The 144179-nt window shown below is 34.9% G+C and overlaps 4 protein-coding genes and 1 long non-coding RNA gene across 9 annotated transcripts; 2 read left to right on the top strand and 3 right to left on the bottom strand.

Moving 5' to 3' along the window:
* Nucleotides 1–3848: 3848 nt before the first annotated feature.
* Nucleotides 3849–21064, bottom strand: LOC140749937 (signal-induced proliferation-associated 1-like protein 2). The gene is made up of 15 exons (XM_073083194.1): nucleotides 20060–21064; nucleotides 17801–18034; nucleotides 17257–17542; nucleotides 16373–16973; nucleotides 16147–16282; nucleotides 15826–15941; nucleotides 14836–14968; nucleotides 13809–13979; nucleotides 13072–13241; nucleotides 12427–12547; nucleotides 11699–11805; nucleotides 10722–10913; nucleotides 9127–9225; nucleotides 8307–8513; nucleotides 3849–5638 (listed from the first exon to the last, which is right to left on the bottom strand). The coding sequence occupies exons 1-15, from the start codon at nucleotides 20694–20696 to the stop codon at nucleotides 5528–5530; spliced, it is 3321 nt and encodes a 1106-aa protein (XP_072939295.1). The 5' UTR covers nucleotides 20697–21064; the 3' UTR covers nucleotides 3849–5527.
* Nucleotides 21065–21804: 740 nt separating this feature from the next.
* On the bottom strand, nucleotides 21805–43337 carry LOC140749854 (cilia- and flagella-associated protein 44). The gene is made up of 43 exons (XM_073083077.1): nucleotides 43188–43337; nucleotides 42580–42757; nucleotides 42032–42194; nucleotides 41533–41687; nucleotides 41267–41430; nucleotides 40852–40982; nucleotides 40660–40764; nucleotides 40241–40390; nucleotides 40096–40155; nucleotides 39630–39872; nucleotides 39068–39244; nucleotides 38643–38834; nucleotides 38333–38475; nucleotides 37870–38003; nucleotides 37129–37309; nucleotides 36704–36869; nucleotides 36403–36506; nucleotides 36206–36311; nucleotides 35935–36107; nucleotides 35431–35640; nucleotides 35196–35306; nucleotides 34396–34564; nucleotides 33944–34117; nucleotides 33454–33651; nucleotides 33021–33153; nucleotides 32705–32804; nucleotides 32503–32605; nucleotides 32203–32322; nucleotides 31776–31974; nucleotides 31150–31309; nucleotides 30804–30942; nucleotides 30301–30399; nucleotides 29403–29506; nucleotides 28245–28473; nucleotides 27460–27564; nucleotides 27238–27345; nucleotides 26785–26939; nucleotides 25983–26132; nucleotides 24774–24915; nucleotides 23863–24019; nucleotides 23381–23494; nucleotides 22691–22830; nucleotides 21805–21977 (listed from the first exon to the last, which is right to left on the bottom strand). Exons 1-43 carry the CDS (start codon nucleotides 43213–43215, stop codon nucleotides 21915–21917), a joined length of 6135 nt encoding a protein of 2044 aa, XP_072939178.1. The 5' UTR covers nucleotides 43216–43337; the 3' UTR covers nucleotides 21805–21914.
* Nucleotides 39171–40258, top strand: LOC140749855 (uncharacterized). The gene is made up of 3 exons (XR_012103130.1): nucleotides 39171–39254; nucleotides 39602–39798; nucleotides 40132–40258. It is a non-coding gene; the product is annotated as an uncharacterized LOC140749855 (long non-coding RNA).
* A 531-nt stretch (nucleotides 43338–43868) lies between the features above and the next one.
* On the top strand, nucleotides 43869–45065 carry osi (electron transfer flavoprotein regulatory factor orsai). Its single transcript, XM_073082914.1, has 2 exons — nucleotides 43869–44028; nucleotides 44127–45065. The coding sequence occupies exons 1-2, from the start codon at nucleotides 43984–43986 to the stop codon at nucleotides 44334–44336; spliced, it is 255 nt and encodes an 84-aa protein (XP_072939015.1). The 5' UTR covers nucleotides 43869–43983; the 3' UTR covers nucleotides 44337–45065.
* Nucleotides 45066–47366: 2301 nt separating this feature from the next.
* Nucleotides 47367–82077, bottom strand: Syti (synaptotagmin I). 5 transcript variants are annotated; one of them, XM_073082584.1, is made up of 11 exons: nucleotides 81939–82077; nucleotides 61927–62037; nucleotides 60660–60806; nucleotides 60055–60197; nucleotides 59459–59551; nucleotides 58732–58926; nucleotides 58477–58653; nucleotides 53464–53572; nucleotides 51516–51649; nucleotides 49719–49926; nucleotides 47367–48948 (listed from the first exon to the last, which is right to left on the bottom strand). In XM_073082584.1, the coding sequence occupies exons 2-10, from the start codon at nucleotides 62033–62035 to the stop codon at nucleotides 49732–49734; spliced, it is 1302 nt and encodes a 433-aa protein (XP_072938685.1). In that variant the 5' UTR covers nucleotides 62036–62037; nucleotides 81939–82077; the 3' UTR covers nucleotides 47367–48948; nucleotides 49719–49731. The 5 variants fall into 5 exon arrangements, with proteins under 5 accessions (XP_072938685.1, XP_072938683.1, XP_072938684.1 ...); XM_073082582.1 differs by having other exon boundaries at nucleotides 53464–53581; XM_073082583.1 differs by having other exon boundaries at nucleotides 59459–59557.
* Nucleotides 82078–144179: the final 62102 nt, after the last annotated feature.

A 144179-nucleotide genomic window follows, 5' to 3' on the forward strand; every position in this document is an offset into this window, starting at 1 on the left:
ATCACATGCATATTCCCTATTGACATTCACCTATCTGGCGCGCCCTGGCGCGTCTGGTGGCGCCCTTAACAAAGGACGAAATCTTAAGTGGCAGTGACTTATTAGCTTGAGCAGACCTCATAATCAGACTATATAATAATGTTTCAAGACACAATCATCTATGATGACCTATTTTACACAATGAAGTAGGATTATTTCAGAAAAAACACAACTCTTTGGTAGATACTTTAATTGGAATGTCCCTTAAATAAATTTACAAAATATATATATATACGGATAATCACACAGTACCTACTGCAGATTGAGAAAAATATATTCCAATTTCAAAAACTATGGCGGTAAACAGTAACACTTTGGTTATCAATACACAATAATATGTAAAGCTTAAAACGATATTAAATACATTAGGTGAAAATACACTTATAAGTGGTGGGAAGTACTTTAGACAAATTAATATAAAACAATTACTACACTAAAGTTAATTACGTTTTAAGAAAAGTATATAAATATGCAAAGCTTAAAGTTATTTAATAAACACGCACGATACAATAATGTTGATCTCATCTCCAATAGACTCACACCATGAGAAAATTAATTAAGCTACACATCACTTCGAGGAATAAAACATCGATGTTGACCGATCGAAACATTAATTATATAAGTGTGGTGAACTCAAATATTTCCAATTATTTGAATAAACTGTTATAAGTTGGAAAAATCCATGGAATTTGCCAGTTAATTATCACTCATTGTACACACAAGGTCATTTTCGAACAGATTTTAAAATTATAGAACTTTTTGTAGTTCGCTATTTACCCAATTACCAATAGCTTTACGTTGGTATGTTATGTAGACTCAGACCGTGTGTATGATAAAGTTTTATCGGTATATCGCGTAATCGGTAAATTTCCATAGCAAACTTCGAAGAATTTGTCTGTGGTTTTGTCCGTGGATACTGGCATCCGTTATTAATATACCAACGTATCCAATGTTGTTACTAAAGACCGATTTTGAGACATTGTCTACTAAAATTTCATATTTTTGCTAGGTAACATATTTCTAGATTGATTTTATCAATAACGTGAGTAAATCAACAGTCTAGTTGAACTGAATCAGGTGTAATTGGGAGTTTGTTTCGATGGATTTGATTTTTAATAAATATCATGTGGAACGAGTGGGACGGACTAGATACAAGTCTAAATTATTTGCACCGTATGTATAGTTACTCAAATATATTGTGATAAATGTAGAAAAAGCATTTATTTGGCAAATCGTGCACCTATTGGCATTGTCTGACAATAGCTACTTAAAGTAAATTTTATTTTATTTTAGACATAAATGTAAATATACTGATTACATTTAAAAGAGAAAACACTCCGAATTCGTAGCACTGGTTTTAAATTAAATAAAGCTTAACATTAATATGTCAAAGACGGTTAAAACATATCTTTAGGACCAATAATAATAATAATACACACCATTTATGGTCATAACAAAACTACACTTATTTTTACGAATTAGATTATGTCAAACAATATACATGCTTAGAGTAATGGTTTAATTTCCAATTTTCAAAAGGTTACAGTAACATTATTAAACATATTGGAAATATGTAAATATATAACAAGAACAATAATGACAATAAGATAATTTAAAATTACAAAAACCAACCCTCGCAGTCATTTGAAAGGAAAGGTTCATTTTTGCGCTTGATCTGCACTTAAACTAATAAAGCTTTCATTTTACGACGAGTAAATACCTTACAATGAGATTCAATATACACAAAAACATATTTATAGAGCTGAAAAAATCTCACATCGATGCATTAAGTTGCAAATTCAATCGCGTGATAACTTTGGAGATCATGCGTTTTTGTCATTTTGTAGAAAATAATGTAAAAGACGCCACAAATATATATTATCGCAGTTAGTAATATGAATTGACAGAATTGAGCTACATCGTACACAATGATCCATTAAATGTGGTTAAAACAGGTAATTATAATTTGTGCTAATGTGTTTTTTTTATCTTATTGTATTAATATTTGGCAGGTTTCAAGTCTGTTTAAATTTACACGATTAAAACTATATATATATATATTTACGAATAAACTAAAACTATAGCAGATAACCAAAGATATAGTGGGTGTATACTTTATATCAATAACGTAACTAACTCACTTACATGTCCAACGCTTTTTTTTTTTAAATTAACTCATGTTTGATAAAAAAAAATAGCAGTAATCGTCAAAAAATAAATAAAGATTTTCGGGACTTCATTTAATACCAAGTATCCACCCACCGAACCTTGCTGCACATTCCTTACAATAATTGGTGTTCACCTTACAGTTTTATTAAACTAAGCTTACTTTTATTAAAACTAAGCACTGAACGTCTAGAGCGCTACACGTAGATATTGAGTGAAAGCATTTTTATGCTATTATACGAATCTTTTATTTCTTACGTATGGAACTTGTGAATAAATTAAGTTAAATATTGTTGCCAAAAATAAAATTGCCAGCCAAATATAACCTCGCTTCGACTGTACCTATAAAAATATGCGTTATATTTCAAATACCTAGCTCCACGCTCCACGCTTACTTAATAACATTACCCTATGTTTATTTTTGGATACCTAGTGCATAATAATAAGAAAAATAAATTAACAGACTGCACGTAATCAATTTATACAAAACATGTTTGATTACAACTAACCTACAACAAGTAATTCTGGTACTTAACGTAACGCGATCAACATAAAAATGCGCACAAACGTGATAATTGAACGTAACATCAACTTTATTAAACTATTCACACACACGAGCCACGTGCACCTCGTATTCCGAACATTGTTACATGTAAAACACTAGAATTCAAACATAAGATGACATCAGGCTAAAGTTCAGAATGGATTATTACATTTGTATTGTGAATGTGTAATTTTCATTTTAGTATGTATTATGTAACGGCTGCTCACAATACGCAATTTACTTTTTTTATTGCAGATATTTCGATCCAATTGAAAGGAGCGTGGTCACGGCGTACCTGCAATGGCGGGGAAAAACCGTTGACAAGTACTAGTAGATTAATCTATCCATCCTATTTCTACTTAGTTTTTCTTTTCTCCATTCCATATCACACAACACTACCTTTATCTCTATGCACTGATATCGACAATAAAGAAATAGAAACCGCGTAAAGTGTGTACCCGTTAGATATTAAAATGTCTGTTCCATAATAAAATGTCAATTCTGCGAAACGTACAATCGTTTCGGAATACGAAATGTGGCAGCAACAAACAATACTCGTCATTATTGACACACACGTAAATATGTACGTCCGATAACGTTCATGTACGTAGTCGGTACGCTGAACAAGCGCTTCTCTAGAAGCACGGAAAAGGCACAAAATTCATAAGATACAGCGCTGAACCACAACTTCCGTAATATAATTTCATAAGAACTTTATTTACTACTCCATGGAGTACTACACTACAAACGTCTAATAAACAATCAAAGATAGACTCAGTATATAAGTCCCTACGTACACGTCTGACCTTACCGTACTAATTACTAAATATTTTTTATAAGAAAACCGTTCATATAACAGCGTAGATAACCGAGTTGTTGATGCTCTTTGGTACTATGTGTATTGCTGTTAGCACTCATTGTTATTTTACAAGTCAATACTGAATAATAATGAATAACATATAGACAAGCAATGTAATTAAACTATCATTTCATTACACATAACGATATTGTCTTAAAAATACATATTTATATGCAATTTTTTATGGAAATTGATTGACGTAACATTGGAGTATTGTGAGAGTTCAATGCATAAACTAGTTAATTTACAAAAACACTATATAATATAATAGTAAAGAAATAAAGCTCTCATTTTTATAATAAGTGATTCTTAATATTTAATTATGAAGATTATATGTACGTAGGTTATGTTTAGAATATTTCCGCGGCATTACAATGATTAAGGCTCATGTTATGATGTTAGTAATAACATAGATCACGGGCACTCAACCTTTTTTAACAATAGTTTGTTATTTCTTGAGTTGAGTTGAGCTTTGTCTCAACGAGATGAACAATCTGTTTATTTACCAAAATTAATAATTCAATAAAGGCCACTAACAGAATATAACATGCATGATGGTGATGATGATGATGATGATGAATAAAAACCTAATTTTATTTTTAGGAGAGGTCACTAGGTAGGTCACTTCATGATTTAAATGAAAATAAATTGTTATTTGTATCTATTGGTCAATTATTAAATTGCTTATTTATTCCGTTAGTTACCAATATTCTGTCTTAAATAAGAAGGTTGGATGTTTCGGCACAAGGAAACTATTGACAGATTTTTTTCCTCTTATAAACAAAGTGTATGACGGCCCTCGCATTTTCAAGTTGATTGTTGACTGATTTTATGTATCAGTTAATCATAGTACTTATGTTACTATGGTTAAGTGTTGGTTTAACAACAATTAATCATAATTGTTTTTGCTCTAATTATTAATCTTGAATGACAATGATACAAAGACACATAATTATTTATGTTGCATTAGTACTAATCGTATCGTCTTAAAATTAACTTTATTTGAAGACGAATATTTGCACACGCAATAAATTGTTATCAATTACTGTAAAGCGTTCAACATATTATTATAATATAGTAACTTTATAGGCCGGTATATACTTTATAGTAACTTTATCGTATGATATTCGTCACACTATAGAACAACATACAGAATTTCTATAAGTATTATATTCGTTACGGTTGTTAAATCTGTACTAATATACTGTAAGGTTAAATTGTCTATTTTCCACATTGATAAAACATTGAGCGTGAAAATCATCTTTTCACTGAGATAATTGACAAATGTAGCATTTACCAACATGGTATTTACTGTCTTATCTTCCAAGTTACGCTGAAGCTCCTATATAAATTGGTAATTGGTAGCAGATGCAAATTTTACACCACCACCTCTTGTCAGTTTTAGACGAGAGCATCCTCTTGCGGATCAATTTCGATCACGAACGTGTGATTACGACAAAGAACACATTGTTAGCAGAGGAATTTACACTGGAATTATAACGTTGAGTGGCGTATAGAAGCAGCCATAGTAGTCGGTTCTTGACGACTATAATAGTGTAAAGGAAACTTAGAGGCGAGATTTTGTATGTGCCCCACGGTTTATATGTGACGGGGATTTTAAGACACATTCGCACCTTCATTGCAACAAAGTCACAACAGCAAATTTTGTGATTTTACAGGAAAACACTTTTTTTTCGCACTTTTTTTTATTACTAGATTCCTATATTATTCCTGGATTAGTGGATTAGCGTAATTTGGATAAACTTTGACGGCTATCTTTGTTATACCATACCAAACGAAGGTATTATTTATAAACAATTGGGCCTACTAGGTCAGTTGCTATTTTGGATAATTATGACTTTGTTGCACCGTTTGTGCGATGTGTTTATGTATGTGTGCGTGAGGGTGGTGCGGTGTGGCTACTGGCGGTCGACGGTGCGCTTGAGCCACTGCGTGAAGTGGCGCAGCTGCCAGGCGGCGCGGTCCGACTCGTCGCGCAGCTGCGCGTTGTGCCGCCGGAGACGACGGACCTGCACGAAACAATAACACAAGTTTGAAGGTAGAACCCTTTGGGGTTCGACCCCGGCGGCTCCACCGCCACACCTATTTCTGCCACATAAAAAAATGCAGTGTTAAAGCGCTGCTGTATTCTGGTTTAAAGGGTGTGAGGGAGACATACTTTTCCGTGGCATTTCAGCTTAGACCTCGAGGGCAGCGGAGCATCTGTGGCCGACCTTAGGTAGGAATATCTAATCCTATCTGGGGTTGATTGCAGTTGTTCATGGGCGGCAGTAGCCACTTATCATCAGTCGGCCTGCATGCTCGTCTGATACTCCTACATTATGAAAAGAAAGAAAAGTGGCCGACCCAAATTGGTTTTGCAGTCGAAACCGAAACTCAAAATTCCAAAAAAATACTTCTCAGATGCAGCTCTTCAGCATACTGAAGGCCAAGTGGACAAGAAACACGTTTTTGTCAAACGCTCGAGTACAGCTGAATGCCCGAAAGTACACGAAAATCGACTGAACGACCGGCCGGACTTTGATCGGACATTAAGTAAGTAAGTAAGTAAGTGGTAAGTGGTCATTAAGTAAGTAAGTGGTCACTTGAAAATTTCTAATTTACTTAAAGATAGCAAGATAACAATATGTCAATTTACCTAGGAAACTCATCAACGTCAACGTACCTGACGTTTACGTAGGATATACATTCCGATAAAGTTATGATTAATTTTACAAAGAACCAAGATAGACATTATTAGACTAATTGAACCTGTCATTTCGAAAAGGGCACTTCTTTTAAAAATCACTTTTTGGCGCCATTTTATTTATTGAAGCGTTTCACATATTCCCTGTGAAAAGTGCGCATCTTCATACATAACAAGTCAACTTAAAAGGCACACGAACATTGAAGTCTGTTTGAAAATGGCACGAGTCTGTTTGAAAAATCAATGAAATGAATGTGTCTGATTTTAAAAAACTAGAAAGATATGCGCCAGCAGAGTACCATACTTTCTATACGGATTTTTTTGCATGGCCAACAACTTCAGCAAACAATGAATATCAAGAAACTCAAGATAATTAATTAGTAACAGTTCTTCTTTAAATATTGATTTTGTATCAACATCAGGAAGGTCATTTTGAAAAAGGCAAGTCCTGAAATTTCAATCAAAAATAACTGTATGATAACTGCTTTTTTTTAATAAATAAAAGTCACAAAAAGTATATCTTTCTTTTATTTAACTACTCCTATGTTCAGTTTCTTTACCATTCATAACTTTTTTTTATAATAAACATATTTTTATTGTTCCTGAAAAGTTTTAATTAATGGACTTGAGTTCTTTTCGAAATGACAAGTTCAATTTGTTTCGCATACGAATGAAATATTTTTCAGTTTAAATGTAAAAAAAAATACAATTAGGTATACGTGGTTCTCGATGCGTTAAAACATATTAGACAAGTTTTTTTTATAATATAGGAGTAGCAGACGAGCATGCAGTCCACCTAATGGTATGTGGCAACTGCCACCCATGGACATCTGTAATCAACCCTAGATAGGATTAGATATTCTTACCTGAGGTCGGCCACAGATGCGCCGCTACCCCTGAGGACTAAGTTGGAACGTCTCGGAAAAGTCTGTCTCCCTTACCACACCCTTCAAACCGGAACACAGCAGCGTCTACACTGCTGTTATTAGGTAGAAATAGGTGTGGCGGTGGTGCCACCGGAGTCGAACCACAAAGGGTTCTACCATTTTCAAAACACACATTCAGATGCAGATTCCCTGAGGTCTGATAAACCCATGTCCGATTACTGGTCGCGTCATTAGATACGTCAACAATATTAACAAATTTACCTAATTTATATCTCATACTAGTGACAATTTGCCTATTTCTAAACTGTGTATGTATTTTTCAAGGAAATAGACATGAATATTATCAAAATATAAATCAATCAGCGTCTTTTTCAGTAGGCCTAACCTTATTGTTATAGGTAGGTATAGCCTTGTTGTTTGAAACTCTGTTTTGAAATCGGAGGTCTGAGGGTCGAACTCCAAGAAACTACTATTTTTTTTATTATGTGGAAAATAAATTAAATATCATATGCTTTAACGGTGACGAGAAAGCCACTTTTGTTGTATATACACAAAAATCATTTAGGCGTGTGGATTCTATCAATCTTAATGAATTATGAACGTATTTAAGTAATTCCTCAACTAAATAAGATACGACTGGACAATACATATTTTGACAGGCTGTATTAAAACATCAAGTGTGAGTGGCCTTTCAGTATTGCAAAGAGGTGCAATTAACTTATTTAAACAAATCTGTACTTAACCAGCGCATTGGGTCATGGTCTCAAATCCTCTAATCGAGAGAGGAGCCGCGTGTCAAGCAGAGTGGTAGTAATAGTGGTAGGTGTTGAGGACGATGTCCCTGTAGTTCCGGGACTAGAATAGGGCTACGGTATCCCCTGCCTGACGTAAGAGGCGACTAAAAGGGAGCTTCTGGGGTTGCGGGCGGCAATAGTAGGAGCTAGAACCGTCCATTAAGCGACCCCGGGAAGGACGGCGCTATGTGTGGTCGCATACCGTCATGAACATCAGATGGTGTGGGAGGAGCGAAAACTGCTCCCACGTCGTCGGGTGCCTTTTGAAGGTTTCCCCCTCGTAACGAAACAAAAGGAGTTGAGCGCAAACCTCCTCCTCGAGCTGGTGTTGGTGTCGCTGCGAGCACGCGGCGTCCGCCTCGAGCGCCGCCACGCGCGCCGCCAGCCCGCAGCCACAGGCCACGCCCTCGCCCGCCCCGCCCCCCGCACTAGCCCCGCCTCCCACACCCGCCCCGCCCCCGACACTCGTCGCACTACTGGTGTTGCGAGCCGGTGCGGAAATCGCCGTGTCGTTCGTCTGTAACAAACGCGTCATGATTTTTGTAATTCTATATTTTACAATAATTTTACAATTAATGGCAGTGATAGCCTCGTGGTTAAGAAACTCGGCCTCTCGATCGAGGGGTCCGAGGTTCAAATCCCAGGCACGCACCTCTGATTCTCAAATTTATGTGCGTATTAGAAGTTAATTATCACTTGCTTAAACGGTAAAGAAAAACATCGTGAGGAAACGTACATACCTGAGAGATTTATAAAAAAAATCTCAAAGGTATGTGAAGTCTACTAATATGCACTTGGCCAGCGCGGTGGACTGTGGAGACTCGTACCCAGCAGTGGGACAGTAATGGGTTGATGATGATGATATTTTACAACTATAATTTTAACTGCAATCCTGTAACTATTTGTCTACTAACACAATACGCATAAGTATACGTGCCATGTTACACCAGTCAAACAAATACATACAAGTGCCACACACTGCTAGTATAAAACAGAATATGTATATGTGTGGCGGTAATACCGTCGCATGCAAACACAGTAATATCTCTTTTAAAATATAGTCATTATAAACATTACATATTTTTGCAAAATTTATTTTATTAATCCATATAATTAAGAGTTCTACTTACTAGGACATCGGACCAAGAATCGTGCACCGGTTCAATTGGCAATGGTTCCAGTGGCGGTTCAACGTTGTCTATGGACGGATATTGACGCTCTTCACAAATCTATAAAAAAATGTATATTTGTGTGATATTTGTAGTCTCATCAATCCTATAGCAGCTGGTCTTTTAATATCATACATTATCTCATTGTATTATATATACACACGATAAAATATAGCAATGGACTTAATATTGTATTTAAAAACTCAAAAAAATACCTAAGGAATCTCCGTCAGTGGGTATGGTTAAAAGGCAAATATGAACATATAAAAAAATATCATAAAAACAAAAATCTGACTCCTTAAAAGATAGCCTATGTTCGATCCCGCAATTTGACGAATTCAACGATAAATTCATACACAAAAATCTTTAAAAATAAAACTAACTTAAAAAATAAATTGGGGTCGCCATACAAGAAGAAAACGCTATATTTCGACGTTATTCCTTTTATCTATTGACCTGTAGTAGGATTTCATAATATTTACTTAATTAATTTCAATGGCTGTTATAATAACAAATAACTATTTTAGTAATTTGTAAAAAAAAAATGAAAGTTTTGGTGGCACGGAACCCTCCGTGTGCGAATTCGAGTTGCGCTTGGCTATTTTTTTATTTTTACAATATGGGAGTAGCTAATGGAGAGTATGGGAGTCCAACTGATGGTAAGTGGCTACTGCTGCCCATGGACATCTGTAATCAACCCTAGATAGAATTAGATATTCCTACCTGAGGTCGTCACCGAGGCATTCCAGCTTAAGTTAGTACTTAACAGCTGGAACATCTCGGTAAAGTATGTCGCCCTTACCACACCCTTCAAACCAGGACACAGTAGCGCTTACCATAGCTGTTATGAGGCAGAAATAGGTGTGGCAGTCGTGCCATCAGAGTCGAACCACAAAGGGTCCTATCATCTTCAAAACTATTATATGTTATCTCCATCACCCAGGGTTGACTGGCAGAGAATACCATTAGGTATTAAGGTTACCCTTTGTAACCCTTAGTTTAAGGTGTTCAAAAATAAGGAAATAAATAAAATAAAAATAAATGAATACTTATTTAATTATGTATATCTAATTATGTAGTATATTTTTAAACATACAAAATATTATTATTTATGTAGTATATTTTTAAACATACAAAATAGACACTTTTTAAAAAATAAAGTAACTTATTTTTGTAAGAACCACTAATATGAACCAGTAAATCGTGAAAAGCAGTACTGGTAGCAAAGTTAAATAACATGTTAGATGTAATCATATTTCTGTAATTTTGTATTTTGCTACTGTTTGTTTTCTCTAATAAATGATAAATACAGTTTAAAAACTAAAAACCATGCAAAAATCGCACAGGGAAAATCATTAATCGTGATTCGTGACGATCCTAATGAGGTGAATGGGATAAAATTATTAAAATCGTGTATTGTCATCGCTTTTTGATAATTGTTTAAAATTTTAAATTAATCGGACCGTTCAAAGTGGGTAAAAATCGAGTTCAAAGATTCCGTTACATACATACATACAGGTCAAGCTAATAAAAGCGCGGTAAAAATAAATAAATACTTGTAACATGGCCCGTGTGGCGGTGTGCACGAGCGTGGCCCAGTCGAGCGCGGCCGCGTCAGGTAGGGGCAGCGGCGGAGCTCGCGCGGCCACGGCACCCGGCGCCACCGCCCCCGCCCCCGCCGCCGCGCCCCCCGCACTCGACCGCCCGCCCTCGCCCAGCTCCGCGTCCATCAGCCGCATCAGCTCTTCCTGGATATACGAAAGAGGTGTTGGGAGATATTTAACCGACTTCAAAAAGGAGGTGGTTGTCAATTCGGCCGCTATCTTTTTTTTTTATGTATGTACACGAATTACTCCGCCGTTAGTGGACCGATTTCAATAATTCTTTTTTTATTGTATAGAGACGAGCTGGAAGTTGGTCCCATTTAAATATGGTTAGGATCCATCGATGGGTTCTGGAGAAAATGAGGGGAACTCCTCCCTTCCCTTCCTTTAGTACATATTTCTAAAGTCGGCGCTCATATTAGACACACTGTTTACATCGGTATCCAACGAAATATATTGAGCGCCGACTTCAGAAATATGTACTAAACCAACATTTATTTCATTTATTTTTTACTTTGTAGTGACATAGAAGTCGGTTGTATTTTTTTGTTAAAATTTTTTTTCGGATTCAAATCAAAATTAAAAGTACTATAGGCTGAGTGATCATTTGACCGATAAAACGGTGTGGTCTGAAGTAGCTCCAGCTCCACATGTACCACTAAGTTAAGAGTATGAAACATTTAATTTTTAATAAAGATGTGTGTTATGGAGTTTCTCTCGCCGCTTCTTTCTCCATAACGAAACACCTTGTGAAGTGGCGGTAGTTGTATTGACATTCAAAAAGTGCTTTGTAAAGAACCTATTTAGAATAAAAAAAGTGATTTGATTTGTGTAATTCATTTTTGGCCATATTAAAAGCAACAATTGTATTCTATTACTATCAATAAGTGTAACGCTGTTGTATTGGTGAATAAATAAGTAAATCTTACGGTGAGTGAGGAGGTGTTAGCCGAAGAGCGATGTCGCGAGCGGCGGCGCAGCGCCTCGCCGCCCGGCGACGTCTGTGGTGACCGCCGGGCGCTTCGCCCCGATCCACCTGTCAAATGGTAAATAGTTCCACATTATCTACCTATTCCTACTCGACTTTATGGTAATAGTTTGCCTTTTTTATACAATAAAACTTATAAACGAGTATGTAGTGCACCTAAAGGTAATAAGCGGCCACTGCCGCCCTTGGACATCTGTAATCAACCCCAGATAAAGTTAACATTCCTACCCGAAGTTGACAACAGATGCTATGTTATGCTATGCTACCTCTAAGGCTTTATAAGTATGTATCCCTTTTTAACCGGAACCTAGCTGCGTTGAATGCTGGTATTATTAGGGTGAAATAGGTACGGCGATGGTGTCTGTTCTGTCCTCACTGTACTCAGTTCGACTTGGACGCCACCAGCGCCACACTTATTTTTGCTTTATAACAGCGTCATGCGCGGCTGTGTTCGGCTTTGAAGTGTGTGGTAAGGGAGGCATATTTATCCGAGGCGTTCTAGCTTAGTCCTCGGGGGTAGCGGTGCGTCTGTGGCCGAATTCGGGTGGGAATATGAAGTCCTATCTGGGGTTGAACACAGATGTCCATGGGCGGCAGTAGCCACTTACCATCAGGTGGACTGCATGCTCGTCTGCTCGTAGCTCCGTTATCACACACGCTGTTACGTACCGGTGCCGTAGCCGGAGCTGTCGGAGCGCGGCGGCGAGGCGCGGCGGCGCGGCTGCTGCGCGTCGGCCGCGCCCTCGCCGCCGCACTGGCACCGCGCGCTCACCGCTAACGTAACCGTCACCTGACACATATGTTACAATATATTTATCAAATCGAAATACTTTATTTAAAAAAGTATTCCAATAACTACAAAAAACAATTTACAATGTGGAGAAAAGTGTATAGTCCGCTCTGAAGTTGTTGCGAGGAGCTGTAGTCATACAATTTACTATGGCGACGCAATTCATTTCTATATTCAGAGCGGACTAGCAGTTTTACGTGGACTATTTCTAACATTTTTAAATTACGAACATTTCTAAATTACGAAAATACAGATAGGTCAATCATCAAAACGCAGTTAGGCCACTCTGGTCCTAGCAACCTCAATTAATGTTACCTTAAATTTACATATATTGTTTTTATTTTTTAAATACTGCAGCTATGCGAATAAATATTAAAAATAAAAACTTTACAAGCTCATGATAAGAACTATTTTTTACTTATTATTTGACATTTAAACTAGCAAATTTTCTATGTTGAATTTTCAGTTGAGACGTTTTTGCAAGTAACCAGTAAAGTAAAGTAACAAGTATGTGTAGCGCTCACCGTGACGGGGTCGGAGGTCTTGAGCAGGTCGACGAGGTGGTCGTGCGGAAGCGCGCACACAGCCGCGCGGCACACCTCCAGCAGCCGCGCGCCGCGCTTGATGCCCGCGCGCGCCGCCGCGCCGCCACCCTCCACCGCGATCACCAGCCCGTCCGCTTGCACGTGGAAACCTGCACGCGATAAAATAATTTTCCATTATCCCGTAAGTACCACGACAAACTTGGGGAGAACGTAGGTTAGGGTTTGACCGCGTCGCCACGGCATGCGTCGCCACGGCAGAAATCGGTTTTACGTGCGGCTATAGATGTTTCACATCAATAATATTTTTTATTTATTAATACGAGTAATCACGCTTTATTTTAACGGCGGCAGTACACATGGGTTCACTTGTCGCTAACCACCCATTTTTATCTCATTCCATAATTTTAACAGACTCTTCTTTAGACATATTTCATGGTTTGTTAATGTCAGACAAAATATGTGTTAACTATTTCTGCTTCATAGCAGCAGTGTTTAGTGCTGCTGTGTTCTGGTTTGCAGGGTGTGGTAAGGGAGACATATTTTTCAGAGGCCAGCTTATTTCTCAGGGGTTGCGGCGCATCTGTGGCCGACCTCAGGTAGGAATATCTTATCTTATCTTGATTCCATATGTCCATGGGCGGCAGTAGCCACTCATCATCACTGGACGTGGACTGCATGCTCGTCAGCTACTCCTATATTATAAAACAAAGTGTCACCGAGTTGCGAGGCGGCGCCGCGCTCGAGCGCGATCTCGGCGAGCGCGTGCGCGTGCGGCGGCGCGACGCTGGCCAGGCGGCGCAGCAGCGCGTCCGCGCCCGCGCCGCGCAGCCGCACGCTCTCGCCGCGGTGGTAGTACACGCGCGTCCACTCGCCGCTCACCACCCAGCCTGGGGACATAGATTAATATAATAAACATTACTCACTCCTAACAAGAAAATGTTACCAGTTTTGACAATTGAAATTATCACTGTCATCTATTTGCGTGTTTGAAATATATAAAAAAATGCAGTTTTTAGATCATTTACGAATGAAACGATACGTCTCCGCACTTTTTCTTCGATTTCTTGTTTTTGCACCGCTTAACTGCGCATGTCGGTATTGTTCCGCGTAATTTATACCATGACAGCCATTAAATGGCTGGTAACAGTGGTAACAAATACTTAAAATAAATAGAATATGAAAATGTTGATGGTACGAAACCATCCGTGTGCAAGTTCGACTTGAAATTAGCCAATTTTTGTATATAAATATTATTTTTCTACTACTGAGGACTAAATTGGAATAGCTCGTGACAGTCACTCTGTCTTGCCATACTCTTTAAAAGTACACCAGTATTTAACAGACAATTTATTAGGCAGAAATAAATGATGGCCACTACAGTCAAACCACAACAAGTTCTACCATCTTGAATTAAGGAAAAATAAAACAATAATATTGTTATATGAACAAAATAAAAGGCAAAATTCACTACATACCTAAATATAGGTCCACCATCTTCATTTTTAAACTAACTTCATTTTTAAAAAATAAGTTTAAATGGCTACTTCTGCTGTATTTTTTGTAAAAGCTTGTTGCTATAAATTGCACAAGAGTGTACTTGTAATATTTTATATAGATAACAATTTTATGGAATCAGATCATTTTTAAGTATAGTATATTTTACATAATCCACAAGGACAACTTAGGATTAACAATTGCTTCAGCATCCGAATCATGGTTAAAAATATTTAACATAATACTTACCAAGCAAAGTGTTAGTCGGTAGAACTAAGATAATTTGTCGGGTGCTGTCTTCAACAATCACAATAGTGTCAGCTGATACGCCCATTAAACAATCGAGGAGTATTCCACCTGCACCTTCATCTTGAACTTGTACCTGTAACACAAGTATTAAACAATTTTACTTCTTTATTTTTTTTTTATAAGACTAATCTACACATCTATACATATAAATAAAAAATTGGAGTGTCTGTTTTTAATATTGAAATAACCTTTTTTAATACATGTTTATGAATATACATACAGTGCATATACCAAAATAACATTTTTGCAATTTTTGTCTGTTTGTTCTGGCTAATCTCTGAAATGGCTGGACCGATTTTCACAGGACTTTTATTGGCAGATAGCTGATGTAATAAGGAGTAACTTAGGCTACTTATATTTTAGAACTAGCTGTGCCCCTGTTTCTTTTTAACGCGGGTGAAACAGCGGGGCACAGCAGTCCACCTGATAGCAAGTTGCTTCCCTCTATAGACACATGCAATCAACCCCCGATAACATTAGATTCCTAACTGAGGTTGGCAACACATTGCTAGCCCTGAGGACTAAGTTGGAAAGCCTCGGATAAGTAAGCAAGTAAGCCTTTACGACACCCTTCATAACAAAATAACACTGCTGCTATTAGGAAATAGGCGTGACGGTGTTACCATCAGAGTCGAACCACAGTAGATTCACATGTGTCGCACTGTTGGCAACATGACCTCTTATAATGAGAGGAGTTTAATCTAAAGTAAATTGCGAATTGGTAGACTTTGAGAACTCTTTTTTTGTCTCAGAAAAGTTTTAAAACCATCCTAAACATATGTTTCTTCACAATGTTTTCTTCCACCGTTAAATCACTGGTAAGCAGACTTTAGTAAATAACTAAGCATAATACAATTAACATATAATATCTGAACAATTTTAAATAATAGAAATGAACTGCTAAAACATCAAAAGTATATGAGCACTTACATGAAAGCATAACGCTCCGCCAACCAAAACATCATTGGTGCAATTATCCATTCTCGGAGTTACTGCGTTGCTGTTGGAATTGTTGCTGCTTTTCATCAGTAAAGATGAAAATATCGCTGAAAATATTTGTTGAAACGTTAAGGAATAAATAAGGTAATAGTATATGATTAGACAATAAAATCTTTTTATGAATAAGTTATTATTTTTTTTGTATTTATAAAATGAAGTTAAGTAATTCCGCCCGATTCCTCATACGCATAATATAACATTTCAAGTAATTTTTTCTATTCAGTTATTTGTTATAAAACACATTTTACTCACAGAATTTTTGGCCAGATTCCACTGTAGTAGCAGTCACATAATTCTTAGCTAAATCTTTCAGGTACTCTTGTCGAGTGCGCGTTGCCATTGTACTAAACTTTGGTGATTGAATTGCTGCGTTCTCACCATTTATCACCTGTAACACAAAATGTAGTAATATTATCTCCTTTATATTTAAAATACTTTAAAATAACATATCGTTTTTTTCATTGATCAGAATACCTACCTTGCTTAAAAGTAAATCAGTGAAAACTTCACCCTTAGGATATACTGCACTATCTTTTATGGGGGGTCCAAATAAAGGCACTTCTTTAGCACGACTCACAGCTATACTATAATGTGTATTCTCCGTACACGGATCCATCACCCTCACCACCACGAAAACGTGTTGAAATTGAGATCGAATGTTGCGTGGCGTGAAGGGGGCAGCACCTGGTTCTTGGAAGACAATCGTTACGATATCGTTGCCTATATGTCGTTTCCTTAACAACTGCTGTCTATTATTTGGCGTATATGGAAGCATGGTTGACACGTGAAACATAATTTCACAGCCTTGGTAAGTGGTGTAGACAGAGTAAAGTCCGGTGGAATCAGTTCTATTGTCTAGTCCCGCCTTATATTTATCGAAGTCTTTTAATCTAACAGTCTGTCCTAGCATCTGTAGGAACTCTACGAACGCTGGGCCGGCCTCTTGGTTATTATACATCTCCTCCTCGGTGGACTGGCCACTCTTGCAGTACATTACACCCACTTTGTAGTGCCTTGTCACACACTGTTCATCGAGCCGCAACAGTTGTTCTTCAGCACCATTCCCCGTAATACCAAGTCTGTAAGTAAATGAATAAGACATAATATATTTAACTAACATTGCAACATCAGTTTTAGAGATATATATAGATCCATACAAAAACAAATAAAAGAAGACGAAATTCCAGGTCTTGGTATTGCAAGTTTGTATTCTTTAACACAAAGTATTACTACCTTATAGGAATAGTGAGTGGTTGTGTTCTGGTGCGAAGGGTGTGGTAGAACAGGTAGGAACCAGTCCTATAGGTGCTATAGTCCGATTTTAACTTAAGTGCCTCTGTTAGAAAAAAATAATTAACAAACCTCAAACAGCTCAGTTGCAATTCGGGCGCTACGTATTCCAGCACTTCCTTAGTGTTATAAGTGGCGCTGTTATTACTGGGCTTGGCTGTGGGCAGAGCGTCTTCGAGCACCGATCCCCTTAATGTCAGTAACTCGGAGGTCCGAACGATCAGTCTATATTGCCAGGCGAGCTGCGACATCGGAGCAGACGAGTCGGCACCGCCCCGCCGTAGCTCTACCCGTTCTTTCTTAATGGAAATGGCCACAGGGCCGAGATTCTCATCCATTCCAAACCAGTTCTGATGAGCTGTAATTTCGAAAACATTTGTAAAAAAATTTGTAAACAAGCTACAAAATCAGTACAGTTTATACATACAAGGAAAAATACCGTAAATAAATTTATTTTCACCTTATAACATTCTCTTAAAATCCGTCTTGTTGATTTTTCAGTAGCAATTTATTATTTATTAGTATTTAGCTTTAGGCCTAATCCTTATACTTTGAACAGAGACCTGTGCCTAACATTGAAACATAAATAGGTGACTGATAAAAAGTATTAACTTACGCTGAGTATAAAAATAATTCCTGTAATACAATGCTCCAGAGTCTTGGCTCTCCACAGGCAGTGGTGTGAGGGCCTTTGCAAAGGGACATCCGTGCCGCCAATGCGACTGCCCAGGTGGGAACTCTAACACAGAGAAGCCATAAGCTGCGCGATGTCGATGCCATCCCCCAGATTGTCCGGGGATTGCACCCCGTGCTGTACGCGAGCATAGCGAAACACAGCGTTCTTCTTCACCTACAAAACAGAAAATGAGAATTTCAAATGAGATACATTTAGTGAATGATGTTACGATTATAAAAAATATAAGTGCCTGAATTAATTTTATAATTCATATAATTATAGTATTTTCACTTTATAATTAAATTAAACAGCCCTTCTCTGAAATGTACAAGATGTAGATGTTACAATTAATAAATAAATTTTAACAGAAAGATTACAGTGAGAGATATATAATTTTCACTTGAAAATCTAGAGCGCTAGCCTAAAGTGCAGGTAGACATGTGTGTTATGTCTTTATGGAACAAAATAACTATGTAGAATACAAACATGTTAAATGTGTTACATGTACATATGCACAGTGGCAGGAATTTTACAAACGATTATAATATTATCATGGCAATAATATTTTCAATTAAAGCTTAAAGAAATTCCATTGTAAGGACAATTTAATATTAGAATGGAATGTCACTTATACTAGACTTGGCATGAAAACCAAATCTAAATATAATTAGTCTGACCTGCTAGAGATGAATTATTAAAACTATGGCGACTTAAATTATTTTGGAAAGGCTAAAACTTTCATTATATCACACAAAGTTACAGTAATGTTTCATATCATAATAAGATAACTAAACATAAGATATATTATTACTAAGATAAAGGATCTTATAATATTTATGTTATATTTATTAAAATGTTGTAGAAAAACATGTAGATTCTTCCTTAAGAGAATGCAAGACAAGTCATTTAAAATATGTGAGTCAAGTATGATGCCACCAAAGGATTGTTGTGTATGAGTGAGGGCTAAAGAACCAGTCCTGTGACTCACTGATTAGGAATGCTATACAATCTCACACACAGATGACAATTTAGAAAAAGCCTTTCTTTGTTTACAAAGTATGCACCTTTTATAACAATAAATAGTTTATTTATTGTATCACTCATTTAAGGTAAATTTGGATTGAAAGCATAACAAAGTCACATTTTCCTTAAATATAATGACAAATTTTAACTGCATTGAAAATACCGAGGAAAGATTATATAAATAAACAAAAGCCTAGACACGCCTGTATAAATTTATGTAATGTATGTAACAAAATTATACATAAATTCAAATTGAATTCCTAGTGCAGATTAAAGTATTCATGAGCGAGCAATCTTTTGCCATTCATAGTGAACGCATGACTGACTACGTTAAAACTTACTACATTCATGAAGCTACTGGCGACAAACATATTCAAAAGAAAGTAGTGAAAAGAAAACATGAACAAACAAGAAACAATTAATAATTGTATATTGTCAACATTAATGATATAATTATGCATTACATGTACTGTGTTGAGAATAGTTCAAGTTTTCTTTTCTACTCTTGATAATACCTCTTTGAAATATTTTTTTTGTAATATAAATCTAATGATTACATTCGATTGTGTGTGTCCATGGCGCACATGATACAGGGAATCCTACTGTGGGGCTGTGAGTGTAGAAAATGTAAAGCGTAGTGTATTATCATGTATAGAGAGAGACTGACCATCTGATAATACGTAATCACTGTTATTACGGACATTTGCAATAATTCTGGAGACCTGTCCTCAATGTTTATAGGTCGCAGATAACTAATCATAATAATGAAGATAAAAAGCCAATTCATAATATCGAAGCCTACAGAAATCTAAAACAATAGGAATTGTGAAATGTTATTTAGTGTGTCACCTTTTTCCCACAGATGACATTATGTGTGACAATTTTATAAGAAGTTGTAGCGTGCTCATTGTTATTTCATGACATTATCTGCACAAGTATTTTGTATCACTCAATGCTACTAGATCTTTTGACCTACATGATGATGTAAATAATTATCCAGTAACAAAATGCTGGTAGGTATAGCTTCAATTTAAGAATGAAAGAAATAAAAACATTATCAACAAAAACATACTATTAATAATTGTGCTGAATTATGACTATTTGTAGATGTTATAAAAAAGGAGTTTATAGGAAAAACGCAACAAATATTTGATTTAAAAGAAAGCAGTTCCTTACCTCCTAATTCATTCCTGAAAAATGGGCAGCTCTCGAGTAACTCATTGGAACGGCCATCTCCAGTGTCCGGGATTGCATCTTCCCCTGGAGGTAAGCCACGAGACAGTAGTGATGCTGCCGATGCCCCTGTTGTGGTATTCCGGCGTCTGCTTAGCAATGCACCACGGATTTCAGCTGCATAGCTCAAGTTTGCCATGAGGGATTGGCAGTCATAGTGTGCAAATTGTTTTCTCTTACTGCCATCTGGTAATGACGGGATTGGGCTGTCTTCAATCGCTTGCCGTTGTATTACAGTTCCTGCGCCTCCCCACAGTTTGTTAAGCTTCAGCCGAGGCTTCGGGCTGATGCTGGCGCGGGGGGTGGGCCCGTCCGCATGGTCGCTGGCCAACACGTCCGGCAGGCGCTCGACGGCCCGGCTCAGCCCCGACGGCTTGTCGGCTACGCCGCCGTAGTTGTGAACCATGGCAGGAAGTCGCTCGCTAGCTCCGCCGATCACGTCGATTGAACCGTGGCTGCCATATTCCCGGCGCAATCCGTTGCTGGACGGGTGTTCCACGTATATTAAGTCAAGACTGGAGTTGCTGCGGTACATAACATCCCTGGTTTCCTTCCTTCTTGGATGATCTGGAGCGTACATGGCATTATTTTGACTTTTACCTACCCGCTTACTTAACTATCGACGGACGCAAAAATTGTAGGAATGTACTTTCTTGGATCAAAATACACTGTCTTACGGACTAATTAAAAATATCGCCGAAGAAAAACTTTCCCAGTGGAATCACTTGCACTTATTTTACCATAATTACAGTTAGCTGGATTAAAACACAATTTTGTCTAATAAACATCAACTGTATGAATTGAAAAAGTTTCTTGGACGTATATCAGATACTACATTCATTTCTACTTCGATGTATCAATAGGCACATAAGCGAAAAAAATTTGCAAAGCTGCAAACAATTTTAACATTCTAAATATTCTAATGATTGATGGACACAGACAACTGCAAGACAGGGCAACGATTTACTTTCATACAGATAAAATAATTTTATAGATTTTTAATAAAAATGTATTCTGTGTCCATAGAGTTACTATAGATAATCAATTCCATCACATAATAGAGCACAGATTGAATATGCACTGCCTTTAAAGGTTCGCCTAGAACCAATCGGGCCGCAATGCAGCGCGTTGCAAAATTAGGCACCCGCTTATTAGTATTTTTGATGTGAAACATCTATAGCCGCACGTAAAACCGATTTCAGGCGTGGCGACGCATGCCACGCTATACGATGGTATATATATATACAGTCTATATATGCAGTAGTGTGAACGGTGTGGCGACGCGTCGCCATGCGCAATCGACTGTGCAAATTAAGTAGTCACGATTTGAAATAAATTCGTAAATTTTTGTATTTAATAAAAATAAATGTTTATTCAATAAATAGTCATCGTTATCTGGAAAAAAATCGTAATATTTTATTTTATCATTATGACATATTTAGGTCCTATCACAATATGTTCTTTTCTGCATATTACTCTTACAAAATAATGTCGATGTTTCACATCTGCCAGGCGTCCCGTGACGGCTCGCATTTTTTTTTAAAACTATTGTTTGTCTTAGAAGGTGTTTTGTTTATAGAACTTGTAAAAAACCAAAATACGTATTGCAAATTTGCATATTTGGTTTTGTAATGCATATAATGCCTTTTATGGGGTATTTACCACAGTGAATGAAATAGCTAGATGTTGTATTATATTTTATTATCTAATACATACCATAGCGTACTGTAACATAAATAACGTAAATAACACTTGAAACACATAGAAGTTAAAGTCTACTATAATAATAATTATGATGTTATTCGTCCTTATCCATTTCTTTGGTTTCGGTCGCTCTATCTTTCAATATTAGCTTCGTGTCCTGTCAAAAACAATAGTAAGGTATAATGAAAATTAGATACCATACAAATATTTAAATGAAAATTTTTGATTTTTTGGGTCTACTTAACCACCTAAAAATGTTAATTGTATTAGACGTTACTTTGCGGAAATCCATGCTATTAAGTTAGGATTGTTGCCTTAATACCTAAAACTGTCCTTTTTTGAGAGTCCATCATGTCTTTCACGACACAGGGAATGTCGTGTAGGACTAAGGCTGCGTTCACACCAAATGTATTACTAGTTCCAGAGTGAACGTGTAATGTTACACTAATGTACCATATCGACGTACGACGACGTACACTAATGTACGTCGTCGTACGTCGATATGGTTTTGAACAAAAGTTGAAGATCGTTCAATTTGAACGCGCACTAGAGGGCTCAGCAGACTATTTACTTTTAGCGTCATTGAATTGGTTGCTTTTCGCCACAGACGATCACATGCAACGCCCAAACATTTGGGCTCCGGTCACAGCTACTTTTGTACGCTTAATGCAGCAACTGAATGCGAAATTCACGATGCAGCATTAACGTAGTCGCTAAAACGATTTCTGCAACGCAATGCAGTCGCCAAAATGCTAACTGTTTACGTTGCTACGACTGCCTATATAGGTTACTATACTCTGTGGATAGGACCGTACAAACGCGTAGAAATGTTCATAAATAAATAATTGTATTAAATTTAATTCGACGAACCGTTTGCACAGCCATAGCTTTCTCAACATCCGCGTCAATCTGCTTCGCTTCCTCTGGGCCGAGCAGCTGCGCCCGCAGACTATCAATAGCCAACCGCACTACGTATTCTAACTCTTCAGCTGGAGCTTGCACCCCACAATCTGTACCAATATAGTCTTACACTAGAGAACTAGATACAATAGGCTTACAAAACTTAGGGCCAACATAAACATGTAATTTTGCATAATTTTGTTTGTAAGAAATTATGATTGAAATATTATCAGTACCACGATAATATTTCAATCATAATACCACATTATCAGAAAAAACTAGTTTTCTGTTCCGTGGTCAAACTAGGTTTTTCTGTTCCGTGTTCAGTACAATACAGACAATGAAATATTATAATTATTACATTTGATTTATAATTTCTTATTTACCATAGAAGACGAGCATGTAGTCCACTTGACGTTAAGTGTTAAAAATACTGTCTCCCATGAACATCTGCAATTAACTCCCGAGAAGACCAGATTCCCACCCGAGTTGGTTAGTGATGCGCCGATGCCCCTAAGGACTAAGCTGGAATACCTCGAAAAACTATATCTTCCTTACCACACCCTTCAAACTAGGACACAGCAGCGTTAACCACTGTGTTATCAGGCAGATATAGGTCTGCATCAGTGCCGCAGGAGTAAAACCACCGAGGATTCTAACCTTTTATGTCCTCCACGATATTAAAAACGTCGATATTATCAATCGATTCAGCCGTAAGAGGATGTTCTTCATCAACTAGTGAATTCACAAGGGATGTCATTGTCTCATTAGTTTCTGAAACACAGAAATAAGTTTTAAATAAAAGCTCAGTAAAAAGGTAGCAGTAGATAGAAAAGAGACCTTTTCTCTGCGGTAATATTGTGGTTCTTTATAGTTCCAAGTATAGACATGGTTCCTAAAACACAATTACTATTTTTGAAATGGTTTTCATATCGATAGTCTTAGAAAAAAGTGTTTTAAAGCTGCTCTCAATCTTATATTCATTACATCTACCTCTTGTGGACTTTCAGTAGTCACAGCGGTGATCTCATTCTCACCGGTGTGACTACATAACAAAATATTATTTTTTGAGCAAGCTGAGAGATATGAAAATCAAATTTCGACTATTTTATTTTTAAATAAAACTGAAATATGTCACAGACCCAAGTCAGGAGTGTCGGCAGCGTGTAATAACGCGGCCAGAGCGGGCCCCAGGCGGCGGTGCAAAGGCTCGTGGGCTCCGGAGACATCCTTCAGAGCCTCCTCTAGGGCCTCCATCACTTTCGCCGACCCTCTGTCTGTGCCCTCCATTGCTTCTATCTGTTTATTTAATTATTTATTCATTTATTAAAAAAAATGCTTGAAGCGTTTACAGCGAAACCAACGCTCAAAACAAGCTAAGACAAATATTACTAAATAAATTAAAGTTAAGCAGAACTTATTATGTAGTACTAAATAAATTACTTAAAAAGCTCTGTTTAACATATTACAAGTACAATTTAACTGCATAAATTTTTCACAATAATACAAAAAAGGATAAGTCATATATTAAAAACGTCGACATCTGGTTCCCGAGCAATTAAAGAGTTGGGCAATCGTATGGATTGAGCTATTGGGGCGTGCCGTAGGTGTGCGTTCATCTGTTCAATGAGTATGAATTTTTTTTACCATGCTTGGTAATTTTAGCTAGTTCTACGTAATGTTTCTTTTTTGGGTGGTCATTGAACATATTTATGCACAGAATTATGTTCTCTTCTTTCTGTCAGGCTTCACGTTATTGATCTTAGAGCTCAAGTTCAATGTCCAATCGCCAAGAAAGTCTAAAGGACTTGGGGCAGATGAAGCCAATTCGTAGATTAACTTTATGGATGATGCAATCAAGATACCTGATTCATACACGCCATCTCCTTTGCACTTTCGTTTACTTTGATAAAAAGTATGAAATCCTTATTAAGTCCATTTTTATTATATTCTTTTTTTGGTCACAGTCATCAATATCAGACTACTTTTTTGTTAATATAAAGCTGTATGTCCTAAAATATAAAGCTCAAATGTACTTATTACGAGTACTTACATGTTGCCTAATAAGACGGTCTGCCAAAGCAGCGAGAGCATCAAAGGCTCGCGTCTGTTTCTTATACAAGGCCGGATCGCCTCCGTACTTCAGTAACCATTTCCGAACTATAGTATCAACCACTTCAAAACGCGACTTGGATCTGCAAAATAAATCTTCATGATGTGAGCGATGAACAGGTAAAATAAACGACAAACGTAAATGGAAAGTGACTTTAATATATCACAAAAAAATGTGAGCCGTCACGGGACGCCTGGCAGATGTGAAACATCGACATTATTTTGTTAAAGTAATATGCAGAAAAGAACATATTGTGATAGGAACTAAATATGTCATAATGATAAAATAAAATATTACGATTTTTTTCCAGATAACGATGACTATTTATTGAATTCGATTGCGCATGGCGCCACACCGTACACACTACTGCATATAGACTGTATATATATACCATCGTATAGCGTGCGCCACGGCATGCGTCGCCACGCCAGAAATCGGTTTTACGTGCGGCTATAGATGTTTCACATCAAAAAACTAACAAAGAAACCAATTTTGAATAATATGTTACAGAAACTATATAATCAATAGTAAGTATTATTGGTTTAAGATTATATGGTATTAAGTTAAAGGTAGTTTTGAAAGCGATTCATAAGAATATGATCACTTTTTCAAGAGGGTAAGACTCCGGCGACTCTGAACAATAACTTCAGTAATGAAAAATTAGTAGTCCTTCATAGGCCTATGTCAATTAAATCCGAAAGTGATCGCACTTTCAGAATTATTCGGTATTTTCTGCTTTGCTCATCAAGTAGAATTCAATAATTATATCCAAGCCTTATTTCACTAATCTTAAGGCAGAACATATAATTTTATTCACAGAACAAAAAGTTAATATAGTTATATTGTAGTTGCAATGGGCGATTCAGGTCGTCGAAGGTCCGGGGCGGAAAATTAAATGAAGGCCTGGAGCCTAAAAAGTTGATTTGGTTTCACAAAACTACAAATGTTTCAAAGACTTATGCTTTGCCGAGAAATATGGCGATGAGTCCGGCAACCTTTTTTTAGGTAACAGTTAGGGTGTCTGCGGGCTCCTCAGGAGGCCTGGGGCGGATCGTCCCTTGCGCTCCCCCTTCGCTTAAATAGTAACATAGTTACATAGTAACTATTTATTAATCTGTGTAGTCCGCTAGAGTGTAGTTGCTCACTGACCCAGATATGACGTCAGGCAGCTCCGCGGTGAGCTCCCGCAGCAGCTGGTCCGCGTCGTCGCGCGTCACTCGCATTGCGTCCAGGCAGTCGTATAGGAGTTTCATCACGTTTATGTCGTACACCAGCTTCACGGTGGAGCCTAGTGGGGTTCTGGATAGAACATGGAGAATATTTATTCTTATCGCATTTTCTACTTACGACTTAACAGTGGCAATAGATATAGGATGTCGATATATGATGTAGCGTAGCAAAAAAAATATAAGTCTATGATAGTGGCTCTATGATTAGAGAGATGACAAAGTTCTAAATGAGCACCAATGAAGCTGACTTAACCATATTTTTTTACTTTTAGCTTTTTTTAGGTTATCGATCATCATCTTAACTCTATGCCGAGTTGATGCTCTCAAGCTTATTTACTATTTCTGCTTTTGGTCCAGTCAAAATGATCCATACTAAAGGACGAATGCGTTAAGTGATTGGACGGCAAAAAGGGATTAGAAGACACTTCTGCTTTAGATCCAGCCATAGTGATCTTTACTAAATGACGCATACGTTAAACCATTGGACAGTAAAATGAGATTATTTGACCATTATTGACATAAGTATATGTTAAGTACGTGTTTAAGTATTGGCACAAGGTATTATTATTTAATTGGAGTTACTTTCTCCAAAAGTATTCAGGAAATATATTTATCGAGTGTTAAATAATAATAAAAATATGTATGTCAATTTATTTATGCTCATCCTTCAGACTATTTACGGGAGGTAGATTCTATGGTAAACATGGCAAAGGGATACTCACATAGGGAAATATTTCTTTCGTTGTGGTCGTGGCGGTTGCGGCATCATAAACAGGTATATCTGGGAATGGTCCGATTCCGGAGGAGTCGGTACCGGTGGTGTTATCATATGCGACAAAGGTTTCAAGCGCAAGCTTTGTATTTCTTCTTGGAGAGCCTGATCATTGTGAAGGAATATTACAATAAGTATATTACAAATCACGGTCAGAGTTGATAAAATGTAAAATGAGTTGTTAAAGTACAATATAGTAGGGCTAGCTTTTTCAAGAATATTGCAGTATATTTAGGTTCCTTAATATTATCCGGTTGCGTTGCTAAGTGCAACAAATGGAGAGACTAAAAAACCATCTGTTTGATATGTTTTCTTTAAATATCTACACGAAACTGGAAATATTAGTGGACTGGGAACTGGGTTAACATTCAACATGTTGTTGGAGAATTATACGACATTTTACCTTAATTTGTTGAAGTTGCTGAGCTCTAACAATGCGTAGACGCACTACATCTCTTTGATACTGTTCTGGTTCATACGCGCCTGCCATTACAGACGGATCTTTTGGTGCCTTTAAATGAGTAAATTCTCTTAATTGAAAGTATATTTTTAGTCGTTATTAGAATTTCCATTCAGAATTAAGCGTTCATATTAGGTACTTTAATATTATCATAAAAAAGGTTACCTTTTGTGGCAGAACATCGGCTTGTAATGCAGCAGCGAGTCGTAGCCTATCAGAATATCGATCAAGAACGCTGAGGTACTTCTTTTCAAGTTCACTATGACGTTCCTAGAAAATTGGTAGTATTGACATCAGTTATACATAGATGAGGAAAATTATATTTTTCACTATCACGAGTTTTACAAAAAAATACCATCATTATTATAATGTAAGACAGTGTTATCAAGGATTCAGTCTTATGGCCCAACCGCTTCAACATAATTATTGAAGATTCACCGCTCCCTGTGCTCAATGCAATATAGGTATAATATATTAATATTAAGAAGTTTCGAAATCTGTTTTTAAAAATACATCGAATTTCATTATAAACACTATCTATTGGTGTCACACAGCTGGGTGCAGGTAAACTTAAGGAGAAGGTAATCCTATACTCGTCATGTTAACCAATTGCATATTGTTCTCGCAAACTTATCAAAACATAATGAATAACGACAATTTCTTGACAATATTTGAGGCTGTTAGAACCAGAGTAGCCTAACTATAAAAACATGATTTACAATATGGAGAAAAGTAAAAGTGTATAGTCTTCTTTGAAGTTGTTGCGAGGGGACTAATAAAATTTGCTATGGCGACGCGATTCATTTCTATATTCAGAGCGGACTAGCAGTTTGACGCAGACTATACAACATTTTAATAACGAAAATACAGATAGGTCAAAAATCATTAAAATGCAGTTAGTCCACTCTGGTTCCAGCAGGCTCTTTTTCTCTAGAATATTTAGTACCGACCCGCCAGCTCCTAAGTTGAGTAAGTAGCTGTGGTATCGCGTGTTGTGCTGCAGAAAACTTGTGTCTCCGAGCCATCTGCCGGAGCAAATCATCCAGGGTCTTATCAGCGCGTCGCGGACGACCCAACTTTCTGGTGAGCACATCTCGCATTTGTGCCCGAAGCTCTTGAGCTCTCGCTTCCATGGCTTTGAGGTCTACGTTCATGCGGAACAAGTGGGTACGATTTATCCTAAAAATAAAAAAAAACTTAGTTATTTTTAGTAGGTTCTGACAAATAGATCACAAATTCGGGATAGCTTGTTCGTTTACAAGGAAGTTCAATGGGCATGATGACAGTATTAAAAAATCAAAGAATAAATGGTTTTCTTAAAAATAATATGTTGAAAGCATTGTCAAAAATTGCCCAGTTTTAATAAAAACTTTAAGATTCATTTGATTTTCATTAAATGATAAAATAAAAGTATAAAATAATGCAGTCGGCCATCTATTCTAAAACGCTAATCGGGACGAAATGACGTAATTTTTTTGGCGTGTCACCGTATTGCTTGAACTTTTCTATGGGATATTGAAGCGTGACGTCACTCGCGGACGCCATGACACTCGTGAGCGTTTTCGCGCTTAATTGAAAAATTGTTTTAAAAATGCTAATATTTCCGTTAATACGGAATTTATTTCCGAAATAATACGATTTTTGGAATCAGTAGACATGTACCTACATTATAGAAGTGGAGTTCAAAATTTGTCATCATGCCCATTACACGTTAAATAGTATTAGTATAGTTTAGGAGGTTTTCGACTTATCGAGGTTCTACTTAAAGAGGTTCTACTGCAACAGTATTTTCCATAAAAAGTTTGCGATTCCTAGTTATTTTATTGGACTGAAAACTTAAAACAATATAAAGGTTTGGTTATCCAGTTTCCTACACTAATTTGTATTAGTATCAGATCAAAAACGGCTAATCGAAACGCAGAATAGTGCAACGCAAATTGCTACGATGCGATTTCGTGCGGCAAACATATCAAAGGAGTGCGCGATTTGACTTGATTTAAGTTCTTGCAATGTCTCGTGCAAGCTCATAGATATCTATCTAATCAAGCAAGCTCATAGATATCTATCTATGAGCTTGCTATCTATGTTTCGACCTTTAATTAGCATACTTTTGTCTCTGTTTCTGTTGTTTAATCTCGTCTTGTATCTCGAGCACGCGTTTCCGCAGCTTGGTCAGCATCCTCTCCGGGAACACCACGGTGTGGGACAGTCCCTGCGGGAATGATAATGTTTTTACTATAATTAGAGTCGTTTTCATAGTATGTTATTGTAAATATTGCAAAAACCAAAAAATATAGGCAAAGATAAGTTTGTCACTCATTTAATATCATAAAAACGACTATTTTTTAGGTTCTTGCATGTTTTAACGTCATAGTATAATCATGCTTTATAAATCCAAAAAAAAAAATAACTAAACATCTGTCCATTTACTTATTATTAAAATATGTGAGCCTGAAATATGTGTTGTACAATTATCGATTACATTACAGCATAGGTCCTGAAACTCGTTTCGTTTGTTGCCTTCTTTTACAATCAATAACTCCCTACCCCCTCCTAATAATCAATTTTCTCCCTTTGACAATAGGTCAGCAAAAAAAACTATTTTTTTCTGGGCCTTTCACCGCTCTCCTGTTGGGATAAACGGGACAACCTGCTAGTCCGCTCCGAATGTAGAAATGAGTCGCGTCGCAAGAGCAAATTGTAAATATCAGTGGGACGAACAGAATATATGCTTATGGTTGTGTTCTACCTCATTGGCTCTCTGACTACATTCGCGCGCAACAATTTTGGATCGGACTAGCAGTTCGGCGCGGACTATATCAAGCTCACAAGAGTATAGTACGCGTAAAACTGCCTAGTCCGCTCTGAATATAGAAATGAGTCGCGTCGCCATAGCAAATTGTGTCCTACACCTGCTCGCAACAACTTTAGAGCGGACTAGCAGTTTGGCGCAGACTATACGTTATCGTCCTCCTTGAAACAGTTATAGTATGTTCGGGAGCTTACCTGCGGGCCGGTGCAGCCGCGAACAGCCGCGGCGCGGATCTGGTCGTACCGCAGGATCACCACTTGGTCCACATCGTTCATGCAACTCTGTTTCTCCATCTGTAGATCATCAAAATAAATGTCCAGACAGAGCCTATATTTGGAATGGTTAAATGACCCGGGCCTTGCCTCTATCTGTAGTTGAAAATCGTCAAATATGCAAATTTTAGTTTCTGTAGAATGAACTAGCTAAACGTGACCGAAATGTGAAATCATAGTACTTTGTCTTTCTAAAACCTATATAATGAATACTTAATATCAATATTTTTCGTACAATAATAATAGTAAGTAAAGAAAGCTCTTACAGTTTACTATGATTCATGTTCAAAAATATTTTCAAAAAATTGTATTAAGTATTTATACATTCATCATACGAACATCATTCTCACTTATGTACATCACACAATCATTTTATTATATAAAAAAATCACGAAATTCAGATGTTAAAATTATGTATTCCATACCATGAATTCCCTGAGCTCGTTCTTCCTTTTCTCCAGTTGCACAGAAAACTTGCGTTTCACCTTATTATGCGCGTCAATATCTTTACGTAAGAGATCCACCAGGTGGTCTTTTTCTAGCATCTCTTGTTCATGCTTATGCCTGTGTTTAGGAATCAATGTATATTTTAAGGAATCAAAAGTATCTATTGAACTACTTTAAACTATTTAGGTCCCTCATTCATAATTCTTTACTGTAAATAATGTATAAAACGTCTTGATTGTTTAAATGTTTTATTTATCAAATTGTTGACTATTAAAATGTGTTTCTTTTTACAAAATATGCACTAATAATAATTACTTAACATACCTAGTATTTCGTAGATCATATGTCTTGTTGTAAATGTCTACATCACAACCATCCGGGCAAATATTGGGGTCTAATCGTATGGGTCCAATATCACGGCTATCCAGACTGCCTTCGTCTTCTTCCTCACTGCTAGAAGACGAGGACTCAGATTCCGATGATTCTAAAAAAAAGTTTTTTTTTATGATTGACTTAGGAAGCGAGCATGCGTCCACCTGATAGTAAATTAGCACTTCGGCCAATGGACATCTATAGCCATCTCCATATTGAACAGGGGGTTCAGGTTTCTACTTGCAGCAGATACTTCGCCTTCCCTGAGGACTAAGATAGTTGCATCATTATGGAAGTCATTTGAAATTCACACCTTTCCACCATAATGTATTTTTAATGAATTGTCTAAAAGATGGTAAGTGCTGCAAAGGCTTGATATAAAACATAAGAGGACAAGAAAATGTCCCAACAGGAACATGTTAAGAAATATTCAGCATTACTACTAGTGATTTACACCAAGGCTATCTCTGCAAAATTGCTTCTGCCAGCACATACTACTTCCCGTCTTCTCCTACCTTTTATTATTAAGTCAAAAGTATTCTGATATAATTTATTTCAATATGCTTATGTTTTTTTACCATCCTCGTCACGATCGCGTGGTGGACGATACTTTTTTTTGAAAATCCTGCGCAGAAAATCAGCAAACTTGTTGTCTTGGACCAGACGTTTGAACTGTCTTTGAAGCTCTTGACATTGGTGGTCTAACTCCTCCTTCTCATTCTGATGCTCTACTATTCTTTGCTCACACTCTGATATTTGGTCTTGCACCCCACGTACCTAAATGAACATGAACTTTTTTTTGCAGGCTACCAATCTTAATTGCTTAATAATATCAACTATTTTTTACATATGTAATTAAAGTATTATAAACCTACGTATTTCATGTAACTCTAAATAAGTAACTAACTAACTTATAATGGTACAGTAGTTGAACGACAGATCATAAATGGGAACCCTCAGTGTCAAAGCAAATAAATACATCTTATAATATATATAGGATCATACCTGCATCAATTTTGCATATACTCTCTCTGCAAGTCTATCTTCATGAGCCTCAAAGCGGTTCAAAACATTCATTTCTCTGTGTAACTGGTATAGATGTAATTCTAATAACTGGTTCTTTTCCTGGAAGAAAAATAATTATAGTATAAGCAATGCTTTATAGAACATTTTAATATTTCATTATTAATGAACCCGTGACATGTAAGTTAAATTTGAGTACAAATGGATATATTACATAATAATTTAAATAATTAAAATACTACCAAATTATAATTATACTATTTGGTTACAGTTTTAACTTACCTGAACTCGAATTCGTTCTCGTTGCAATTGTCTCAAACGAGAATCAAACTTTTGAACGGAGATCTCGGCGTCCGCAAGCAACATGTCCTGTTCATAAAGATGTCTGGCGACCAAAATAAAAAAACAGATAGAATGTAAGGAATAATAAGAAGATTAAGATATTAAATATATGTAGAAAAGTTGTGACAAAAATATTCCTTACCTTTCAATTCTTCTCTCTCGTATCTCAACCTCAATGGCTGTAGATTCTTGGTCTTGTTTTACTTTCAGCACATCCCAAGCTGCGGCTAATGGACGACTTTCTGCAAAATCATTAAGGTTTATAAATTTCTTGAAGATAAATGGACATTTATTACTCTGTTACGCAAAATTAGTGATCGGATTAGGATGAAATTTGGTACACAAATAGGGTCTGGACTAAAACATAGCTCTTTAGCGATGATGATGATGAGCGATAAATAATGTCTTCGCCAGCATAGCCATGGATAAAATCTAGTATTTTACAAAAAGAACGAGACCTGTTATTGGTATAAAACGGGCGACCCGTGGCGGTATGATCCTCGGCTGCGGCAGCATGGTCGACTTTCTGCGTTCTTGGGTCTTTTTGGTCATCGTACCTCTGGGTGTTGCAAGTGTTACTATGGGTTTTATCTAAAACATTTATTTGAATGTTAAGAGGAAGGTATGAAAGGTGAGAATGATTCTTGTAATTAAATAAGTTGATTATAATAGTACAAACGACACAGTTTAACAGGTTTTGAAATTTTTGTAAGTTATGGAGCAAATTTGTTAAGATTCGTCCCTTTTGGTGAATAAAAAAATATAATGGTGAAACAAAGTTTGTTGCATTCATATATTTAGAAAGGATAAATTATAAAAAATATGACGTAACCTAAATAAGGATTAATGATTAGTCATGTATAAAAAATATAACAAATTTTCAGTCATCACCTCAAGGTTTTTCTCCGGGAATTCAAGATCGTCATCGATATGCGGTACGGCCGGAGGATGCTTGGCCATCTTCTGTGGTATTTCCACTCGGATCTCCGCTAACCTTTCCCCAATATGCTTCATCTGAGCCACTAAATCTAACTTATGTTGCCGTAGTTTCAGTACTTTCTCGTTAAACGTGTGTTTGTTGTCGTAGATCTATAAAGTGTAAAGTCAATAAAGTATTAATAAAAATATATTTCTTGCCGAGTTCGTGAACAGTTCTTATATGAAATTCTGATTTGAAAGGTAATGGGTGTGAATATTGAAATTATTGAATTGTTCAGAAAGAACTACTTATACTTAGCTGTTACAGGTTTTTCATCACAATAAATTCTTAACAAAAGTTCTTAATTAAAGTTTTTCATTTCATATTCATCTAGACACACTATTCCTTTAAAAGCGTGAAGATAATTCTAATACGTAGTTATTATATTGAGTGTGAGGTTACCTCTTTTCTAGTAAGGCATACACGTAATTGCGTGTTGTGGCCAGGTGGTGCAACGTAATCAGGTTGCGTTTTGAGTAAACGGTTTCCAATAGTCGCCTCGGCTTCCTTCAACGCTTCTGAAGCACCGGGTGGCATTGCGTTAGGGTCTGGTTTGCGCGAGAGATGCTCTTGCCACTAATCAAATATAACATTACTTGCAATTTAGCCACAGATTTAAAATTTAACCTTGAACGATTTATTACATAATTTACAAAATTAAAGCAGCAATCGAAAGAATTAGCGTCATTAGATGAAAAAATCTAGATTGACACACAGATTACCATTTGCTTTTCTTTAGATAATTTGTTTTGTTGATCCTACAATCGAATCTGAGAATCTGTGATTTTAATTTTTTTTTAGAACAAGAATTGTTAAATACTAATCTTATAAAAATAATAGTAGGTATTGCATACCTCAATAAATTGCAGATGATGTCTATTTAGTCGCTGGTGATAATTTCGTAGTGCTTTCTTCAACGGGTGTGGCGGACGGGGCGGTAAACCGAGTAAGAAAGACGCCACACGAGGCGGGCCAAACGATGCCTTCTTGGCTGCTGCTCGACGAGTAGTAGATTCTTGACGCCTTGTTCAAGAAAATGTTGTCATTAAACATAAGAATAACAAAACAGGAATATGGTTCCTGGACAAAACAAACAAAATTTACGACCTTATTTTTTTTACAATATAGGAGTAGCAGACGAGCATGCAGTCCACCTGATGATAAGTGGAAACTCCCGCCCATGGACAACTCCAGATAGGATTAGATATTCCTATCTGAGGTCGGCCACAGATGCGCCGCTACCCCTGAGGACTAAGCTGGAACACCTCGGAAAAGTATGTCTCCCTTACCACACCCTTCAAAACGGAAAACAACAGCGCCTAACACTGCTGTTACTAGGCATAAATAGGTGTGGCGGTGGTGCCGCCGGAGTCGAATCACAAAGGTTTCTACCACCTTGATAAATAAATACGGATCGTGGTGCCACAAGAATATGTAACGTCATGTAGCGTAAGCATTAGTTATAGGTACATATAGTGGTTGACTGAAATCGACTCGTGAATTATACTCACTTTAGTTCCTTATCAGCGACTTCCAATAAATTAATATTTCTAAAGGCAGCATGTAAAAATTTCATAATATTATTATTTTTTTAATTTACATGGTAAGTCCTTTCAGCGCAGTGTTCGTTTAAAAGGCTATAAGGTGAACAAACCTTCCACGTAAGGCAGCTTCAGCCATTTTTTGATAAACCTCTTGGAGCTGATTTTCAAAGTCCTTGGATATATTCTTCTGTCTAAAAGGTCTTATCATGACTTCAGGATCCCTGTGTAGTCAAATAATAGTTAAGAATATTGCGTTTTATTAAATGACACAGTTTAAAATATTTAATAAAATAAAATGATCTGGATCTTTTGACTGTGATAATAAAAGTGCTGAACAGGTAATACCTTATAGCTCTCAAAGTGAAAGGAAACACGTCCAATTGTATAATATTTCTCGAATACATCTTGTGAAGAGCTAGATCTGATGCTTCCAGTTGGTGGGCCAGTTTACGTTTTGTTAATGCTTTGGCATCATCTAACTCCTTCTCTTGAACCACCAGTGGTCGAGGATCGAGAGTAACGTCGATTTGTTGAGAAAACGGTAGAGCACGATTTCTGACATAGAAAAATAATAAATGATACTTTAAGCGAAAGTTGGTGATATATGGCAAAATTGATCAGAAACGTCGTTATTATAATTTGTATTATTATTATGTTAGTTAATTATTAAAGTAAATGAATATGAAGTGCAGAATGTAGACCATTGTGAACTCGGCACTATTTATAAATTGTGTTGTATTGTGTGTGTCATTTATAATTAGTATTAGGCAATTATTGTTATAACAATTTCTTGGTTTATTTATTATTTTTATAATTAAATACATGGAATATATCGTAAGTTGAGCTTACGCCTTGATCAGTTTGCTGTACTCAGCGGTCAGCTCAGCTAGTTGGTCACGAACTCTTTTTTTATGTGCATTTGCAATAGCCATCATTTTATCATATTCTTCCTTTTGTTTTAATTCCTCGTGTGACATAAGTTCCCCATCTAAAGTACTTGGCTCTCGTACCTTCTCTACTTTCTACAACAAATTTGGAAATCGTATTGAGTGCTATTCACACAAAAATACTTATGCAGTACATTTTATTTTGCTAAGTACATAAATAAAATTTTACTAACTGGCAATTCCATACGTGCGGGTACTTTGGGAATAGTTACCAAAGGGTCAGTAAAGTTAATTATGTATGAGAATATGTTGCCATCAGAACCACTTGTGTACATTCGTCTGTGAAAGGATAAATATGTATAAAATTTATATAAGATGTATACAATTTATCAAAATAATTTTAGATTTTACATTAAAATTAGATACTTACTTGCCGTCAGCACTAAACTCAATGGCAGTAATGGCGCCAGTATACCGGTCGTGCATAGGAAGGTAGTAATTATCAAAGAAATCTAAGCGTGGGGTGGGCTGCGTCTGTTATTAAAAAATAAACACTATAAGTAGATATGACAATAAATTCAAAGATTTATTTAGATGAAGAAAAACAAGGCAATGAATATAATGTACTTGATTAACTTGTACTAGTTCAATTAGCAATTTTCTTTGGTTTCAGTTTACTTGGGAAAACAAATAAATATAATTATTGTCACAGTCGAATCTTTCCAAGTCACCTCTTCCTTAGCTAAACGCCTTCCTTTCAGTTTCTTGAGTAGCTTCTGTTGAGCTTGAATCCAGGTCATGTAGTGTTGCTCTGGGGTGTCTTCCTCCTCTGTAGGCATTCGGAACATCCGGATGTATCCCGTGTTAGTGCCAATGATAAGGTAACGACCTTCACAACTGACGGAGATTGAAATATGTCAATATAATCGATAATATAGATTGAAGCGAAATATATAAATTTGTAGAAAGCACGTTTCAAGAAAAATACCAACTTCGATCAAAATAAATCGGTATGCCTTTATGTATTTAATTAGACTTGTTAAACACAGTGAAAGCCACGAAAAGACTTAAGGATGTAAACCAGTGGAGATTATTCTTTTGTACTTAAATATATTTTCATGAACTATAAAAAAGTACTATATAAAAAGGCACATACACAAACTTGAGAGTAGTGATGTCATCGCACCAAGCACCAGGGAAGGGGCCGTACTTGAAAATCTTGTTCTGACTCGGTCTCACTAGTAGAAGCGCTCCAGTTCCACGCTGGATCACCCAAATACCTTCTTCGCAATACTGTGCCCACGTTATCGTTGTGCCCAACATACTGTCACTTTCCACTATATTTGGAATAACATGAAATAATAAGAGTGTAATTTAACACTTTTATGGTATAGCAATATTTCCTATTAAATATTACCTATTTTCCTATTTCACGAAGAAGCTATTCCCAACAGTAATTTAAAGAGAAATGATTACTAATTATCACCATTACGGTGTTTTTTCTAAAAAGAAGAAATGGCGAAAGTAACTACATAATATAAGTACTATGCTGTTTTTTTTATAATTTCAGTTCCCAAATATGTAATGTAATACTGTGATGCCGATTTCAATAAATAAGAAAATTTAAACCGTTAAAATGTTCCTACTCAATTGTATTTCTCCAGTCATTCTTCTTCTTCGTCCTAGTCTTTCTTTTTTCTGCTTCTTCTTTTGCTTTCAATGCTTCTTCCTCTTCACCATTACGGTGGTTTTGCCACGAATGAATAAGAATTTGCGAAAGTAACTACATTATATAAGTACTACGCTGTTTAATAATTTAAGTTTCTAAATAAGTGACGTCATAATGAGAAACCTATTAAATGAATTGAAATAGCTTAAACTGTTAAAATGTTCCTACTCAATTGTATTTCTCCAAGCCATTCTTCTTCTTCATCGTCATCTTTTTCTTTTTCTGCTTCTTCTTTTGCTTTTAATGCTTCTTCGTCTATGCTGGCCAAATCTTCCTCAGTCGGGAAGGGACGATTTCGCATGCTAAGATAATAACGAAAATAATCTGTTAGAACTAGGCAAGATTCCGACAACGACAAACTTCGAGTTTCTCTCCTAATTTTCTAAGAGAAAAAATCCCTAAAGTTCTTTTATTTTCTTCAGCTTCGACAAATCTCTTAAATATTAGAATTAGTGAATTAGAATTTCACAATGTTAGTAGTGTGCTTAAGACTCATACTTATAAGACATTACTTAATTCACATTAAGACAGTTACAATAAAGACGTAAAACCATCAAGACGCCTCTCAATGCTATAAGAGCCTGCTACATTAACTACAGTTCCTTAATAACACGATTATGTATATTCTTACTAATGTTTCTTTACTAGGGTCTCCTTATAAGAAACAAATTCTTGTTTGAATGTTGTAATTTCACTGTAGTCTTTGTAAGGCACCTCCGGCAAAACTGCTTCCATTAAGAATCCAACTTGTCCACACAACAGAAGAACACGTTCCTTAAAAAAAGTTTTTCGCTACGTAGATATATTATTATTTGTAAAAGAGCTGGCCTTTATATAAAATATCTGAATGATTAAGTAGCTTAAGACAAAGTGTACAGGCAATTTGCATAACATTTAAATATTCTAAAACGCTTAAAATACAAGTTTTCCGTATAACTTACCTCTTCAGGTTTCCATGCCATGTACGCAATATTATTTGGCGTTTCAATAAAGCCTAGCCTTTGCAAACTGAAGGGTGTGCTCATTACCAAGCGGTACATAAATATGGTACTGTCCTCTCCACAAGTTACTAGGAGTGTTCGCTGCTCATTAAGCGTTATTTGCGTCAAAGATTTCGAATGAGGCTTCAGCAACTACGAAAAGGTTTTTGAAATAAAAATATATAAAAATCCAAATCATCAAATGTGTATGCTGTTCTTATTTCTACGATTTTACTTTTTGTTATACTTATTACCTCTAAATAATTTTTATATTTGTCTTTGTTATAATATGAAGTATTTCTTTATCACATTGGCTAAATATATTAACTGTGGCATATGAAAATATAATGTCCACTTACAGTTGTGACTTTTAGCAATAAACTTACCGAAATCATGTCAATAACATCAGCATTGACGGAGTCCTCGCTATGTATCGTGAGAGCAGAATGAACACGAATTTCAACAAGAGTCGCTTGGGACTGAAGGCGTTCGGGATGCAGTAATAACGTTCGCATGATGCCATCAGCGAAACCGACCATTATGATACGGGAAGTTTCATCCACCTGCGTACAGGTTATGTATTTTACTGTTTTGTTTATTAGAACACTGGGGTTTTTTATGTTATTGTTAGTGTTTATTGTATTGAAGGAATATCTCTGATGTCCAAAAATTAGGTGATCCTTTGGACAAGATAACAATAAGTACTAAGTTCATATCCTTGAAGACTGAGCTAGGATGCTTTATACACATGGACTCGTATTATACTTTATAATTGAGACCAAAACAGAAGAACAAGAATTGTTGCTATGAGATTGGAAAGTGTAGAGAGATGGGTCTTGTTCCTCATTGCCTATTTACTATGTTACGACGTCGACGACGTATTTTTAGAGATATTTTACTACTACAATAATAATTTTCAGGGTTTCAAATTCTATGGAAGAAACTTACGTCAGCAGGCGGATAAAACAAACAAGTAACTGCTGTCTGAAACTGGTATCTAGCTAGCAGGACATGCGTATCGGTGTTATATGCTTGCAAGGCGCCATCTTCGCCGGCCGTGACGAGTATGGGATGAGTTCGAAGCGCCGCCATGGCTACTATGCTACCCGCGTGACAGGTGAACACTTTACGATGGTTGCACTCTATTTTATCAATCTCTAGCTCAACTGTCCATACTCCTCCGTTACCATCCTTGGGAATATTAGAATAACTTAATTATTCCTTCAGTATTAAAGTAAGACCATTATAATTCTAAATAGGTTGTACATTGATTTATATTAAGTAAAGAAATATGTATGAAACATTTTTTTTGTATATTTCGCTACTTTTGATCAATTAATTTTAACTATGCAAAATCATCAGATATTTTATCAAAAATTGTAATCGTAGTATTATAACTATTGTTTACACTTACTTGAGCATACCAGTACATATCTTTTTGATGTTTCAGGGTCATAATTTGACAGCCGGGTACCTGTAAAAAGTTCAATGTATAAATGACATACCAACTTCTTTTCGTAGAGAGGCACTTGCTAACAAACAAAAAATAAAATACAAACGCAAGTTTCAGCGACTGGATTGAGTTCGACGTATGGATCATCTTCAGGAGGATCGGCCTGTTCCACGGTGTCCCAGTACCAGGCGCGCACGCAGCCGTCCCGAGCGATCGTTGTTACCTCATCACCAGCAGGGCTTAGCATGAACTGAATCTGAAAAACACATTTTCCAATCATAAGCAACATGGTTAAGCTCATGGATCACACACGCACAAAATATAAAAGTTCGCATTCACCTATAGACGCTTAGGAGAAAGGGGACAGAGAAAGAGAGGAAAGAAACTGGAGAGAAAGAGAAATAAATTAGCGGTTCCTCTAATAAGATACGAAAGAGTAAGGCGCAGAGAAAATTGCTAAGAAATATAAGATGCCTGGACTCCGAGTAAAACTATTAAATCAAAGGATCAGCAATATGTACTTACAACAGGCGCTTTATGACATGTTTTTCTGCCACGTTGCGTTACTTCCAATTTGACGAGACCAGCTTCCCATACCAAAACATTACCCCATTCGCATCCTGAAAGTACCTAAAAATAAAACGTTATTTAATTTACAAGTACTAGGTTTTTTTTTTATAAAGTATCGATTGCCTTACCAAACAATAGTAATATTACCTTTTCGTCAGGCATAGGATAGACGCCGAGTACATCGCAAATTTCTGTTTTCCCAAATCGACCAAGTTCTCCTTTCAACTTTAATCCAGTAAAGGTATTTGCCATTTTCCAAAATTTTATGTGAGCCGCACCTAAAATATTGAGGACAGCATCACAGACACGATTTGATATTTGGGATACTTAACTTTGCTTTAAGTCGTTTTCCAGTAATAGATATAAGTTATGTATATAGCTAACATAGTTTGCAAAATTTCTGCTATTGTACTTCCCGTTGATAAAAAGCTTAACTCCGAAGACTAAAGAAATTAAACATTGTATATTTTAAGTACACCTCATTTTAAGTTCTTATTGTGCGGAACAAAGACTGACAAATTTAAAAATAAAAGAGACGTGCATTTGCATATCTTTAATTTACCTGCTGTAGTAAGTTGACCTGGACAATATGGAGAGAACATAACTGTGTTCACGTCAAATGTGAAAGCACTTGTACGCAAAAGAATTCTGTGCCGTTTCCAGTTCCATATCGTCAAATTATAGTCTGGTTCCTTGCCAACCGACGCCAAAAGTTCACCATCAGGGCTGTATAGAAGAAAATCAACAAAATGTAATGCGTAATCTACAAATAATGTACTGAGATTCTCTTAAGTAATTAATTAATAATAATTTTCCCCAATATTTTACCTAAAATCTAAAATAGAATAGGCATTGGTTGTTCCATCTCGGAGGACTGCGTCAATTTCTAATTGAGGCCAAGTGTAGAGCAATATCAAAGGTTCTCGGTAACCTTCTTTCCCTTCAGCGATGGCTATACGATAGTTTGGATCCTTTCTGTAAGACTAAAAAACGGCCAATGAAGGAGTATAAACTTAATTATGTATATAAATTAATTAGTTTCACTTTAATATACCTGGCACTGACTGTAAAACGCACAAACTTTGTGCCGTTAACTACAAAATCTTGAGTCATTTTCAAGAAATTCAAGAAATTTCAAGAAAATTACTTAAATAATAATATAAGAATAATAAGCAAATAAAAAAAGCAAATCATTTTGCTTATTTTTTGAATTAAGAAAAAAAAATAAAATTCTTGAAATTACTTTAATAATAATATAAGAATAATAAGCAAGTAATAAAGCAAATCATTTTGCTTATTTTTTGAATTAAGAAAAAAAAATATTTACAGTAATGCTCCCAACAGATCCTCCTGTAGTACTCCTTCGGAACCACATTTGCTTGGTGGTTACGTCCATGAAGGTTATAATGCTGCCAGACGCCCAGCAGACGACGGTATCATCACAAGCACATAAGTTGAAGTACTTGTGACAGTTGTATCCATAGGAATATCTTAGGATGGTTCAGGAATGTATTTATATAAAATCAAAACAGACACGGGAAATCTTTGCAGTCATTTGCAAGTTTCTTTTAAAACCCTAAATATTTTTTAAGAAAGAAATCGTATTACATTGTCAAGTTTTCTCCGTTTGTACTAATGTCCTGCAGAAAATAGGTTCCGTTTTTTCTATGATTAAACCACTTAACACAAAAAATTAACGACGCGTTCTTTTTTATGTATGAAAATGGCAGTTGTATCGTTTTTATTTTCGTCAAACGGCAAAGCTACGTGAAAAATATTAGTCAATCATACAAATATTTATATACCTATTATATTGCTGTACTGTAAACTCATAACGTTTTTGACCTGCGAACCATAACAGCAGTCAAAGGATACTCAAACTCGAACAGATCAAGGGGTATTGTTGAATCCAATGTGTTGACAGCGCCGGAGAGGAAGTCATCTGGATCGTATTCAGTGAGGATAGATTCTTCTTCCACTTGCTCTTCTTCTACCTCCTCGGGGGCATGTTCTTCTGGTGCAGCTTCTTCTTCTTCACCTTCTTCTCCTTCAACTACAATTTTATAGAACACTGAGGCTTTTCCCCAAAACCAAGGGAAGCTTGGAGTGCACTCTACCACGTTGCGACAATGTGAATTGGTGGAGGCGTAACGGATTATTGGCCAACTCGTGTCTGATGTTTTCAAAGCGTCCGACTAATACCAACTGAGACTGATAGCTAAAGGTACCCTCTAAGACGCAAAAGTGCGCAGGCAATTTAGTCATGAGTTAAATAAGATCTAAATATGCTGCATCTACGCTGTAGTATTAAAAAACGGTTGGAAATCAGGTCTCCCTTAGAAATAACAATGTATATACATTATACATTTATGGTGATGTAAATGTCCTAGGCGTTGGTGACTACGAACTTACAGGCAGAATATGCGCTTGTAAGTTCGCAGTAAACTTACAAGCTCTAGATATTTTAATAACAAAAGGTATACCTTTTTCCTTTGCCGCATGTTCGGACATTTTAGTGAATACTTTTGAAAGTCAAAAATGTACTCAGTTTGTACAAGTTGATTCTAGATACTCGTCCTGAAACAAATATATTATTATAATAATTATAATATTATTTGGTATAAATTTAGTAAGTTGATTCTAACCAGTCAAATCTTGTACGCAGTTGTTATATAGTTAAGATGTTGCTTAGCTACGATAAATTTATTTTTTATTGATTTTCGCGCTATCGGAACCAAAGAGAATAATAATAGAATTATAAATAAACACTATGATTTAATCGATTTGTTTACGGCCATTTATAAAATGTACGATAGTTTGATTGTCTCAAATCTCAATGCCATATTGATTTAAAATACTTCGTCGAATTAATTTGAGCAGCCATAACCTGGAGTGTAGACAAAGAAATACCACCTCATATGGGGAATCTGGTGAAAAAGTATGTAATAGTATGATGAAATGGTATGTAATTTACGGACATTTTGAATACATAGAGATAGTAATTCTTACCTTTACACTTTATATTCAGAAAGGTAACGTGAAAAATGCAACTCAACAAACATTTTATAATATGACCATAGACTACGGATTATCGATATTTTGACGCAACGAGATGTTTGCCATATCGATAAAAAATGACATGTTATTAGAAATTAAATGTCATTGTCAATAATGACATTCGTCAGTTTCAATTACATGTTTGTGCTCACGTAGAACAAAATAAGTTCTAATGAACTTTAGACTTTAGATAATTATTAAAACGTATGAAATATAATTATAATGTCTCAACCCCATAGAAAGGCTGTTCTAAATCTGTACAAAACGGTATGATTTGAATACATTAAGGTTATCATGTAACATATTTTGTGTAATGTTTGTTTTGTTGTTTGAAATTTGATATGCATTATTTTCTATCTTTCTAGCTTTTGTATCTAGGCCGAGACTGGCCGCAGGGTTATGATTTGTTCCGAAAACGGTTGCACAAAGTTTTTTCAAAGAACAGCAATGAAACTGATCCGAATAAAATTGAAACAATGGTCAAACATGGACGGTTTGTTGTGAAGGAGATTGAAGCTTTATACAAATTGAAGAAGTATCGTGCAATGAAGCGTAGGTACTATGATGATAATTAAAAACAAATGTTATTCCCATGAACAAAATGATGGAAGTACTATTATATGGCTTTATAGTAATGTGATATAAAAGAATGTATAAAATAATTGGAGAATTCCTTTTATTATGAAGTCATAGGACTTATAAACTTTTGTTACAAATATACTGTAAATTACTTTCCAAGTTTACTAAATATATAGCATCAGTTTAAAAAATGCATCTCGTCAATTTTTGGATAGAATTTTAAAATATAATAGATTTAAGGATATTTAACAAAGATAAAGAAGTTACTTAATATTTTTTGTACCAATAAAATTGGCTTATTATTATGTATTTGTTAGTAAGCGGAATAAAGTCATGTCAAGTTTCATCTACGACATTATTGCAGCTAGCAGTGATATTAACCATAATAGAATGTTTAAATAACCATTAATACAAAGTTAAGTATTCATATTACAGTACTTATTGAAATCTCGAAGTTATTTCTGTAAATTCATTTGTGTTCGAGGTTTTACGTAAATCATGCATAAAACTTTTGATTTTATATGTATCATTTTTCATTTTTCGGATAATGTGCCTTAAATAAAAGCTTATAGATAAGAATAAATGATCTAATAATTTATGTACATTAATAAAATATTTTATAGACTGAAGCAATTTGTAGAAGGTTGTAATGTTGGTAATAAATATCTTCAAAAAATGGTTATTATATAAACATGTTTATTGTAAATAAAGATAATTTTACTTGACCTTTGGTTTTAATTGGAAATAAAACGACCATCTTCTATGTAATTATGTATTATAGACATTCTTTATAGTTTACATAATACATTACTGTTATACTACTTAAACAATCATATACTAAATAAATATTTATTTCTAAACAAATAATAACATAACATTATTCAGAAATTGAATTTCCTTTATGTGGCAAGTGATATGATAAATTTATCAATGAGTTATATATTTATATACATTTGATAATACAACAATGAGATTTGTAGATGAAATTAACATGTTTTGCACTTCATTTAGTAGATGTATGTAGAGTATGTAGTACACATAGTAGCAAACTTCATAAGGTAATTGTAAGACAGTGAAAACAAATACGGAAATGCATCATGCGATGAAAACATGGTAACCCTGCATTTTTTGTGATATAAAAAAATCCTTAATTTTTTTCTTTATTGTAACATATTTTTTTCATTTTGAATATCCACCTAAGAAGATAAAATATCTAATTCAACAATAATTTTCAACACTATTATAGTCATAGTTGTTAATAGTTATTGCAAAGCAAGTGGATATCGCAATTAGCATAATTTATTAAGTTAGCAATTACAATTATTAACATTTTTACTAAACGAATAATTATTTAGCAAAATACTAGTAACAAACCGAAATGTATTATTAAAGGAAAATATCAATAAACATATAACTTAGAACAATACCTAGGTCTTTAATAAAACACTTAGGTCCAATTCTTGATCACTGTAATAAGCTGCTATGTTAAAACATTAATGGTTTACACTGTCAGATTTGTTAAAAATCCACAAAGTTTGCAATCGTACCCACTATCTATTGGTTTTTGATTCTAGCTAAAGACGTGCAGCAAGATGTTTATAGATTTAATCAAACCAAGGCGAATTTGGTCCATTTATCACCGCAAATTTGCATCAGTTGGATAAACGGCATCTAATATACATTCGTCTATGAAGTGGTGCCGTATAAAATATGACATCAGTGAGTATTCTCTGCGTGCAAATATTAAGAGATGAAAACGTTAATATAAAATGTTTTTATTTTAGCAAAATTTCAGAACGAATCATACATTAATAAAATTGCGATAAGTTGTTTAGTTTTCGCTCTTCAGGCCGTTACGTGTTGTAGGTTTGATGGCCCGATCATGCATTAAGATACGTTACGTTACCTTTCTCATTTTAGCTAACTTCGTTGTCAATCTTGAGTGTGTTCCAATTTTAGTTATGAATATAACTTAGTGAGTCACAACCTCACAATGCTTAAGGTAAGCAAACTTTCCAAACTTTTCTTCATTATCCAGATTTTCCAAACAACTCTATGTCTAATTGCCACATACTTTACTTAATTTGTCGCCATTTAAGAATATTGTATTATTGAATACTAAAAATACAATTTTGGGATGACAATGATAGTTATCATCCGCTATAATATAGTTGTAATATAGTTTTTTTTTAAATATCAACAATACATTCAATAGCGACTATTCACATAACGTGGAATTCGTCTTATACAATATAATTTGTATTAAGTACATAATATATTACCTCAACATACTTACATAGCGTTGGAATGTCTATATTGTCATACTACAGTGGCCGGCCGTTGGACTGGCCCCGCCTGGTTGTGTCCATTGATATTCCAACAGATTCACGAAAACTACATCACTATATAATTTTAACGTGAGTTATAATAGTGTTTATACTACCCAGTATATCAAATCTGCTTATTTATATTAGGTATCTATGCCTCTACAATAAGACTATTGCACAAACAACATCTATCTGAATAGATCTTGTTACAGATGTTCACGAATCTGTTGTAATATGAACTTCTTTACTTATAATTACATTAAAGTATGTATATATACGCGTTTTAAATACAGAACCATGAACCACAAGTCTACATGTTTCGTGTTGGTGCACTTCTATATTTATTTGAAGCCCGACTTTATCATCTACTTCTATATGTGATCGTGAAATTTAACATGTGATTACATTATTTACACAGTAACATATAAGTTTGAGATCAACAACAGTCAAGCATTAGCTAAGTAGGTATAATATATCTCACATCGAAATAAGGGGTTTCATTATTAAGTACTACGATACATTAAATTTAACAGATGGAACATACTGAAGTAACGATTTTAGATATACAATAGAAAGCTATTTATTTGACAAACGAGATTAAACAATATTATTACCTACGAAGATTTATAATATTTTTCGTAGATCCAAAAACGACGATTAGAACTTTAAATATAGTTACGATTATCTATGGTTCTAGTATTTGTAAATAAAATTGGACTATACATTCGATGGTATTTTTTTGTTTTTGATTTCGCTATTGTTTAATGGATAAGGTTTAAAATTGCGATTAAGTTATGTAGGTACTGCGAGTATAAAATGATGCACTCTACTTGTTACCACTATTTCTAAATGTTTAATAATAAATAGGTTTTCTATTTCAATTTGAATCATAGAACAATGAATGTATGAAGAAATGGGTTAAATGAAGTAATCCGAAAATATCTAGCTATATGTCATGTATTTAAATATCATAGATAAGGTGTTCCGTAGGCCTACTGTTCCTCCAAAGAAGAATCAAAAGTTACGTGAGAAAATATGTACTCATATAATTTAAATAAATCGTAATAAGCTGTATCTACATAACTACATAGACACTTTTCTTCTTAAGAGGAACATAATAATTTATATTAAAAAGGTATATAACACTTATAAGATAGTAAAATAGAATGTAATAAATTTAACAGGTTCAACTTATTTACATAGCTTTTTTTAATAGGGATTTTAAAATAAATGTAGGTTTGTCCTACCATGAATACATTATTATAGTTTTAACTTATAATTACTAACCAAACAGTGCTTAATATATAAGTATAATATTGTTTTTAGACGGGGAAATTGAAAGTAGAAACGTTGAATATTATTCATGCCCTCTAAATATGAAATACCTAGTATTCGTTATACTATGGGGCTTCTTTGGCTCTAAAAGAGCATATGCATACAAAAGTAAGCATGGTGACATGAGTATTACTTAGGCAATGAATTGATAAGGACAAATAATTTTATTCTATAATTTTAACATTGGTATAACTCGACAAGAGTTTTATAGATGTAGTTATTGCGAACTTGTCTATTGGCACATCCTTTAGCCTCTATTTTTACGGATATATTTTTATCATTATGTCCATTAACGTTTCATAAATTCATTAATTTTACCAACGGATCTATTATTAAATGTTACTTCCCCATTTAAAAATCACAATTAATTAATTCAGATCCTTGTCGAGTTATACATTAACTGCAAATATGATAATGTATTAGGTATTAAGTATTTAGAATGTTGACCTGCGTTTTACATAAACAACAAGTAATATGTGTGTAGTACGTATATACCTACCTACGTGGATGTCGAATGACTGAATAAAGGGATATAATACCTCTGCCCTTGGTTTCTTAAACTTTTTAATAACATTCGTACAAGAATGTATCATAAGTTGTCAGATAATTTTATTTGAATTATTATTTAGGTATATACTCTTGTATAAATAGTAGTACCTATAGATATAGAAATAACTGTTTTGAAATATCAATTTGAAACGTAGCCATATAAGTACAACTCTAATTATTTATTTAAGAATACACCAACGAAGCATTAACAGTTTATATAACAGAATAGTTTCATGATTAGAATATTTATATTTTTAATACTAATTTGAAAGTCTCGTTAAATATGTCGAAAATGTAACTAAGTTCTTCTTGAGCTAGACGATGGTGAAATGAAATGTTAAGGCGTTTTGTCTTCCTGCCGGTTGTTGAACTTTCACGGGCTCCTGTAACTCTGAAACTGACATTGTTTAACGTAAGCTTAAAATTAAGGTTAAGAGCTCCTTCAAATTGGCGTTTTTACAGCGTAGGCGTTTGATGGATGTATACGCAGAGAAGACGGCGCGTCAAGTACACTTTACAGTCATTAAAAAGTCGATGAAAAAATGTAAATTTTAAAGTTTTTTTATTTAGTTTTCCTTTTATTTTTATCCTTTCATTGTGCAGTAACGCTGCGATAAAGCAACGCATGCGCTGCGTTGCGTAAAGGTCCACCGAACGCGCACCTACGCTGGAAAAAAACCTGTATGAAGACACTCTAAAAGGGGTTTAATATGTTTAATTAGATAGCAGCTATTGTTGCCTAAATATATACTTAGTTGTCTAATACAACATATACTTTCAGTTCATTTTAAGTGTTTACGTGAATTCATAGAAATCAATAAAATCAATTCATAGGATGTAGAGATCATATTCGGGGTTGTACCTATGTCAGTTGAGATGTCTAATAAACATTTTCTTCAGCTTTATGTATAATATACTAGTAGATAAAAAATAAGCTACTTTTATTTTCACCATATATTTTGTTTTCATATTTTGATTTTCTCATTTATAGTTAAAAAAATAATGTTAAGTAATGTACCTAATAAAAATAATGTACCTAATTATTTAAGTTTAGAATTATCGAACAATTCAATAACAAATACTAGATACAAAATGATTACTATCAAACAGTCCTACTACAGTTGATTTAATAGGTGGCTTTTTGCTTGTACATAAGTATAAACTTACATGAACTCTTCGTTTAATCCTTCTTCTCTCCATCCTCGGGGTCCTTGAGGGTGTGCCACTGGGCGATGGGGCGGCGCGGGCTGGCCAGCATGTCGGACCAGTGGCGCAGCTCGGTGCCCGACGCGTTGTATCCCAACACCACCTTCCCGATGGGCTCCGACGTTCCGATGCGGTCGTAATCCACCACCGTCACTACTAGATTCACTTTCTGTTGTGCAGTTCAGAGATTATTAAGTGATGTTGTTAGTTATGTATGTGTGAGGCTGGCGGTCGAAATGATACGATTATAAATGTAATTTAGATGCCATTTTATTGTATGTAAAACTGTGTGAGTTTTCTCATGAGAAATGTTCTGAATTTATGATTCCTTGATTACCTATGCTAGTATGCTAATGTATGTAAAAATCAATTGTTAATTGTGAAGAAAATGAATTGTGAAGCATTGTTCTTTTTTAATATGAATATGTCATATTTTGATTTTCATGATTTGTGTTACTTACCAATAACCTACCTTGGTAACAAATACATATACGGATATGGTTTTAATAGGGGGGAGTTATAAATAAAGAGATAAGAAAATATATTACGATAGTTATAGAAAGAAGAAGAAAGAGGGACTGGATTCCGTAAAACAAAGTAATTACAGTTTGAAGTCACCAAATTATAATGCAGTTACGAGGGGAGATTTTCGGACACCACTCAATTTGATGGAAAATAAGTTTTATATAAATCAAAGCCTAGTAGTTTAGGTGTACCAGAAAAAAATAAATCTCTAACTGAAACTGGTAATCTCAGTTAAAGGTCACAGTTTTTATGAAAGGAATTCCTAAAATATAGGCTTTGAAGCATATAAGATAGGAAGATGGATTAGGACATGGAATTAGAGACGATAGACTTTGATAGGAAAGAAAATTGTGATATTTAGTGTTTAGTTAACCTACAAGTTAATATTAATATATCGACAATAATTGTATCAGTAGAAATAATAACACGTGTTATTTGCATATCACACAAAAAGACAGCAAATTTAAAATAAAGAAATTACGGACATAAAAAGCATCAAGTAATATATAATCGCAAATCCTGTAAATTTTGCTTAGCTCATTCAATCTAAGTACACAGTTATATAACGTATTGAACACAAACATATAACGCACTGAATACACTGACTAAGCAAAGGATTAACGTGCAATAAAAATAAAAGTAGGATTAGGGTTGACGCAAATACATCATCGATCAACAACACGACAGGGAGAGGAGGTTTGGATGCAAGTGGTGTAAATATTCATATCAATATCACATAGGGACACAACATCAAATTGCACATTTAGTGACGATTCTGAATGAAGAAGTAATATATCAGTATCTTCATTCAAGAAAATGTCAACAGACTGTCTTACAAGGGTAGTTAGTAGCGGCATATCTCTCACACTCCTATCAACAGCTTATAGGTTGTAGATTTATTTTCGATAAATGTAGATTGAACATTACAATGATTCATAAGACATAATAGTCAATGTGAAAAGTAAGAAGCAACGGTTTAGGTGTGAAAATAGTTCCCCACTGTTGCATTTTGTTTGTCGGAGAGTAACATTTTCAATTTTTTAATGTATCTATTGTATTTTCATAGTATCGTCACCTTTTTGAAACGTCAGTTTGTATGAAATTCCTCTGATGAATCATGCTTAAGTAACGTAAATAATACGGATAAGAGATAGCCGCGAGAAACTCGCCCTTGAAGATAATCTCCAAGCAATGTGCTACAACACCAAATTTCGAATCAATCTCGGCTCGCACCTGTATTTGTTCGAATGGTACTTCAAAAGTAAATGACTCGTTGTAATAGGGATTCAGTGTGCATTTCTTGATGCTCGTTTTCTTCTTCTTCAGACGCTTGCCATTTTGCATAAGTGCAATCTTTACGTACGGATCTGTGGTACAGCAGCATCGGATCCGGATATGAAAAAGGGGAAAATAGAACATTAGTTAATTCTAAAAAATACATATTCAATAACACGGTAATAAGGGTATGAACTCTATCTAATAGTGGAACACTACTTTTGAGCTGGTCACTACACTTTTCTAAAGTAACTTCACACGTCTATAAAATATAATGCTACGACTAAATGGACGTTCATTTTCAATAATTTAAGTAAATGGATTTTAAAACCAAATGTTTTTTTAAGAATTCGTTTCACAATGCTAACTCTGTAATTAAATAGTATAGCAAAAAATATGTTTATTTACTAAAAATGATCCGCTGTTATATAAAACAGAGTGAGCTTTGTAAACGATTGCAATAATTATAATATAACATATAGATACTATTTACACGTTGTGTGAGACCTAATATGACGAGGAAAGTAAGGTAAGCACATAAACAGTCTAGCGAGTAAAGTTATGAAATTTTATTCAATTAAATTGTGTTCTAAGCAGAATGTTTGAGTATGGCCATTATGTGAAGGTTCTATTCATGTGTATCTAGTGCATACTTTATGTCTAAAGCGTAAAGTAAGCTTTGTAACAATATGATTTATGTGTTGCAGTGTAATATATTAATTAGATGAAAATAGACATTTTATATTCAGATTGTAATCTTATCTTTTCTAAGGCAGATAACATATAGGTTTGCTATTTGAAATATTTTATCTTAAATACGTCACCATTTAAGTTTTGTTACGAATATTTGTACACTGTTGACTTATTTAATCCGAGATTCGTAATACGAATAGACCTCGGAAAAGTACGTAATATAATATAATGCGTAAAATTTTATAACTACGCACTGTAAAGTGAAGTGAAGTGTAAATATTTTTTTATCATAAATAAAAATGTAAAAGTATGTAAAGAACATTATTATTAAGTGGAATAAAGATGTATGGTACATACATTTTAATATTTATGTGTAATAATCGAAATATCAAGAAGCACGGAGTGCATTACCAAATTCCAGTAATAAAAATATAAAGTCAGCTTAACAATGATCTGAATATTAAAAACATGCAAGTGAATTGTGAATAATGGTAAAATAGGCTTGCTAAAACATTGTAGAATTTAGAATGTAAGTATCAAAAATAAGTTGCGTAGGTAAATATGTTTATTGTTTACCCTATATCCTGAAAGTAGAGAATAGTGTTATCAGACTTTCTACGTTAGATACAACCATGATAAGTAAGTCGTTAAGCACAGTATGACATATAAAACGTGTCATTGTCCCCGAGTTTCATTTGATAGTACAACCAACTTCTATTAACATTATTGCACACCTTTAGCAGATAGCAAGATACAATATACATTATCTAATTCATCCCAACATTTATTACCTTACAAGTGTATACGTAATGTCTTGTTTATTTAAAATAATTTAAAATTTCGTTATCATATAAATTTATAATGCAGATATAGAAATACACTGCATATGTCCCGTGTGACACATTAACAAGATTCTGAATATCCGGCCAAGAAGTTATTGTCATAACAGTTATTAAACATTCTAAATATAATTTCCATATCTGCTTTGTAACATTTTTTTTGTATTTTTAGGTGTGTTTATTGTATCCATATCGTGGGTAATCCTACAATGGGGTTGTGTATATACATGATAATTGAAGAAATTATACGAATACGAAATTGTTTATACGTACAAAAAATATGTAGATGTTCATGTTACTATCACCACGAGTTTTGTCTGTTACTGGAACACTTCCTTTATCAGTGTAGGTTGCATTTGTGTGTTCAAGCTTACCCGATAGACCGCCGACATCCATTTTCTTCAAGTTCTTTGCCTCCAAGATAACAACGGTGAGTTTGCCTGCGGTCGGTACATAACGCAACGAGAAACATATATCTCCCAACTTGTTGTCCTGCAATGCCAATATCGAATAATATTGATTATATTTTGTCATATTACATCTACGCACTCAATCTAGCATATTTGATACGTTATCAAAACTCAATAGTAATGTAAAAAGAAATATTCATTCGTAAAGCATCGCTTCTTTAATTACTTCCTTCCACACTTATTTTTCAACCTGGATAATTTTTCAAAAGATTTGATATAGATTTTTTTCGATCAACTTTTATCAAGTAAAATCATAAATGATTAATATTTTTTATTGTTTTTGTAACCAATTATTATCACGTAGGTATATTTCCGAATATTTTAGTTGTTTTCATTGTTCGTGTAATCTGTGTTTTAGTTCGTACAGGGTTAATTGGAGTATGAGAAGTATGGAAGTAATAGAGGAAAATTGTGTCAGGAATTCGCTTAGAGATAGGTTTGAGAAGCTATTCATAAAACAAATAATATACGGGTTATAAATAACGCGGCTTAGGGCGGAACAGGACAATAATCTCTTCAAATGAAATTAATATAAATGAAACAAAATAATAGCCCCGTGTAGTCACCTAGAAGCAAATTATGGTAATTAGTTTATCTGTACAGAATTTCAGTTTAATAAATAAAATTAACCTTTCCCAGTCTGAAACTGAAAACCTGCGCAGATATACTGCTTAGGATGCCATAGCTCATATAGAATTAGATATACATACGTTTAGGTAGGCTCAAACAAAACGGAGTTGGCAACTAGTCAGACATACGTATATGTATCATTTTATATTAATTTTCATTGCGTTACATATAACGTTTTAGCACAAAGACGTCAATTCATCTAACACATAAATTAAACACGGTACAAACATTTGAACACAATCTAGGGGGAAACAAATAAACACAACGATCACATAAACCTAATTGTATAAAGCAGTCACTGTCTGCTGACATATATAATATATTGGTAAAGATAGACTGTATGATTGATTACGATCTGTTGCCGAAATGAAGCCAATTCTACTGAAGTTTCGTAACACCCAGCTCAAATCATCAAGTTCGCTGTAAGCTCACCTTTACAAGTCCTCGTTCGATCTAGTGTGTGGGACTTATCTCAGAACAAGTACAATATATACAGTTACAATATTTTTCACCTAGTTATACTTCCCTGTGTGTGAATGATTAACCATTTTAGGAACAGATCGCAATTTCTTCTCGGTATATATATTTTTACATATACACACATTACCACAATACATAGCCCTCTAAAGAAAATTTATTGTATGTTAATTCGAGTTATTGGATATTCCCAATCCCATTATTACATCTTCTTTGTATATATGTAATACATAAAAAACACATTCAAGGATTGTGTTTTTTATACTTTTAATGCAATTGCTGTCTACCTGATCTTATATGGTGACTGCTGCCCATACAAATCTGGAATTAGATATGACAAGAATTTACTTGAAGACGATCACAGATGCGCTGGTAGTCTAAGAACTAAGTTGGAATGTGTTAATATGTGACTTGCCTTACCACAGCCTCTGCCGAGAGTATGGCAGACGAAGATTGGTGTCAAACGATACAGGTACGGTATAAGAATAAGATTCAAATTCGTAAAACCATACAATATTTTTTAAATCAAGCAGATACTTATCTTTTACAATAAATTTCCTTCAGAGAACGTAAACTAGATGCTGCTGCCATATAATATACATACATTTATTATATAGGTGAACATTTAACATGTTTTAAGGCACATCACACTAAGACACATTGGTTTAATCTACGGGTGAAGTGCTACGTCATAGCTCACATATGTATGGTGTAAAAAGGGATAAGAAGTTCTTTCGTTATTTATTTAATTTTCTTAGGAAAAGTGTACATACCATACAGAACGACCGTACAAAATTTTACGTCAAGATAAAAAGTAATCTTACACAGCAGAAACACATTAACACATTTTTTACGGTAGAGATTGAAAATTTGAAAATGTGCTGTTAGTCAAGTTTTTAACACTATTATTTTACAAAATAACAAACGATATATTTAGTAAGTCCAAGTAGTTAGAATAATCTAATATTTAAGCACGTACTGGGCACTGCCAGTAATAATAGTAAGTACTGGAAAACAGACGTTAAACTTTTTCAGGGTTGGTACACTTGGTAATAATAATATTTGGGTACAGTCATAGGTATTTGGGTAAAGGGTATGTGGGTTGGGTATAACAGCAGCATGGACCCGTGCCCAGCAGTGGGATATAATAAATAAAATAGTTTCATTGCCGTTGAAATATGAAGCTATAATTATAGTAGGGTTTCTTCATAAATGTGGTGAAATACCTACTACTCACAAAATCACTCGTCGACAAATCACTGAAATTCCTCTTCTGACACTTTCTGAAATTCTTTCCATATTCTATTACTTAGAGTTTTTAATGTATTATTCTCTTAATATTATGAAACGCTCTTCGTTATACTCGTACCTAAACTTGAAACAACCACATGCGCGACTCACGGGCAAGTTTTAGCAGCCAAAAGAACTTTTTATCTTAATTATGCAACATAAAACATATTTTCAAAATATTGTAATATTTAACTGCTAGATATATTGAAAACTCACAAAAAGAAAAAAAATACAGCGTAAATTTTTAAATTAAAAAATATGAAACAACAAAGTAATTATCTCCAATGTGTTTTATAGTTGCACCACCATACATATGTATGAAAATATTAGACTTGTTTGTTCTGAAGTTCATTAAACTGTCATTGTTCTTCGTTCGTTGGTCAGAAGGTGGCCTGTAACATATTTGCGTATCCAGTTATTAAAGTGGAACATAATTATGGATTATGATCTCATGTGCTCTACTATTCGTAGAAGCTCTTTTGTGTTGAGATTGTAATAACATTCAATTCGAAATTAAATAAAACATTATGAGAGAATAAATTACCCTCTTAGAAGCAATGTCTCTTTTGGCCAGTTTGAATTATAAAATCGCTTCAAATGTATAGTGTCGAGTATAACTAATGTATATAAGTATAAGTGATGTGACACGACATAGCCAAATGGTATGGACGAAAACAATTTAGGTGCAGACACAAATGTAGCCAATATCACAATAACAAAAACTATTGCCCTGAATTGTCATTTTGTAAAACATTTTTAATTTTAAGATAATTTAAATGAAGCAATTTTGTTAAAATAAAATGCACTTTTCTTATATAAAATGCCAAATCAGGGACGGGAAAATTCTTATAAAAACAACAGACATGCAACATTCCCCAGCCGCAATATAAATTAACTTTTAAGTGTTGGATGGATGAACAAAAAGTTTAATAATTAAATAATAATGGCATGAAAGGTGATAAAAGGTAAAAGGTGATATTTTTTTAGATATTTGGAAGTGGAATAATGCCATGTTTCAACTTTCAACGATGTATCCTGCCTATTCGAAGTTCAATCAATTTTAAATCTTCGAACCATTTTATTTATGGATGCTTTTTTCTCAGAATTAGTTGATTCATCAAATACAGCCAACCATGTATTTAAATCAATGGAATGTGTTCATCATATTAAAATATACATCTTGATGTGTCTCAAAATAATACTTACGTGAATGATCATTTCGTTTGAAGCGGCATGCAAGATTGTTCAGGACACAATCAAACACAGCCAAGCAGAGCAGAGAAAATATGGAGAAAAAGAGAAAAAACCAAGTAAATACATTTTTGCTGTCGAAATTAATTTATCGGAAAATAAATGACGACTCAATCCATTTCGAGATGCCTTGACTGCAGAACGATGTTTAGTGCGCTGAAGAACGTGATGGCGCGCACTCCGATCGAATTGAAAAGTATCATCGTCAAGGACCCTCTGATTTAAAAAGTGCAGTAAGATTGTAAAAATGTATGCCATCCTTTCAATAAACATGGACACGGAAATTTTATATACAATATTTTTTAAGATCGTCATGATCTTACACAGGTTCAATTTATTGTAAGGTTGGCGTGTCTCAATGCTGTTCTGGTAATAACAAATCCACGAAAGTTTGAGTAATTTTGGTTCACTGTTATTAATATCAGATTGTGATCAGTTCAGATTGTGTGGATGTGTTTTCCCAGTCGAGCCTAAGCTAATAAAAAAAGATAAATAGTATTCTTAATCGTATTTGCGTTCCTATGTTGTTATTTGCATTTGAATACTTGTTATTTGTGCATTCATGAGTAATGTCAAGTAAACCATACATGTTAGTACCTATTCGATGCTGTAGAGTGTAAATGAAGATCAATTGTTGATGTGACCTGGGTGTAACTGTTAACATACTCATTTTAGCTGTTAACTTTACCAATCTTGATTTTTGCAACATACCTATATCGTTTTTAATCAACATTCGTAAAAAATATAGACGTCACATCGATACAGGTATAAACCGTCATAAAATAATAATGGCATCCTACCTTGACGCGTTTAAATTTAAAACATCATGGTGATCGCACGTTGAAAAACGAATAATTAAAATTCTCCAAGAAAATGCAAATAATAATAATAATTACAAATATAATATAACATGTAGAACTTTAAGAAAATAAAGTTGTTGAAACCACAGGTGTAGAAGGTAAAGGGCTGAAAATAATTAAACTGTAGTGGATTAATAAATCAGTTCTTCAGGTTTTATAAAACATGAGCAGACTTTGATAAATTATAATATCCTGGAGTTTCCTGGAGTTAGGTAAATGTCTGTTAGGCAGTTCCTCCCGGATCACTTTCGATATTTGGTTTTAAAATCTAGTCACAATATTTTCGATCCTGACCCAAAAAGTTAACCTATACCTTTCCATACCATTAAGATCAGTTGTATATCATTTTTGTTTAATAAATTAATGATTAAGTTGAAAGATTTCCTATTTTTTTGTGTTTGAATCGCACCTGTCCACCCTCGCCTTCAACGCTCTGCAGTTCACGCCATTCCTCAATTGTTTGAGCGAGATCCACCTGGCACAGAGGTACCTTCACTTCACCAATCTGGTCATGCTTGGAGAATCGGTCAAAATCGAAGATCGCAAATACTAGAGTCTTGTTCATGGCATCCGCATAGGGCACGCCCTGTGCAAAAACAAAATTTGATAAGGCATTTCAAGATACAAGAAATAAAATTTCTGACAATTCTGCTTAAAAACTTACCTTAAAAACAAAAGTTTCGTTGAATACAGGACTAAGGGTCTTTCGGTGGACTTTGGTCTCGAATTTCTTCTTCTTATCTGGGAGAAGGTACACCTTCACATACGGGTCTGAAGTACCGCCCATGTCGAGAGCCGGCAATTCCTCAGCCTGAATTACTGTCACTGACAGGCTGTTGCTATTAAAGTCATAATCCAGCTGTAAATCATTAAACACATGAAATAATTGCTATGTACGATAGATAAAAAAACAAAATGAGACGAAATTTAACTAAATGATACTGGTATGTCAAAAATTTGATAACTACTGATGGTTTGACACGATGAAGGCATTCTTTAAATAATTTTAAATCCAATGTAAGGTATGATAAATTAAATTAATAACAGCTTAATTAATGCTTATTATGTAATAGTGGAAATAAAGGAAAGAAGTATGGCATGGTTCCCATAATCTACAAGTAACATACGAAACGATAAAATTTGAACATTATTTTTGTCAATATATTCGATACTTGTGTTAAAGTAATTTTGTTACATTTTACGCATGACGATGACTTGTTTAGTATGTTAGTTCTATGATATGTACAACTGCTAAGAACGAAAAAAATGATTTTAAAATGGGACAACAAGTATGATAATGAACACTTCCCTTGGTCGTAGCAATTGACATAATCGATTAGGACCAACCGCCTTGCTTCCTTCCTCGTCGAACAATTTGGTTACAACCTCACCTTGTATTGAAGTTTTCCAAGTTTCTGTTCCTCCTTTTTCGAGTCGCCATCGTCAGGCTCCTCAGCGTTCTCCGTGAGCTCTTCCATATCCGGCTGAACCTAAATGCACGTCCCGCGGCAAATTTCACATGAATATCATATTCCTTATAAGTATAAAATGGGACAAAAAAAAACCAGTGAGTATGGCAGCTTAAAATTCGAGAAGAAGGCGCTTGCGCTGTACCTGTATATTAAGTGTATAATCGTCACAATTTTTAACAACATACTACTTATGGATAAAATAATGGCAGCCCCAAATGGTTCCATTTGCAGCAGCCTTCTCATTAGTTGTTAATATGAAGACGTTTCCAATGAAAAAAATAAATATTTATTTTAAGATCAGTAAGTGATTAATATAATGAAATCGTCTAAAAGATTCGATGAAATGCATGCATCACGTTTTCAGACAGTAACATTTAAGTTATCAGGTACCGCAGAGTTATCAGCCAGAAAAGGAGCTGGAACTGTAATTTAAGTTACATTGTTATTGGCGGTAAAAAATGATTTTTCAGTAGGAAATATTTTTTTCTGTCTTAGAGTTTTCACTATAGCATTACCTTTTCCTTGTATGCTGAACCTAGGAGCTGGACGGACTTGAGGTCTACACCTTTCATGCCCTTTTTGCCATCCTTGGATCTGCGCTTGCGGAAACATCGCCGGATGCAGCAGAAACATATCCCCAGCACAACAACTCCCACGCCTGATAAGTATCAGAAAATATCCTTACCATTTACTAAAATTCATTATAGATCGTCACAATTAAAATCCTATGGATAATATATATTTATGTACGTTACAATCAAAATTTCTTCCTTATCCTTTGTATAATATTTGAAAAAAAAAAACAAAAATGTTTGAACAAATATACGTGATGTATTTGACCACAAAAGTCCCTGGGATAATAAAATAACAATAAGTACTTTATTGTGATTAAAATATTAAAAACATAATCGTTCAGTGGAATATCAGGGATATTTTTAGATTTATTGTATTATTGGAAGGTCAAAAAAGTATCTATAATTTATCAGCAACTTTAAAACTGTTTTATATTCATAATAATCTGCTATATTCGCGTATATTATATTAAGCCCGTATTAAGTGATAATGTTGCATAAAAATGCGAAACATAATACATTGTAACTATTCTTCAGCTTATACTCACCAACTAAAATAGCGACCAATTGCCACGTTTCCATATTCATCTTGTGGGCCAATTCTGCTGTTTTTTCCACGATAGTTTCTTGGGTTGTTGTCGTCGTTGGTGATGACGGAATAGGTTCCGTAGCTGATGCCCCTGTGGAACTTCCTCCTGTAATGTTATTTCACATCATTGCAGTATTATATTGTTTTTTTTAGAAAATGCAGTTGCAAACGAGCATGTAGTATACCTGATGGTAAGTGGCCAACTTTAGCACCCATGGAATCTACAAAGTGCAATCAATCCCAGATGGATGGATAATTAGATTAGAGTCCTCCTTAAATTGGCAACATAGAGTAGAAGATACCTTATCACATCTTTCAAACCAGAAGACAGTAACGGTTTTTTAAGACAGAAATGGTTCCGGAGTCGAACATCAATGAGGCTATACTTTCGAGTTTCGATTTTGCTTCTACATTACACCCTATATTCATATAGCGACATCTATCATAAAATAAAATTTTATACCGAAATCTCAAAGAAAGTTAACTTTTAAGCATTTATCATCAATTTCTATCGAAAGTTTCAGTATTTTCACATATGATACTGTTAATAATAACAAGTACGAGTATAACCAAAAAAATATATAAAAAATTACGATATTAAGAGGAGTTCACTTGCCAGCATAACTTTTTCTCGCTAGCTGAAGAATGTATTTAAGTACATATAACTAGGGAGCGCTGAAGTGTAAGGGCCAAGTTGGCAAACTTTTAATGACCATAAGTCTTCACGTCAAATTTATGTTCACTTCAACTTCATTGAAATCGGATCATAGTTAGGAATTTCTCGTAATAAATTAAGAAAGTTTTCTGGCTCAGTTGTACACAGGTACTTATTATTAAAGCTAAAAGAGTGTTGATAGCAGAACTTATTTATTCTGTAATAAGTAATAAGAAAAATGGTACAAATGGCTTACTAGAAGGCAATTATTAAGCCGTAATAATATATTCATCTCGCAATTATAAACCTTGAATAAAGACAAAATGTCATTTTATTATATAATATTTGGGCGCATAAATACTTTTGTTTAACTAAATAAGAATTGTTGTATTTATAATATGTTTGGTTTGCCTAAAAAAACTACATATGAATACGTAAGTAGGTCGGTAGGTAATTTTTTTTGCAGTAAAATTTCTGTTTTTGGTGTCGTAAAATTAGCTTCTGTGTTTTTTCCATGACAAAATATAAAGCAGACAGTACATTAGGTTCTTTTATAATAGGAAAGCCTTACCTGTACCAGGCGGTGGTGTGTTAGCGGCGGTGGTGATGATGGTGGCATTTGTCGGAGCGGTCTGCGCCTCTCGGCGCCACCGCAGTTGCAATCCATTCAAAGGCGACATGGCTGAAAACGACATAGAATTAGTCATCATCTTTAATCCATCAATATTTCTAGTTCTATTATCCTCGAAGGATTGTGATAAGGAGAAGTAAGGTTAAGGTCAAAGTCACACACTTTAAGAATATTATGGAGAACTTTCAGGCAAACTGCATGGGTTAACTACATAATCAGTGGAGTATAAAATGAAGCTCATGTTTGTTCAAAAGGAGTAGATACAGGTTTTCCAACGAACATAGATGATGATGATGATGGACTGACGACCTAAACAACACAGCAGGAAGCTTCCGGGATTCAGAAGACTCAGGACCAGGCGGTTGTGCGGACTAGAGGACGCCTATGTAGCAGCCATCAAAGGTTAATACGACTATGATGACTCGGGTGTATTTCATTTACTTTCCTATATTGTTTACCTTTAAAGTAAGTGGTAATAATTAGCACCCACCTACGTGGGCTTCGACACCCTGCGTGGGCGACCTACGTGGGAATTAATCACGTTCACAGTTATCATATAATTATAGTTGGTGACAATATATTTCATAATCTTTAAGAACCTTTAAATGTTATAAATAGAGTTACCTCGCTAAGCGACGCCCACGACGTCGCTAAAGCAGAAGACATCATAAGATATTCCAACCTTATTCTTAATATATCGAATCAAAAAACTTTTACTAACGGAATACATTTTTATGTTATTTTAAAAACAAGTTAAATTTTCAACTGTTGGGATCTTTCCTTCAAATGTAAAAAAAATATACGCTCTGACCTTTACAGAAAATGCGTAGGCTAAAAATGGCAGGAGTAAACGGTTTTAACGATAGGGTATGGATGGAAATCTATATAGATCTAAAGTGGCGATTACATTAAAGTCTCAAGGAACACATTGTAAATCTCCATATATAACATATAATTTGACGTATAATATATTTAAAACTCTTAAAGAATTATTGTAATAATGATATAATTATGATGGTTCATTTCGGGACGCTTATAAAAATAAAAATTATCCAAAATCGTAATTATTTTATAGGACCGTAATATAAATCTTTCGGTATGAAAAAATTATACATAATAATTTGCATGAATACCATAAAACTGTTAAAAGAAGTCTATGTTAGTATTGAGGTCATGATTCGAATATTAAATAGTTTTCAGCTCTATTATCGGGACCTCGCCCAAGAAACTTTAAGAGTACTTCAAGATTTCTTGAGATATCTTTTAAAGATGAACCGGTGTAAAATAACCTGCAGTTAAGATCAATTTGTAAAATGGCTTGCACTTTGCATATCTATTATTAGATTAGATAGAATAAGGTCATAAATGGATAAGAAGCGGAAGGAACACAAACGTAAATGTTGCAAATTAAGATATTACATAAAAAGTCTCAATTCTGAGAAAGTAAGTATAAGTAAGTAAACTTTGGATATTATTTCGAAAATTAAATATATATTAGTTAAATATTTAGAGTAAAGCTAAATATAAGTTATCCGTAAAGCGTATTTTGTGGGCCATGCCTGCGAGCTACAGAGATATTCTCGAAATCGGTCGTGTAGCATCGTTATTCAGGGCACCCAGAATTGAAACAATTCTTTAGTGTTCTTTTAGAAATATGTGGTAAAAATTATTATTTTTATGAATGCGATCGTAATTAAATTACACATTACGATCTTTTAGAAGCCTTGATCTTGATATTCTCATCACATCTTTCAGAAACAAAAAAAATCGATACCGCACGGAATGTGTTTAAAGTAAACTTTAGCCTTTCGCGTTATCAAGACAAACCTTAAGCAGTGTCAAGTACGTTTACCGAAGGTTGAAATAAGAACCTCGATACAGAAACCAATAGAACTATAAATACCAAACGCCAGCTATGAACTAGCAAGCACAGTTTTGGTACCTACGTAAGTATGTCAGTACCTACCTGTATGACGTTAAAGTAAATCTACACTGGACACAAACACAAGCTTAGGTAACACTTCAGGCTACGAACGGGCGTAAAAGTCTAAGTATTGGAATCGGCCATACCTGCTGCGAGTGGAACCTGTAACGGGATGCAGTCGTTTTACAAGTATACTAGTAACACCACTGACCTCTTTGATTTTAAAACGAGAAATTCCCGGCTGGCGTCTTTTAATCCCTAGTTCGGTTACTTAACGCGAGTTTGGTTCATTTCTGTCGAATTTAATATTCGAATGGAGTCTCCGCTCCGTACTGAAGCTTGGATGTTAGAGATGCGCGCGCAGACGATCGATCACCGCTGCGCGCTGCGATGCTCGGCGCTCGGTGATTCTCGCCAAGTGGCGATGTTTACGTCACACATTGCGTACATTGACAACCAGGCTCAGAAACTCGGCCGCTGAATGGATGTTTTACTAAGCAGGCTACCATTTAGAAGGCGCGATTCATTTTTATTAAGTCATGGTCACAAGTTTAGACGAGCTTAAAACGAAATTCGCAATTTTCGACTTAGAATTTGCAGATATGTAGAAAATCGTGTCGTTTAATTGAAAGTAATTAAATATGTATAACGATGGTTTTAATAGTACTACGTATGGTTTGCATTAATATAATAGATGAGCTGCCATTTTAAATAGTAATTTATTAAAATTATAGTTAAATGTGTACCTTTTCTGGTTTAAAAACGTATAATAATACTCGTATTAATAGACTGTGAATACTTGAAGCAATATATTATTAAAAAAATATATACTGGCCGAATTGATAACCACCTCCTTTTTGAAGTCGGTTAATAAAATCTTGGACGTATCTAACGACTTGGAAAAATATAAAAATCACTATAAATAATTGTGAGATTAATGAAAAAAAAAACTTAATGAAAATTTGTTACATAGGGTAGCAGTACCTAATATACTGATAAGAAACAAATTGCCAAAAAAGAATACCAGTTATTTACCAGACAATAATACAAAACTATATTATTCATCAACGATAAATAATTGTCTATCAGTTGGTATTGGACTTGATATTTGGTATTTGAGATAAGCTTATGGGCTAATTAATTACGTCGGTCCCTTTGTGCGAGGCTGTATTATGGGTCGTTCGTCCGCCGTCCACTTAATGACTTCCAGTATTGAAATAAGATGGCTCTATAGCTTGCTACTGGGCGTGGTCGTTTCTCATTATTCTTTACTATTTTATGCTTGCAAAGCTCCTTTCTATCAACATCTAGCCGACTGTGGAGGGTAATGTTATTAGATATTCGATATTATAGCACGCCTTGCAACCCAAACAGCTTTACGAATTGTAATATATGATGTGTTTCTGGAAACACGTAAATCGTAGCATTGATAGAGGCTATATTTTAAATCAGACAAGTTTTTGTTTTTATTATATAATAATTGCTATTTTCTGTATTAATTTGAAGCGATAAATCCTATTCATATATTGATATGATATGATACCTAATATTATACGTATATCAATTATTATAAAATATTGCTATTATTGTTGAAAATATTTGAAAAAAAAAGCGTATCATTTATTATTAACACAAGGTTTATTCACAGAGTTATTAATATAATCGTAATTGCTATAACAAAAATAATGTACAGACTTTTAACCCTACGCTTTTATCTTTCTATAGGGTGTTTAAAAATAGACGCTTTATCCACCCCATGGTATAGTTTCTTGCGTAGCGTCGGTCCGCCCACGCGTTAATACATATAGTGTATGTACTTCTTATAATATCTATTGTGTAGGAATCCTGGAGGCGATATTCTTGTGCAAGACGTTTTATCTATGTGTTTACGAGTGGCTATAAATATTAAAATTTAGTCAAAGGTTAAAGGTACACCAACCTTAAAGGTACCCAAAAGGGTACACCCTTACCATGAGTTTTATGTTTACGGACAAATATGACTGTTTTGGTATTTGTTTACGTATTGGCCCATACAATTTCCAAGTTTTGACACAATCCGCTAGGGGCGCCGATTGGGTATATTTGTTAAAACCTAAAACCTCATGGTAAGGGTACTGGAGACACCACCGCCATACCCTCTTGTGTTTTATAACAGCAGTGTAATATGTTGCTGTGTTTTGCTTTAAAGGGTGTGATATTGAAGAGATACTGATGCGTGGCATTCCGACTTAGTCCTATAAGGAGCAATTCATTGGCCTCAGACAGAGCTTCAAGTCCAATCCAAGATTATTTTTTATAGCATCACGATCATTGTTTATTATGTATGTACTCGGATAACATTTAATAATCATCATTAATGTGGTGGAATTTACGTAACTTATAATATAATTACTTTGTACAACACAATTTCATACGATTGATATAGACAAAATCAAACCTCTGGATCAGAAAAAATCTGTGGAAAATTTTTGGATCGGCTCCAAAGCGAACTTGAAAAAACCTCGGGCGCCGTCTTCGTACCCGTGACTCGGTTTCACCACTTAAACGCCCAAGAGTAAGCACTTTTGTTAAGTAAGGCTATGTTACTGAAATATTGCTCGGAATATAGTTCGCCGGATTTCATAATTCAGCTTTAGAGTGGGGCTCAAAGGGAATAGGTAAGTCCGTTAACATTTTAGACTTTGACTAAAAATGAGTGTACCTGACAATTATTTATCAAAGAAAGCTTGTATATTTCTGAAATACTCCTTTAACATTTTTACAGAATCATAAAACAAAAACAGGAAAACCCGAATGATTTTAACTATACTACCTATCTATGTCACTCCTACAATTCAGACGAATCCAAATACACGTCATAATTATGTTAAAATCCATTAAGCCGTTTCGACTGTAGACCGTGCCAAAGAATAAGATGTACATACATAGTGATATACATACATATATTGCATATACATATGGTTGAAACACATTATCCTCTGGAGTCGGATATAACTATGGTTTGCCAGATTATAAAACTAAATTGCACAGAATTTAAAAATACAATACTTTTCTATATTTCTATTTATGACTGTTTAACATAAGAAGTACTACAAGCCTTTGCCGTACATAAAAAAGATAAGGTATAAAAAAGAAAAAGTAAGTAAAAACGAGAAAACATAAAGGAAGAGACAGCTGTCTGGTTTTATGAAGTATTAATACTTGAGACATACCTACGGTGGTAATAGAAGTCGGATGGCTACCAATAATATTCAATGCAAATACCAATGTAGTCTATGTTACTTCGAAAATTGAGGTCTGTAGGACGTGCCTTCGAATGGGATATACTTACATATACTCGAAAAACACTGCACTCGTTAAGTTCAAGTGGAATTAATATGGAACTGTTACTTGGGCGGCTTTAAAGTTCTTTTCGTGCCTTTTAAAGCGCCCCTTGTCACAGCGCTTGAAGAATACCTCAGGAGGAGGGAGCTCTGGGTGTTCTTGGAAAAACGACCTTATAAGCCGAATATAACCTACATTAATTATATTGAATATTTTTGCCTAATAACAGGTGTGGTAAGCGCTGCTGTAGTCTGGTTTAAAGGGTGTGGTAAGGGAGACATACTTTTCCGTGGCGTTTCAGCTTAGTCCTCTAGGGTAGCGGCATATCTGTCGCCGACCTCGGGTTGGAATATGTAATCCTATCTGGGGTTGATTACAGATGTCCATGGGCGGCAGTAGCCACTTACCATCAGGTGGACTGCATGCTCGTCTGCTACTCCTATATTATATTAAAAAAATACCAAGTTATGAAGTCTATTAGGGTTACTGTAGAAAATGTTATAGGCATGTAGTAAAAGGCTATTTCGAGAGGGTGGGTAGCATTTCACACGGGCAATTTATACTCGATCCCTGTACCATGTTAATGAGCTTCGTAATAAAGTATACAAGACTTGCGAGGTTCATTAGAATTCCTTGTAACTATGATTAAGGCATGATGCTACATAGTTTAGTTCGTTATTAATATACATTATCAAAATAGTTATGAGGTCCTATTTGATTATTTGTTTTGGGTTTTCACAAAACCGTATAATTATTCTTCTCTTTACTGGTTTTATTTCAATGATTCCTCGTGATAAAATTATAAGTAGAAAAATTTAATTACAGAAAAAAATAATCTACGTTTTATTAGGCATAACAAATGGGTCATTTGCAATTCTGATTTTCAGATCTTATTATTTATTTAAATAATGAACTATGTAGGACGTTATGTAGTTACTAATTTTTTTTTTTTTTTTTTTTTAATATAAGAATAGCAGACGAGCATGCAGTCCACCTGATGTGGTTACTGCCGCCCATGGACATCTGTAATCAACCCCAGATAGGATTAGATATTCCTACCTGAGGTCGGCCACAGATGCGCCGCTACCCCTGAGGACTAAGCTGGAACCCCTCGGAAAAGTCTGTCTCCCTTACCACACCCTTCAAACCGGAACACAGCAGCGCCTAACACTGCTGTTATTAGGTAGAAATAGGTGTGGCGGTGGTGCCGCCGGAGTTGAACCACAAAGGGTTCTACCACCTTTAATATATTTTATATCCAATAATGAAAATGACAATTTTCAAATATCAATGCAGTCTGAAATGAGGCCAGTTCCACAGGCGCAACTACCAGTGGGTACTAAATTGGAACGCATTGTTACCCAGTACGTGTTGGCAAACTCACCCGTATGCGAATATGTCTATTGTATAGCCTTGGTAGTTACCAGGCTACCATAAACATATAGCAATCATTGTTACCTACGAGAACTACAGATCAGCGTCGTAGCTGTGCTGTGTATGCTATGTTACACCCTATGTAGCTAGTGTCTATAGAACTATAGAATCTATTCAAATTATTATTTGATACTACAGTAAAATATATAAATATACTAGTAAAATATACTTTTTACACATGATTTATGATTCTATCTACATAACTATGCATAATTTTCACCTCGCGTTTTGAACACTTCTATATGTATTGTTTCGTCATTTTGCTGCAGGTGTACCAACCAAACCAGCAAAAAGGGTGATCTATAAAGGCGCTGTACAGGAAAGCTATCATTAATGGAAACGAATAAAATATCTAAATTGGTTTTCCCAGCGTTAAGTTCTATTAAGTATACGCACGACTGGTCAAATAATTATTAGCTTTTGTTAATACTTGTATTAATTAGCACTCGTGGCTATAGTATCCTCTGCCTCCACCGAACGGGAAACAAAGGAAATAAATCAATGCATATCTCTTTTTATCCGTTTTATTTTTACCCGACTGCGGAGGGTAATGTTGCAAGCGTATTTATGTATGCTTCACTCTTTGGCACGCTTTGCAGCACAAATGGGTAGATGGATTTTAACATAGTATCGTTGGATTCGTTTAAATTGTTGCAGTATAAATAAAGTTAAATATTTTTAAGCATTCGGATTTACTCGAATGTTTTCGTGTTAATTGCTATTATATCTGTTATTGACTTGTAAACAAATATTTATTTTTCGTGTTCAAATAATGAGAGGAAAAACAAAAATGTAACATTGTGGAATGAATTGCTAGCCTTTTCCAATGAAATGTATTGGAAAAAGCTAGCAATTCATCCCGGGGATCATCCATTTCGCCCGGAGTCGTTCATGGCTACACTAGTAAAAGTATATTTGGTTGGTAGTTTGTTGCACGAATATTCCTTCCTAGTTATATACAGGGTGTTTTTTCAAAGGGTACCCAAATTGACACAGATGGTTCAGAAGCGGTAAAATAATCGATTTTTGAAATAAAAAAATAAAAAATATATTAAGGAATATTGAACCATTTTATCCCCTAAATACAGAACTCATGGACATGATTTCAACAACGAAAACTATCATTCATAAGTTCTGCTATTTATTATCACACACTACTCTGAGCGCTCGCACACAAACATAAAAACTATGCAGGAAGATATTGGTAATATTCGGCTAGCGATCGCCTAGCTTCGCACAACCCCTTTCCCCCTCGCCCTCGCAGACACCTGTGATGCGCAACCGCCGCCCGCCGGCCGCCAGTGGCGCCAGTCAACCGTGACCGATTTTCGAATGCGTTTGCTATTTTTTATGAGTGAAAATGGCGGCACAAAGTCAAATAAGTTATACGAACCGCGAGTATTATGAGATGGTACGGTGCTACATTTTAAGTGGTGAAAGTTTACGTGGTGCGCAAAGACTTTACGAAAGTGACTCTTTACCGCGATTACAAATACATGGAAACAACTTAAGAGTACCTAATACGAGGACGATTTTAGCAGCTAACCAAAGGTTGTTAGATTTTGGACAGTTCACTATGCCGGTCCATGCATCATCTCGAGGAGGTCATGTTGTAATTAGTCCGGCCGTCGAGAATGCTATTCTGGAGTTTTTTGAGCGAGATCCTCGTGCTAGTACCATCGACGCAGCCCGACGATTCGGCGTAAGCCGTTATTACGTGTGGAAGTTGCTAAATTCTTTAGGATATCATCCGTTTCATTATCAACGTGTTCAAGCACTCCATGACAACGATGGTCCTCCTCGGATACAATTTTGTCAATGGTTATTGTCAAACCTTGACTCTGTAAATATTTTGTGGACTGATGAGGCGTTATTTACGCGGGTAGGACTTTATAATAGTCACAACGAACATTATTGGGCACTGAGCAATCCCTGTATTATACTAAATATTTTTTTTGCTATAGTATTTGTTTAGCGTCTTATATTTGGATATCTAGCTTTGAAGTCATTATTAGATCGCTGGTTGTGAAGGTAGCTTCTTTGGGTGTATCATGATTTATCAAAGCAATCTGGAAATAAGAGGATAGTTCACTACATATGAGACACGCGATAAAAATAAACGAGCTGAAAACCTTGCTTTTTTTGTATTTCTTCTATATTAGAATCTTTATCATCATGATGTAACACAATATGAAAAAATTAATCTCGACCATTTATAACTAGCTTTCTAACTATTTTTATATCAAGTTACGTATACCCCTGTAGGTCGCGACCCACACGTTGCAAAACACTGCTCGAGAAAAAAGTTTCTAATATAATTTTACCTCCAAGCTTAAGGGATAAATAGCAGCTTCGTAGCCTTTATAAATATTTATAGCATGTGTACGATAGAACCAGCTGTGGGTGTTGCATATACATCGCACAAAATCAATAGTCGATTGTATTTCATGCAAGGACATTTTGAAAACTGAGCCCGTAATAGGGAACCGAAGGCTTTTTGTCGAGTTTAACAGACAAGTTTATGGGTATACGCTATCATATACAATAACAATGTAGAAAATGGGAAAATTTTAACAAAATTTAATTGAATTTGTAGTTTGCCAAGTCATCGAAAATTGACCACAATTATAAAATTTCTATTATTTAGTCATAACTCTAAAGTATAGTTATCGTGAAAGCTTTTGCTTAATATAGGTACACAATTAAGATAATTAAGTTTCTGTCACATAATCAGGACATAATTTACCTATCAGACACCTTCTTTAGTGAAAATGTAAATACAGAATTAGGATTCCGCTTAGGACGAATTGTCAACGGTAGTTGAGGGTTGACGGTTGAAGAAAATAATTGGGAAAATCGAGGATTTCTTCCAATCTAATCTCCGTAATTTCTGAGCTTATCGTATTCGTTGTTTGCAGAAAAATCTTCATGAAAATCGAAAGACTTTAGATTCCCTTGGGAAGCGGCATAGTACGAAACTTCACGCGAATCCGACTCGCCCTTGTCTTGATGATTTCCTTAATTTAGTTGTTATAAACTTCTTCGTCATCGGTTTTATATAATTAAGCAAAGCCACCCATCTGAGTAAAACTTCAATACTAGGTCAGGGTCATTAGTAATTTGGGAACACAGTCTCAGGACTATACAACATTATAGTTTAATGAATCTCCCCATTAATTAAAATGAAAATTTCAGTTAAGTAATATGATTAATATACCCAAGGCTTGCACATGTTTATGTAACGATTATAATAATAATTCGCCAAGTACGAGTCGAACTCGCACATGGAGGCTTCCGTACCACCATTTATAATTTTTGACTTATTTTTATTAATTTTATTATTTTCAACAATACTTAGTTATATGATGCAGCAATAGATGGCGTTGGGGTGATGATGAATAATACGTAAACAACGTACAACAAAATTAAAATAACTATATTAAAATATGTTTTATAGTTTTTATTTGTGTTTATTATAATACCAGTTATAATATTAAACGAAACGAGACCCCCTTTAATATTCAATTTTATTTTATTTTTAGTATTTGTTGTTATAGCTGCCACCGTTATGCATCCTCTGTAAAAATCATGTGTCTATCTATTACGGTTTCAGAGATATAACCCTGTGACAAACGGACAGACGGACAGATGGACAGACAGTGAAGTCTTAGTAATAGGGTTCGTTTTTACCTTTTGGGTACAGAACCCTAAAAATGAATCATGTAGTCCAACTGAATAAAGTTAAAGTTGCCGCTCATGGATAAAAATAATTTTATATTTATCGGAAATCTCACATAAAGCCATAAATTGTTTTAAGTTAAAGTCACGGAACTTCTGCCCTATTTTATATACATATACTACAGAAGTAGCAGAAGAACATATAGTCCACTACATGTTAAGTAGCTAGTGCCGCTTATGGACAACTGTAGTCAATCCCAGGCAAGACCAGATTCCCACCTGGAATCGGCCACAGATGCACCGCTATCCCTGAGGACTATGTTGGAATGCCTTGGATAAGTATATCTAACTTCAAACCAGAACACAGCAGCGCTTAATACTGCTGTTAGGTAGAAACAGGCATGGCAGTGGTGCGCCAGAGTCGAACCACAGAGGGTTCTACCACTAACAGTGCCAGCAACTCTTCTATAATGTAGAAACAAATTTGGTTGCTAATTATATCAATGATCTAGTACTAGCGCAGTTGTACTACGAATACTCTTTACTTCGACCGAAAGAAAATTCCACATATCGCTATTGGAATTTCTATATACATATCTAAGAAACATAATCTACGCTACAAGTGCGAGATAGAAGGGTAAGTAGATTTTCATTTCAAAGGCTTCACTTAATGCCAGCAACGAAGTCGGTTAATAAAATCTTGGACGTATCTAACGACTTGGAAAAATATAAAAATCACTATAAATAATTGTGAGATTAATGAAAAAAAAAACTTAATGAAAATTTGTTACATAGGGTAGCAGTACCTAATATACTGATAAGAAACAAATTGCCAAAAAAGAATACCAGTTATTTACCAGACAATAATACAAAACTATATTATTCATCAACGATAAATAATTGTCTATCAGTTGGTATTGGACTTGATATTTGGTATTTGAGATAAGCTTATGGGCTAATTAATTACGTCGGTCCCTTTGTGCGAGGCTGTATTATGGGTCGTTCGTCCGCCGTCCACTTAATGACTTCCAGTATTGAAATAAGATGGCTCTATAGCTTGCTACTGGGCGTGGTCGTTTCTCATTATTCTTTACTATTTTATGCTTGCAAAGCTCCTTTCTATCAACATCTAGCCGACTGTGGAGGGTAATGTTATTAGATATTCGATATTATAGCACGCCTTGCAACCCAAACAGCTTTACGAATTGTAATATATGATGTGTTTCTGGAAACACGTAAATCGTAGCATTGATAGAGGCTATATTTTAAATCAGACAAGTTTTTGTTTTTATTATATAATAATTGCTATTTTCTGTATTAATTTGAAGCGATAAATCCTATTCATATATTGATATGATATGATACTTAATATTATACGTATATCAATTATTATAAAATATTGCTATTATTGTTGAAAATATTTGAAAAAAAAAGCGTATCATTTATTATTAACACAAGGTTTATTCACAGAGTTATTAATATAATCGTAATTGCTATAACAAAAATAATGTACAGACTTTTAACCCTACGCTTTTATCTTTCTATAGGGTGTTTAAAAATAGACGCTTTATCCACCCCATGGTATAGTTTCTTGCGTAGCGTCGGTCCGCCCACGCGTTAATACATATAGTGTATGTACTTCTTATAATATCTATTGTGTAGGAATCCTGGAGGCGATATTCTTGTGCAAGACGTTTTATCTATGTGTTTACGAGTGGCTATAAATATTAAAATTTAGTCAAAGGTTAAAGGTACACCAACCTTAAAGGTACCCAAAAGGGTACACCCTTACCATGAGTTTTATGTTTACGGACAAATATGACTGTTTTGGTATTTGTTTACGTATTGGCCCATACAATTTCCAAGTTTTGACACAATCCGCTAGGGGCGCCGATTGGGTATATTTGTTAAAACCTAAAACCTCATGGTAAGAGTACTGGAGACACCACCGCCATACCCTCTTGTGTTTTATAACAGCAGTGTAATATGTTGCTGTGTTTTGCTTTAAAGGGTGTGATATTGAAGAGATACTGATGCGTGGCATTCCGACTTAGTCCTATAAGGAGCAATTCATTGGCCTCAGACAGAGCTTCAAGTCCAATCCAAGATTATTTTTTATAGCATCACGATCATTGTTTATTATGTATGTACTCGGATAACATTTAATAATCATCATTAATGTGGTGGAATTTACGTAACTTATAATATAATTACTTTGTACAACACAATTTCATACGATTGATATAGACAAAATCAAACCTCTGGATCAGAAAAAATCTGTGGAAAATTTTTGGATCGGCTCCAAAGCGAACTTGAAAAAACCTCGGGCGCCGTCTTCGTACCCGTGACTCGGTTTCACCACTTAAACGCCCAAGAGTAAGCACTTTTGTTAAGTAAGGCTATGTTACTGAAATATTGCTCGGAATATAGTTCGCCGGATTTCATAATTCAGCTTTAGAGTGGGGCTCAAAGGGAATAGGTAAGTCCGTTAACATTTTAGACTTTGACTAAAAATGAGTGTACCTGACAATTATTTATCAAAGAAAGCTTGTATATTTCTGAAATACTCCTTTAACATTTTTACAGAATCATAAAACAAAAACAGGAAAACCCGAATGATTTTAACTATACTACCTATCTATGTCACTCCTACAATTCAGACGAATCCAAATACACGTCATAATTATGTTAAAATCCATTAAGCCGTTTCGACTGTAGACCGTGCCAAAGAATAAGATGTACATACATAGTGATATACATACATATATTGCATATACATATGGTTGAAACACATTATCCTCTGGAGTCGGATATAACTATGGTTTGCCAGATTATAAAACTAAATTGCACAGAATTTAAAAATACAATACTTTTCTATATTTCTATTTATGACTGTTTAACATAAGAAGTACTACAAGCCTTTGTCGTACATAAAAAAGATAAGGTATAAAAAAGAAAAAGTAAGTAAAAACGAGAAAACATAAAGGAAGAGACAGCTGTCTGGTTTTATGAAGTATTAATACTTGAGACATACCTACGGTGGTAATAGAAGTCGGATGGCTACCAATAATATTCAATGCAAATACCAATGTAGTCTATGTTAAATTAAATAATAATTTAATTGTGCTAATATGTTATGTATGATTTGTTTTAATATTTTGTATAGAGAAACTTAAGTTTATTCAATATTTTGTGTAAATTTAAACTTAAATGGAATTATTCTAAATATTTGTAAATTGATCTAGAATTGTATAATCTTTGTAGGCGTCTATTTATTACGTATGCCGTGCTCACCTATAATTGTGGGGACACGATCTTTTATTCTCTACTGTTATCTTTGTGAATTGTTATTGTGTTTTCTTCGTTGGTGAGCCTTAATTAAATAAATAATTAAATAAATAAATAAATGTTACTTCGAAAATTTAGGGCTGCAGGACGTCCCTACGAATGGGATATACTTACATATGTTCGAAAAACACTTCACTCGTTAAGTTCAAGTGGAGTTAATATGGAACTGTTACTTGGGCGGCTTTAAAGTTCTTTTCGTGCCTTTTAAAGCGCCCCTTGTCACAGCGCTTGAAGAATACCTCAGGAGGAGCTGTGGGTGTTCTTGGAAAAACGACGTTATGAACCGAATATTACCTACATTAATTATATTGAATATTTTTGCCTAATAACGGTGTTAAGCACTGCTATGTTCTGGTTTGAAGGGTTTGGTAAGAGAGACGTTCTTTTTCGAGGCATTCCAGCATAGTGCTCTGGGGTAGCGGCGCATCTGTGGCCGACCTCAGGTAGGAATATTTAATCCTATCTGGGGTTGATTACATATGTCCATGGGCGGCAGTAGCCACTTACCATCAGGTGGACTGCATGCTCGTCTGCTACTCCTATATTATATTTAAAAATACCAAGTTATGTGGTCTATTAGAGTTACTGTAGAAAATGTTATAGGCATGTAGTAAAAGGCTATTCCGAGAGGGTGGGTAGTATTTCACACGGGCAATTTATACTCGATCCCTGTGCCATGTTAATGAGCTTCGTAATAAAGTATACAAGACTTGCGAGGGTCATTAGAATTCCTTGTAACTATGTTTAAGGCATGATGCTACATAGTTTAGTTCGTTATTCATAGAAATTATCAAAATAGTTATGAAGTCCCATTTGATAATTTGTTTTGGGTTTTCACAAAACCGTATAATTGTTCTTCTCTTTACTGGTTCTATTTCAATGATTCCTCGTGATGAAATTATAAGTAGAAAAATTTAATTACAGAAAAAAATAATCTATTTATTTATTTATTTATTTATGCATACAGATAACTAATACAAAAGACTTATAAATAACAATTTGTGCAAAGGTACTGCTTATTCCTAATGAAATATCTTCCAGCAGACCTGTGAGAGGAAAGGGGCTAACAAATGGTGGATACGCGTGCACGAGACAGGATAAAGATATATTATTTATAATTTAATCATAAAGTAATACCGAATAATATTAAATATAATACCGAATAAGATTTTATACATACATCTACTTTTTATTAACATAACAAATGCGTCATATTTGCAATTATGAGAATTAATCAGATCTCCTTATTTATTTACATGATGAAGTCTGTATGACATAATGTAGTTATTAAATTTAGGATGAAGAAAATAAAATTTTTCAAATATCAATGCAGTCTGATATGAGGCCAGTTACACAGGCGTAACTACCAGTGGGCAAACACACCCTTATGCGGATATGTCTATTGTAAAGCCTTGGTAGTTACCATGCTACCATAAATATATAGCAATCATTGTTACTTACGAGAACTACAGATCAGCGTCGTAGCTGTGCTATGTATGCTATGTTACACCTCATGTAGCTAATGTCTATAGAATATATCCACATATTTTTGGATCAAATTATTATTTGGTACTACAAGTCAAATATACTTTTAACATATGATTTATGATTCTATCTACATAATTATGCATATTTTTCACCCCGAGTTTTGAACACTTCTATGTATATGTATTGTTTCGTCATTTTGCTGCAGATGTACCAACCAAACCAGCAAAAAGGGTGATCTATAAAGGCGCTGTACAGGAAAGCTATCATTAATAGAAACGAATAAAATATCTAAATTGGTTTTCCCAGCGTAGTAATATGTACATAGGCGATTAATCCATGTCATTAAGTATACGCACGACTGGTCAAATAATTATAAGCTTTTGTTAATACATACTTGTATTAATTAGCACTCGTGGCTATACTATCCTCTGCCTCCACCGAACGGGAAACAAAGGAAATAAATCAATGCATATCTCTTTTTATACGTTTTATTTTTACCCGACTGCGGAGGGTAATGTTGCAAGCGTATTTACGTATGCTTCCCTCTTTGGCACGCTTTGCAGCACAAATGGGTAGATGGATTTTAACATAGTGTCGTTGGATTCGTTTAAATTGTTGGAGTAATATTTTTAAGCATTCGGATTTACTCGTATTTTTTCGTATTAATTGCTATTATATCTATTACTAGCTGAACCGGCAAACTTTGTACCGCCTCAAAATCTATTTATCAAATATATTTCATATACAATATAGCCTATGTTACTCGTGGATAATGTAGCTTTCGAGTGGTGAAAGAATTTTTAAAATCGGTCCAGTAGTTTTTGAGCCTATTCATCACAAACAAACAAACAAACAAACAAAGTTTTCCTCTTTAAAATATTAGTATAGATGACTTGTGAACTGACGTTAAAATAATAACCTTCTTTTGTTGTTCCAACTTATTAGGAAACAATGAGAGGGAAAACAAAAATGTAACATTGTGGAATGAATTGCTAGCCTTTTCCAATGAAATGTATTGGAAAAAGCTAGCAATTCATCCCGGGGATCATCCATTTCCGAGGTCGTTCATAGCTACACTAGTAAAAGTATATTTGGTTGGTAGTTTGTTGCACGAACATTCCTTCCTAGTTACTAAATACTATAACTATACTATATAACATACTACACTACATTGTTATATACTATATTATAGTTACTATATACTAAATATTTTTTTAGCAATAGTATTTGTTTAGCGTCTTATATTTGGATATCTAGCATTATAGTCGTTATTAGATCGCTCGTTGTAAAGGTAGCTTCTTTGGGTGTATCATGATTTATCAAAGCAATCTGGAAATAAGAGGATAGTTCACTACATATGAGACACGCGATAAAAATAAACGAGCTGAAAGCCTTGATTTTTTGTATTTCTTCTATATTAGAATCTTTATCATCATGATGTAACACAATATGAAAAAATTAATCTCGACCATTTATAACTAGCTTTCTAACTATTTTTATATCAAGTTACGTATACCCCTGTAGGTCGCGACCCACACGTTGCAAAACACTGCTCGAGAAAAAAGTTTCTAATATAATTTTACCTCCAAGCTCAAGGGATAAATAGCAGCTTCGTAGCCTTTATAAATATTTATAGCGTGTGTACGATACAACCAGCTGTGGGTGTTGCATATACATCGCACAAAATCAATAGTCGATTGTAGTTCATGCAAGGACATTTTGAAAACTGAGCCCGTAATAGGGAACCGAAGGCTTTATGTCGAGTTTAATAGTCAAGTTTCCGGGTAAACGCTATCGGGTAACGTATATATACAATAACAATGTAGAAAATCGGAAAATTTTACAAAATTTAAGGCTTTAATTGAATTTGTAGTTTGCCAAGTCATCGAAAATTGACCACAATCATAAAATTTCTATTATTTAGTCATAACACTAAAGCATAGATATCGTGAAAGCTTTCGCTTAATAAAGGTACATAATTAAGATAATTAAGTTTCTGTCACATAATCAGGACATAATTTACCTATCAGGCACCTTCTTTAGTGAAAATGTAAATACAGAATTAGGATTCCGCTTAGGACGAATTGTCAACGGTAGTTGAGGGTTGACGGTTGAAGAAAATAATTGGGAAAATCGAGGATTTCTTCCAATCTAATCTCCGTAATTTCTGAGCTTATCGTATTCGTTGTTTGCAGAAAAATCTTCATGAAAATCGAAAGACTTTAGATTCCCTTGGGAAGCGGTATAGTACGAAACTTCACGCGAATCCGACTCGCCCTTGTCTTGATGATTTCCTTAATTTAGTTGTTATAAACTTCTTCGTCATCGGTTTTATATAATTGAGCAAAGCCACCCATCTGAGTAAAACTTCAATACTAGGTCAAGGTCATAAGTAATTTGGGAACACGGTCCCAGGACTATAGAACATTATAGTTAAATGAATCTCCCCATTAATTAAAATGAAAATTTCAGTTAAGTAATATGATTAATATACCCAAAGCTTGCATATGTTTATGTAACGATAGTAAAAATGAATCATGTGAATAAAGTTGAAGTTGCCGCTCATGGATAAAAATGATTTTATATTTATCGGAAATCTCACTATAAAGCCATACATTGTTTTAAATTAAAGTCACGGAAATTCTGCCCTATTTTATATATACAGAAGTAGCAGAAGAACATACAGTCCACCTGATGTTAAGTAGCTAGTGCCGCTTATGGACAACTTTAATCAATCCCAGGCAAGACCAGATTCCCACCTGGAATTTCCAATTCCTACCAGAACACAGCAGCACTTAATACTGCTGTTAGGTACAAACAGGCATGGCAGTGGTGCGCCAGAGTCGAACCACAGAGGGTTCTACCACTAACAGTGCCAGCAACTGTTCTTTAATGTAGAAACAGATTTTGTTGCTAATTATATCAATGATCTAGTACTAGCGCAGTTGAACTACGAAGAATACCCTTTACATCGACAGAAAGAAAATTCCCCATATCGCTATTGGAATTTCTATATACATATCTAAGAAACATAATCTACGCTACAAGTGCGAGATAGAAGGTAAGTAGATTTTCATTTCAAAGGCTTCACTTAATGCCAGCAACCGTCTGTTATTCTCTTTTATAAATAACGTAAAACGTAACGTTAAAAGTATATGGATAACGTTAGTTTAGAAGTAAAGAGTTTAGCATGTTTTACTTATGCAAACTTTATAATATCTGAATGGAGAGTTTGTGTGATAGAAATCTTTCTAGAGTTAGCATTCAGTTAGTGTTATCATCAATCGGCATCAGAGCTACATGGTACTACGGTATGTTCCACATACTTTGAGGTTGTCGTAAAATATTGTAATTAAATACTCGGAACAGCAAATGAGCCGGATATTTAGTGGTCATCAATAAAGTTGATCCGACTATTATACAATCTTTTTAAATGGATATATATATATATAAATATATATATATATATATATATATATATATATATATATATATCCATCCATATATATATATATATATATATATATATATATATATATATATATATATATATATATATATATATATATATATATATATATTCGAAATGATATAAGAAATTGTAAATAAATTACGCAACACCTATTGAAAAATTAGTATTACTTATGGTTTCTATAATAGAGCGTCTTTAAGAATCAAAGCAATTTAGTTAAAGAATAAAATAAATTATATAAGTCAAAGCACAGCTTTCGTGAAACTCATGGGAGGAGTCTTACATAAGCTCATAGCCGCAATCCCATACAATCCTACGGCTGGTGGAAAGAATTATCTTTATTCAAGGGTTTATGGAGAGGTCCCGCGCATGCGCACTTTCGCAATTCTTTATAGGTCTTATTCATAGAGGACTGACACAGTTTTTGAAGTTAAAGTACAAACCTCATTTTATTTTCACCACTCAACCTGTTTAGGGTAGTGGCGGCCTTACGAGCCATGAAGATGTGAGTTCGATCTTCGGTTAGGCAAATGAAGATTGTTTTTTGGGTTAAAGGAATTAATATAGTTATGATTCTAAGTTTTCGGTACCCACAAGTGAAGACATTCGATAGGAAACTTTTATTATGTTACTTATTATTTTAGTTGTCATACGTATTCAGTTTTTATTTCAATTTGTGTATCTGTAATTCAATTCCATTTGATAACATATTGCGCAGTACGGAAGAGTTTAGGATAACGACCATCGAACTTTTTATCAACAAGCAAATGTCAGACAATGTCTATTTTTCAACTGTATTAACTGTTGGTCTTTGTAAATAAAGTGTAAGTAGTGTATAAATATCAAACATGTCTATGATAAATACATCTCTACATGCGATTGTTTGAGTAAATACAAATTATTTTGCTCTAGTAAACACTAAATTGAATTGTGTTACGTTGGAGTAAAAATAATGAAGTAACGACTAAATGTTACCCAAAAACTCAGTTTTAAAAAGCCTATTACAATATATTTTAAACGTATTATTGAGTAGTCGGATAAAAACGTAGAATATAGCTATAGAAATATAAATTTTCTTATTTTTTTAAATATGTATAAATTGATAAGCTATTTTGCCTAAAAAGGGTTACAAGTGTTACAACATTATTAAGGTCATAAGGTTAAAATATATTATTTGTAAAAATTAGACAGCTACATCATTCCTTATTCAGTACTTCGTAGGGATTTCTGAAATATTACAATATATGAAAATAACAAAATATTTAGCTGGAAATTTTAACTTACCTATACTTGGAACAGAGCACTAGTTATGGAGTTGAATACCGCTACCAAATAATCCCATTATGCGAGGCTCACAAGCGTAATCATACAACCGACTCTGCTGTACGCCTGAATATCACTGATGGCGCTGTCGTCACCGCTAACTGTTATATCGTCAAGCGCTTTCAGCGATAGATGTGATATGCACTGAAAAGGTTAAACAATTAAATTGAAAAAACATACATAACCATTACCTTTTAGCCACGCTGCTTGGCACGGGTCCTTCGTATGAGAAAAGTAAAATTATTATTATACGTCTCTGAGAATGTTCTTCTAAGGTGAAAAAGTGAACATCAATTACTAACAAATAATCATACATAAAAAAATATCAAGGTTGCTTTTTGCCATAAGTTTGTATTGTATCGATGCTTGTAGTGAGGAAGGCATTCATTAATAACTGCTATCTCTCTAACTCATATTAATAACAAAATTTTAAGTGACTTAATTTATGAAATATTAAGTATTTGCCATCCTGAAAAATGCTGCAATGAAGTGATTTGTTCCAAACATTGAATAATATTAAGCTTGTTGTAAAAGTATAATATTAAATTGACCCATTTGTTTTTAAGTACATTTTAGGGATAATTAACCAAAAGCAAAAGCAGTTGAAACTATTTATCAAAATATGCACATATATATTATATCAAAATGTCGCCCGATCTTCGATCGACAGCATATAGGACGAATATAGTTTCAGAGTAGTGTCAAAATTTAAGAAAGACAGAAAATTCAGAAAGAATATCATAAAGCGCTAAAATTGCTTAATTGCATATGGCACCTATCGTGTTGCCAAACCTCATTGATTTTCATACATACAACTTTAATCTTCAGATCTTCAAGAACTTACCATATACAATCTTCAAGTTTAGTAAAATATTCGTTGAATGAGGGTGTCGTCAATAATAAAAGAAAAGAGAGTTGATAGGAAAACGTCACATCATATAATTTAATGAGTTGGCAAGTTATAAAAAAAGTTGCTAATAATGGTAGATTTTCTTCACTGGAAAAGATTTGATTGATACACCAATAGAATATTAAGCGAAGAAATATGTATGCAGGTAATAAGGTATTTTATTTTAGCTGGAATAATTATTACAATATTATACATTCACTTCAACTGAAGTGTTAAAGATTCTCTTCTACAGTAAAATAAGTAATAAATGGTTCGTTATACAATAAGTACCTACCTAACTTTTTGATTGCCTAAATCTTAATCATTTAAATACCTGTGTTAATAGATAAGTAAGAGTACAATAAATATAATCTGAAACTTAGGTAATAGGTATATTCAGAAGCGTACCCGCATTTTTTTTACACAATTCATGATTGTGTCATCACATTCATCTTCAAATTTTTACTTGTAATTTTAAAATAAATAAATACAGTATAATTTTAAGACTCTTTAATGTCGCTGTAAGCTAGTATTAAAATTATACAAGATTTTAGGGCAGTCATATAATTTAAAAAAAGACAATAGAAGCCTAAGTGCCCTTATATTGTTATATAAGCCATTCACATAATGTCTTTATACGCACAACGCAGCCAGGTTGCGGCAGCCAACAACACAATAAAATACCAAAAACAAAGCGTAAAAAATATACACAAACGTTATAAATATATGTTACCACCACCACCTATATATATTATTCGTAGTGGTTCATTTAAAACTTAGTTTAAAAAGTTTTTTTAATGTAATACTTTTAATGCAATATATTTTTAATTGTTATGTTACTAGTATTGCTACTATTACTCCCTCTGTTGAGCATTAAGATGACTACATGCCTTGCAATACAAGATGAAACCTTAGAGAGAAAATCTAGTATGGAAACACAGTCGCGTACTCTTTTATCAGTCTTCTCTACTACTCTGTTCAACGGAGAACCATTACCTTGGTCCTATGATGAGAGAATTCCGTTAAAATTTCGCTAGATGTCGCGAGTAAGGTATCTCAAAATTATACAGAGATGTCGCTACTGGTGCGGCTAAAGTACTCTGATTGAAGGGTACTACTTACGAATTCGATGAGAATGTGAAAATTGGAGCTACCTCGTAATACTTGAATTGGATTTCGAAGGAAATAAACGTTTGACCCGGGTGATGTGTGCGATCAATCCTATTCCATTTTGCGCCTTCCCTTTTCATATGACTATGCATGGGAAGGGTTGATAACGTACGATTGGTATTTGAATCTTCACTTTATTAGGTTTAATAAAAAGATTTAGTAAGATGTTCCATCTTCTCTTTTTCTTCATTGCAATTCAGTTATATTGAAGCAATTAAGAAACTTTGGTGTTTTCTTTAGAATTTCTCATTAAAATCTCCTAATGAAGTTTTTAACGCGTACCCACATTGCTTTGTAGGTCGTTTTCTTGTAGAGGAATTCCGGTTAACATTACGGTTAATTACTTGACTTTTAGGTAATAGGTTTAAATTAATAACACATGAAATCAAATTATTAAGCCTCGTTATATAGATGGCTTAAAATATTAATATCTGTTATGAGAATATTCTTTGGCAACTCGAGTCAAGTAGCGCGTTTCATCTTTAATCTTTTTCGTCCCAAATTTTACATATAATTATGCCGAATAAGAGGAATCTGATAGCATTCATCATGAATCTTTAAGCAACTTAGCGAACAATTGAGGTTCTACTTCAATACGCCTTGGGTTGCGAACTTTTTTGAAAAGTATTATGATGTATAATTTACGAACACAGTTTTGTTGTAGGCTGTAGAGTTTTGTTTCAGTAATTAATCAAGAGAGATTTAGGCGTACTTAGTAATGTATGTAACCCCAAGGAAGTTTAAATATAAAGCTACGACTACTCGTGACTAAGCGCGAAGATTAATTGTGATCCCAGTACTTGGGACGGCGGACCAAAACTTAATTTTGTTTCTTAAAGTTGCTGCTGGCTAAACGCGGGATTAAAATATCTTATACACTGAGCAAAGTTGTACGCTTCGAGACTGTGGTTATTTTATTAATTTACGGTTGGATACTGTTGAAAATACATATATAAACTCAATGTTAATTAGTTTTAATTTAAATATATGTGTCACTTTTGATACAATCTGTCTGTCAAGTGAATGTATTATGTAGTGTACAGATTCCATAAAATATATCGCGATTTATCTCGCAAGTTCGTCTATCCTATAACTCCTTCACGTTATGGTCCCAGTTGTCCCTGTTCCGGGACTAGAATAGGGCTACGGTATCCCCTGCCTGTCGTAGGAGGCGACTAAAAGGGGGCTTCCGGGGTTGCGGACGGTAAGAGTGGGAGCTCGAACCGTCCAGCAAGCGACCCCGGGAAGGACGGCGGTATGTGTGGTCGCATACCGTCGTAAACATTACATGGTGTGGGAGAAGCGAAAACTGCTCTCCCAGGGTAGAGCCCGTTGGGGATCGATCTTGGAGGGCTCCGGTTGTGTTCCGTCGGAGATCCCGGAGTTCTCCAACAAGCGTTTAGGACGGCCACCGGGGGGGTTTTAGTGCGGTAAAAATCCCACATAACCCGGCGTCGCTACCAAATCGTCGGGTACCTTTTGAAGGTTTCCCCCTCGAGAAAAAAAAAAACAAAAAGGTTATGGTCCCAGCACGCTTCCACTGCAATTATATTTATATATTTATTATATTTCCATTTGTGATTTACAGTGTCTAAGTACATATATTTTGCAATCATCATCATCAACAACCTGTCCCACTGCTGGGCACGGGTCTCCTCTCAGAATGAGAAGGATTAGGCCATAGTCTACCGCGCTGGCCAAGTGCGTAGACTTCACGACTTACTTTTGAGATTTTTTTTTTATAAATCTCTCAGGTATGCAGGTTTCCTCACGATGTTTTCCTTCACCGTTTAGCAAGTGATAATTAATTTCTAATACGCACATAATTTTCAAAAATCAGAGGTGCGTGCCTGGCATTTGAACCTCGGACCCCTCGATCGAGAGGCCGAGTTTCTTAACCACTAGGCTATCACTGCTATTATTATATTTTGTAATAATAACATCATATTATTATTGTGTTCCTTATGATTGTGAGAGAGGTTACTTGTGTTTTCGTGAATATAGGTATTTCGCCTATTTACTTTCTTTTTCGATTTTCAGTTTAATCGTATTTAACACTTGACATAGTAATAAACATTGTATGCCTATTATAAAACTTTTTGTAAATGTATGACGGGCATAACGCTACGTTAGAATTGTAATGAGTTAAATACTAAAAAGGAAACAATAATATAAATTGAACAAAGTAGAGTATATACTTAAGAAAGGTAATATGATAGTTTAAGAAATCGTTACTTAAATATGTGCTCAATATGTTATTCTACTCGGAATAAAGTCCTATGATATGATATGTGCCACTCCAATTGATTTCGTGCCTTCTAGTGGTCTCTCGCTGTCTTCATTTGGTGATCGGTTCACCTGGACGAAAGGCAATGGTCCTTCTACCTAAACTTCTTATTGGCCGAGAACCTTAACTTCCCAAAATAAAATAACAGAAACACAATTAAACGCAAATGAGCAACAACCGGCAGAGTTACGTTCTTTACAAATATCGGAAAATAACTATCTATAGTCTGATTCATAATTAGGTGTCCAAAATGTAAACAAAGAAATGTCAGTGTCAAAATACGATTACAGGTATTGCAAACCTTAACAAATTAACAAGAAACGAAAACTTTTACAAAATTCCACATAAAACAAAAACTTAATAACTGCACACAATAATAAAAACGCGCTATGAAAACTAGAAAAAATTCGAGTTCGATCACGATCACGAAAATGAATAGTATCAACTACGAAACTTAAAAATGGCGGCACAAAAAATGTTTTGGATGCCGATTGTGTGACCATTATCACAATTTAATTTTCTCTCATAAATCTTGTTTTTTATTATTATTACTGTATGAAATGAAATTGAGTTAATATAAATATTGGAAAATGTGAATTGATTTTAATTTATTTAGATTATTATTTTATTATCGATGTATTATTTAATATTGTCAAAAATAAGAAACTGCCATTTGACACGTATTTTCTTGACAGGTCAACACTTTTGTTTACATTTTGGACACCTAATTATGAATCGGACTATAGTAGACAATCTACAGTGCCCTTTTATACGCTCATTTTTAGTTATAACCGCATTTGACATTTAAATGTTCTTACTTTTACTTTTGCTCCCAACTCCCAAATAGTAAATATGTAGGTATTTTTTAAATTTCTTACGTAGCGTAAGTTAACTTTTTAAATTTTGTCGTAGCGCTTAGACTAAGGCCTGGTCTAATCTCGGTACTAGGGTAAGTTATGAAGATTTTTTAAAAGTGCAACAGAAGTAGGGCACGGCAGGAGGCTATAAGTTTGCAGTTGACAATTAATTTAAGCGGGCGAGCTCTCGGCGGTTGCGGACGGAGTTACAATTACTTTGCAATTCGTTCCACAATGTATATTGGAGAGACTAATAGTTCCATTGCCTGCTTTAATATTATGCTCGATACTATGAAGAGAAATTGAAAATATGTTTTAGTGAAAATATCGGAAGTTCCTAGAAGCGAAGCTCAATTTTGAAGGATCGGGCGTAAATATAATCAAGTGCCTTCTCGTATACGAACGTTCGAAGTTAGTAGAGCTCAGGTGTACGCCCGTCTGCTACTTTGTTAACATAAATAAATTACTTAACTGACATTTACAATAATAACTTACAAGTGAACTAACTATAATAGTGTTGCCCATAACTTTCGTGCTCTGCAGAGTTCATTCTTACTACTTCTAATTTGGTGCGTTTTAACGAATTCTAATGGGAAAAGACTCTCAATTCGGTGAAATGTTAATTGACGACGTAAGTTTTAATTGTCACAATATCAAGCTATTAGTTTGATATGACATGTGAACAGATTCAGCCCATCATACTTTTACCGTGACACGAAAAAGATAATTTAAGAAAGAAGAAAGATAAATCGATAGATTGACGACGTAATATGAAAGTTTCATCGCTTTTTCTCGATGATTGCTAAACTTTAGTTCTTCTTTTATCTTACGTTCACTACGACGAAGATTTGCCATCCATCGTTTGGATACGTGTCAAAGTGGCTTAGAAGCAAAGCGTCGAACGTTGAAAGGCTTCAAGAAGAGCTCTACAAATGAAACGGGTGATAATCTTTTATCAAGATATGTTTTCTTGGTCTTGTTGAGAACTTAGAAGACTGTAGATATCTGTCATTTGTTTTATATATCTTGTTTAGTAATCAGAAAATATATTCTAGAGGATAAAGATGAAGGAATATAATAAGTTACATTAAAACACAGTACGTAGTTAATGACATTAATTATATACTCGTACATATTAAGAAATAAGTGGCAACTGTCGTCAGATTACAGTCTTATCTGAGATCGGCCACAGATGCATTGGCCACAGACCGTTGGAAACTAAGTTGATATGCCTCGTAATGTTTCCTTACTACAATCTTCAAAAACACAGCAGCGCTTAACAGTTATAAGGCGAGAAGTGGTGGTAGTGCAACCACAAAGTTTACCTTTAAACTATAGCTGATCAAGTTAAACCTACTCGTATGTATAAACGAATGAAAGTTATTTTCTCCAAGGCATGAATTTCGCACACAACCCGGATTTAAGTTGGGAAGTAATACTATCTAACTTTCAGGATAAGATAACACGGCTGCATAAATATCAGTTCCGCACAGTTTCGATTTTATTGTATTAAAGCGTATCGCATAAATTGTAAAACTTTCGAGATATATTGTGGTAACGTGTGGGAGCTAACGATAACATAGTGAAAGCATATTTGGTTGGAAGTTGGAAATAAAAATGAATATTATCATATTAGTGTGTATTTATTTTTCTTTATAGGATACAGGAATAGCGGGCGAGCATGCAGTCCACCTGATGGTAAGTGACTGTCGCCTATGGACATATACTCCAGGTAAGATTAGATTACAACCTGATGCTGGGCATAGACGCGTCGCTAACCCTGAGGACTAAGCCGAAATGCACCACAACTTTCAAACCAGAACATAGCAACGCTAAGTAGCACTGCTGTTATTACGGCGAAAATTTAGTGCCGCTGGAATTAAAATACAGAGGGTTTTGCCACCTTCATTATTTACGTAATGTATGGGCAGCAGCAGCATAGTAATTTACTATCACTGGAGCAACTAGTAACAACAACTAGATTGGCGATTAAGTACTTAGTGAATAATGCGATTGCAAAATTTGCTTGGCTACTTTTGAGTAGCTTATGCATCTATAAAGATGCACAGACAATCATAGACAGACTTTTGTCTAAATTAAAGAATCGCTCGTCGGTCGCTTAAACAACAATTTGATGCGTAAGCAGACGCACCTACTCAGTAGCCTAAGCGACAATATTGGATCCTAAGCAACTATCGCTCAGGCGATAGTAGCCAATGGGCCAGCCTAAGAACAATCAAAATGTTATTTAATGTCATTAAAGTCAAGACTATGTTATTGTGAAATTTAACACTTCACTTTCCTCCTTAAAGCAGGAATGTACAATGAACATACATAAGGTTGTGTGAACGGTGTGGCAGACATAACAAGTACATATTATTATACATATCCCAACTTACTCTCAGGCATAGCGATGCGCCTGTAGCCGACCTCAGGTGTATGCACGTTTCCTACTTTGCTAACATAAACAAAATTAACTGTAAATTACGCTTTGTGTACTCATAACTCTTTAATAACATTCCTTTACTTGTGATTAAAAAAGTTTTAGAGCTTCTTAGAGTGATAAAATTAAATCAAATCATTTTTTTTCATTCAAAATAGGTTTTTTGCATGGCACTTTTTGAATGTCATCTACATCATTTCTACATCTACCACCATTTCAATTCACTAAATAAGTAAATACGGAGATTTACAATTATTTCACTTTCTAGGACGTAATACATTAAAATAATATAAATGTAACGGATTTTCGTAATATAATTGTAACAGATTGCCATGTGACATACCGGAAGGTAATCAAGCGCGCTTCAAACAAGCACGCGTGAATGCGGCCCGTAACGAGCGCACTTGGCCCACAACGTGATATTACGACTACTTGATATTTAGGTGACGGCGTCATCAGCATCTACATGCGCATGTAACGTATAATAACAGATACTTCGTTGGTAGGACGTACATGTCTTCTACATTAGATAGTTTTTTGCATTATAATATAACGTGTAAAATAGGAATCTACAAACTTAGTGTGTAATTAGTAGGTAAGTTCTTGACTATGACTATTTAATATCAGTTGGACTGTATACTCGTTTCTTATTTCTACTACCACCTATAAACAAATTAGAAGTTTATACAAATTTACGCTTCCGTTAATTATACGTTATTGAAGTATTAAATTGAAACAAAGTTATAACTTGCGTATAGCGAATTATCGGAGCGAGAGCAAGTCTGTAATAAATAAGAAACTTACTCCTGTACTGATTCGCTTGAACGGAATTTATCGAAGGTAATTAAAACAAATTTTAGATAGAAAAGATAAAAATACAATATAGTAAGTAACATAGTTTCCTACTTTTCATAAAACACGAACATTATACATACGACTTCGAGTAAGACGCTACATCATACTTTTACCTCGTACAAGTATAAATCCACTCCACAAAACTTGATTCTGTAACTAACCGAGTTATGAACTTCTCGAGCAAGCGCCGCGAACAAAATCTAAATGGATTTGTCAAATGTGAGGATATAATAAGCTTTCAGTGAATTTGCTTGGTTGTTCGCGTGAATTATGCAGCGCTGACACAATCAATGTGACGTGAATGCGCAAATGCATTACAGTTTCGAGTTTGAACTCAATTAAATGTAACATCAAAGCAACGTGCATTTATTTAAATGCTAACAGGAGCATTTAACGTTATTTTATACCATTGTGACGGTAAACTTATGAGTTTGTATGTCAAGTACGTTTTTAAAATGGATTTAGTTGCATTATATGGAAGCAACATAATGAGAAAAACTATTTTACCATAGACAACGGAACCTCTAAAGACAAGGCTTCAATTTTATGAATATTTAGTCTATTTCCTTTTTGTATACACTTATGATTGAAGTAGCCAGAAATAATTGCAATTCACCTAATGGTAAGTTGTCCAAGCTTCCCATGAACATCTGTAACCCAGTCCATTTGGAACAAGGGTTTTACTAGAAACTAATCACAGATGCTGATGATTGAGAATAAGATAGTCCCTCGTATGTAATTCAGCCGGCATTCACTACATATATTTTTTCAAATATTTTGAAACGTAATCGTCTTTGATCATTTTAAAGTAGGGTTGCTTGATGTTAAGGTCTTAGTATATTGACATTTATCAACCTCAAATAGGATTGGGACCCTACGAGGTCACAGGTGCGTTGCTACTAACAACAATTTGGAACGCCTCACAAACATGAAAGGAACGCCAGCAACAGTGCGAGCTCTGATATAAATTTGAACATGGGACTTTTGTGGCAAATCTGTACAAAGGTTTCTGTTCCTTTATTACACGAGAATTACTGAAGCGTGGATTATAAAGATTTTAATCGATTTACAAAGTTACCTTACCCGGTAGTTATTTATTTGAATATGTTAAAGAGGTTATCCTAGTATTATAACTAGATAAAGGTCTTATTTGTTGTATAATATAGGAGTAGGAGACGAGCATGCATCCCACCTGATGGTAAGTGGCCACTGCCGCCCATGGACATCTGTAATCAACCCCAGATAGGATTAGTTATTTCTAACTGAGGTCGGCCACAGATGCGCCGCTACCCCTGAGGACTAAGCTGGAACACTGAGGAAAAGTATATCTACCTCACCACACCCTTCAAACCAGAAACACAGCAGCGCTTAACGCTGCTGCTGTTATGAGACAGAAATAGGTGGTGCCGCCGGAGACGAACCACAAAGGCTACTACCACTTTCAAATTTGCATTAAATGACTTAAAACGATAGCAGTGATAGCCTAGTGGTTAAGAAACTCGACCTCTCGCTCGAGGGGTCCGAGGTTCAAATCCCAGGCACGCACCTCTGATTTTTCGAAGTTATGTGCGTATTAGAAATTAATTATCACTTGCTTAAACGGTGAAGGGAAACATCGTGAGGAAACCTGCATACCTGAGAAATCTTTAAAAAAAAAAAGTTTTCAAAGGTATGTGTAGTCTACCAATACGCACTTGGCCAGCGCGGTGGACTATGGCCTAATCCTTCTCACTCTGAGACCCGTGCCCAGCAGTGGGACATTAATGGGTTGATGATGATGAGTTAAAACGATACGAGTATACGAGTTGTTCAGTAACCCATAAGTTTCTCGACCCATTCGATTTAGAGCAGCGTGGTGAAATTAGCTCCAGGCCTCTACTTGTGGGAAGGTGCAGGCCCAGCGGTGGGATATAAGAATTAAAATACATAATCCAGATTAAGTCAGATGCAAGTAATTTTCCTGTCCAGGACATTCTAGCAACGCGTAGGTAATATTCAGACATAATCTAGTTACAATGTTCATGTCTGTTTCTTACATAGTCTGTACATTCTCATAGGTTTTTAAGTGTCTCGCAGTACAGTGTCGTATGTATACGCAATCTTGTATTGTAATTATAAAAGCTCATTATGATATTATCGATGTCATACATTAGTTTTAATAGTACGGACGCGATGAAAATTAAAAATAAATACTCAATTTGTTAAATAGTTTTCAAAAGGTATGTGGAGTATATTGTATCGTACTTAGTCATAGGACCACACTATGGTCTAATCCCTTAACAGGCGACTCGTACCCAGTTGTCAGAAAGAAAGTAATTTAATAAAGGTTTTGTATTTATCAATGTAGGTACCTGGTAAATTGTATTACTCGTATGTAGAATTGTTTAAAACTTTACCGTAACTTTCGTATATTTAAATTATAAAAGTATGTTAACTTTATTGGAATGTCATCCCTGTATTATAAAAGAAAAGTTTACCAAATACCAATATATACTGTGAAATATACCGACTATGGATGGGTTCGCAAACACGACGTCATTTTATAAAGAAGCAGAAATTTTCGTTGAAAGCCGGTATCCGATTACCCACTGTATTCTGAAAGCGTAGCAGTGGTTCAATGGAAAGGAAATAGCGATAATCAAGACCAATCATATTTATAAAGTCGCGGAATTGAACAGAATTTAAAATTTCTGAAAGGGCAAATTGAAAAAGGGCAGTCATAGCTTAATGATTAGAAACTCGGTCTTTGAATCGGGGGTTGAGGTTCAAATCCCAGGCACGGACCTTTGCTTTTTCAAATTATATGTGTATTAAAACAATTGTCACTTGCTAAAGTGAAATAAAACATGTTGAGGCAGACTATAAACAGACAGTATCAATATCAACAACAAAGTGTCAACAAACACAACAAAAAGTAGTGATAGCCTAGTGGTAGAAACTCAGCCTCTAGATGGTGTGGTGCGAGGTTCGAATCACAGCCATCTCTGATTCTTCACAAAAGTTATGTGCATATTGTAAATCAGTTATCACTTGATTTAAAGGCAAAGGAAAACATCGAACAACAAGAAAACCTGCATACCTATAAAAATATCTTAAAGGTGTGTGAAGCCTACCAATAGACACTTGGCGAGCGTAGTGGACGACGGCCGAATCCTTCTCATTCTGAGAGGAAACCCGTGTCTCGCCTCATCCCAGTGGTTTACAGCGAAATGTCACCAAAACGAATTGGTGTAACCACACTATTATGTTCCTTTCGTAAGTTCTTTTTTAACCGACTTCGAAAAAGGAGGAGGTTACTCAATTCGACCGTATATATATTTTTTTTTTTTTTTATGTTTGTTCGGCGATTTTTTCGCGATGCCGCGACCGATCGACATGATTCATACACCATTATATGCGGCTAGTTTCACAGGGGGTCCCATTTTGAGGAAATTTGAAAATTTCCGCCAGTTTTCCCGGAAAATTGGAAAAACCCGATTTCATATAAACTTGAATAAGTCGAGTGTTTCTTAACCAATTTTAATTTTCTTTTTTTCATATGAAAGGGTGTTTCGTTGCGGTACTTTCCTACCTTAACATTAGTACGCTCTGATGATTAGAATTTAAGTTATGGGGTGGAACTCATCATCACTACCCCTGCTTTTTTACATATTTTATGACAACTTACCTTCTGCCCACTCAATTCTCATGAAACTTAAAATGAACATTGAGTGTCTAGGTTATCATGATATGATGGAAAATTTGACCTTCAACTCTTCAACCCTGGTAATGCAGAAGTGCCTCCTGCCTCAACCATACAAGTTAGGCATTTGGAACTTATGGATATTTAATAAAGTCGATAAGTTGAGATATTTGATGGAAAATTTGACCTTCCACTCTTCAACTCTGATAATGCAGAGGTGCCTCCTGCCTCAGCCATACAAGTTAGGCATTTGATGCTTATGAATATTCAATAAGGTTGATAGGTAGAGATATATGATGGAAAATTTGACCTTCTACTCTTCAACTCTGATAATGCAGAAGTGCCTCCTGCCTCAACCATACAACTTAGGCATTTGGAGCTTACGAATATATGATAAGGTCTTTGAATAGAGACATATGATGGAAGATATGACCTTCAATTCTTCAATCCTGATGATGCAGAGGTGCCTCCCATGTAAAGTATATAGATTAGACATTTGTTGTAATGAAGTAGCTAGACAGAGATATATGATGAAAAATTTGACCATCAACTCCTTTTTCTTTTCTTAACTATTGAATTAAGGTAAATTGGACCGGTTCACTCGCAAAGTTTTACCACCTAGTTTGATTTATTTACTTATCTGTTCCTACCTAACCTAGCCAATAATTAGTATCTCATAAAGCTTCGCCTATAGTGTTTCGTATTGAATTGGTTAGGTTAGGTTGGAACATATAAGACAATATAAAACTAAGCGAGAAGGGCGCGGCAGCGCCCTGCGAGCGGGTGGGTCCAATCCGTATCTATTCAGACCTTACCTTTATTCATGATCACATTTATACAATTTTACATAATATTAATACAAACGTTAGCATATCATCACTAAAAAGGGTGAAAAAAAAAAATTTTAACAAAAAAATAAAACCGACTTCTATGTCACTACAAAGTAAAAAATAATTGAAATAAATGTTGGTTTAGTACATATTTCTGAAGTCGGCGCTCATATTGGACACGCTGTTATCAAACGAAATATATTGAGCGCCGACTTCAGAAATATGTACTAAACCAACATTTATTTCAATTATTTTTTACTTTGTAGTGACATAGAAGTCGGTTTTATTTTTTTGTTAAAATTTTTTTAGAGATAATATTTCTGTAATATCCGCTTTCGTCAGTAATTTGTCCCGTTATCGGGATCGTGCGACGATCGACACGCGACACCAAGCCGCCTCGCCGTAGATTTATGATGTACCCATAGCTGAGTCGCGATACAATAGGGCTGCTAACACTTATAAGCATTGCCTTTTAACTGCTTTAGTAGGATTGATTTGTATGTACTGTTTTTAGTGTATTAGCAAGCTCATAATTAGACACTAAACATAGACACGAGTACTTGTGTGGTGTGTGGTAGTGGTGCGCATCTGGCGACATCGAGTTAGCTGTCAGTTGATCTGGCGCGTCACTCTTAGTGTGGACGCCGTGCCGGGTAGGACGGATAGTGGATTTGCATTATATTTGTACTAACTGAACCTGTACACTGTTAATTATTAGATTATAGTCATTAAAGGCTGTTGAACTCTTTGTTTAGGGTTTAACTGCTGATGGAGGGATCGCGAAATATTCAGGTTTATAAGTACGTACGTTCTGTAGCAGTGGTAGCCTAGTGGATGAAACTTGGCGTCTTCATCGAGGATTCCGTGGTTAAAATCCCAGGCATACTTTTCTGATTTTGCTAAGTTATGTATGAATTAGTAATTAATTATGACTTGCTTTAGGAATTAGGACTTAGAACACATCATTAGGAAACCTGCGTAACAGAGATATTGAAAAAAAAAGTTCTCAGAGGTAAGAGAAGTCAAGTAAAACGCTCTTGGCCAGCGCGGTGGAATATGACCTAATACCTCTCAATCTGAGACAAAACCCGTGCCCAGCAGTGGGACAGTGCGTTGATGACGACGTTGTATTTATGTTAATGTGTGGTCCATCACAAATGTACATAGTGATATTATTTAATCTTATTTTTATGTTATTATGTCGCGTAACGAAGAATAAACATCCACATATCTACGGCGGTAGAGGCTTAAAGCTATTTTTTGGATAAAAAAATCTCATTGAATTGATTTACGCAAGCGAAGGATTCAATCGTCCCCGAATCGTGGAAAATACACAGATTACACATGAAGACGTATAACGAAGTATACAAATAGATATAGAATCGAAATATTCGCGAGAGATTTTTTCTCCCCTGGCCCCTATTTGCATTGGAGCGAAAATATTTAATCAAGCGTATAATCTTAGCGTTCCCTTCGCGTTTGTGGTATGAATGTATGCTTTCGTGAAGGTTACGTATTTTACGTAGCCAAAAGTATTTATCAAAGTACAACCTTGTTAATATTTGAACGTATAGAATGACATGTATAACGTATTATACTAATTGTATGTATTTTTATGTATAAAAGTTATATTTTATCGGATTGAAATAGCAACCAGGCATAAAACTAGTTACAGTGGCAATTGATGTCAGTGGTTTTCTTACTATATCTAAATAGATCAGAAGTGCTACCTAAAAATTTAACAGATAATTCTGAAAATTGAAACGTCTCATGTTTCATCAAGTGTATGCGATTTAATATTCTTTTAAATAACGATATATTACGTAGATTTTAAATGTGGTGGAACCCTTTGTGGTAACATTCCGGAGACACCACCGACACCACCACTATACTTATATTATTATAACACCAGTATTAAGCACTAATGTGTTCTGATTTTAAGGGATGGTAAGGAAGACATACTTATCCAAGTCTTCCAACTTGGTCCTGATGGGTAGAAACTATTCTGTAGCCGATCTCATGTAGAGCTTTAATCTTTTTTATAGTGTTTTGCAGATGATCATGGGCTGCAGTGGTACTCACCATCAGGAGGACTTCATGTTCGTTTACTACTTCTATATAAAGAAGGCGAAATTTAACCAAATATACCGAGTCAACGAACAGCTAGGAATGAGTAAACAGCTTTTTTAAAATTTTTTGGTCATTTCACATCGCCCCAATTTCGAATCGTAAAAATCCATGCCTCATGATTTGAGGTCAACGTTAGGCAATCAAAGGAGAAATTCCGTTAAAATTGGACGAAAGTTGCAGCCATTTTCAGTTAAATGATAAACACATTTTAAGCTCCTCGACCTCATGGCATGATAAGCTTGGCGTTTTAAATTAGGCATTAAAGTTATAATGGAAACCACTTGGTGTATAGCTACTTGATACTTTAAATCCAGGATTAGGTACTTTGTAAAATCTACTACAACTTTATAACTCCATATAAGATAAAGACAACTACGTAGGCATTTTATAAAGATAAGTAAAAGTTAGTTACATTTTGGAATTTAACACCGTGGTTTGCGGAATTTGTAGTTTGTACGAAATCGATGTAAATTCGATTGCTTTATAATAGAAAAAAAATCCCTTAAAATATTGATATCTTCAAATACAATTTAACAGTAAGTGTTATGTTATGCTGTAGTCTGATCCTTTTTAATTAATTTATGCATCTACTTATTGATCCAGTAATGATTTTTAAATAAGTAAATTAATGGATAAAATCCTACGTAAACGAAATCACAAGAAAATACAGGGTATTATATAATGTGGTCTATATTTATAAATAACTAGCTGACCCAGCAAACGTTGTGTTGCCATATAAATAAAAAAAAATGTTAAGGGTGAAAAACCCTTATCATTAAAGGGTATGAAAAATAGATAATAGCCGATTCTCAGATCTACTGAATATGCATATAAAATTTGGTGAAAATCGGTAAAGCCGTTTCGGAGGAGTACTGTAACTAACATTGTGACACGAGAATTTTATATACAAGATGTGTATACTGTGTATACTTTACGTACTGCATTTTATTAATAATTACATAACCAAAGCATAATCTAAAGTCGATATGCAGTAAGTCACAAAATAATCTTCAAATCTATAACTTGTTTAATCAGGTCTTTAATTGGTTTTAACATTCAGTGTGAAGCTTACTTTAATCTCGATCAAGTGTCAACCTCACAATGCGACCACACGTTAATCAAGCTTCGTGGTTAGCTCACGATATTTTTAAGTAAATGAATAACGGAACGCTGTTCACGTAACATATGGGTAAACATGTATTTGACAAATATATTTATTGATTAGGTTAAGAAGATTTTGTTTGGTTATGACACAAAATATGTTTTATTTTACTTACACTCTCCAGTAACTAAGATTAAAAAAAATTGTAGTTTGAGTTAACTATTAATAAATTTAAATTTATTATAAAATAGCATGCGATTTCTCATAAATCTTATACCACTCATACTTGCAACAGCGAGTTTACATTTAAACAGATAAATGCTTACTTTGACGATATAAACTCATTATATCGCATATGAAAGTCGCTTTAGACGAGCCCAGAGAAGGGGACGTGACGTTATTGAGCCTTTTCCGCTACCGACAGCCATCGTCACATCCGCTACGCGCAGGGGAATCATTTTAAGGATACAAACAAGCTGCTGTTGTAATTCCTCTAGGAACCTTTGATTAGGATAACATGTAATTTTTAATAGAAAAATGCACTACCTATATTGTATAAGTTGATCATTATTTATGTTTACCAATAATACATTTATTAATTTAACGCTTCAATAAAAGATGGCGTTAATCACAGATTTATGATGTCGACTTTAGATGTCGGCGCGCGAATTGTAAAAAACGACTTTCATCGTTTTTTCCGCGCGGAAAAAAGAACAAATTTTCAAATCTTTCTCTACTCCGTTTCATACATCGGCTGGGAAAACGACGAATACTGGAAAGAATAATATCACGTACGAGTGACGCAACTCTGTTAAACGGCTGTCCACTGAACTAGCCGCGCAATAAATAAAAAGGCGATTTAGGAAATCCCGACATGACTCGCCGGATTTATACAGTGTTCAGACGCGAGCTGCTCATCAGCATTCTGCCCTCGTGCCAACGATTGAATGTTACCTATATTAATGACGTGATCATGGCTTATTTTCATCAACAATTCATTCCTTAACTTAACTTCAATAATAGATGGCGTTGGGTACAGATTTAACGAGTGGATTGTAGATGTCGATGCGCACGCGCATTGCAAGAACCCACTTTCATCGCTTTTTCCACGCTGAAAAAAGAACAAATTTTCAAATCTTTCTCTACTCCGTTTCAACACATCAGCTGGAACGACGAATACTGGAAATAATAATAATATCACGTACAAGTGACGCAACACTGTTAAACGGCTGTCCACTGAACTAGCCGCGCAATAAATAAAAAGGCGATTTAGGAAATCCCGACATGACTCGCCGGATTTATACAGTGTTCAGACGCGAGCTGCTCATCAGCATTCTGCCCTCGCACCGACGATTGAATGTTACTGCGCGAGACTCTCTGCTCCAGAATTATGGCTTATTGCCCTATGACTTGTTTGGCTTATAATAAATATATGTTTTTGTTACGTAAGGCGAGAGGTCATGTTAATTTGGTTGTCTTTGCAGCATATAATATGAATAGTTGTGATTGGATCCTCCAAAAAGCTCCTCTAAAAAGTGAGGAACGAGTTATGTCAGTAGTATTAGTTAGTTATGTTCCTTTAACTCCTTTAACCCACTCTATGAATCGGAATATTATTTGCGTCGTATTTCAACTACGATTTATTTGAATACCTTTCATACTTTTTTAACTCATAAGCTAAGCAAACGTCTACACAGACAATCGTTTATATGCATAAAATTACCATATAACAAAAGCTTTTATCAGTTAGATCGTAATGTACCTGTAACGTCTAATGTAAGTATCGGTCTTTCACCATAAACTAGTATGCAACAACGTGAGCATTGCTACTATAAAACAATATGTAGTGTTGCGGTGTCGCAGCTACAATTGAGTGCGGTTCTGCCACCTTCAGAATAAACAATATTATAGGCCTAGTATTGAATGCTGCAGTGTTAACGATGTGGTTAAATCAATCTCGATAATGCAATATCACGTAACCGCGGTAACGACATGGTCGGAGTATGTCGATAAAGTTATGTTTCGATTAATTAACCGTGCTTGCAGTAGCTCGTAGTAGCTCGTAGCAGCTCGTAGCGGCTCGTAGCTCGCTGCGATGGCGAGTCGTTTACAAATGCAGGTCATATCGCGTGATTTGGTTTGCTAACTAGCCGCTACGGGAGAGATATGAGCGCTGTCCGCTCGCACTCAATGTATGTAACTCTCAAAGTCTGTCATATATTTTAGTTATTTTAATGGATATCATCTACAACTATGAGTAGGTTTGTAGTACATTTTTCCCTATATTAAGTTTTATAAATACACTGTAATCTATAAAATATTAGTGCGTTACAATACAACTTAACAATATAATCAAAATACATCAATGTTAAACTATCATAATTAATGTTTTTATGAAATGAACGCAAATGAAGTTTATCTCTCGGGCAGTGGACGCCAGTCGATAAGTCAAGCTGATTATTTATGTCATAAACGGGAATACCGCACGTACCGTAATAAATTCAATGAAGGTCGTATTATAGCGACCACTGTAATAGAGTTCAATCAGATATTCGCATTCCGAAATGATGAGGAACAACATGCGTCATGATAATACTAAATTAATAAGCCTTTGTCCAATAATTCAAAGTTAATTTGTCAGGATGTCAATTTGGAATCGAGGTGGTTGAATTATTATCCGCTTGCTTCCGTTTTATTGATTTTTGACGTATACGGATATTTATCTGCATCGTTTAATTCTGAGTATCGTATTGAATAACTGTTCTCGTAATGGGTAGGCCATACCACACCTATAACATAACCCTGATTATGACATATACTTTAGAAATAATGATAAATTTCAGTCAACGTTTACTTAAGTATATAAAAAAGGTGGTAGAACCCTTTGTGGTTCGACTCCGGCGGCTCCACCGCCACACCTTTTTCTACCTAATAACAGCAATGTCAGACGCTGCTGTGTTCCGTGTTGAAGGGTGTGGTAAGGGAGACAGACTTGTCCGAGGCGTTCCAGCTTAGTCCTCAGGGGTAGCGGCGCATCTGTGGCCAACCTCAGGTAAGAATATCTAATCCTATCTGGGGTTGATTACGGATGTCCATGGGCGGCAGTAGCCACTTACCATCAGATGGACTGCATGCTCGTCTGCTACTCTTATGTTATAAAAAAATAAAAAAAACACAATACAGATATTACTTAACTTAAACAGGTTACTTAATGCCTGTTGGTTTAGACACAGGATACAAAGATGAGTATACAATGTGTTATTTTGGCTCTTATGTATGTGAATCGCTGGCACTATATCAAAGTTATATTTTTAGTGAATGTATCAAACAATTGATGATTTCCCAATGATGTTTTTGGTCAGAAGACAAACAAGGAAGAGCTAACAAAGTTATATTAGTGCAAGTTGCTGGACGCAAGGGAATCCAGAAACGAGGTAGCAACACAAAGCCGCTGCTAGGAGAAAACTTCCGAGATATGTCTACTATGCACACCTTAGTTTGGTTTGGTCCCCAAGGAGTTTAATACTGGACGAATTTATCGGAATACAGCGAATATAGAAACGAGCGTATTTACCACAAAACACAGGCACAAAGTGGTAACTTTATTTGAATGGTCAACAGTTGTGTAGTTGTGTGTTGGTAGTTGGTTTCCAAAATTGATATTTTATTACTTCCCACTGCTGGGCACATACTCAGAGTCCTCTTATAGTCCACCACAAGTGAGGATCTCCTATACCATCCTATATTGATACAAGATGTTTTCCTTCACTGTGAAATCATAAACTTTGATCAATATTTTCTAATTCGCACAAAATTACAAATTCAGTGGTCTGGGATACGAAACGCGGGCCTCTAGGTTAAGAGACTAAATTTGAAAAACACTAGCGTATCACTGTCGTTGTTGTATGAATAGTAAATAGGTTTTCAGTAACAGGTATGTGAAACTTAATTTAATATAATTGGTATTATAAATAACAAAAACCCAACTATTTTAAAATAATTAACTAAAAAGGGAAGTAATGTAGCCGCAGTTTAGGTTTTAGGGCGTGCCAAAGAAAGAAAAATAGGTACAGTCAGTTTTAAAAGTAGATGAGCAGATGAAGATTCGAAACCAAAAAATAGCTTTATAACTACTTGACACGCTAGTGTTCATCTAGTTTTGCACCTACGATGTTCATCTAATTATGATGCTACGGGTGTTAACCCGCTAGTAAACGCTTGGATTATGTTTTATATGTTTTATGTTTTATATTAAATGTTAATGTTTAATGATAATATTTATAGTAATTATAATTTTCTTTAATAATATTGTATGCCCATGAGGCCGGAATATGGCGGAGAATTACCCAATGTACACCTATGTTTTTAAACCTATGTTCCACAATAAAGTTATTTGATTTGATTTGATTTGGATGTACGAGTATAGCTATTTTTGAAATCTTCATCTGCTAATCTACTTCTGACGCTGACTGTATATGTTAGAAAAATCCTCCGCAGTCGCATAAAAAATACTCTAAATGAACTATTCATTTTAACATAAATGATCTACAAGTCTATTTCGCTTAGCATTAGATATACAGATAGGTCTGCGAAAGCGTCGTTTCAAAGTAGGCCAGTGACAGAACGACTCGCAATACAAGGACTTGATGCTGACACAAAAGATCCCCTTGAGTCGAAGTGGTAAGTCTTCAGAATACTTGCTCGGACTTTTCTATGGGGTGATAGCTTCCAGGATGATGAGCAGATAAGAAAGTGCTCTAATGAAAGTTGTATTGCGCTATAGTTAGACTGAAACATTGTCATTAAACCTATATAATTAAAGCGTTGTTAAAATAATTGTTTGTGAAATAAGTTCTTTCCAATCGTATGATTGTAATACTGCTATGTTAAAGATGTATAAAATGCTGCTATAGGTATAAAATTAGAATAAGATATTCATTTATTTATGACTATTCAATACAGAAGAAATGTACAAACGCTATACGATAGAAAAAACTTAAATGTAAGATATGAAATGCACGTGATTTGTAATTTGTAAAAAGCATACTTTATAATGACATAGGGATGTTAAACGCGTTATTATATTTCAATTCTCACAATGATATTATATGGACTAAAATTTAGAAATTAATTTAGGTGTAGAACACTTTACTATTTCAGTAGAATAATATACAAAGTACTAATATTACAGTGGAATAAAATTATAATCCGTCGACAACCCTTAACGTCGGCGGGTTCGTGCAAAATTATCATAGGGGCGTCTGCGGTTGCACGTTGCTCTATTACGCCGGCTCAATATGTTTAGACTAAGTAGACCAATTTCCACGAATTGAATAGCTAATTTTCGAGGGAACTTGTCATAAATTGCAATTCAGTTTACATTTTCAGAAGCCATGTTAGTAAATCGTGGTAACTTACGGTTACGTGGTAGTGTATAATCGAGGATTATTCATAATAATAGTTCTTAATATTACCCATGTTGCTAAAATTTATTTGTTTGAGTGATTAATTGTTTATATGTTAAAGTTAGTCATAAAATGATTAGAGTATATTTTTTACTTTCGCTATGCATAGTATATACTCTCGTAGTTGCAATACTTATTATTATGGTTCTAATAGTGTAGTAATTAATAAAAAACAATCAGACAAAATAGAGATACATTCATTCAGTGAAGAACTGGTCCGGTTAGAATTACATGCAAATACATAAATGAGTTTTAGTATCTTAACCCCATATGCACGGTCTACGTCCGCTGTTTTCTATGTGAAAAATTCAAATGAATACCTCTTTTTTGCTCTGAGGTTTTTGCAATCCGCATCCAAAAACATACAAATGCAATCCTAGCGCGTGATCTGTACAGGAAAGCATTTGTCGAGCTTCCCTGTCGCTCCTTTCTCGTTATGATTAATGATACGTTATTTTTCGACGGAACAGCTGCCGTGTATTTTTTTAGCTTCCCAGTTTCCTATACCCTGACGTGCACCTATTAGTCAGGCATTGAATAGACTTTGATGTGAATTTTAACGGCATTTTCACATTTAATTTCTGTTTTGTAAAACATACTTGTCCGAGGCATTTCAGTTGGCTGAAATGCCTCGAGGACTTAGGTCCTCAAGGATAATACTCTATCGTATCTTGGGTTGATTGTAGTTGTCAATGGGTGGGAGTAGCAACTTCAATTAGGTAGACGGCATGCTCGTCTGCTACTCCCACATTATATAAGAAAACATTAATATTTTTTGTACCACTCTACAAATTAAATATGTATTAAATAATATACATTTGATAAATGTAATATGCTGTGTAACACACTCTAGGGTGTTATAAAGAAGGGAATCGAAAGTATTAGCTAACCTTACTCTAAGAACATTCAATTCAGTCGTGAAAAAAAAGTTTTTCGACTTTTTGGTTTATTCAGCTTTGTAATGCCACGAACGTATGTATGATATCAACATATTTATGATAACATTTTTTAACTTATAAAAGGAAATATTTAGGTTGCGTTCTATTTCAAAGAACTTAAAAACAAATCAAATGAGATTGTCATATCAGTATAATAAAATAAAAGTCAATTTTTATTTTATTATAAACTATTTCTAACTAGTGATTTTGAAACAACGGTTTCTATTACGATTACGTAGATAAATGAACAGGTAGTATAACCACATTTTACCCTAAAACATATAATTCAGCCGCGACAACAAAGTTTTTCAAAAACATGTATACATTTGATAGACTCTTAGACTTTTTGGTTTGTTTTTCAGCTTTGTGAAACAATGCCGCGAACGTATGTATGATAACAAATATGAAATGCACACGAGCAGAGGCGGAGTGGCGAGTCACGCCGTAAGCCCTCTCACACACGAGGAGGCTTTGTGGCAGCGACATTAATGGACTGTTACGTACTTTTACACGCACAACGTATTGTGCTCAGCTATTGTTATAAGTTTTCAATGCTGTAGGATTTTTTCAATATTGTCTTTAATAACCTATTATGTAAGTTGGTTAATACTTTTACCTTTAATTAAGATTACACGAAAACGTTATATGCTAGTAGATAGATAAGCTAGAGTTTATTGCTTTTCTTTAATTTTATTAATCTTTATCTCTTTCTCTGTGAAGGCTTTCTCTGTGATGGGTTTTTATTTTTAATATTTAAAACAAGCAAACATTCCAATTAATATAATTGGAATTAAATTAATGTAATACGTTTAATGTTATTTACATTCGTTTAATGTTGAATACTCTTACAAACTCCTTATTCATAATTACAAAGACACAGAAATAAATGAATAAATAAATGAATATAATATACCTTAATACGGACCCTCCAAATTCGGGTCCAGAGCCTTATCTGAAGTAGCGTTTATGCCTCAGATGTAAAGCATTGGAGTGCACGTTTTCCCTCTCACAAAACCTTGTTAAATCCTAATAAAGTTACTTCCCGTTTAAATTTTGAGTTCACTCGATTGAAGTGGGAATTGAGACTCCGAATAATTACATTGACATTGTTTTTAGGCAAGAAATTAATAACAAAGTTTGAATTTTTGTACGACCTTAGTATTATTGCAGTTGTCAGGTAAATAATACGCCTTCTTCTATGTGTAGATATATATTCACTTCAACAACACAATTGTACAGAAAATGTTTAACGCTCAACGTCTCGAATCGCAATGGCCGCCCGTACCGTTCCCACCCTCAGTTTTTAACAATATCAACAATTAATATTTTTGTACTAAATGAGTAGGTATTTGGAAATATTTTTACGTAGGTATTCAGATAATGAATTAGCCATTTTAAAATTATTACTTAGATGTAGGAATCGCTAACAGACGGCCATTCTGCAATAGGAATGTCCCCATTCCTAATTTCAGCTCGGCCATTCTATCATACAGGGTATGCCCTCATACCATATAAGACAAATTAATACAATTATCTAAAATTTCAATTATTAACAAACAAAAAATAATAATAATAATCCATAACTACTTTAAATATGATTGATTGATGTATAAAGTAAAAGTTTGTTTAACAAGATATCATCTATGTATTTAGTTACAAATGTATACTAAAGTATATATATTTTTAATATGATTAATATGTTATGTGATTTATTCTAAATTATTTACATCATCAATAATATAAACTATATCATTCTATACGTGTAAAAACATTATTCGCAATACTATTCAAAAACACTGATCATAATAGCACAGAGTAATAAGTTTAGCTACATGAAGTTTTAATTTTCAACAGGGGGCCACCCGAGAGCCCATAGTATAATATTATTATATGTACCACAATCACAATTTCACATCTTCACAATCACAAGTTCCCGTATAGCCATCCGAAAGCCACCGTCTTATCTGTATCAACTTGTTTCTTCTTATTATCGATCTGGCCACCCGAGAGCCATTGGCTTGCAATTTGCCAAATATAAATCAGTCACTAGCCGTTTAGCCACCCGAGAGCCACGGTCTACCATCAGCACGTCTCTCAATACCCGAGCATTGTCGACTCTCCGGGGTCGACACTCATCTAAACTGTAAATGACATGGAAGTTGGATCAAGGGCTACCGGCCACTACCAATCTACCACCGCATATATGTACATAAATTTGACATATACTTTTATTATTTATAACATATGTAAAACATATACTCTACAAAATATACGCATATATAGATATTATTATGAATAATAAAAAATTATTGTTCGTCGTGTGAATCCGAATCACTATAATCGCTTTTATCGCTGATTGCCGGCGATGTACATAAATTAATCCACGGTTTTAATTGATCAGCTGGAAATATATTCTTATAGGGTCTCTGAGAAAGGCCTTTAATATTTGAAACTTCATATCTGTCTTTCTCGAGCACTGCGGTTACTTTAAATGGACCTTTAAACTTTGCAACTAACTTTTTACTTTTACCCCGCTCTGGATTGTTGTTTGGAATCATTACAAGATCATCTATTTTAAATATCTTAGTTGGAGCCCTTGTTTTATCAAACTGCTCTTTCATCTTTTTCTGCCCTTCTGCAATTCTCTCCTCCACACATTTCCTCATCTCATCTCTATCAGTATCCGAAATCTGTTCATTTGTCTCGAGAGCTCCTTTTAAAATTCCCTCAGCCTGACAAGTGGTTCTCTGTCCAAAGACCACTTCAGCAGGAGATTTTCCGGTACTTTTATTTATTGCGTTATTAAGACTCCACTGTAATTTCGCAGTATTTGTATCCCAATCCTTCTCATCCAACCCATGGTTCATAGCAGCCAACGAATTTAGAATGGTTCGGTTGTACCTTTCTATCTGCCCATTTGCCCTAGGCGTCGCCACAGCATTTAGGACGTGCTTGGCTCCAATCGACATTACAAAATTTTTGAACTCGTTGGACGTAAAAGTCGTACCCTGATCCGATATAATTATTTTTGGGCATCCAAATATTGCAAAAATATCTTCTAGTGTTTTTATTGTAGTTTTAGACCTTGTATTCTTCACAGCTCGAATAAAAATAAACTTGCTGAACCCATCAATTATGCCAAGAATGTAACTATTTCCTCGTTTACTTTTTACAAATGGACCCAAGTGGTCCATATGTACTGTGTGGAATATTGCGTTTACCTTAGGAATTGGATTTAGGTACCCTGATTTTTTTCCAGCCAATTCCTTGTTGTAAGCACAGTTAATGCAAGCATTAACGTATTTCTTTATGAATCGGTTCATTTTTGGAAACCAATAATCAGTTCCAATCTTCTCAATAGTTTTCTCGGTTGAAAAATGACCCGCATCGTCGTGATTAAGCTGGCAAATCCTCCACCGTGCCGAATTGGGTACCACCCACTTTAATTTCGATCCTACCCGCCTATAGATCTTACCATCACGTAATACATAATTATTGGATATATCTTTTATGTCTGTGTCGCTTGTTTCTAAAATCATTTTAATATGTTTTATCCGTGGATCTGTCATCTGTACCGTATGGAGCCAGTCATGTGTCGTGATATTTAAAACTTCTACCTCTTCTATACTATCTGGTGGTGAAACAGGATTACGGCTCAAGGCATCAACATGCTGCATATTATGCCCTGGCCGATACTCGATAGTAAAGTTATATTCCTGTAGTGTCAGCCACCATCTAGCAATTTTTGGTATTAAATCCCGCTTTACTAAGGTCGTACGCAGTGCATTACAGTCGGTAATAACTTTAAATTCCAGACCAATCAAATAAACTCTAAATTTCTTTAATGTCAATACCACCGCCATAGTTTCTAGCTCATAAGAGTGCCACATTGCTTCCTCGCGCGTCGTTTGGCGACTAAAATAAGCAACTGGCCTGAATGGGGAATCCTCGTTAGGTCTCTGAAGTAAAATGCCTCCAATACCTAATTTGCTAGCGTCACAATGGACCTCCGTGATGAAGCCTGGATTATACAAAGCCAGTACAGGTCTAACTACCAATTTAGATTTTATCTCTTCAAAGGCTTTATCTTGTTCGTCACCCCAGTGCCATGAGACTTCAGCTTTAGTCAGTCGAGTCAATGGTCTCACAATAGAAGCAAAGTTAAAAACGAAACGTCGAAAATAACTGGCCAAGCCAATAAATTGGCGGACTTGATGTACGTTGGTTGGCTTTGGAAAATCGTAAACGGCACTTATTTTCTTGCTTCCAGGTTTAAGACCTATTTCGGAAATTTCGTATCCAAGGTACTCGATCTCCGATTGGAAAAAGAAACACTTCTTCAGATTGAGGGTCAAGTTGGCATTACGCAAAAGTTTTAATATCGCCTCCAATTTTGTGAATGCTTCCTCAAATGAGCTACCTGTAGATAATAAATCATCTAAATATGGGATAGCCAGTTCGAATCGTTCGGATCCCAATGCTTTATTGATCATGCTTTGGAAAACCGCCGGGGCATTCACAAGTCCAAATGGCATTCTCATATATTCGTAGTGGCCGTCGGGAGTCACGAAAGCTGTAACGTGGCGTGACTCCTCGGCCATAGGGATCTGATAATAACCAGATGCTAAATCCAAGCTCGTGAAATATGATTTACCACTAAGACGATCCAGTTGGTCATCAATGACCGGCATAGGATAGCTGTCCTTAACGGTCTTTTTATTTAATGCCCGATAATCGACGCAAAGTCTGTACTCATTATTTTTTTTTCGTACTAAGACTATTGGGCTGGCATAAGCCGACTGAGATTCTCTTATAATATTATTTGCTAACAACTCGCCTATCATTTCCCGTACCTTTGCACGCTCACTAAAAGGGAGTCTATACGGCCTATACGTAACAGGCGTGCTATCACTAAGTCGTAGTGTCATTTCAGTTATGTGAGTTAATCCAAGCTCTTGCATATTAAATGAAAAACAGTCCCTAAAATTATTCAGAAGGTCTAATAGTCGAACTCTTTCAGTGTCTGTTATGTTTGGTCCAATGTTCAACATATTCAAAGTAATAGGTTCCTTTGTGGTGTCGGAGTTTTCACAGGTGTCACAAGGCTGATTATTAAGCATAATAGATTTAACGTCTAAAGGTTCAGACGTTGATGTAAGCGGAACCTGACTGTTTATTTTTATTGCACGGGATAATAATTTTGAATTACTGAGAGAGGTTGGTTTTTCTGACAAATTCATTACTATACATTGACTGCTACCATTATGAAATTGATAAATACCTTGTAACAAAATGTATTCATTGCCAGGTTTCATACATACATTGCCTGGTATAAACAGGAGTCCCGAAAAATTATTTTGAGTATGTACCCCTACGTCCTGTAACCCTCTGATTGAGATGTCTTTAGTGTTATAAATATCCATTCTCTCTATATCGGAATCATCACAATAAAGAATGAGTTCAGTGCTAGTCTTATGAACTGTAACCGTGGGTAGCTCCGTTAAAGACTGCCCAATAAGGACGTCTGTTTTGAGCAAATAATCCGACACAATAAAAGCTTCTATGTCTGCTTCAACAGCATCCACAACAACTGTTATAACTATTCTACCGATTGGTACAACACTCCCAAAAGCAAACCCCTTAATAATAGGAAGCCCTGTTTTATTCGGAATTATACTAAGATTTTTACAAACACTTTCACGAATTAACGTACATTGACTTCCAAAATCTATATATGCTGACACAGGCTTGCCATTAACATGAATTGTTTTAAAATACTTACTATTAGACTGTTCGTTTGTTGTTATTTGTAGAACGCTTTGTGTAGGGTTGTTATTTGTAATTTCTTGTGTTTGTTCAGTTTTCTGCCGAGAAGCTGTCAGTTCACAATTCTGTGTCATATGTCCTAGTCGTGAACACTTATCGCATCTTCGCAACGGTTTACTACAATTACGCGCCGTATGCCCATTATCACCGCAGTTATAACATTGAAAACTATATCTGGGCTTTCCCCGGCCCAGTGCAGGTATCGATTTATTTACAATATTACTCCGATTAGTATCTGAATTTCGAGGATGTTGCGTTTCATTTCTGGGCACTAAAGTATCTCTTCTTGATATAGGATTCCCACGTTTCGATATTCGGCGTAAATATTTCAATAAATCTGATGTCCTCTTGAAGCTAGCTCCTTGAGCGTTTAATCGTATACCATTATCAAAAATACCACTAATTATGCAATCAACAGCATTTCTCCCCTTAATGCCGCACATCTTTACTAATCTAGCTTTTTCATGAAAATACTCCTCCAGAGATTCTTCTCTTCTACTCCTTCTGCTAAGCATTTCTGACAGACGATCAGCGTAATTGCGATCGTCTGGAAACGTTTTAATAATCTTTCTTTGCCACTGTTTCCAGCTTAAATCAATAGTACTCCTACCCTGATACCACTTCTTTGCGTGCCCGGACAATTTTGGTATAGCGTAATAGATGATCTGTCTTTCAGTCCAACCATATATTCTTGCCGTTTCATTCACCTTACGAATCCAATCCACTGCCGTCTGTGAATGTGCGTCGGGGTCGAAGTCTGGGATCACATTGTGTGATCCTTCAAAATTATTGCTCTTAATTATTTTAGAGAATCGTTTCAGAAAGTAGCTCCCTTCACGACTGGCGGACCGTCTTCTTTTCCGATGTGAACGAATTCTCGAGCGAGAATCTCTTCGACTTACGGAAGACTCGTTAGATGAATCGGACGAACGTCGTTTTCTCTTATGTCGTCGTTTGAGTCCAGAATCAGTGCTACTGGTATCGTAACTATCGTTCTGCGATAAGTAATTTTGACTGAGATGCTTGTTGCGGCGGGCAGAATGAGTCTTGTGTCTCTGTCGTGTATGATAATTAGAAAAACTGCGTTCCGAATAAGTACTGCTATTTCTGCGGCGCCGATATAAGTATGAGGATGAGGATGACGATGGCTGTCTGCGACGAGATCTGCTACGGTAAGTGTCACGATTCCGTTTTCTTTTATTATGATTGGTTAGAGACCGTCGGCTACGTTCGAGGTCTTGGGTACGTTCGGGGTCCCTCGATAGTCTAACATATCTATTCGGTTCTAACGGCGGAGTATAATTTGACCTAGCACTAGAAGCCATATTACTGAACTGTGTGAAAGGTGGAGACTATGTACGCAAATTATAATTATCATATATTATAATTATACATATACATATATATATTATATCGAGATGTATAATGTATAATAATGTAAATTATTATGTATAGAAATAGGTAGTAGCGTAGGTTAGTAACGTTTTAAGGGATTAGTAGGAAGAGAAAAAGAAACATAAAAACATAAGAATACTTTCGCCAATACGAAACCATAATATCAGGAAATAAAATATAATCTACTCAGTTATAATAAGCCTAAAAATACAAAGATAAAATCACGACCGCAGCTAGTTTACTGTCAATACATTAAACAGAACAGAATAAAAAAGTTCAGATTCCAAATCTCAATATCCCGCGTATTACATTATCTATAGTAAATGAATAACGGTCGCAACTAGATTATCAAGTAACTGCTACCAGTTAAATAATAGCTTTAATAAAACGACATTAGTTATATAAGCACAATTCATACCCATTGAAAATCCAAAATACAAGTGCCCATAAAACAGCTGTGCATCTGTTTGCAATACCTAGTTAAAAACACGTAAATCACACTCACACTATATTATTATATGACTTACGTGAATGCAAGCAACAACATAATAATAGTATTGTAGGCACCGTTTCAATATTAATGGGTCACGTATACCTAATCCCCTTTTTAATACAGTACGCAATCAAGTGTAAACCACGACCGGATATTCTAATAATTCCAATCTATAAACTTACCCACGCCTTGCACTTTATCGACATCAATGATATAATATTTTATAAACCTTTCCTTCTTACATGTAAACATATATATCTCTTACTTATTTTATATTTATTTTTCTATGTAGAATATCAATACTAATTATCAATACGATGTTAACTAATTAATTACGATATCATCGTTGATAGTTTTTCTAAGAAAGTTAAGTTACATACCTGAGAATATTCTCCCACACTCTTAGTTCTTACCACTTCTGACTATTGCAGTTGTCAGGTAAATAATACGCCTTCTTCTATGTGTAGATATATATTCACTTCAACAACACAATTGTACAGAAAATGTTTAACGCTCAACGTCTCGAATCGCAATGGCCGCCCGTACCGTTCCCACCCTCAGTTTTTAACAATATCAACAATTAATATTTTTGTACTAAATGAGTAGGTATTTGGAAATATTTTTACGTAGGTATTCAGATAATGAATTAGCCATTTTAAAATTATTACTTAGATGTAGGAATCGCTAACAGTATGAGGTTAAAAAAACTGGTTTTCTTCTAAACATTTTTTTTTATAATATAGGAATAGCAGACGAGCAGGCAGTCCATCTGATGATAAGTGCCTACTGCCGCCCATGGACATCTGTAATCAACCCCAGATAGGATTAGATATTCCTACCTGAGGTCGGCCACAGATGCGCCGCTACCCCTGAGGACTAAGCTGGAACACCTCGGAAAAGTCTGTCTCCGTTACCACACCCTTCAAACCGGCACACAGCAGCGCCTAAAACTGCTGTTATTAGGTAGAAATATGTGTGGCGTGGGTGTCGCCGGAGTCGAACCACAAAGGGTTCTACCATCGTCAAAAATGGTTTTATATATGTACCTGTGTAATAAAAGTAAAAAAAACACAGTTTAAAAAAGCCGGAATAACGTTTCCGTTAACTTTTCCTTAAGGCAATCGATTAGTGGGTAGGATTAGGTGTTTGGTGGAAATCTCCGTTACGGGTACCTATGTAGAAACTCATCCATCAAGTAAAAGCAAGCTCCGTAATGTCCCCGAGGCAGGAACCACTTAAGCGAATAACGTTTTAGTTCTCCGAGCACCGAACCTTAAGCCGTTGATATCACCTTTATTGCATATTATGCAGTATTGGTAGTACATAGATGGTAGGACTCTATGGTTCGGCGCCAGAGATAGATATCTATTTCTGCCTCATAGCATTAATTTGCTACTGTGCATTTAAGGCTACATTTAAATGTAGGTAGGTAGGTAGATAGGTGGCTAGGTAAGTAGGTAGGTAGGTAGTAAGTAAAGGCTTATGAGGAGTTATATGAACATCCGATAGAATGTAGGTCCGTGTCATACTTTTATTAAATTAATATTTTTAGAACATAATTTTATCTTTTATCTTATCGGAGAAATTGATAAAATTTTAAAGTATTTAAATTTTGAGTTTGTAGAGCATAACTTGGTTTGACTAGGACCCCTACCAAATCTACCTTGTTTGGCCCAATTCTATAAATTAAAAACATGACTTTCCTAAAATAAAGCGGTATAAAAACATGACTTTAGTTAAACTTTAAAAGAGGAAATGAAAACACGAAGGCAGTTGATATTTTTCCTCATAAGACAATGCAGTCATTCATTGAAGTTGCGGGGCGTGCTATGAAAGCAAGGGTGCGAAGAAATGAACCTTCCCTTCGAAGCATAACACCCACCCTCCGGAACAAGTGCTCGTCATTATTTCGAAAAAAAACCGCTTGTTAACATTTTGTAAAACAAAACAACGATTTTATAATTTTATAGCCCACTTTCTTCTTACAAGCTGTTGGTTAAATAATTAAATTTCTTAATTATTAATGTATAAATGTTTTGAAACTATGAATCAAAAATTATAATTAAACTAATTGCAATATTGTAATAAAGTTATAAACGAATACTAAATGCAAGTAAAAAATCGACATTGAAAACTGGAGGGTAACTTTGTTATTTATATACAAAAAGTGAAACATCTGTTAAAACAAGATCTTCTTTTTATGTCGTCTAATTTTAGAGAAGAAAGTCTACATCGCCATTTAATTAGTCTTGATATTGGAGTATATCAGAACAAACACGGTAGGCATGTATAGCTTTACAACTGTAACTACATAGATCTGTAAATGACATAAATCTGCTTCAGTAAAGTACATGAAGTAGTCTCAGGAAAGGTCTTTAACCAACCTTTAACCTTTAGGAGTAAAGCCGTTCCTCTTTAATTATATTAAAGTAAAAGTACCAGAAAATGAAGTGAGCTGTAGTTTTGCCCTTGTTTTCTTTACTATGATATAGTAGTGATATATTACAGTACAAGAAGTATTTTATACTTGTAGTGGATCTAGACCGACATACAGATTAAACGCTGGTTGGGTTATAATTTTATTCGAGATGATCTCTAACAAGGTTTGTAAATATGCCGCTTGCTTGGTTAATTTAGTAATTTACTATTCATCCTCGAATTACCAAAGTTAAGTAAGTAAGCAAGCAATAAACTATATAAAGTAGTAAACAACTATTGAATAAATTATGACACTAAGATTTTTTCTTAGAAATCGCAACATAGACTCACTTGTTTATATCTACAAACTACAGATAAAGCCCCTCTATGCTTCAACTCCGGCATCAGCGCCACACCTTTTCTGCCTTATGATAGCATTATTAAGCGCTGCTGTGTTCTGTTTTGAAGGGTGTGGTAAGGGAGACATAGTTTTCCGAGGCCTTCCAGTTTATTCCTCAAGGTTAACGGCGTATCAGTGGCCGACCTCAGGTGAGAATCTGACCATGTCTGGGCATAGATTAGTAAAGATTACTCACTGCTAACAAGAAAATGTACCCAGTTTTGACAATTGAAATAGTTGCGTAAAAATGTTTTGCCACGTCTCCGTGCTAAAATGTTCCTAAAATATTTGAAATATTTATTTAATTATTACGTAAATTACGCAGTATTAGTTATTTATTCGTAAATTTTCTCTAAAAATGTTTTTATTTGTCAAGAACCCAAAAAAATAACTTACTAAAATAAGCCGTTTGTGGCCTCATTCAATTTCAAGGCGGCGAAGTATCTTTACTAATCTATGTGTCTGGGTTTGATCGTAGATGTCAATGTATGGCAGTAACAACTTAATGTCAGGTAGATTATGTTAGACATTGGTATCGTGGTATGTTTGACTATAAGTTCGTATTTTTTCCAAATATTAAACGTAGAAAGACGGAAGTTGGAATAGGAAATTATATCTCAGAATCAGGATTTCTTCCTTTCCTTCCTGTTACGGGAAAAATGGGACGAATACAAGATATTTTTAAATTATGAAATGAAACCCGATTACTTCTAAGAGTTATTCAGAAATAACTTGGTATAGAAATCGTAATCAAACGGTGTTGAAAGCTGCTTATATCAAAATGTATTGAAAATGAAAAATACGGTATAGTAAAATTAAAATGAGATGAAATAAATTTAAATTACTATTAATAGGACATGATTAAAAGTTTCTTGGTAGATTTAAAATTACACTATAAAACGTTACTTGCAGTATCCTTTAAATGGATGGAACATGTGACAAATTATAACTATTTCTTCGATTAATTTATCACTTTTATTATTCCCGCGCAAAATACAATTCAAACGTCAAGAGCGTTCTTTTTCTTTATTATGCTAACTATACAATCGTACCAGCCAGTGACTATATAAATAAGAATTAATATTATAAAAATAACACATCCTGTAAATAACATAAAATAATGAATTCAAATAATACTGATAATAAAATAATATAAATGGATTTCCGATACATGAATCAATGTCGTTTGACCGGGGAGTTTCCACCGCTTTACCTATTTCTTTTGTGAAGAAGTTGTTGTAGGGTACGTTGTAGGTTGTGTGATGGTAGGGTGTGAATGCCTGTTGACTCACATGTGAGGCGATCTTTGTTCTCGGGAGCAACTCATCTGGGATCGGCTTCAAATAGAACCACTGTTTATATGGAGTTGGTTACTGGGCGGCAACGATCACTTACCATCAGATGAGCTTCATACTTATTTGTTACTTCACTTATAAAAAATACTTCATGTAAAGTACGAGAGCATTTGGGAGCCACACTACGCACGCATTAAAACCGTTGAGTGTATCACCGAATTATTGAAATCAAGGCATATACTATAAATCTACACACCGAGCATTAATCTATGATTCTAATTAATTGAAAAGCAGCTGCGGTTGTTGTATGGAATGTGATAAACACATACTAATCGCGTCGAATTTGCGTGCCTCGTAAATTGGTCATAACGTTATTAGCTGATCGAATCTCTGACGCGTCACGCTTAACTATCGCGTGAGCTCGACACCAGGCTATAAACGTTTTACAAACTAGCTTAAAATATCTTTCGTATATATAAATGTTACCTGATTTCAAATATCACGTCATGCTTTCATCATTAACCCATTGCTGTCCACTGCTGGGCACGGATTTCAGACTGAGAAGGATTAGGCCGTTGTCCACTGCGGTCGAAATGCGAATTGACAGACTTCACATGTCTTTGACAACTTTTTCAAGGTTTCTCAGGTATGCAGGTTTCCTCACGATGTTTTCCTTCACCGTTTAAGCAAGTGATAATTAATTTATAATACGCACATAACTTAAATCAGGGGTTCCCAGGATTTCAATCTCGGACCATTCGATCAAGAAGCGAGTTTGTTAACCACAAGGCTATCATTGTTTTTAACAGGGAAATTACCTTATCTATATCTGCCGCGCCCCTCCTCATTCGAGGAGACCCATGCCCAACAGTGGGATAGTAATGGTTTGATGATGAATCCCCTTTTGTTCGGGATGGATACCGGTGCCACTGAATACTTCTATCACATATAAAGAAGACACCAACTTGGCAATAAAAGGTAGTAAATGTTAGTATGCGTCATAATGGTAACTAATTGCACAGATAACGTACACAATGAATAAGACAAACGACTGTCTATAGCCGAATGTTCATCAAGATAAGCGCGCAATCAATCTTATTATTTACCGTAATGTTGATTGTCCGTTTTGGTGTAGTGAAAGTAATTATAAGGAAATGGAAGGAAATTATGAGATAAATGATTAGAACAGATGTATTTATTGTATGGTAAAGTAATTAACAATGATTAGAGTAGAATTTATTGTTTTATAAATTAAGAAGATTAACTAATAATTGGAAGCATTCTTGATGATGATGATGATGACGATAAAGGTAACCGTTTACCGACTGTGGAAACGAACATAGGTGTTTTGGGATTTGAACCTGGGACTGATAAAAAAGCGAATTATTAAACTACGATTTAAATACTGTTTATAATAACTATTTCAAAATTTACCCCGAAACGATATATCTAATATCCCAATGGTTTCAAAATTGCGTTACAATCGCTATTCAATTAAAGCATATCCCTTGTGTGATCTTTAGGAGTATAACTCTTTAAGAATATAACAGAATTGAAGGTGGTAGAACCCTTTGTGGTTCGACTCCGGCGGTACCACCCCACACCTATTTCTACCTAATAACAGCAGTGTTAGGCGCAGCTGTGTACCGGTTTGAAGAGTGTGGTAAGGGAGACAGATTTTTCCGAGGTGTTCCAGCTTAGTCCTCAGGGGTAGCGGCGCATCTGTGGCCGACCTCAGGTAGGAATATCTAATCCTATCTAGGGTTGATTACAGATGTCCATGGGCGGCAGTAGCCACTTACCATCAGGTGGACTGTATGCTCCTCTGCTACACCTATATTATATAAAAAAAACTTAAATGATGTTGAATACATGTATTAAAAATTGTATTAGTTCCTAAATAATTCTTTTGGAGCTTTGCTACTGTTTTTCCCAGATTAAGCACTTTGTGAGATACTTTATAAAGCTTTTAGAAATCCCTTAGAATGATTTACCCTAAGAATAATTAAGATGCTTTTTGTACATTTCGTTGTTAATCTTAAAATATCCGCTGTACCGAAATAAGTAGTTTTAAGCCTTAACATTACTAATAAACGAACTTAAGTTGATAACACCGTAATCTATCATTAATTGAAATATTTAATTATGTATTTTACACTTTATTTCTTCTTTTAATGCAAATATTTTTTATATGTATATATTCCTTATGTGCGTGTGTATTCTTATGTCCGTGGGAAAAGGTTTTTTTTAATTAATTTTTAATTCGTAAGTAGTTGTTGATTTTGGAATGTTTCACATTGGATTCGACAGACTTCGCTACCATCGCAGTTTCAAATATTCTATCTATTTTTCAAACCCGTAAGTGATAAGGGTTGTTCACCCTTAACATTTTTTTTATTTATGTAGCAACAACGTTTGCCGGGTCAGCTAGTATTATTATAGTATTGATGTCTACATTGGGTTGATTAGTGCGTATGCGTATAGTACACGCAACATTTTTGAACGTATTACAATACATAAGTATTGTAATATGTTTAAATGTTTGCGTGTACGTGTAGACTCAGTTTAGATATAGAATAAGTACAATATACTTTTACAGGATAATTACCGTTTTTTAAGACATTTCAGTAGTCACCATTAAACAACAACCTATGCAATTAGACTCAAATATAAAAGCAGGAAAGCCTATTCAAATAAATATTTTAATGTCCACAGAAAGTGATAAAGTCCCGAGTGATTTATCGGCAAGGTAGCTTAATCGGTTGCAAAGTTTATAAATTGTCCGCAACAAACTCAATTAACCAATTGAGATAATGAAGCTTTTGTTTTTGTTGTATTCTGATGCAACTGTACAAACGATTAAAAGTAGTAATATCTCGTAGAAAAAATCGACCTCAGTATTTTGTATAACCAAACAAAAAATAAAGACACATAGTAATAAAATAACATAACTTAGTAATAAAATTACATTAGAACTTAATCATTAAGAAACACGCATAAAGAAACACTTTTTAATTTTTTTTTTATTATTTACTATTTTAAAACTTGGCCTCTCAGTCTCTCAGGTTCTAATTTTAAATGCTATACGAGTATACGTTTTAGAAATTAAATATTGTAACTTATGATTTAACGGTCAATAAAAACCTGTTTCATTATAAAAATATCTTGAAAAAAACGGAGTTATTCAAAAACTGTTCTCAAAGGTTTGTGGAATACCTATACCAATTCGTAATTGGCATGGTAGATTGTGGCGTAAACCTCATTCATTCTGAGAGAATAGTCACAGCCTTACAGACATGGGTTGACGACGATGTTTCGCAATTACGAATTAGATAATCAAACGTCGATTCTCCCATCAGTTTACTAGTACCACGTACGATACATTAATATTGCAAACTTTGCTCAAACTTTGGATTAAGCTGAATACATCACAAATTTCAGATATCCATGCATTTGCTAGTAAGGCCGTTTGTCCACTGTCACCGTCACCGAACCGATACCGATAACGAGATGACGGCGCCGAAGTAGCGGTACATACATTTACTATATACGCGTGTCCACCGTACGTCCGTCACCCGAGCACCGTCATCTTTGCCCCCGAGATTTCGAGTAGATCGACGTGACCGCTAGATCGGCACCGAGATTTTGATGGACCGATGTGCCAGCAATATAAAATACGTTTGAACTTGTCCATACACTGCCGTCACACGCGTGATAGCTCGAACAAACTAAACTGACGATATCGGTCGCGGTGGACCAATTATCGCCGTCATCTTAACATCGGCCCGAAGTAATCTCGTTCTCGGTATCGGTTCGATGACGGTGGCAGTGGAAAAACGGTCTTAGGAGAGTACATGTATTCGCTAGTCACGTATTTGATGTAAAATTTAAAAGCATGATAAAGTTCTGTGCAGTTCATGTGATATGGGGTTTGTTTTTCCGGGAACGCGAGCTTTAAATTTTCATACTTGCGTAATGTATAATTATTTTATAATGCTATGTAAACCCGTTGATGGTAATTCTAGGAAATAATATTGTAGTATTGAGTTGGATGTTCAGATTATATTAAAACTCATATATATGATTTATCAATTAAAACGGAGATATAGCGAATATTATAAGCTTTCAGTAGCCTTTAGTTTATTCATTTATCTATAATAATTCTCCAAGTACTAGTTGAACTTTCCCATGGAGGCTTCCGTACCACCAAATGTTCATTATTTTTTACTTATTTTATTCATTTTATTATTTTCAACAATACTTATTTGTATGACACAACAATAGACGGCATTGGGTGATGATGAATGATACGTAAACAACGTATAATAAAATTAAAATAACTATATTAAAATATGTTTTATGGTTCTTATTTGTATATATACCAGTTATAGTAGTAAACGGATTGTAAAAATTTCAACGGTCTTCCTAGTACAGTTTAACAGTTAGATCGAAAAATGCCGAAAAAATCCGATTTGTTGTATAGATACCCTCCTTTAATATTCAACTTTATTTTATTTTCAGTATTTGTTGATATAGCGGCCATCGTTATTTTAACCCTTTGGGTACGGAACCCTAAAAATTGCGAGCAATTTGAATAATTTATACATATGTATTTAGTTGCATTTTTAAAGCGAAATAAAACGTAAACCAATATTACTGTTTATCATAAATAACCTTCGCCGGTAAATATGTTTAGAAGCAATATCTTGATCTCCGTCAATAGCCTTAAAACCAGTCATTTGATGTCGTCCTACTTTATCCCACGGGAACCGTCGTATTGTTCCCGTGCTCGGAAACTAGAGAGCATTGCACAAAATATTATCTCTAAGCACAGGACCATTTCATTATTGCTCGAAGCAAATATTCGCATAATTCGTCGCACGTTTAATTAAAACCTTGCTTTAATTGAATTACAAATGTCTTTGACTTTCGACTAAAACGAAATTCGTGAATTTCTTTTGTCAATGGCTGAAACTGCCATTTCCGCACCGCACCACTTTGCTTTTGAATGGTTTTTTCGTCGTCTCTTGAGTAGAAAGCTGCAATTAAAGTACAGAACCAGAAATTTAAGGCCGTTGTAAAATAATTATGTTGTTTACTTAATTTACTCGGATAGTTCTTTTTAATTCACAGGTATACTCAAAGGCATCTCTTTAAATGATTTGTCACTTACATTTAATTTTGATTTTACTCTTTCCCTAAGTAATAAATATACTTAAATATGAACTAAGTACATATGTATAAATATATATACTATAAATATGAAAAGATGCTCTTAAAGAAACAAAACAATATTAATTATTATACGAGTATTATTACATGTAAGTTAATAACTTGATTTTAATTCCTCTTGTAATCTTTAAACCGCGTGGTGACTTGGTAAGTTAGTTTTAATATCATATCTGGATAAAATAATGATTTAGGTGGTGTAATATTCAAATCTGTAGAAAATGGCCGAAAAAGATGTTTTTGATAAACAGCAGACAAGTAACAAACCATAACTCTTAACTGGCCATTGTAGCCGCTGTTTATCAAATCCCAATAAGAAATAACAATGTTACACAGTATACATTTTAATTCAGTTACATTAAGAAGCGATCCCATTCAAACAAACATTAATTAACGTTGTCGTGCGGGAATATAACCGTTTAGGAGACAAAATGGTGGACCGAAGGCGAGGGAATAATTAGAGAAACTAGTTCGTTCCGGACGATTAATGTTAGTGCTTGGCCGAGATTCGCCATGGAGCCCGAACTGAACTTTGCTCTACCACTTTGAAAGCTTTGATTTATTCATACCATTTGATTTCTTTGGCCTCGTATCAAACGTATGAATTGAAATTAATATTAAATTATGTTTTAAATATAAGGGCAATAAAAGTATTTTTTATAATATAGGAGTAGCAGAGGAGTATGCAGTTCACCTGATGGTAAGTGGCTACTGCCGCCCATGGACATCTGTTATCAACCCCAGATAGGATTAGATATTCCTACCTGAGGTCGGCCATAGATACGCCGCTACCCCTGGCGACTAAGCTGGAACGCCTCGGATAAGTCATTTGTAGGTTAAGAAGTTGAAAATAAAAATAAATATGAAACACAAATTAATAATTTGTAGTTATCGTTTGGACGATAACTTTATGTGTTTAAATTAGTGTTTCAAAATTGCGTTTATGTATTATTTTTATCCGATTGCCGAGGGTAATGTTTTACGAACATATGTATGTATGTATGTCTCATTCTTTGACACGTCCTACGGTCCATACGGATTTTAACATAACATTACACAAAGAGAATAATAAATAGAGTTGAAACATAAATATATAACAATACAATTACATTTTAACATAAACTATTTATGATATTCCTTTATGCACATCAAAGAAAAATATTATTCAGTAACTACTAATAATTGTCGAGTAAAAAAATCAAAAATGAAGTCTCCTTTATTTATCAAAGGAAATTTGTTACTTCTGCGTCGTTTAATTCACTTTATATTTACTTTATAAATGTACCTATGCTTATTTTTGCTTGATTTTCATTTAGTTTAGCTTACCTTAGTGGTAGCTTATCAAACAACATAGCTTTGTGTTTATATGAAGTTTATTACAACATGTTTTATGTGAAGGGATGCGAACTAAGGATTAGAGCTACGGACGTGAGCGAAGGATCGGGACCACTAGTAGATATAGCATATTAATAGCACATTTTCTCGCTTGGCATAGCTTACTTTAATAGCTTAGCTCCGAACACGAACATAGTTAAGGTTTTTCACATGTGTCTAGTGGAAAGACACCTTATACTGGATTGTTAAGACTAGCTCAGATACCTCTTTAGCGATCGTGTTGACACACCGCGAGGTACGCGTCGATTCAGACGCACTCCTTAACGCGCGTTATTTGCACTTCTTTACAAACGGGTGGCGCGGTTCACGCGTCATCGCCCGCAAAATAGACCTACCTTTCATACAGATGTGTACATGCAGACACGGGTTGAGCCTCTCAACATATTGCAGAAATCATTTGATTTCGTTAGCCATGACACGCGCTTGATATGTTAATGTCTTTTGAGATAAACGCTAAATATCTAAGTTATTGATGTGTGTCAAATCGATCTTGTAGATCTACTGTTACATATAAATTGCTGTGCTTATGTTAGCTTTGCATCTGTTTTTGCAGCTTTGCGTTGTGAATTAGGGGTCAGTGCTATGGCCTCGAGCTAAGGATCGCGAGCGGTATAGCTATAACATTTTCAAAGCACATTGACTGGCATAGCTAAGTTTTATTCGTATATCTCTGGTGGAAAGGTACCTTTATACTGGATTGTTAAGACTAGCTCAGATACCTCATTCGCGATCGTGTTGACACACCGCGAGGTACGCGTCGATTCAGACGCACTCCTTAACGCGCGTTATTTGCACTTCTTTACAAAGGGGTGGCGCGGTTCACGCGTCATCGCCCGCAAAATAGACCTACCTTTCATTCAGATTTCTCGCTGAAAGGTATTTATCTGTTTCTGTGGGAAATACTTAGAGACTTCTTTTGTTTTGTTTTTCAATTACTTAGAGACATTTTTACTTACAGATTTTTTTCTATGTCAAGTTACCTACATATAAACATATTTACAATTGAAATTTCTGTTTGTGGCCAATGTTAAAATAACATACATACAAATTGTATATGAAAATATATACAGTACAGTATTTATAATAAAAAATAATGATTAATTTTTGTGTCTTATCGTTTGATCGTTTGTTCCAGCTAATTTCCGAAATGGCTGGATCGATTTTGACAGGACTTTCACTTGTATTATAAAACAAAATGCGGCTACTTTAAAAAAAAAAGAATTGGGGATCCGCGCAAAATAAATCCGTGTAAAAGTTTAACACACGGGTCATACCATGGGGTACAGCTTCGTGTGGCAGCATTATCTATATGAATTATTAATTTCATATTTATACTAATATTATAAATATGAAAGATTTGATTGTTTGTTTGCATTGAATAGGCTTCGGAAACTACTGTACCGATTTGAAAAAATCTTTTACCATTAAAATCCTACATTATCCCCGAAAATTATAGGTAATAAAATATTTTTAAAAACGTTAAGATCCGTATGAAAACTTCCATTATGTAACCCAACGTGAAAAAAAAATCCCAAAAAAGTTGATATTAAAGCGAACTATGAAAATTGTTATGTGGCTTTCTAGTTAACTATAAATATAATTAAACAATTTTAATTTAATATAAAACATTTTAGCATAATTGCAAGTATTTGTATTAATTTATTTGTGTCGCCAGAGACGTAAGCGTGACAAACTCATATGTTTACAGAGACGCTCAAAATCTCCCCCTTGCGAGCACAAAAGCGATTCATGGAGCTTGCTTCGTTTGCTTCAACTCGTCTGCAATCATGTATCTCTGCAGTTAAGTGTTTGACCTCCCTTTGCCCAAATGAAGCCCAAGAATAGGGTTCCCAATCCTTTCGGATTGTCTGGGAGATTCCCGGTATTCATGGTTAACCTCCCGACCTCCCGGAGAGCAATAATTTCTCCGGTTTTTTTAAATTAAATGCATCTGTCGCTCACTCGTTACAATTCGCTTTATGATTTTGTGGTGAACCGACATATATTAGGTGCTGCTCGGAAAAAAAATTTAAATTTAAAAATTAATTATTTATTTTCTTTCAGACAACCCCACCAGAAATTTCTTAAACATACAATTCTCCCGGGTTAGTCCTTTCGTTAGTTGGCAGCCCTACCCAAGAACGTCACTACCACGACGTTTACGCTCCTATAACCCTTATTGCTTTATAGGTATGGCCCTTTTTCCTTTATACCAAGCTATCGTCATTTTGTTGGATTCCCTTTGTATTCCTTTTATACTTTTTACTTTACAGCTAGACATTTGCTGGTACCAGCGGAATTTACAAAAGACGAAAGGGCATTTATTTTCTATTTTGAATCCTGAAATCTAGGTAGGCGCTCTTAGTTTAAACAACACGTGTTAGATACTATTATACATTGTATGGAGTTGTTATATTATGTCCAGCTCAAGATACCTATATGCGGGACTCCAAACCAGTCCTTAGGCTTAGCAACGGATCTGCGGCCAACCTCTGGCAGAACTTCAGTCTTATTTGGCTTGATTAAAGATGTCTTTGAGCAGCAATAGTCATCAGCATATAAGCTGACATTATGCCCAACACATGGGTATAATTACAATCCCTTTAGTAAATTACGTTCAGAAATTATTCTCGTCATTTCTTTTTAAGGACCTCTTACGACGGCTATCCTTTAAACCGAAGTAATTAAAATTCTTACCAGGGCAGGGTATATTTGATATGTATTATAAGAGGATAATCTCTTGGATTATACTTCGTCCTAGATTTAGATAATACTCAAGTAAATAATAATCATTTATTTCAAAATCCTATTTAATTTGTAATAAAAGGAAAGGTTTCTATGTATATTATATTCATATTTTACTCGTATGCTAAGGACTAATATTTTAAACTACTAAACATTTTGGACTAATGTTTAAACCATATCTTGTAATATTATCATATAAATATTGTAATCTACTTGTACAATGATTTAAACTAGATCTAATTAGCATAAGAAGCGAGAACCCATTCTTATGAAATAATTATATACGATACATAAACTATTAAAATTAGGTATATATAACAATTAGGTATATTTGATATCTATCAAAGTCACAGCTAGAAACCAGTGAACCATAATTACAGCCACTTTAATAAAGAAAATGTCAAGACTGCATTTAAATTGCATGAAGCTCTCCAAATTCTGTATAAATTACCCGGCCCAAGTTAAATGCAGTTTCCTTAATGGTCTTTAAAATTCTGTTTATGCAAATTGATAGAAAAAAGACAGCTCCCGTATACTGCGGAGCGCAGTAAAGATTAATCCTTCGGGATCAGTTCCATTAATAACTTATGCAGAGTATTAAAGTTGTAAAAGTGCAGGCGACGAGGAATTATTATGAGAAAGACGGTAAATATTAAAAGAGAAAATTTTACTATAAAGTATTATTCTTTTTTTATTTTTTTGTTTTTCCCAGGGGGAAACCTTTAAATGGTACCCGACGACGTGGGAGCGACGCCGGGTTATGTTGGATTTTTACTGCACTAAAACCCTCCCGGTGGCCGTACTCAACGCTTGTTGGAGAACTCCGGGATCTCCAACGGAACACAACCGGAGCCCTCCAAGCGCGATGCCCAACGGGCTCCACCCTGGGGGAGCAGTTTTCGCTCCTCCCACACCATGTATGTTTACGACGGTATGCGACCACACATACCGCCGTCCTTCCCGGGGTCGCTTACTGGACGGTTCGAGCTCCCACTCTTGCCGCCCGCAACCCCGGAAGCCCCCTTTTAGTCGCCTCCTACGAAAGGCAGGGGATACCGTAGCCCTATTCTAGTCCCGGAACTACAGGGACAATAAAGTATTATCCTAGCATTATTTTCAGTAGTAACAAATATTTTCATTTCATAAGCGTACAGAAAATATTTCATTATATATCATCGATACGTTTTTTGTAAATCTCTTTTCCACAACATCTAAAGACGGGACGTTCGAATTGAGATCTGTAGAATCTTTACAAGCTTACAGGGATAGAGACTTGCACTGTCTCTAACAGACTTCGAACATAGGTATATTCCGCGTAAAACTGCTAGTCCGCTTTGAATACAGAAATAAATCGCGTCGCCATAGCAAATTGTATGACTACACCTGCTTGCAACAACTTCAGAGCGGACTAGCAGTTTGGTGTGAACTACATCTTTTTTATTTCTATGCTCCGACTGCATTCACTGCTTCAATGTTACTTTGTTTTTGATAGTGTATAGTGTATACACAATCGCACACACACTCACGCAGTCATACATACACGCGCACATGGAAACATACATGTATAAAATAACACATTTAGATTTGTTACTTGATGTATGTATGATGTTGTTTAAAAGTTTGAAGAAAATATGAAGCGTCTAACTTACCTAAAGCTACGTGTAACGTGAGGCCGTCACATTACACGTAGCTCGTGATCTACGAGGTACTGGCATTACAGAAACGTATGTTACTCGGTACTCGTATGACCTGCCGTGCAGACTATTCGTGTATTTTTAAAATTCCGTGCATTTTCTTTAACAAAAGTATATTGAATATTAAGTAAGTAATAAGTAAGTAAGTAATAAGTACAAGTAAAGAAAATTTAGATACTTGTCCATAACTTAAAAGTAATTTAAAGATTAGTAATGTTTATTTTTATTTTCAAATCTTTATTTCAAATTATATATTAAACACGGAACATGGGCGTGAAATTTTTTTATGAGAGTGAAATCTCTTTTGAGACAGATTCAATTGAAAACAATTCTCTCCATTAAAATATACTAAAATATGAAAGTCAAGGACTAACTTCGCTTCCTGGTTTTATTAGCCACAAAAATTTAACGCTCACACTCATATTATTATCATGATTCAGTAACTTTTTTACTACCGCTATCTAGGTTATCTATCATAAATTAACTTTGCATGTCTGTTTAAAATAAGAATATTCTGAGCGGTAATAAAAAGGCCAATAAATTACAATATCTTCTAACGCACATACATTTTTAGCTTTCCGTAAGAATAATGAACATTTGGTGGTACGGAAGCTTCCATGTGCGAGTTCGACTCGTACTTGGCGAATTATTTGAGCAAACGTCGAATTTTTAGCCTGTTATCTGCCTTATTGCGCTTAGCTAGCAAAAATATTAATCCACAATATACAATATTTTGTAGCGACTGATATATTATTGTGCTTTTCGCCCTGGAAAAATCAAAGATGCTTGTAATAAGATATTCAAATCGTAAAAATAATTGTAAAATTATACATTTTATTTCAACAACATTTTCTATTATAAAACAAAGAAGTACATGAACTTTCTATAGAATTTCAATTCGTATTACAAGCGTTCTGCTTTTCCCTCGTTTGCGGGACTAAAAAAAAACTAGAAAACCCGGTTGAGATTTCCTTTAAGAAGACAATGCAGTCATTCATTCAAGTTGCGGGGCGTGCCTATGAAAGCAAGGGTGCGAAGAAATAAACCATCTCCACGAGACTCCCCCAACCCTCCGTTTGACTAAGTGCTCGTTATTATCATGGAGAGAGACATATCGGGATTTTCATAGCCACCTTTAGATTGAGTTTTTTTTATATAATATGGGAGTAGCAGACGAGCATGCAGTCCACCTGATGGTAAGTGCTGCTCATGCACATAATATGTAATCATACCGATATAGGATTACATATTCCTACGTAAGGTCGACCATAGAGGCGCCACTACCCATGAGGATTAAGCTGGAACGCCTCGGAAAAGTATGTTTCCCTTACCACACCCTTCAAACCAGAACACAGCAGCTCTTGACACTACTGTTTAACTTTACACTATTACACAATTAAACAAAACAAATTTATATCGATATCTCAGATTTTGTTTTATTTCCATCACTAGTTACCACACGTGTTGAACTATCTTTGGTTGCGGTAGGAGATACAATCGATACCTTATTTTTTTTTATTCGTAGTTCATTCTAATGTCATAACTGCGGGCGAAACTAGGAAAATATAGAGCTATCTTTGACACACAAAAAAATCAAATATATGTCATTGGTTTTTGGAAGATATAAATTATTTTCGATACTGTATTTTTAGGAGACCGATGAGGTCTCAAACTCACCAAACGCTAGGTTAGTTGCGAAATCTTTTAGGTCCCCAAAGAAATTTTAACTGGTGTTAAAATTTCTTTGAAAATGATGACGCAGGCAACGTGCTAATATTAAAATAATAATCTAGCAGATATATCAGAATTAAGCGTTTAATTTAGTATTTCCTGTGATATGCAAATTGCTAGCGAAATTATGTAGAATTGTTGGATTTCATCGTAATATGTAATCAAATTGCGGTTCTAAGATGTAGACTGATCAAGCTTTAGAGAATAATATTCCTGCAGTGATACAAGAAGTGAAAGTGAATTTAAAGAAATAAACAATCTTGCGAAACAATTCGTTTTAATAAAAAATAACGACTCACTGTTTGGTGCCGCTATGAAAAATTAAGTAGTAAGTTAATGGCGCTTCCATTTTTGATGTGAGACATCTATAGCCGCACGTAAAACCGATTTCTGTCGTGGCGACGCATGCCGTCGCCACGCTATACGATGGTATATATATACAGTCTATATGCAGTAGTGTGTACGGTGTGGCGACGCGTCGCCATGCGCAATCGACTGTGCGAATTAAGTAGTCACGATTTGAAATAAATTCGTAAATTTTTGTATTTAATGAAAATAAATGTTTATTCAATAAATAGTCATCGTTATCTGGATAAAATCATAATATTTTATTTTATCATTATGACAAATTTAGTTCCTATCACAATATGTTCTTTTCTGCATATTACATTTACAAAATAATGTCGATGTTTCACATCTGCCAGGCGTCCCGTGACGGCTCACAATTTTTTTTTTTACAAGTATGTAACGACGAGACGAGTAACGGGCAGGCGGTGGAAAGTCACCGTCAGTCACCGTCGCCTGTGGACATTTGCAACATCAGAGAAGTCACCAATGCATCAACGTTGTGCAAGTGCGTGTTGGTAGACTTCATAGACTTTTTTTTAAGATTTCTCAGCAATGCAGGTTGCCTCACGACGTTTTTCTTAACCGTTTAAGCTAGTGATAATTAATTTCTAATGCACATAATTTTGAAAAATCTGAGGTGCGTGCGTAGAATTTGAACGTCGGATCCTTCGATCAATTAGCTGAAGTACCTAACAACTAGGATATTATTGCTATATGATACATCTAATATTTTAGTAATATCCACGACGTCCGATAGTATAATACGACTTTGCATACATTCAAGGTATTCAAACAAAGCGTGTGTGGTAATATTATACATGATACGTAATGAAAATAAATATACGCGCTCTACACGCAACAAAGACTGCGTTTAATATTCCAATATTACGTAAGCACCGGGTTTTGATGATTACCCCCATGACGCAGTGGTTTGTAAGATTGCGTGTTCGATTCCGCTCAGATAGAAATAAGATGTGTGTGATAAGTGTGTTGGGATGCCTATTTATTTATCTTTATGTGTGTAGACCCACAAGCACGTGACGTGATTATATACTTGGAAAGCTTAAAACATAGATGTAAATACGTTTTAAATAACTAATAGAGACAAAAAAATCTATATTAATTTGCAATATTCAGTTATTTTTATCGGATCTTTACCCATTAGCTTTTCAAGGTAATATACATATTAGACAATTTTATATACTGTATACATATGTAAGATTCTAAAGAAGTTTCGCCCCGATAATAAAAACAATCAATCTCATTATTATGTAAACACATGCACATTATATAACAATCTTCTAATTAAAATATATGAATCTACTCAATCTTTGCACTCAGTTAATCCATTACCAACTATCCCCCAAAATGTTCGCAATCATCTCCCAAAATGATTGTACAATGGGCAACCAGATTGCACCGTAAACGTTCCGATTGCCACCGCTATCCCATAAATTATTATACTTGAATTATTGGACAAATGCTTATTAATTTAGACGTGACGATATTTATCACGCTCGCGTGTTGTTCGTCATCATTATGCTCGCCGATACTATTGAACTCCCGAACTTAGATTATAGAAAATATGTGGAATTCGCTTATAGATTTTTAATGAAGCCTCGTAATAATTTGCTATGAGGTAAAAAATTGTATCGCGGGATAACGGTAAAACTAAACAATGAAATTAATTAGATATGAAAATAACTTATTATATAAACCCAAAAAATGAGCCCAATTTATAATAAATGGCTGCTTAAAAGGGAAATATGTAGCTTATGTCACTGCGACAATTAAAACGAATCCAACAATATTTAATACGTTAAAATCTAGTTTTTTTTTTCTAGGACGTGCATTAGAAATAGGACAAACATACATACGCTTGAATAACATTACCCACCGTAGTTGGGTAACAATAAAATGACCGTATTTTGGGGACCTTCTGCACAATTCAATATTCCGAAACAAAGTTTTCCGATACCACTGTATACATTATGGCATAAATAACAATTCAATTTAAAATTACCTATGTGATTTATTCATTGTGTATCGCACAGACAGATAGCATAATGTTAATTGAAATATTGCAATTCCACGCTCAATTATATGTTATTTTAAGCAATTATTTACGTTTCATTGAATCAAATTGATTGGAGATTTATACAACGTTGTCGTGCAATGTTATTCATGTTTTATTCTTTGTACCTTCTTTGTAACTTGTAGTTATTGTCATTCGACTTGAGAAAAATATATAGAATACTGATGTATTGTCAATTTATTGCGCAATAAAGTAGTGGTTGTGACATGTCGTTGTCGTAAATCTACACACATCAAATTAAATTTAAACTATTGCTTGTATTTATTTTGGAATCCAGATATTAGTAAGACAATTTTATCTTTAAATATTTATTTTTCGTAATACCGAGCCACGGAATGCAACCGAGTTAAGCAATTATCAATATTAAGAACAGTACTAGAAATGAGACATTTTAGAGATTTTTGTACATTTATATATCAACCGTTTAACAAAGATAACTTATTAATAAATGTCCATTCAAATGGCTACAGTCTAATATACACACAACAATTTAAACCAACTGTATTTTTATTTTCTTGTACTATGCAGTACTATGCACTTATTTACGAATTAGAAACAGACAGTTTTCTAGTACTTTTGAAGATGAAGTACTGCAACAGATGTACATTATTAAGCATCGTATTTACTAGTACATCGACCTTATCAGTGACAATGAAAGCTACATTCAGACCAAGCTGACGGGCGCTCATGTCCCGCCCTAGCGACCGTTAGTTAGCAAACCAAATCACGCGATATGACCTGCATTTATAAACGACCCGCCAACAGTATCTACCATGTGCTAGTGTAGTTCATTAAGTGCAGGTACAATATATACCGAGTCAAGGAAAGCAATCTATATCATATACAGTAAGCATTTTTTAACATTTTCTCACATATAATCTTCTCTATTAAATAGACGAAGCAAATACTAGTACATTGGCCTTATCAGTACAATGAAAGCTACATTCAGACCAAGCTGACGGGCGCTCATGTCCCGCCCTAGCGACCGTTAGTTAGCAAACCAAATCACGCGATATGACCTGCATTTATAAACGACCCAACAGTACGTACCACGTGCTAGTGTAGTTCATTAAAGCGCAGGTGAAATACAGGACCAAATACCGAGTCAAGGAAGGCAATCAATATCATATACAGTAAGCATTTTTTAATATTTTCTCACATATAATCTTCTCTATTAAATAGACGAAGCAAATACTAGTACATTGGCCTTATCAGTACAATGAAAGCTACATTCAGACCAAGCTGACGGGCGCTCATGTTCCGCCCTAGCGACCGTTAGTTAGCAAACCAAATCACGCGATATGACCTGCATTTATAAACGACCCAACAGTACGTACCACGTGTAGTGTAGTTCATTAAAGCGAACACACAACTTTATTGGTGCAGTGATCACGTCGTTAGTACATTTGCCTGATATTTCATTACCGGTATTGATTTAACCACTTCGTTAACACTACTGCGCACAAATTGCATCAGATTTTTTGTAATATAGAAGTGACAAACGAATATATTATCTATGTAATAGTAATGTAGTATGTAAACTGTAACATGCAAGATTGCAAGCGAAATGATATCGACTTGTCGCGCAGATTTGAGTCACAGTAGCTTATCAAATTGCGGTTCTATGCTCCTCTAATCAACCCTATGTGGAGAGTACTATTGTAGCACTATCCCAGAAGTGAAACAAGGAATAAAGTATACATATAATAAACTTCTCAAATGAATCGTTTTAATGAAAAAGAAAAGTTAAGTGGTAACTGCGGTTCATTAACATTTGTAGTCAATCTCAAATAGGATAGGACTTCTACCTGTTGTCGACCGTAGCGTTGCTTCCTTGGAAAATTAAGTTAAAATGCCTTACTTATCCTTCAAACTAGAACTAGCAGTATTTCGCACTGATATTTTAACGTTTACAGGCAGAAATAGGCACCGCACCTATTTGGAGATGATCTATCTGGAATCTCGAAGAGTTCTATCTTCAGATTTAAGATTAATCTTTCGATTTATGAATGAACGTACGTAATTCAATGTTATACTAAGTATGATTACATTATTTTCATCAAAAATAAACCGTACGAATTAGTTACATTTTGTTCTAAGGATTTTGGTTGAACTTTAAGGGATTTTGAATCCCTTTAAAAGAAAAAAATGGCGGAGTTAGCAATCCTGCTATTGGGGTCATTATGACTCAGCCCTTTGATATCACATATGTATTCGAAATTTAATGCGATTCATGTGTTTATATGGGTCAAACAGTTCAGGGGGCAACAAGACATAATTTCGGAGTAAAGACCCTCTCGCATAACATTCAATCGTCCGCGCGAGGGTAGAATTTTGATGATCTGAAGGAAAGTTCGCGTCTGAACACTCCGTATAAGCCCCGAGTCACGGGATTTCCTAAATCACCTCTTTTATTTATTGCGCGACCAGTTCTGAGCAACGTTGTGTCGTATTTACAATATATGATACATTTCAATGATGAATGAGCATAGGCTGTCTTGTTAAAGAATTTTTTCGCGTATTATCTATATATTAATTATTTAGCTATAGAGTGATAACTTTTTGTTTAGTAACTATGGACGCGGGTTATTAATTAAAACAATCTTAAAATTTTCAATAAAATGTAGGTATTATTGACTTAATATATTAGTGAATTGGGGTCACTGTGTAAAAACTAGTAATAGAAAATCTTGTCGTCTGCACAATATTAAGTTTTATTTTGTTGCGTTTCGAAAAAACGAACTTCAATACCTGGAGATGCTGGATGAAAACAAGATTCCTGGGTACAAAACTCTTCTCAGAATTAGATGTGGATACCATCAAAGGTGTCTAAACTGCAAATCTTCAAACTTGCCCGTTGTTTGTTCCCGATAATTAGAACAATGAAATATGACTAAAATGAGTGCTTTGTAGACCTCAACTGGATGTCCACTCAAAAGTAAAGACCCTCAATGTAATTGCTGTAGCTACTTACAAGCGCTCAGTGTCGTTGAAATAATTCCCCTCGGCGCAGCGGAAGTGACGATGGCGGGAGGCGGCGGAAGCGGCTCCGGTGACGTCACGTCCTTCCGGCTCGCTCCCGCAGTTCCCTCGACTTGGGTGGCTCTCATTTGTAGGATTCGCGATAAATGAGAGGAATTCCTCTGAACCATCAAACAACTGTGTTTGTGTGTCAATTTGATAAAACTACGGTAAAACACATATTTGGTTGTGTAGGACACCAAGTATTGTACTCGTATTTTGTTTTATAGCTTTGGCTTTCAATTGGAAATACATTTAACACAGAACTGCTGGCTTAATCTGAAATTATTTCTAGGTTCGATACCAGATTAATTAATTGAGGCAAAAGGAGTAGCAAAGGGTTTAATATGTCCCCTTATGTTAAATATTTACTGCCGATATGAACATCTGTAATGTAATCTAAATAAAATAGGAAATTACTCTAGTACATTGTTAGTAATATTTATACTTGTCGAAACGTAAATACAAATACTGCATCTATAAGTCAGAAATACATACAAGTATGTGTCGTATAGAGAGCCTCAGCTGAATCACGATCGGTTCTAATCATTCATCATTATTAAACCATTTCTGTCTCACTGTTGCGCTAGAGGAGACCTTCAAAATGTTTTTCACTCTATAAGGATAGTTATAATTTTAACACTATTTAACATAATTATGTATGTAATTGTACATGTGTACGTGAACTTGTAAATACGCATTTATTGATTTGTAATAACTTTGTCAATGAAATTTAAAGTGAGTAGAATAGATTTTTTATAGACAATTATAAGATGAATATAAAATATAAATGTTGTAATCTTTGAATAAGATATAACTAAGGTACTTTAATCTGTAGAATAGAGATAATCTAGTCTAAATAATCTAGAAAATCGAACAGAGACGATGTGGTATAAATTAAAAGAGCAAAAACATAATTCGATCCTTAAATTTCTTAATGGATGAAAACGACATCGTAAGTACAAACCACCGTTTGTCACGGTACTAATGGCGCGGAAAATCACGAATTCCCTTTTTTACTAAAGAATGAAATTGATGGATTGAAGTCAACGAAAACATTAATGTCGCTAACTTCAAAATTTACTATGTAAGTTAATAACTTTGAACATATCTAATTGAGATAGACTTTTATTATACGGCTAATACCTATTATTTATATTTCTTATTATAATGCTTAAAATATTTACTTGGAGTATTAATATTAGAGTGTATATCAGTATATGTTACAAAGTACACATGAAATTTAATGTAATTGGAAAGTTGAAAAGTAAATGTTATTTAAGACGTTAAAGAATAGATAAAAGCTAAATAATAGAATTACAAAGACGTATTATTCAAATTTCATATTATAAAATGCAACAAAGCATTCAGGACATTTTATCATACCATTAAATCTGATTGTACGAGAGCTTTAAAAATACCACTACTTTTAAAAGTAAGCTCCGTGAAAAGGATAATTTTTATCTTCACTTTTAGGATTTTATATTCAACGCATTTACATGAGAATTTTGCAGTAGTGTCTATTAAAGTCGCCGCAACATTAATGTTGGTTGACGAAAACATACATTCATACCACAAACGCGAAGGGAACGCTAAGATTATACGCCTGATTAAATATTTTCGCTCCAATGCAAATAGGGGCCCGGGGAAGAACATTTTCTCTCATATATTTAGATTACATATTTATTAATATTTACATAAAACATATTTTATAATATTGAAGTAATGCTTATGTACACTTAATAGTAAGTGGATTCTGCCGCCCGTGGACATCTATAGTCAACCCCAGATAGAATTAGTGTTCTCCTGAGGTTACCATTACCGGTTGGTCTCTAACCCGGAACACTAAGTTGAAATTCGGATAATTATGTGTCCCGCCAAAACAAAATACAGCAGCGCTTAAAACTGCTGTTTTAAGCAAATATAGGCGTGGCGGCATCTCTTGTGGTTTGACTGCACCTGCAGTCAACCCATAAGAGATTCTACCACCCTCGAATACAATAACAGATTTACATCTAAATGTTTTTGAGATAATGGCAAAAATGTATAAGTAGGTGTAGAATTAATACATTATTTGCATGACCTATTTTCACTCGGAATCATCCGAGGCAAAATTTATTCCATTATTAATTCAAATCTGTTTATGCGATACGACGAGGAAGAACAGCAGATTTTTCAATATTATAATTTAAAAGCGACGTTATTCGGTTTGAAGAAGTATCTTATTCTTGGGAAGCGTTATGGTGTCGTTATTATAGATTTTTTTTATTGTTTTTGTGGTAAAAGGTAGGCTGTTGGTTAATACATAAGTGCAATGTTTATATGTAATGAAGGTATAAAATATATTTTAATTTTTTTTTAATATTCAAGTAGGTCTTTAAAAGGATTATCTAGTAAAAAGCTGGTAGAGTCAGTATGTATCGGGGAGGTAGCATACCCATTTTTAGCATGAAGCTGATGCACATTTCGGTGGAAGACTATGGATTCCAACTGACTTACATTTGAGAACGTCAATTTAATTCTCGGATATGGTAATGCATCTACGATCGGTTATAGGTAGAATCTGTTCTAAATGGGCAGATGTCCACGAGCGGCAGTGGTCACTCACCACTCCAATCTTACTAATCTTACTTACATTCTACAAATCTACCTGTAGCTGTCTCAAAAATATAAATTCAATTTCGAATATATAATAACACGAAGAAATATCTGCGGTTTATACCCATAATACGCAAAGTCATCGAAAAAAGCGGACCGTGGGTTATAAATGTAATGTTATTATTATAGTACAAAAAGCAGCGGGTAAAATGCGGACTTCCGTACTGTCCGAATGACAAATTAAAAGCGGCAACGAGGACTTCCGCTCATGCGGGCGCAAAAAGTGCACTTCACTGAGATAACATTATGAGGGATGCGCTATTTTGTGTTCAGTGTATGGACGCGGATTAGCTGAATGAATCATAAATGAAGCAACATTTTAGCATATTACAATATCTATTCATCAGATTTTGTTTCAAATGATATCGTACGCTTTTTTTATTAATTTAAAATGTTGCAAAGGTTTGTATTTACACAACATTTTATTTTATTGTACTCGTACACTTAAATGAACTGTGGTCTAGTTTTTCACTTCAAGCTTAAAAAAAAATACATACAAACCCACCTGTACATTTGTCGAACAGATGTAAATTCAATTTCGAATCAACAAATACAAACATGAAGATATATCTGCGGTTCATCCCCATAATATGCAAAGTCATCGAAAAAAGCGGGCCGTGGGTTATAAATGTCGTGTTATTATTTTAGTACAAAAAGCAGCGGGTAAAATGCGGACTTCCGTACTGTCCGAATGACAAATTAAAAGCGGCAACGAGGAGTTCCGCTCATGCGGGCGCAAAAAGTGCACGTCACTGAGATAACATTATGAGGGATGCGCTATTTTGTGTTCAGTGTATGGACGCGGATTAGCTGAATGGAACATACATGTAGCATTTTAACCACAAAGGGTTAAAGGTCAATATGATAGCATGGTACAATGAGTGTTTATCGTTATAAGATTTTGTTCCTAATTCTATCGTTCGCTATTTTTTATTAATTTAAAGTGTCGTAAATGTTTGTATTTTACAACACATTTTTTTCACATTGTTCACTAAAACGGAACGCGAGCTCGATTTTCACTCCAAGGTTATAAAAAAATAAGCACAAACCTACCTGTACATTTGTCGAAGGGACATAAATTTAATTTCGAATCAACAAATACAAACATGAAGATATATCTGCGGTTGATCCCTATAATACGCAAAGTCATCGAAAAAAGCGGACCGTGGGTTATATATGTCGTGTTATTATTTTAGTACAAAAAGCAGCGGGTAAAATGCGGACTTCCGTACTGTCCGAATGACGAATTAAAAGCGGCAACGAGGAGTTCCGCTCACGCGGGCGCAAAAAGTGCACGTCACTGAGATAACATTATGGGATGCGCTATTTTGTGTTCAGTGTATGGACGCGGATTAGCTGAATGAAACATAAATGAAGCAACATTTTAGCATATTACAATATCTGTTCATCAGATTTTGTTTCAAATGATATCGTACGCTTTTTTTATTAATTTAAAATGTTGTAAAGGTTTTTATTTTACACAACATTTTATTTTATTGTACTCGTACACTTAAATGAACTGTGGTCTAGTTTTTCACTTCAAGCTTAAAAAAAAATACAAACAAACCCACCTGTACATTTGTCGAACAGACGTAAATTCAATTTCGAATCAACAAATACAAACATGAAGATATATCTGCGGTTCATCCCCATAATATGCAAAGTCATCGAAAAAAGCGGGCCGTGTGTTATATATGTCGTGTTATTATTTTAGTACAAAAAGCAGCGGGTAAAATGCGGACTTCCGTACTGTCCGAATGACAAATTAAAAGCGGCAACGAGGAGTTCCGCTCATGCGGGCGCAAAAAGTGCACGTCACTGAGATAACATTATGAGGGATGCGCTATTTTGTGTTCAGTGTATGGACGCGGATTAGCTGAATGGAACATAAATGAAGCAACGGTTTAATCACAAAGGGGTAGAGGTCAATATGATAACATGGTACAATAGGTGTTTATCGTTATCAGAATCTGTTTGAAATTATGACGTTCTCTATTTTGTATTTATTTTATTAATTTCCTTTAGTATTTTTTTATATTTTTTATTATCTTTCATTGATGCGTAGATTTGCCGTTTTCACCCGGATGGGTTAATAGCCCCTAAAGTCGTACATCTTTAAATCGTATCTAAATTAATAAACTGGTTTGCAAGATTTCCTACTCGATATACATAAATAGAAAATACAAATAAACATAATATTCAACTATTTATTTTATTTATAAAACGGATTAATTGCTCTACATTTCGGTTTTGGGTACATATAACAGTAACTTTGTAAATATAATTGCATCCTCAAAATAAAGTTGATCAACTTTAAATTAAGAATAGGCCGTTTCGAATATAGTGTAGTTACTTATGTGTAAGGAGTGAAAGTACATATAAAAATCCATATACCTGTCATTAGGGTCCTAGAGCTCATACAAAGCGAACACCTTTAGTATAATAAATAATAGACAAGCCACCTTGAAATATTGCTGTTCATTATTTCGTTGTTGGCAACATAATTCGTATCGATAAAATATTATCGGCAACAGGAGGTAATGTTCGGAACAAACAGGCGATAAACAGGAAGGAAGCCATGACGAAACTAACGCGCTATGCGAAATTGCTTACTGGAAGATAAAGGATTTGTGTTTTTAGCAGTACGTCAACATAGTAATAGTAATCTGTGTTATTTTATCTATATTAGGATTGCTCGTTAAATTGAGAACTATCGGGTTATAAAGGTAGGATAAAAATTACTTCGCATTTATTCGCTATATCGCTATTAATTATATATTTTAAAACATGCATTATTCACCACCCTTCCTCCCTAAAATAAAAATATACACCTCCAGTCCACCATACATACCACCACCAACACGTGTTTCCCTCCAAAACAAGTATCAACAAGTTGAGTTGATTGTTTGATAGTTAATCGCTAAGTTTAAATTTAAAAATCGCTAAGTTTATTAATTTTATTTATGCAAAGAAACGCCTAATACTATTAACTAACTAAAGGGTTGATTTTAATATTGATAGACGGCCTTCGTGGTACAGTAGCTTTCGGGTTCGGTCCCTGATTATAGATATTTGGATGATAAATTTAGTAATAGTTCTAAGTATTCATGTTATCAAAATACAAGGATAACACGTCTTATGGTTATTAACCAGTTAATTTGTTTATTCATATTTTTATTAAGAGAAAGCTACCTAATTACAGGTGGGTATAACAGACTATGAATATTTAAAAACGGATGAAACCGCAGGACTTAGTTTATTATATTATAGTAATATAAAGTGATCTCCCATTCTAGAGATCAAAGTTCAATCTAAGCACATCCTTAAAAATTTGAAGTCACGATCGTATTAAAAATATTAATAATTCGAAAAGAAAAATATTTTTAGAAATCATTTCTGCGTCATCTCTTAGATGTTCTTAAGATCTCATATTTACAAATTTACACTTGACTTAAGGTTTCAGTATTTAATAAATCAATAAGATACATGCAAGAGGAAAAACAGTGTGTAATCCATATAACTTATACCAAGTTAACAATATTTATATTTCTTAAAGGCAGATCACCAAACAGATACTAAGAACATTCGAACTTTGGCGTTCTTATTTTCTTCAAAACTGACGCGTTATTCATTCCGTAGCCAGGAACATGTTAATAACAGGTTATATTTACATATTTCCGACAGCACCGTTCTTTCGTGTCTCCCATATCACGTTATGAATCTATGGTAATTTATTTTTTGACCTTGTTCTTCACGGATATAAGTAGATACTTATAATTCAATAAAAAAATATCATTCCTTTCATACTTTTTAGTGGATTTTCTTTAATCACTATAAATATACAAATAGACAGTCACGCAAAAATCGTTTTAAAAACCGTCACTTGAATTATTATCATTATTATCATACAAATATAAAAATTGTACAAGTTTAATTTCATTACAATAAATAAATAAACCACTATATTTTTATGGCTTTTCTAAGTCGGATTTTGGTAAGCATTAACATTTCTCCCCGCCCTGTTGTATCACGTCTCTGATATTACGTCATAAATTTACGGAGTAAGGGATCGATGTCGCGCGATCGCGTTTAGCGTACAAATGATGGACGATAGCGATCGCTTATAACGTCCGCTTCGTAGCAATAGCGGCAAAAACGCCAGCTATAAAACACTTGGTGTGCATTTCAGCACCTCGTTAGTCCGTATTCTGTGGGAAGACGTGACGTACTAGCGTAACTTTATGTATTAATAAAGTTTGATCATACGTTTTCGTTAGTCAGTTTTGATTATTTATTTACGTTAATTTTTTTTCTTACTATCGATTCAATATACTGTCTTCATCGTTCACGTTATAAATTTATGGTAATTTCTTTTTGACCTTGTTTTTCACGGATTCTAAGTACTGATAATTCAAACACAATAAATATCATTACGTTCACATTTCCTTGTGGATTTTCTTTAATCATTGTAGATATACAGATAGACAGACAGACACACAAAAATCGTTTTAAAAACCATCATTTGAATCATCATCATCATTATCATACAAATTAAAAAAAGTACGAGTTAATAAAAGTTTACTATCTTTTGTCTAAATAAATGAAGCATTAAATCTTTATGGAGTTATAAGTCGGATTTTGGTAAGCATTTACATATTTTTCCCCGCACTGTTGTATCACGTCTCTGATATTACGTCATAAATTCACAGAGTAAGGGATCGATGTCGCGCGATCACGTTTAGCGTACAAATGATGGACGATAGCGATCGCTTATAACGTCCGCATCGTAGCAATAGCGGCAAAAACGCCAGCTATAAAACACTTGGTGTGCTTTTCAGCACCTCGTTAGTCCGTATTCTGTGGGAAGACGTGACGTACTAGCGTAACTATACGTATTACTAAAGTTTGATCATAACGTGGTTATTGATTTAAGGTTAGTTTTGGTTATTTAGTAGCGTTTATTTTTTTTCTATTACTATCTATTTTTTCTTCATCAATCATTTCCTCGTTAACTACTGGGCACGTCTCTTCTCGATACCCACGATCAAGTGCATTTTGGCTGACTTGGAACACCTTTCGAGATGTATAAAGTATATAACCGGTGTTTGTCGTAATCCAATCGTGGATCGGTGTCGCGTGTCGATGTCGCGCAGTGTCTGACAGCACAAATGATGAACGATAGCGATTGTTTACATCGCTGTACATCCTTCATTGCAATACGCGGAAACGTAATAAGCGATAAAAAACCTTGGCGTGCATTTCAGAACCTCGTTAACCTGTTTCTGCATAAAGGTTGTATTGTTAGGCATTATGACGCAAGTAAGTAAACTGAACTGCCCCTCTATAATAAATAATGTGGGCAAAGCTCTCAGCGGTTCCCCACATCGATTTCTGCCTTATAGCAACTCTATTTACGCTGCCGTGTTGCAAGGCGGCATCTTCTATGAGGCTTTCATTATAGCGTAGGAATGGTGGCCAATAAAAATTGTGTAAATAAACTTATGCCTTTGGTAAGGGCCAGTAGATATTACGGTTGTTTGAGCAGTTGTAATTAGAATCTTTTTCTTGATTTTGGTATTTATTATATAATTATTAATTTTTATTTTTTTCCAGTTGTCACAATAAAATGTTCCTTAGGAAATATAAGGGTTAACGATTTTCGACTTTAAAATGTCGGCTTATATAACAAAAAAAATATTCCTCAGAATATTTATATTTATTAAAGCGTAATATTATGTATTGTAGATTATACAACACTACAACAAATTTATAAAAGTATTCCCATAAATAATTTATTGACTTTATTTTTCACAATAATTTTTCGGTGTAAAAATTAAATATGATAATTATAAAGGTACATTTCTTTAAAATTTGTCCTAGAAAAACAACTCAACGTAACCCCGTTATGGCCGAACTGAACATACTTAACTATGAGTGTTAAGTTAATTAAATTCTGTTCTCGAAGTAAATTAGATACTACGTTTAATTTCAAAGCTGCGTTTGACCTAAAACACACTTCGCACATATTAATTGGGTGAATCTAATATTATTTTAGCCTTGGGAAAAGATAATAAATCCACGAAGGCTTATTATACAGCCACATTTGACAAAACCACTTAGAATTTGTTCTCGGCGCTTGCCGGCGAGTTCATAACTCGGTTAGCTGAATCAAGTTTTGTAAAGTGAATGTATTCGTACGTGGTAAACATGAGATATCTTGTGCTCTGAATATACGTAATGATAATAAAGTTTAGCCGCATTTTTGCTTTTAAGGGCGCGCGCATCTTTTATTATGAATTTAGATGCGTATAAAGCGTCTTTTGGTGTAAGTATAGCCGTCTAAGGAGATATAAAGAATAAGTAAATACCTGTTCAGGGCTGTGCGTTGACTTCATTCTTTATTGTCATCATTATCATCACAAATTCCTTGTTTGGGTCGTATCAACGTCTTCGCTGTAGGAAGAAAAAAACTCTGTTTGAAATTGTATTTAAGTATAAGTTCTGTAAGCCTTTTCATCACCATCAATCTGCTTAAGGAAGTGCCTAACGTGGAGTACTTTCCAAGCCTTCCTAATTGTGGAAAGTAATTCTTACCCAGCAGTGAGACATAAAGTTTTTTGAGTAGGAACTCCCAAAAAGAGCAATTAGATTACCAATATAGTAAGTTCATAGAAGATAGCATTAAAGTGAACGTCACAATAATTCTTTAAAGGTAGTGGTTTGATTTACATGTTCAAAGCGATCACTGAACCATTATTGATGACCCGCGTGGCGAAGCGGTCACCATACCGGTCTGACCCGCAGAGGGTCC

Source organism: Epargyreus clarus, unplaced genomic scaffold (assembly GCF_041222505.1).
Source record: "Epargyreus clarus isolate Ecla_fem2 unplaced genomic scaffold, WU_Ecla_fem_2.2 ptg000018l, whole genome shotgun sequence".
Taxonomy (NCBI): Eukaryota; Metazoa; Arthropoda; class Insecta; order Lepidoptera; family Hesperiidae; genus Epargyreus; species Epargyreus clarus.

Bases quoted from the DNA above. Each gene is read 5' to 3' on its own strand.
- LOC140749937 (XM_073083194.1), bottom strand. From the start codon at position 20,696: ATGTACGCTCCAGATCATCCAAGAAGGAAGGAAACCAGGGATGTTATG. The intron at 18,035-20,059 runs GTAAGGAACTGC...TCTGTTTTGTAG, and splicing joins TTTCAGGAATGAATTAGGAG to GTGAAGAAGAACGCTGTGTT. The intron at 16,974-17,256 runs GTTTGTTAATTA...ATTTACTTACAG, and splicing joins TTGCAACTGAGCTGTTTGAG to ACTTGGTATTACGGGGAATG.
- LOC140749854 (XM_073083077.1), bottom strand. From the start codon at position 43,215: ATGTCCGAACATGCGGCAAAGGAAAAAG. The intron at 42,758-43,187 runs GTATACCTTTTG...ATAAAATTGTAG, and splicing joins ACATGCGGCAAAGGAAAAAG to TTGAAGGAGAAGAAGGTGAA. The intron at 30,400-30,803 runs GTATGGAATACA...GATGATCTACAG, and splicing joins ACGAGCTCAGGGAATTCATG to ATGGAGAAACAGAGTTGCAT.
- osi (XM_073082914.1), top strand. From the start codon at position 43,984: ATGTCTCAACCCCATAGAAAGGCTGTTCTAAATCTGTACAAAACG. The intron at 44,029-44,126 runs GTATGATTTGAA...CTATCTTTCTAG, and splicing joins TTCTAAATCTGTACAAAACG to CTTTTGTATCTAGGCCGAGA.
- Syti (XM_073082579.1), bottom strand. From the start codon at position 62,035: ATGTCGCCTTTGAATGGATTGCAACTGCGGTGGCGCCGAGAGGCGCAG. The intron at 51,650-53,463 runs GTAAGCTTGAAC...GCTGTACCACAG, and splicing joins GGATGTCGGCGGTCTATCGG to ATCCGTACGTAAAGATTGCA. The intron at 49,927-51,515 runs GTGCGAGCCGAG...ACTGCACAACAG, and splicing joins TACCATTCGAACAAATACAG to AAAGTGAATCTAGTAGTGAC.